Consider the following 143,088-nt stretch of genomic DNA (forward strand, 5'->3'; position numbering starts at 1 on the left):
GTAGAGGGCGTGCTTAAATATTTGATTATATTTATTAATATAGGTATAAAAGTGTTTCTTTGTGTTGGTTTATTTTGGGCTTGAGTTGTTGTATAAGTAAGACTTCTTTAAGTTTGCGTTTGTTTCTTTATTTAGTATTTGGATGTTTTTTTATGGTTATGTTGTGTTTATTTGATTTGCAGTGTTCGAAAACGTGTGAAGATGACTTTTTGTGTTCTTTGAATCTAGTTTCCATTTTTTTACTTGTTTCTTCAATATAGAAATCGTGGCAGTTATCACATTGTATTTTATAAATAATGTTGGTGAGGTGTCTGTCAGTGTAGTTTTTACATAGAATAGACCTTAGTTTTTGTGCCTGGTTTTTGAATAAATTTGTTATTAACTGGAATGTCATATTTTGTTACTAGTTTTTGCCAAATGTTGGTTATTTTTCTGCTGATCTCGGGAATATATGGTATGCAGCAGTATATGGTTTTGTGATTTTTTTAATTCGTGAGATATATTTATTTTTGTTAGTTGATTTTGCTTTTTGTCTAGGTGTGTGCGTATAATGTTTTCTACGGTTTGTGGAGGAACCTTATTGATGTTGATGAAGTATTGTTTTATTTTGTCTAATTCGTCATTAATTTTATCTGGTGAGCATAGTTTTATGGCTGCGTTTAGTTGGTTTCTTAGTATGTTGAGTTTTTGTTTTGTTTCATGTGCTGAATCCCAAGGAATGTATAGTCCAGTATGGGTGATTTTTCGGTGGATTTATGTTTTAAATTGTGTATCGGTTCTTGTAATTTTGAGGTTAAGAAATGATATGGGATTGCTTTCTTCCTGTTCACATGTGAAGTTAATGTTGAGGTGTATAGAAACACTAAGATGTAAAAAACAGAAAAGACACCAGCACGTCATACTTAACATTGTTCGACAATGAAGAAGTCGATTGACCTTCTGGAACGATAGGAATGTAGGAACATAATCAGCATGCAAACTTACAGATTGTTCCTTAACCTCCGTAGGATATGTTTCATCACATTCAGTAGACAAAGAGCATGGTTGAATTAACTCGGTATCTGTGGTAGCAGGTCCATTAAAGTCGCCAGCTTCATGTTCCGCCTACACGTTTAAAATCTAATTTTGACCACAGGTTCTTCATCACCTCTCCAACAAGATCGAGTGACACTACCTTGCCGATAACAAATCAGCTGGGGACAATTATATATAAATAATCATGCGAGATACAAATTACATAGACGTCGTTGATGACCTTGTTTTGTTTTAAGAAAGAGACTTTTACCTTAAGGGTCCAACACTGATCAATCAAGGCAAAAATGTACGGGAACCAGAAAAAGTCACACGTACAAACCTAATACCATTGTAAAATTCCTTGGTCCCGTTTCTAGACCACAGCACTCTTAATCTCAAGCTCAAACTCGTTTAACTCAGATACAAGGCTGTCATTAGTGACGCATTTAAGAACACCAAAAAATGAAACAGTCAACATACTAATGGCCACCCCTTGAGCCACATAATTTTGGCCATGAATATTTATTTCAGAATCTACCACAAGTTTAACATATTCGGTTAAATTAAATGTAACCTTTTCTTTTGTTTGTTTGTTTGTTTTGGAATTTTGCACAAAGCTACTCGAGGGCTATCTGTGCTAGCCGTCCCTAATTTAGCAGTGTAAGACTAGAGGGAAGGCAGCTAGTCATCACCACCCACCGCCAACTCTTGGGCTACTCTTTTACCAACGAATAGTGGGATTGACCGTCACATTATAACGCCCCCACGGCTGGGAGGGCGAGCATGTTTGGCGCGACGCGAGCGCGAACCCGCGACCCTCGGATTACGAGTCTCACGCCTTACGCGCTCGGCCATACCAGGCCACTAAATGTAACCTAATAATCCCATGGACGGGGTGCAATAGAAGAAATGGAATCAGCACCAAACTGAGTAATAACAGCTTGTATAACTTCACCTTGATTAACATGAGGCGTCTCCAAAAACAGTTTTTTCATTACATTTGTCCAGGTCGACCATCAGTAGACATAACTAAGCCAAGAAATCTCTACAATAAAAAAAATAAAGAACAGTTTGCAACTCGCGAAAAATAAAAGCGTAAAGCATTATTGTAAGTCAAAACAGGAACCTAACCAAAACACGTCAACTGAATATGAAGACTTATCGCTGTGCTACTAGAAGGCCATACCGGATGAGAAAAAAGAAATAAAAACAATAGTTTTTCTCCTGAAACAATATCCACATACTAGATAAGAAAAAGGAATAACCCATCTTTTTGCCTTTTAAGACCTTTCATCCTGTGTTACGAAGAGTAGTAAAAACAGTTTCTTTTACAATTAAAATGTAAACCTTTAACCCTGTACTATGACCAACATTAGAAACAGCCTTCTTTAAGAACAAAAGTGGATCCTTATTCGGTCCTTTACAGGCGAATTATTCTATTTGATATTATTTTTATTTGAGTTTGACATACTGACTTTTTACAAAATGTGGGCATTTTAAACAAAACGTAGGTTCTAACTATGAAGTCGATACTATTGTTACTTCTAAAGCACTTTCTTCTTAAATATACGAGGTCATTCCATTAATCTTATCCGATTTCTTTGTCATTTTTATCAGAACTAGCCATAAAGTTTTGTGCGCCTGTAACATTAGCTTCATATCATCGCGGGTGAGCACACACACACACACATGTGATGTACAGTCTTTCATAACAAGTCGTGATTTATGACAGAAGCAATTTATATACAGTTGTGACGTTTTTAGATAAATCTTAGGCTATTAAAATTGTGAAATACAAAGGCTGAATCCAATATACTTGTATCTTGCAGCGTCTACGTTGCCTGCCTTCTTTTTTGTCCCTGCCTTTATTTTCGACCCTTTCTTCAATGCACTTTGTTTGTTCTTTTTCAATAAACCCGCTTTTTACTAACCAATACCTGCCAACTTTCAGTCAGTTCTATAGAAAAGCTGTTATAATAGATGAACTGAAGGAGATCCATAAAAAGCCCACCAGTAAATTGTATAACTAATTGATGTTAACTGTACTAAATCAATGATATCGCATTGTAATTACTGTGTTTTAATAGTGGTATTCTCCATATATATATTACTAAATACAGTGTGGATATACGGAAGTATACAACTCTTTATGACAAGGTCCCCCAGTGTGACAGCGGTATGTCTGCATACTTACAATGCTAGAATGCGGGTTTCAATACTGATTGTGGGCAGAGCACACAGATAACCTACTGTGTTGCTTTGTGTTTAACATCAAGCAAACAAACTTTATGCATATGTAATCACAGTCTGGTGAAACCAAACGTTTTCATTAAATAAAAATTCAGTGAACTAAAATGCCATTTAATTAAATTATTTTTCGAAGTGTTATTATAGAGAAGAAATACATGATAATTAACCATTACGGTTATCTACCGTGGTTTAGATAATATTATAATGTCTAAAAAACAGCGAAATTTATCATAGACCTAATAATTACCTAGAATAAGGTTGAACCTAAATATTGAGAATGCTATTAGCAACATTGTTTAATTTTAAAAGCACTTATGGAAGCTTATTAAAAACCAACAAACTGCGGAGAGCGTTTCTAAGGAAACAGAACGCATATCGGAATCTTCGTATTCACAGTTTAGGTTCACTGACCGCTAGGATTCACTTAGTTAGCTCCATAGCTGAGACTCTGCTGTGCTGAATAATATTAGACCTGCAGCACCAAAATAACTTCGTTCTTTATCAGTTTGCGTACTATATGCTTTTACATATAACTTGTGCATCACCTGAAATAGATACAAAATATTGAGGTATTATGTTGCTTTGAGAAAGAAAAACAACAACAACTAAGTTTTGTACACCCTTGCAGTGTTCATAAATACCACTGTAATGCTAAAACTATTCCTCAATATACATAATGCATGCAATCATGCATTTCTCTTTGAAATCAAAATATTATTAACACAGGCACTTGGATATCGCGGATGGTTAGTACAGTTCACAATCATATTATATTTACTAGTAATTTTCTTAATGTCACCCATTATAGCCCTAAAGAGTTATATTTGAATTATTTATGACAGTTCTTATCACCTTTCCAGGTTTTAAATATATATGCCCAAAATATACAAAAAATATTGATGTCATCATCAAACTAAAATTAAATACTAAGATGCTTAAAATATCACAAAACATAAATATCTATTGATTACTTCACACAACGTCTTTAGCTTTGAGATTTTCATCATCATCAATCAGCAAGTCATTTTCTGTATCGAGTTGCATCTTCATCGTCTTTTACCATTTGGTTGGTGTAACGCTGAAGACGAAACATATTACATATTAGTACATTTAAGACTATTTTCAATGATTGGACATTTGTTAATATTACTTGAAAGGACATAGTTACATTAGATTCTTTCCAGGACAACCCTGTCATCCATATAATATTCAAATTATCCTCTTTATTTATGGTTCAACCACAATCAGCGAATTATGTTAAGGTCAGCTTGAAAACCATGTTGCCAAATTCCAGCTTGATAGTTTGCGTTTTGCAATAAAAGGAATGTCACATATCAAAGATAATGCAATATGAACCATACAATCAATCTACCAAGTTATCTATCATTAAATATAGCATTAAGTCACATTACAGGCATCATCCGCATTTCAATATCAGTCGATATTTCCCTACATATGTTATATACAGCGACAAAAATGGTCAGTGTGATCAAACATAAGACAGCTTGTGGTATTTGTTTCTTTGTTTGATTTATAAAAACAAACAGATTAGCACAAATGAAATGTATTTCGTAAAATTTTCACTATTGGTAGATGTACACATGAGAAATAACAAAGAAAAAGTCACGTTTTGTACACGATATATAATTTTTCAGCTATTTTAATGAGCTACAATTTGATATGACTAATCATTTGCCATCCCAGGTGGCATGAGTCATCTCCCTGGCACATGGATTATGTTACTTACGTTATCTCATGTTATGACCCTTAAGAATTGATTTGTTTGTTTTTTAATTTCGAGCAAAGCTATTCGGGGGCTATCTGCGCTAGCCGTCCCTAAGTTAGCAGTGTAAGACAAGAAGGAAGGCAGCTAGTCATCACCACCCACCGCCAACTCTTGGGCTACTCTTTTAACAACGAATAGTGGGATTGAACGTCATATTATAATGCCCCCACGGCTGAAAAGGCGAACATGTTTTGGTGCGAGCGGAATTCAAACCCGCGACCCTCAGATTACGAGTCGAACGCTTTAACCCACCTGGCCATGCCGGGCCAACCCTTAAGAAAGATGTTAATGTGCTGTACATAAGTCAATGCATTGACATAAAAAAAACGTATATACGAATGTGATGTCGATGTTATATACGTAACAAATATTGTGAAAAACTAATTTGAAAGGAACTGAAGACTAAGACAGAACAAACATGAATTAAGAATAATATTTAAAAAAATTCGTTGAATTAATACAACACCACTTGTAAAGAAATGCGCCAGTTTAAAAGACATTTAATATAACTAAACGTAAGTCGTTCAATGTGACTGACTGTTACGTGAGGAAAAAATACGATTTAAAACTCAAAATGATCCTCATAAATTATTATTATATGACTGAACTTTTATCTTTAAAGTTGCATGGGCAGACAGACGAAAATAGCAGAAAGTTGATTCATATAAAATGCTGAGTGAATCGTTCGGTAAAATAAAAGTACCATGTGTAGTTCTTGTTAACTTCTGGTTAGGGTAGACAGGTGTGTAGGAAAAGTATATTTCTTTTTTTTTCTACATTGAGATAACACAGATCTGCGTATTTAAACTTCATAAAAGTTGTTTTGGTTTTAATAACAGATTTTCCATAATTCAGCTTCACAGATTTTGAAAACAATATCTAATCATGTAAGGATTTTTACAAATCCGGTAGAAAGAAACTCTTATTTATATCAAATCATTATTTTGTTCATCACAATGAACATTTTTATTATTACGTTTGTTAACGAAAATACAAACTGGAGAAAAGGGACGAATGCTGATGTCAAACGTATGTATTCCCATTCATCCTGATTTATTTTGTGAAATCTACGTCTTTTAGTCTTAAAACTATGTGTTGTAGTCTTTCTTTTATGTATTGTGTCTGGAGCATCTCGTTTCAACAACTAGCAGTAATCAGCTATCATACTGCTATTTTACATTCCTTCTTCTCATTTCTTTATATTCGCTGAGAGCACCGAGATTTTTACTCAATACTTGAAGGTAAGAAATGATTTTTAAGCTCATATGACTATCCAACTCCTTTGATTTATCAAGCATCTTACTGACAATATGTTTTGTAATTTATATCCTTGTTGTTTCCTAAATATTTGTCAATAAAGTCTTTAAAGTCAATCCATGTTTCTTTTTCAACTTCTCCTTTCCAATTGTTCATCCAAAGTCAAGTTCCTGATCTAAAACTTAACAAAAATCCCTTCTTTAAATTTCGCTTCTGAAATAGTTGGGTATTGCCCACATAGATACTTGAAACAGTCGTCATATTTGTCTAAGGCCTTTACAAACTGTTTTATTAAACCCAGTTTCGTGTGAAGTGGAAGTAAGAGAACTTTCTCTGTGTCAACCAAACTCTCATGTTGAATGTTTGTCGATCCTGGTATCAGGTTGACTCTGCGTAGCCATTTTTTTTTATCCAGTGCTGATTTCGTGCTCTGCTCTCACATTCAAACAAAACACAGAGAAACTTTGTGTAACTGGATTGTTGATGTAACAAAAGACTTTTAAGTCTCCACAAAATAACCATCCACGTTCTTTGTATTTGACCTTATTAAGAGGAAGTTGGAGATTTTTGTACACTTCCTACAAGTGAGCCGAATGAGCAATAGGAACAGATTCATATATGTTCGGCCCGGCATGGCCAGGTGGGTTAAGGCGTTCAACTCATAATCTGAGGGTCGCGGGTTCGAATCCCCGTCGTACCAAACATGCTCGCCCTTTCAGCCGTGGGTGCGTTATAATGTGACGGTCAATCCCCCTATTCGTTGATAAAAGAGTAGCCCAAGAGTTGGCGGTGGGTAGTGATGACTAGCTGCCTTTCCCTCTAGTCTTACAATGCTAAATTAGGGACGGCTAGTGCAGATAGCCTTGAGTAGCTTTGCGCGAAATTCAAAACAAACAAACAAGCATATATGTCAACACCTTTTAGAGTTTTTTTCGAGAAATCAATGAACAATCACCACTCACTTGGTTCATAGACTGCAGCTCCTAGTTTTAGTATTGATTCAGAAATATTGTTGCAATAAACCAGTGAAGTTTTTTTTTGCAAAACGTATGGTATAAACTCTTTCTTATGATTTCCGTATCAGTAAAATGACGTCTCTAGGGAAAGTAAGTTCTTAACCCAAAGCCTGGACAAAAAAAGAATCTTTTGGAAAGCCCAAATCTGTCAAAAATCATTAAGTTTAACTTGTGTGAAAAGTTATGGTTCATGAGACGTTTCAGGTTGAAAACCATCGCTATCAGCATTTCTATTGACATCAGAGGGGTCAGGCGAAACTGTATCAAGAGTTTCCGGTGTAGTAAGTACAGGTACATCATGTCTATGAGCAACAGGTCTTACATCCGATTAAAAGTTCAAATAAGAAATTTCCTTTTTATTTCGAGTGGTGCAGCCTTGCACGTTACATGGCATGAGCAAAAACTACAGTTATTTCTGTGACTTTTAGGCTCACGCTAGACCAGGGGTTACAAAAATACGGCCCGCGAGCTAAATACGGCCCTCGAGATCATTTTGTCCGGCACGCCAGCAGTTAGCCGCTTGGAAATAAAAAGTGACATTTCATCAAATTTCCGACTGTCATAACAAAATAAATCACACCGATGGTCGCTTTAAGCTGGCAAACACAAAACGTTATGATAAAAAGAAACAAGGCTGTCACGCGCATTTTTAACCAATAGGAAAATTCTTCTTTCGTCCTTGCTGCCCGTTTATTCATATCGAGGCACGTATCTATGAAAGCATTAAGATTTCGAAAACAAGTACAGACTTAACCCTCGTCCTATCGACTCGTCTTGTAAATTCAGTGGCCTAAGGTTACCGCTTCAGCAAGCTCATTTCTCTTAGTAGTCGGGTTATGCGCTTTTCGTAACTCGTTCTTAGGTAAGTGTCGTGGCAAACGTACGTTTCAAATATATTTTGTTTGTTCGTTCTTGGACCAGTACAATACTTTTCTCACAGCATTCTATGTTTTTCATTTTCAGATACTGTTTTTTTTTTTTCACCCATCGTTATGGCTGCTTTTAAAAGAAGAAAAGCAGACTCTGAGTGTCGTGCTTTCAATGAAGAATGGGGAGAAAAGTACTTCTTTGTGGAAACAAAAAACCAGAAAGCTACTTGTGTGATATGCACCGAAAGTGTTGCCGTTTTGAAAGAGTACAATCTTCGACGTCACTATGAAACAAAACATCTATCAACATATTTGAAATTTTCAGGAAAGTTCGGTTCTGAGAAATTTGAATCCATGAACCGTGTTTTTGAATCTCAAAAGAATTCTTCACGAGAAAGTTTGCCCAAAATTAATCTTTCACTCGTACAAGTTACAAAATAGTGCATAGGATGGCAGAGCGAGGAAAACCTTTTACTGACGGCAACTTCATCAAAGAGTGTATGATGGAAGCAGCAAATGAGCTGTGTTCTGAAAAAGCCAATTTCTTTGAAAGTATCAGCCTTTCAGCAACTTCAGTTGTACAGAGAGCAGAAGAACTTGGAGAGAACATCGCATTACAGATACGCCAAAAAGCTAGAAACTTCCTATGGTATTCTCTGGCACTGGATGAGTCTACTGATCTCTCGAGTACGTCACAACTCACGGAAGAGTTGGCATCAGTTTGCAGCATGCACAGAAGAACAACTGGAGAAGACATTTTCATGGAAGTGTATAAAACTTTGCAAGACTATAACCTTCAGTGGAATCAGCTTAGAGGTGTAGCAATTGATGGAGGAAAAAAACATGGCTGGAGTAAAGAAAGGTCTGGTGGGGCTGATCAGGAAACAGTTGGAAGATCTTCAACTCCCAAGCGTTCTGTTCATACACTGCATCATACATTATCAAGCACTCTGTGGAAAAGACTTAGATATTTCTTGCGAACTGAAACCAGTAATTTCTGCAGTGAACTTCATTCGGGATCATGCACTTAATCATCGCCAGTTCAAGGCGTTTCTTGAAGAAATTGATTCGGATTTCTGTGACTTGCCTTATCACACGACCGTGAGGTTGCTCAGCTGCGGTAAAGTCTTGTCTCGTTGTTATAAGCTGAGAAGAGAAATAGACATATTTCTTATCGAAAAATATAGAGCCGATCCACTTCTGTCGGATTCAACCTGGTTGTCAAAGTTGTCATTTTTGGTTGACATCACGTCCCACATTAATGAATTGAACTTGAAACTTCAGGGTAAGAATAACATTGTCTGTGATCTCTATAGAATCATTAAAGGATGTCGGAGAAAGCTGTCATTGTTTGAAGCACATTTGGAAGGAGGAAACCTCTCTCATTTTCAGTGTTTTAATGAGTTTCATGCTGGAATCACAGAAGATGTCAACCTGGAGTTTCAGAAAAAGATTATTGGTGATTTAAATAAGCATTTTTTGAGAGATTTTCGAATTTCGACAGAATCGAAAGTGACATTCTCCTTTTTCAGAATCCTTTTGATTGTGTCATTGATGACATGCCAGTGGAACTTCAGCTGGAGGTCATCGATTTGCAAGAAAATGACTTGTTGAAAGCGAAACACAGAGAGAGGCAACTTAATGAATTTTACAGCTGCATACCTGAAGATGATTTTCCAAAGCTGAAGCAGTTTGCATCTGGTATGGCATCAGTGTTCAAAACAACTTGTGTCTGTGAACAAGCATTTTCGAAAATGAAGTATGTGAAGTCGGTACATCGATCAAGGTTGACTGATGAACATTTGAAAGTAATTCTAATGATTGGATGCAGCAATTAAAAACCGAATACTGAAGATATCTTGAAAGCCAAACGCTTATTTCAAAATGTTGGTTGTATTATCTGTGCGATGTGACAATTGTTTTTGCTAATGCCACCTTCTTTGATAACATTTTGGTAAATAAAAATGTTGTTGTATTTCTGTTTGTTTTTTTTATTATATGTGTTGCATGTCACTCCAACATGGCTAATGTGGCATCCTAAACTTAGTGTTAAGTCTTTTACAGAGAACTTTCGTTCTAGCTTATGAGTATTGAACATAATGATCATCCGGCCCATGCTTCTCATTCCCCAAGTAATCTGGCGCCCTGTGAAAAAAGTTTGGTGACTCATGCGCTAAACCATTAGAATTACAAAAAGTAAAGACTTTTTTCTTCCCTTTAGTCCATTGTCTCAACTGTTCGACACAAACGGTACAAATTTTGTGCAGAGTCTATGATCCGGAAATTTTATTCCAATACACACGTAATGTGCTTTTTTGACAAAGTCTATAATTTTGTCTTTGTTTCTTTACAACAAATTTACCATAAGCATAACAGAATATATTTGAGTCATTTACACAACCCCTTGTTGCCATATTAATGAATAAATGATATTGAGAAGAAAAAACAACAAAACGCATGCTTAAATAAATAGTATCGAGAAATAACATGTGATGCGGCGTATTAACCGTTTTATATACTAGCGGTATGCTTCTTGTGATTTCTAGAACCATCCCTAAGATTTTTACACCGCGATTGGTTCAGAGGAATCTATAGCCAACAGTTAACAACATTTTAAGCATAGCAAATTGTGACTAGATATCAATTAAAATGATTCACTTACTTAAAAATGCATATCACTCTTTGTTAAAAATCTGTACCTGACGGAGAAAAGTGGATATCATTTTCGAATTCAGCGTACAGGAATTACTGTGAAACATGTAGGCAATTCAAAACAATAAAATCGTTGTTGGCCCGTGTAATTGGAAAAAGATTATAGAAATCACAAACATTATAAAAGCAAAAAGTACAGACAGACTCGTAATCGGAACCACATTCGGTCAGAAGGAAATCTAGAATATTACCATAAATAGTTGCACAAGTAAAGAAGATTCATATTGTGCACAATAAAGATACTAAATTGTACGTGGATGATTGGGCTTCAATTTTTTTTTTAAATTAGGAAATATTTAAGCAATATATTATGTTTTTTGTGTAAGAAAGTGTCCTCTGTAGGTAATGCAATTATTTCTTGAATACCTCGAAATCTGATGAGTAGTTATTAAAGTGAAATAATCCACTGAAGATCTTCTTAAAACTTTACTTGAAGTAATAAAAAAACTGTGACTTCAGATTATTTGTTTCTAAATTCAGTGTCGAGTGATTGATTTACCAATAATCTAAGTTCAATTAAGTATAAGTTAATTTGCATTGAAAATAACTGTGTTACTATGGAAGTTGGCGAATATGATGTGCCAAATTTGAAGCAGTATTGAAGAGGAAGATGGAAATGCTAACACTCATAATGAATGACTGAAGTACTGGAGAAAATTCAACCATATCTCCCTTTAATCTCAAACTTGAGAGCTCGTTCTATCTACAGACCTGCTTGATGAAAAGTTTGACGGTAAGACGGATTTTAATATCTTAGAATATCTTGAGAGTTTGAAAGGTATATTATATGATAAAGTACTTGAGAATAAATGCGTGGAAACTGTGGCTTCTTAACTAAAGGGAGAGCCACTGGAATACGAGAAGTCCTTCGGATAAGAAACGGCTTTCGAACTAGAGGAAGAATTTAAAGAAAGTTTGACTCATTTGTAAGAAGTATCACGCTAACACAGAGGAGTTATGACATAGTCAGTGAAATATTGCTGCCTGTCACGAGATATTATTAGCATAGAAAGATAATTTTGGAATATTGTATTGTTTTTTTAAAATTAGGTGTTTTCTTCTTCTGGTTCTTTTTTCTCGTTCCATTATTTGGAATAATTAATTTTGATATTCATGTTTTATTTTTCATTAATATTAATAGTAAATATTTGTTTGTTTTGAATTTCGCGCAAAGCTACTCGAGGGCTATCTGCATTAGCCGTCCCTAATTTAGCAGTGTAAGACTAGAGGGAAGACAGCTAGTCATCACCACCCACCGCCAACTCTTGGGCTACTCTTGTTGCCAACGAAGAGTGGGATTGACCGTCACATTATAACGCCCCCACGGCTAAACGGGCGAGCATGTTTGGCGCGACGGGGATGCGAAACCGCGACCCTCGGATCACGAGTCGCACGCCTTAACCCACCTGGCCATGCCGAAAAACTGTTTTCTTTTCGTCGTAGTTAAGCCCTGTCTTTAGCGAAGTGTAATTTTATACCAATACAAAACAAACAGCTAAATATTTAGCATCAAGTTTAAGTTTATAATTTTAAAATTTATCATATTACCATAAAAGCTGTTATGAGATGAATCCATTATCACCCTCTCTGTCAACAACATTTACTGTAGTGAACTCAATCTGCTTATTTTAATTTCTGAAAAATAATGAAAAACTTGCAGCAATTAACGGCATTAGAAAATAAAAGATGGTTGGTTTGTTTATAAATTTCGCACAAAGCTACACGAGGGCTACCTACACTGTCCATCCCTAATTTAGCAATGTAAAACCAGAGGTAGCTAACCAGGGTGGTATCATCATCACCCACCGCCAACTCTTGGACTACTTTTAATCAATGAATCGTGGGATTTACCGTACATTATAACACCCTCACAGCTGGAAGGACGAACATGTTTGGTGTAACACAAATTCGAATCCGTGATCCTCATATTACAAGTCAAGCGCCCTAGATACCTGGCTATATAGAGCCAGGAAGGAAGGTGGAGAGATTTTTACCAGACAACAGATGTCTAACTTGGTGTCAGAAATGGACAGATGGCTGAAGAATGACACTATGAGAGACCTTTGTCTAGACATATTAAACACTGCATCATCAATTTTTATTTCAAATAATTATCAGAAATAATCTTGAAAAAGTTTGTTTAAAAAATCGTTGCAAGTGTTTTGCTTTAATCAGTATCATATAACTTTCTTCATCAATAACTGTGTACAGTATTATTGCCAAAAAGATACTACGTGTATGCTCTACACAAGATATATATAATTAGTAAATTTGCATCATAAGTGTAATGCGTCTCCAAATTAAAGCTACTTAAGGAAATCAGTAAATTTAAATTTTTTAATGACTTCTAATGTTTGGTGACTATCGTATCATAGTGGTTTCTGAGAGACTTCTGACTGACATATTTTCAAAATGAACAAGCAAGATGTTAGACAGAGAAGTCCAAACAGAGGAGACTATTCCAATACATCCCAACATACATATGTGACATAAAATGTTTGAAATCGTGTCAGAATTTTAGGAAAATCCTTTTAAATAACTAGAAACAAGTTGTTAGACAGACAGGTCTGAAGAGAGGAGACTATTCCAATACACCCCATCATACAAATGAGACAGTATATTTGAAATCATATCAGAATTCTAGGATAATACTTTTAAATAACTAGCACACAAACGTAATTTCTTGATTTAGCATACTTAGAGTTATTTTGTTTTAACCTAAAATAACATATCTAAGAGTCAGTCATATTTGTAGAATTGAATAAAGTGTGATATTTTATTTATGGGAAAAATTAAGTTTTCTCTTTCCTCCTTTCATACGTTGCATACATCTTTTCTTTTCTCCTACTGCCTTATGTTTTTGCCTAACAAACGTTTCTGCCTTTTTGTTATAAATACATATCTTGACAATGCACCTGTAAAAATAGTTTGTCAGGTTTAATAGAGCCTGTAAATTGTTGGCGATAAATTTCTACAAAAAATGTATGGTGCGGAATCCACTTGTTTTAAAATAACATATTCAAAACAAGTCAAACGTATGTACAAAAAAGTCGTTATATTATTGGTTATCACAGTTGTATTCAGAGCTTTAAATAATTCTCTGCTTTTCATAAAATTCTACCCAGACGAATTCAGCTACTTTAGAATACCCTCTGACGAGACAAATTATTCTTCTTTGTCATTTTTATTACAATACAAGTCGTAAAACTCACTTTAGAAATCTTCCATTACAGTTTAACTTCACTTGTACTTTTACTTTCACTAATTATTTGTATTAACTTGGTCGCCTATGTATATATATATATAGAGAGAGAGAGATTGCGTGACTGAGGCCTGAACTTTCTACAATCTATAAGGCGTAATAATGTAACAATACTCACTTATAGCAACAAGAACAACTAATAACATGACGTCAATTCACAACAAATGCTTTGTAAACAGTTACTTAAGCAAATATGCAATACATTACTGCTTCTAAGGATGCTAAATTTAATACGTGTGATTTATGACTATTTAAATCATAATTCTGCTAATAATTTCAATGAAACAGTCCTCTGTATCCAACAGTGTCAAATTAAGTACTTGTATTCATTCTTAACCTATGTATTTAAAATATTTACAAATAAAGCAAGAAATGGTAACATTAAAACGAAATTCTGAGGTTAAAAGTGAGAACAATTTATTAAAACCGAGATTAACTGGCATAAAAATGATTCATTGTTCCCCACTAAACTATTATATGTTACGTAATATGATACACACCCAAAAACAACGACAGAGTAACAATAAACAATGCCTTTAAATCTGTTTTGGGTGGAATTACTTTTTTATAAAAATTAATGAAACTCACTGATGACTGGAATGTTCAAACATATACTTATAAAACTGTATACCAAATTTGCTAAATCTTGAGAAATATTACACAATAATTGGGCTTATGACACGAAATGGTAAAATTCTTGGTTTGTAAAGATTATCTTTCTTAAATTTTGAAATAATTTTAGAATATTGGAGTTTCTATAAGATATTATTTATAAAAGTTTCCTATCGAATTTGACTATAATGTACACAATTTACGTTCGGTATGATAGGTCTTCGGAACTACAACAATAAAATCAGCGTTTGATTCCCCTCGGTGGACACAGCAAATAGTCCGATGTAGCTTTGCTATAACGTAACACTCATACAAAGTTATACAAATGATAAGGTGCACTTACTAGCCGAAAATTCCAAAATTCTTGAAAACGTCTTTTTAAATGCTTATAAATTTTTTTTTGTTACTGGAAACCTCACTAATATAATTTAACTTAATAAGCCTTTACTTAATCTGATTGAAATAAAACTTTAAATAATGATTTTAGGTACCATATATTATTACTACATCCTCGTGAATGTTTAAATACAAATTATGTTTATTAAAAATACGCCAATATATATAAAATGTGCATAAAAAGTATGAAATTTACTGTAATTTGCAATCCTGTGTAAACAAATATGTAGGTGTATAAGTCTCGTGGTAAGCCTAATCAGGTTTCACATTAGAGGCCACAAAATGATATTTGCAGATATCAAATGCACATTTTAAACTAAAAATATCACCTACTAGAATAAAATGTCCAAAACTAATATAACTTGCTGAGCTTTCTAATTAAGCTATAAATAACTTTTAAAAACTTCTAGAAATGGAGTTGTTCGTAATAATGACTTTACTCAACACAAGTTAAGCACCTTTTGACAACCATTGTTATTCGTATCCAATTCAAACAGATGGATATTAGAACTCATTTTAAAATTCAAAAGGACGGTTGTTAGAGCTCATTTCAAAATTCAAAAGTATCAGTTAGTTCTGCAACTTTTATTATTTCACATTTGGTCCAATGCCGATTGTAAATCTCAAATGCTTTGTTGACTTGTATGATATTTTTAAAATTTACGTCAACCAAGATAAGTTTTCAGAAAAAATAGTAATCTCACACACTGTAAAATAAGTGTACTACTACAGAACCATTGTAAAAGCACACCGTTTAAAGTAGAAACAAATTTGTTTTATTTAGTGAAGTTTGGGGCAGCTGCTCTTGGTCAAGTTTAGTTTCATTTTCATAATTTTATATCTTTGTTCTTTCTTTGGAGGGAATAAATATTTAATGCAAGTAAGTCGAAGTCCAGTTCAGGTAGTGATAACACATTAGTTTATTTTTTACTTAACACTTCTACAAATTTGTACGTTTTTTTCTAACTTGTAAGCCTGAATTTATAAATGACGTACAAACGGAAATACCACACTAACGGTTTTAGAAATAACGTAAAAATACACTTATTTGTACGATTTCTAGACTAATCTATCAGGTAACTGAATATTTCGCGATCACCAACACTGATCCAAATACTTCGGTGAGTTAAACTGATCGATTGACATAATACTCATTCACTTTCTACCATTGCTGAAAGCAAACACTCATTGTGGTACTTATAATCTAGTCTTATTTAATGATACTTCACGAATGTAGTAGACTTTTGTGGCGTCATTTAAGAATGTTCTAAACCTACTCTTACAATCTTATTCGATTTTAAAGTCATGTGCCCTCTAGCTAATATTCGAAATAAAACATTGAAAATATAGCATACAACAGTATTAAATATAAGGGTGAGTAGTTCTGGATAAATTAACTTTGTTCCTGATTCAATAAGAAAAAAGTTGTGAATACACATTTACATAATCAATAATGAACGACGAGGTTATAAATTCTAAGGCAAATCATTCATCCTTGCGACCCTCAGATTACGAAGCGCACGCCTTAACGCGCTAGGCCATGCCAGGCCCTAAAGTCGTTAGTAGCTGTTATCCATTATTATTTCTCAAACCCAGGAGAAACAGTTACAGCATAGAAATACTGTTGTGAACTTGAAACTATGCATCAAAAGTTGTCACGAAAACATCCAGCAACAGTCAATCATAAAGGACCCATACTGTTTCAAGACAATGCTCGACCTCGTGTGTCACCGTTACTGTCCAAAAAACTAAACTAAGGCAGAAAAGGGAAAGCCTTTCAGTGATGGAGAATTTATTAAAAATTGTTTAACAATATTCACAGAATATGCATGTCCAGAGAAAAATATTTGGTGGAGCAAACTAGCCTTTCCCGCTTTACTGTCTCACGCAGGACAAAAGATCTTTCAGAGGACATCAAAGAAACTTTGAAAGAGAGATTGAATTCGTGTGAAGCTTTCAGTCTGGCTTTGGATGAAAGCATTGATATCAATGACACATCCCAACTTGTCATTTTCATCAGAGCTGTTACTGCAGGCTTTGATGTTTTCGAAGAGTTTTTAGATATGGCAAGCCTTTCCTCCACAACCACAGGACAGGATATTTGTGAACAAGTGCTTAAGGTTGTAGAAAAGTTTGAACTGAATCCTTATAAATTATGTGGTGTTACAACAGATGGTGCTCCTTCCATGACAGGTAGGACAAATGGATTCACCAAGAAATTTCTAACTGCAATTGGAGCACAAGACGTAGTTGTAAGCCATTGCATTATTCACCAAGAGAGCTTGTGCACCAAAGTTCTGGATTTTGCAGAAGTCATGAAAATGTCGTCCAATGCGTAAATTATATTCGAACACGAGGATTAAATCATCGACAATTTAAAACTTTTTTAGATGAGCTGGACAGTGAGTATTCAGATGTTTTGTACTTCTCTGCTGTACGTTGGCTTAGTAGAGCTGCTACTTTGAAGAGATTCTGGAATCTGCGAGAGGAGATTAAGTTCTTCATGGAGAGAAAACGTCAGAATGTGAACTTCTTGAGCAATGAGAACTGGCTGAATGACTTAGCATTCCTCACAGACATTACACAGCATCTGTCTGATTTAAACTTAAAACTACAAGGAAAAGTCAACTTGTGAATAAGTTGTTTGAGCATATTTGTGCTTTTGAGAAGAAATTGGAACTTTTCCAGGTTCAGTTGAGAAGAGCCATATTGACCCATTTTACATGTCTTGCAACCAGGAAACTGGAATTTCCTAATAACCAACTTCAACATGAAACTTTACCTTGTCCACCATATTCACTGGATACTTTCCCTACAGCTTATCTCTTTTTTTTTAAAACACTTGCACATTTTTAAACGAAAAACGTTTGCAAATCAAAGATCAATTGAAAGTGCTTTCGAAGACTTCATTACATTAAAGGACGTCCAATTCTTTAAATATGGCATTTATAAACCTACAACTCGTTGGAAGAAGTCTAAAGGAACTTATTTAGATTGAACAAATTAAACAACAAAGAAATGTGTGTCTTTCACACTTTCCTTTAATTTCTGGCTGTTGTCTACTCACATAACTACTTCTTGGTGTGTGGATGGATCTTCACTAAAACTGAAAGTTCGTTAAGTTTATATGATGGTACATAAAGATTTTCAGTTTTGCATTTTGCGGTATTTATTGATGTGTTTGCGGTTTTTACCACTACCTCACCTCCCATGGATGAATCTTCACCAAATTTGACATGAAGGTTTGATGGGTCCATGGGGAGATACGTACAAACTTACGGTTTTACATTCTGTGTTTTGCCGTTTTCAGAGTAATTTTTGCATTTTTTTCAATCACATAAAAGGGAAACAACTTTTTTATATTCTAAGATAACCCTTCATTAATCATAAATTTACATAACTTCCGTTCAGGGGATAGGTACTCCAGCTAGTACGCAATATAAATCTCTTTGTTACAATTATCACAAATTAAACACTAAAATAATTTCATCATTAAGATATTCTATAGAGTATTTTTGAATAGAAAGAACCAATTTTACAAATTTCATCAGTAAACTCGTAATCACCTATATAGTTATCATAGAAGTATATGAAATGCTAATTTGCATATTTCAGTTGTACTACCTAACACTTCAAACCTAATGATCTCATATTAAAGATACGTTTAATTATACTTTAAAGCCATGTCTAATAAAGTAAAAAAAAATTTTAATGCCTAGTTTCTTACAGTGTTCTTCTTTGAAATAAGAAAAAAATTTCCTAAAAGCTAGTTCTATATAATTCTAAGCTGAAAATTGTCGAGTATTTTGCAAGTATTAACAAAAGTAAATTAAATTGAAATATTTTTTTTTTTGTGCTTCTGTAATTGGGATATATATATATATATTCTTGGGCCCTTTGACAAAGGCGTTTTATTTTGTTACATGAAGCAGAAGAGCTAGAACGAAGTAAAGATACCTTCAACGATGTGTATGATTTATTGGAAAAAAAACAAAAAAACATAGTCCTAAAACAAGTTTTCTACTATCGTACAGTCTCTATTACTCAAAATTTCGATATCTAATACGTACAATGTTTAAAAACAGCAGTCAGAAAACTGCTTGAAGTAAAATAAGACAAAAAACAGCATATTCATGAAAAACTAAAGAGTTTGTATTTCTCAGAATTCTTCACTTGCAATTACAAAACTAATTCTAAAAAAATGTTATCAGTTAAACTGCTATAATAGAAAAACTTCCTGAACATATAAATCTTACAAAATATTAATTTTTCGATAATGTTAGAAACCAAAATTATTCATAAATAAAAAAAATCGTAAACATTTTAAATTTTTGATAACCTCAAATATTGACTTGTTCAGAATATGTTTTAATTACATTTAAACTCATTGAACAGTGGCAGCACCTGCAGTTCCCATAGCGGCCTGGCATGGCCAAGCGCGTAAGGCGTGAGACTCGTAATCCGAGGGTCGCGGGTTCGCGCCCGCGTCGCGCAAAAAACAAGCTCGCCCTCCCAGCCGTGGGGGCGTATAATGTGACTGTCAATCCCACTATTCGTTGGTAAAAGAGTAGCCCAAGAGTTTGCGGTGGGTGGTGATGACTAGCTGCTTTCCCTCTAGTCTTACACTGCTAAATTAGGGACGGTTAGCACAGATACCCTCGAGTAGCTTTGTGCGAAATTCAAAAACAAACAAACAGTTCCCATAGATAAAAATAACACAATATTGGCCGGTCAGTACCTTTTATCACTGAGGGGCATGTAAGCATGCTATTGCCATTGGTGTGTGTTGAAGTTCGATCTGGCACACAATGTACAATGGCTGAGACAGTCGCCCATCTAAGTCAAGACTCGACAGAGAGAAGGGAACACTGTGTTATGTCATTAACTGTTACGTACACCGTAACCAAGAGTTGAAGGCGAAGGGTGTTACATTCCACAAGTAAGATCTATTTTTGCATAACATATTAAACTACAGTGTGCGACATGAACTGACGTGGATATTTACATCAAGTTTCAAAATATATATGCGAGCATGTTTTGGAAAACTTTTCACCTACACAAGTTGATAAGATAATTTGACATATTTTGATTTCAAATGTTGACAATATTAAGTGCTCATATAAGTTGAAATATTAATCCACGGCATTCTATTGTCGCCTATTGGCCACTGAAACTATACAGAGACATCACTGAAACTATACAGAGACACCACTGAAACATACAATGTCTGCAGATATAAGTTCTGTGTACATTCACTTTGGGTGGTATCACTGAGTGACAAGGTAGAAGTGTATTAAATGATTAATGGATGAGAGAGGAAATTCGAGATAATTTGTATGTTTTCAGAAAGTGTTGTCTGATCAGTGAAGTTAAGGCTTATCTGGGAAACAATTCAAACATAGACCTAGTGTTGTCAATAGACTCATTCTGATAATTACTTGATAGATTGAACTTTTGCAGATGGCCCCAACTAGCCAAAAATGATTGAACTGCCGGTGCCTTTATGATAAATAATCACTATTTAGTACAAGTTGCGTAAAATATTTTGTGATGCTTGAACAACAACAAAAAACGCATTAATATAATGGTGATAAATAGAGAAGAGTGCTCATTTCAGGGTGAGCCTTGTTTACTTACTAGGTATATGTACATGCCTTTCTATTTTGTTATGTTTAACTGTGATGTGTGTGTGAAATATCAGTTAAATGTTTTAATGATTTTTGCACATTAGCGATAATATACTTTCATGTTCAGATAAAAATAAATTACTGCATACATTCTTCAAATATAAGGTAACATAATTTGACTAGGATGTAATTATGCATTGCATATGTAATTATGAAAATGGTTGATTCAACTGTAAATAAATATATTCCTGCAATGTTCTTGAAACTAATCCACTTTAGTGTACTGTACTCTGTTGGAAAAATTAGGCCTATGCCCTTGAAAAAAAGGACCATTATGCACTCTACTGAAGAGTTCATTATTATAAAACTTTTTGTGTGTATATGGTAAAGTAAGACGCACAGGTATTTACAGAAAATATTGGTTATATTCTATGGTATGCAAATACGGAAATGCCTAAGCCCGTCATGGCCAGGTGGGTTAAGGCGTTTGACTGGTTATTTGTGAGTCACGGGTTCAAACCCCGGTCGCATAAAACATTTTCGCCTTTTCAGCCGTGGGGGGCATTATAATGTGACGGTCAATCCCATTATTCGTTGGTAAAAGAGTAGTGTAAGAGTTGGCGGTGGATGGTGATGACTAGCTGTCTTTCCTCTAGTGTTACACTACTAAGTTAGGGATGGTTAGCGCAGATAGCTGTCGTGTAGCTTTGCGCGAAATTCAAAAACAAACAAACAAAAAGACGCCAAGCTAGTGAAATGGTTATAAAAAGTGACATCTTATTTATCTTTAATTACATATGTATATACACATAAAGCTGACCTATTTAAAGCTTACAACTTTACTTGCAGGTTGAAAGTTTATATAATTTGTTTGTTAGTTAGTTAGTTATCACCATTAAATTCCATCTAGGAACATAGGGCCGCAATCGCTTGCGGATTCTTCAACAAGTATTTAAGTAGTAGGTTGTTAGCCCACAGCACCGAGCCGTCTCTAATTTAGCAGTGTAAGACTAGAGGGAAGGCAGCTAGTCATCACCACCCACCGCCAACTCTTGGGCTACTCTTGTACTAACAAATAGTGGGATTGACCGTAACATTATAACGCCCCCACAGCTGGGAGGGCGAGCATGTTTGGCGCGACGCGGGCGCAAACCCGCGAATTACGACTCGCACGCCTTACGCGCTTGGCCATGCCAGGCCTTATATAATTTGTAATTTAGTCATATTTTTCTAAAGTCAACATCAGTTAGATGATTCAGATCACATACGAACAATATTTTCATACTTTAATCCTCACGTCTTATACTGCACTGATAATATATGATTTTCACGTAAAATCAAATATTTTGCCCAACTACGTAACGTTACTTTATTATGTTGATAATGAATGCACCCTATAATGGGGAATGATATTTGGTCTTATTATCAGGGTAATTTTGAGAGCCGCTATTCTAATATGGAGAATGTTAATGTTTCATCCAAAAGATGTTGTCCTGATTACAAAATAATAATATTAGTGAAATGTCTTAAACTGGATTTCACCAAGATGATAAATTTACAGTACCATGAGAATTATTTATTTATTCTTTACAATGAGATTTCTACACTGCAAGCCTTTAATTGTTAGACCCTGCAGATATCTTTTGAAAAGAAGGAACTCAGATCCGAAAAGATCTAGCAATAGATTAAGAGAGGGAAGGAGAGGATGACCATTAGGTCATAACTCGGTAAAATGAGAAAAAGGGAATCTTTAAAAGAATAATATTACAAAAGGTATTGTCTTTAAATCTAGTGCAGTATATGTAATGTATTATTGATGGAATAAGTGTAATGATTTGTGTTACTTCTTCATGTTGTATTTGTTCAAGCATTTGTGTTAATTTTTGTCACAAATTTTCAAATAAATTCGAATAAATTGTGTTATATTTATAATAAAAACTTTATTAACTGTTTCCATCCACTTGAGTTAAAAACGTGGAATGTGTTGTTATTGTTTCTAATCAAGCACAAAGCTATACAATGGGCTACCTGTGCTCTGCCCACCACGGCCCACCCGTATTCTAATATTATAAGTTCTCAGGCATACCGTTGTGCCATTGGGTGGCTGTCGAATGTGTACATATGAAGATACGTAAATAGCATTCTTCTCTGCACCCAAGACAAGAACATGACGCACCACCTTCTGTTCATTGGTAGCAATATTTGAGATGTATACTTTTCTCTGAAACATAATAAACACTGATGAAAAAAATAACTTGTAATATTAAGATTTCCTTCTGGGCTAAAATTCAATGTTTGCTTCATATGACAACTTAGATATTTGTGTCTTGTGAACGAGTTTTACTCTGATTTCTAAATTAAAATCAGGTTTATATCATCTTGGCTTGACAAATTTATTAATATCAAATAACAAAATTATCCAAACGTCTCGTTTATATGAAAAAAGGCCATAAGTTGTGAGATGAGATCGCCTTGTCATTGTCAGTTTGACAGGTGGACTTTGAAAAATCAACACATAACAATGGTGGTTGCTTGGGCATGCCGAAAATCACGTAAGTTCCAATCTAGTGTTATTTATATCTATGGTTCTGCCTGCTAAACTCCGTAAGGTTTTACTTCAATATATAGATATATACGAGGTCTGATGAAAACGTTCTAAGATTTCTACTGTCACATGTGCCAGTACATAGACAGTGAGCTTCACTGAAGTGTGTACAAAGTGCAAATAGTGATCTACCCCACGAACAAGCCATTTTTCCATACATTATACCTGTGTTGCGAAAAACATGTTCAAAGACAGACATATCTCTTGCCCCTGTCGTAATAAAAATGGACAGAAAAAAAAGAACAACGTAATTGCATCAAGTTTTGTGTGAAAATGGTAAAGGAGGAACAGAAATACTCGAAATGTTAAGAATTGCCTTTGGCGATGATGCTTAAGTAAGGCTGTTGTTTACCAGTGGCTTAAACGCTTCCAATAGGGCCGTGAATCGGTCAAAGATAACCCATGTTCTGGGCGACCGTCGACATCGTCCACTGATGAAACGGTCGCTAAGGTGAAAAACAGTAAACCAAGCCTTTCATAAAGACGTCGTAATTCGGTTGAGGTAAAATCAGAAAAAACCGCCGCGAATTAAGAAAGAATGATCACTGGGTTCTTCACCACGACAACACACTTCGCACACACACTGCTGTGTCTGTTCAAAAATTTTTGGCTGAAAAAACATTCCTGCGATACCACCCCCCACCCCCGTACTTTCCCGATCTTGCCCTGTGTGATTTTTTCCTATTCCCAAAAATCTAAATTAATTGAAATAAATGATATTTGATGACATTCCAACCATCCATAATAATGTGAAAGCAGAACTTAGTCGCATAACAGTTGAAGACTTCCAGCATTGCCTCCGAGAATGACAGGAACGTTGGAACAAGTGTATCAGCTGGGGGGATTACTTTGAATGGGATAGCATGTAATACTTATGTATGTATATTATTCTTCGGAATAAAAGTGAAGTCTTAGAACGTTTTGATCATACCTCATATATATTACCTAACACATTTCACTGATTCTTAATTTCATTAAAAACAGAATTGATTGAGATCTTACTCTAATTCAACTTTAATTAACAGACAAAAATTATCTATTTCCTGCGGGTATTATTAAGATCTTAAACTTAATGAATGTGTGTGTGTGTGTGTTTTCTTAGAGCAAAGCCACATGGGGCTATCTGCTTAACCCACCGAGGAGAATCGAATCCCTGATTGTAGCGTTGTAAATTCGAAGACATACCGTTGTACTAGCGGGGGGCAACTTAATGAAAATAAATACTGTCTAATCAGTGCAAAAGGAATAATTCGTTTAAAGAAAAAAATCATATTCGTAATATGGTATATTGGTTCACTGTTTACATCAATTGAAAGAAAATCAGCTTCGAATGAAACGTTTATGTATAAATCAATTTAAAGGGAATGTAATAATTACATGTTAAGATAACAAGAAGCAACTTGCGGTTGGTGAGTACATATATCATCAAAAATCAGCTACTGTTACCATAATTTAATGTTATATGTTCTACAATAGCCTAACTTAATACTGTTTACTTTTCTGAAATGCTGATGACTTTTATTATTATTTTTTTCTTTCAAAAAATAGTAATAAATTCAATGTATTCTAGAAAACATATGAAACAAAATCTCACGTTTACACAATTTTGTAATGTTCTACTTCTCTGGCGTGCAAGTTACTGTTAACCAACTATTGAATTTGGATATTTTTAAAATTTTGCGCAAAAATACACGAGGGCTATCTGCGCAAGCCGTCCCTAATTTAGCAGTGAGAGACTAGAGGGAAGGCTGCTAATCATCACCACCCACCTTTAACTCTTGGACTACTTGTTATCAATGAATTGACCGTTACATTATAACGCCCACAAGGCTGAACGGACGGGTATGTTTAGTGAAACACGGATTCGGACCCGTGAAACTCAGATTAGGAGTCGAGCGCTCTAACCATCTGGCCATGCTACGCCATACTTCTGGTAACAAGATAACGTTCATGGTACGTTTACGTTCTTTACAGACAAGATTTTTAAGGAGCTGGTATTTTTATTATGCTCGTTACAAATATTACTTAAGATTCATGCGTGTTTTACAATGGCTTCTGTTTTCTTCATTGTCTCAATAAGAAGTTTTTGTTCGTATTATATCCATAACAAAGATAATTGATTACTGTTCTAATACGCTGAACTCCTCGTCGGGAAATTTCATGTTCCTGCCTTTTAACTCTATTCTTGAAACTTAATATAGCTGGGTTTGCGCTGAGTTTTTCTTTTCCTTTACAAAGTTAAGGAACATGTTGTTGAAGCGATAATATATATCGAACAAAGAGCATTATTATTTTTTGCAGACCACAAATATTTATTTAAGCCCATTCATGTGTCATTTAATCTATCGAGAAAATTTCCCAAACCTGGCAATAGCTCTTCCTCCAGTTTCTCTGTGAAATCCATATACAATTTGTAGCGAAACCTAGCGTTTCTGATTGAAGAATTTTAACGTATAGTGAGTTCAGGTGTAAACGAAACTATTGATAACGTTTGTTTGTTTTTTGAATTTTGCACAAAGCTACTCAAGGGCTGTCTGTGCTAGCCGTCCCTAATTTAGTAGTGTAAGACTAGAGGGAAGGCAGCTAGTCATCACCACCCACCGCCAACTCTTGGGCTACTCTTTTACCAACGAATAGTGGGATTGACCGTCACATTATAACGCCCCCACGGCTGAAAGCACAATCAACATTGATTTGGTTTGAATTTCGAGCAAAGCTGCAAGAGGGCTATCTGCGTTAGCCGTCACTAATTTAGTACTGTAAGGCTAGAGAGAAGGTAACTAGTCTTTCAACAAAGGTTAGTGGGATTCACTGACACTTATAATGCCCCTACGGATGAAAGGGCGAACGTGTTTGGCGCGACGGGGATGCGAACCCGCGACCCTCAGATTACGAGTCGCACGCCTTAACATGCATGGCCATGCCGGGCCTATTGATAATGATTGTGTTGAATATGAGCTGGGGTATATTACTTTGAAGGAAATAGCATATAATACTGATGTATGTACATTTTTCTTTGGAATAAAAGTGAAGTCTTAGAACGTTTTATCACACATGTTGTTAGAGCGATGGACTCGTCATCTGAGGGTCGCGGGTCGAACCCCGTCCTAACCAAACACGTTCGCCCTTTCATCCGTAGGGGCATTGTAAGTGTCAGTGAATCCCACTAACCTTTGTTGAAAGACTAGTTACCTTCCCTCTAGTCTTACAGTACTAAATTAGTGACGGCTAACGCAGATAGCCCTCTTGCAGCTTTGCTCGAAATGCAAACCAAATCAATGTTGATTGTGCTTGTTTATGTACACAACTAATGATTTGTTTCGACATAGAAACAACTTTAGCAAGTGAGGTTTTTCTTAATAAAAAACACTCCAATGATAAGTTAGTTTTGAAAAAATGTGACATTTACAAGCCCACACTAGTTCAGTCAATTGCTTTAGGCTACGTGCTTTGGTTAAGGAACATCCCATTGATAATCTTAAACAACAAACTTAAGTAGGGACTTTTTTAAAATTCAAAATGAGGGTATGACATTTACTCCTTTAGTAAGTAAATATACCCCGGCAGTAAATAACAATATGTCTAATTCTGAGAGCACGTAAATCTTGCTAATGATTTTACAGAGAAGCAAAAATGCGTTAAATTGTTATTCAAATTATAAAGCTTTTCCCTTTGAGTATGTGGATCCCAAATCTTCAAATTAAAAATGTTATTAAATTATATAAGATTTTCTAAGGCTTGTCCTTGGCTTTTCCATTAAATACGTATAGCTATAGATTTAATAATTATTATCCTCTTATGATATAATTTCTTAGATATGTAGTTATCACCCAGTATTAATCATTTATTGTAGGCTGGTAAAAATTTTCTTTCGCGAATATTTCAAAAAAAAAAGTCAAAAATATGTCGATAATTTGGTATAGCAGTGACACCCTTACAGAGAAATTTAGAGATATTCCTATGGACTTTAATCATGGTTCTCGATAACTCCGTTAGTTCTTACGTGTCTGTCGATGTAGTTGTATTTTGAATTTTCCACAAAGCTACTCGAGGACTATCTGCGCTAGCCGTCCCTAAGTTAGCAGTGTAAAATTAGAGGGAAGGCAGCTAGTCATCACCACCCATCGCCAACTCTTGGGCTACTCTTTTACCAACAAATAGTGGAATTGACGGTCACATTATAACGCCCCCATGGCTGAAAGGGCGAACATGTTTGGTGTGACGGGGATTCGAACCCGCGACCATAGATTAGGAGTCAAACGCCTTAACCCACCTGGCCATGCCGGGCCGATACGTCTTTGTCATGGTATCCTTTAACAAACTATTACTACAATCCTAACACTCACGCCAGACAGTGTGCTTCGGAAAAGGTTAATTCTATTTTATAACTTAAACTTAGGTGTAAACGCGTGAACACCTAAAATAATCGCAATAATTATGATTGCACAAAAGGGTTATGGCGAGTTTACATTTCATCCTCAAAGGATGTTGTGAGTTTATTCTCAGCGAGGATAGACGATTTTGAGACCCAGTTGTAGAGATTTATATCGATGCAATAAAAATAATAAGTGTAGGCATTTTAAGAGACATTTCCAAAAGCGCGTAATTTATTTCGATGAAATACATTCATTCAATTGACTGAATTTTTAGTGGCATAACGATACGTCTTTGAATTTGAAACGCTAGAAACTGGATTTCTATACACGTGGTGAAGAGAGCATAGAAGCCCATTGTGCAGCAATGTGTTTAATTACAAACACACAAGTTAATTGACTAATCCACAACGAAAATATAGTAAAATATATCACAATTAGATTGTCCCTCCATTGAATATCTCTTTTAAAAGTCCCTCATTTTAGGCTTAACGATGGCTTGTTTATGACTCGAAAGTTGAATAAACATGTTAATGAAGTTGTAAACGTAGTATTCTTTATTCTAAATATGCTTTTAAAGATAAGATTTATTGGTTTAGTTTTAATTGTCATGCACGTTCTGTTCTTATGCATTTGTTGGTACAACTAGAGTTTCTATATATAAAAACAAGTTCATTGTGGCGTAAGAATAAAACATTTAAAAGCACTGTCATTAGATAGTTTAACGAGACAGAAGTTAAGTTTTAAGTTATTTTTAGTTCATTCCACAGAATTCCAACTGTCATTAGAATATTACTTGATAGTTTGGACCATAAATTAACATACTCTGTTGAAGAAATTAAATGAAAAACTACTATACTGGAGACGATTTATGTTCTTAGTGAGCTCAGAATGAACACGAAAATTGATTACGCCTTAAAGAAAAATACTGTCAGAAGAAACTCTTAAAGTCTGATAAACTTCTTCATAAACTATTCCAAGAAGAAAAAGCTTTAATTACAAAGATATTTTTTGTAATATATAAAGAAAAATGCGAAAGACCATTAAAATATTACAAATGTAGAGATTAGAGCAATGGTCTCTTCGTTCAGACACAGTTTCTTCAGAGTGGACGATCCTCTAATGAAGTACGTCATATAATTCAGTCTATAAACCACTGAGCCTTATGTTTCTTTACTGTTTTACAAAAGCACTAAACTTTTCTTTTCTTTTGTAAATTCGAGGTGAGGAATTAGAATTGTTTCTCTCAGCTAAACACCCCCGTTTACATTGTTTCACTATACACTGAAATTTTTAACATCAATAAAAAACAATTTGTTTTGTTATAAGTGATCAAGCTTAGCACATTTTGAATGATGTGTGACTTTTGAACTTTCAGTTGTACGTCTAAAGTTTGAATACATATTAACTGAAATTTAACTATCAAATAATAAGAAACAAAACTCTTCTTTCTTTATAGCCTCTGTTACGATTCGCATTATTTACTATTTTAATATCTCCGATGACTCAGCGTTACGGTTAAGATCTCATAACTATATAATCCCAGATGTTATCTCTGTTGTGAGCACAGCACAGGTAATCTATTGTGCAGCTATGAATATAAAGCAAATTAAAACAACTCTATAACAAACAATCCTTGAATATCAATTATAATTGTCATACCACTCTTGTTGGTACTGAATGTTCAGTGTATAATCTGTTAAGTCATCAAAACAGATTGAAAATTCCAGAGTGAGATACTGATATGTAAAAACGCGCTAAATGCATAACTCATTACCTCTCACGTACAGTTGATGCAAAATAGGGGTTCTTCAGCTTTAATAAAGAGCCTTCTTCGCCATTTCAAAGTCGATGACACATTATTGGTTACCATAACGACCGAATGTGCTGATTACTTAAAATATTATGATCAGCCTAAAACTAAACTACTCAGCTGTTTGTTCCCTTCGGGATATGTATCTCAACATGAAGACTTTTGATATCCGCGAGTAAACCTGTTATTCGTCTAAGATACAGTTTTACTACGATTACATTTAATTTTTAAAGGGTTTGTTTGTTTTTGGATTTCGCACAAAACTACATGAGGGCTATCTGCGCTCGCTGTCCCTAATTTAGCAGTGTAAGACTAGAGGAAAGGCAGCTAGTCATCACCACCCACCGCCGACACTTGGGCTACTCTTTTACCAACGAATAGTAAGATTGACCATCACATTATAATGCACCGACATCTGAAAGGGCGAGCATGTTTGGTGTGACAGGAATTCGCACTAGCCACCAGGTCGTCGGAAACTTTGTAGAAATAATAACAATTGTAACACAACTTAATGATAAAAAGTTGTTTTTTTTATATATCCGCTTGAAGCTATATTTTGGAAGTACTGATAAGCTGTGGATAATAATATGGTATCTGTTGTCGTCAATGTATTTATGAAAGTGAGAGTGTATACAAAGAAAATCATTGAGAACAACCAATAAAGGTAGGGTTTTATCTACTTCCACACCAACGTTAGCACGTGAAGACGTTACTGGTGCGTATAAAGAGAGTATAATTATCCTAAGCGATGTTCTCTTCGGACCTTCCTTTACCAGATAAAGGACCGTAGGAAGATTAAAGGTAACAAACATTGACAAGCACGTTAATGTACTGAGAAGAATTTAATTTTATATACATACATATCAAATAACTCATTCAAAACCACAGACTTAATGTTATATGAATATTTTTGTGTAACCTTGTTGATGTACCTATACTTCGTTTCTAATTTTCAGTAATATAGATTAATGTATTGTGTTTAATTACGTTAACAACAATCAAGCTAATGTCTCGTATCATCCTTATCTACTATGATTACTTTAATTTGCTTCTAATTCAATTCCATGAGTTTTCATAGAAAGTAAATAGTAATGTATCGCTTCAAAACTCAAACCCCTGTTCACTTGACAAAACAATATTACGAATTTTTCTTCAAAGATTAGCTGCTCAGTAATGTTTGATCTAGAATTGAGGGTTAGAACAAGAACATTTATTTTATAATGTCTGAGATTTAACCGTTTACATAACATCCTTTCATGAAAGTTGAAGCTTGAATCAAATTGGATGTTTCAATTACCTTAAACATAAAAATATCAAAGTGTAAGTTTACGATAGAAACGTAAGTTATTAACAAACTTTAGGTATACAAGTTGTGTATTATCATAATATTAGCACAAATAGACATTTAAAAACGTTTATGTAAATAAACGTGACAGTTACTGACAAAATCTTACATTATAAACAGACTTAAATGGTCGTATGTTGCGTAGCATAATAATAACTGACTCCGTCTTCCGTTATTCACATCCGTGAAAAAGGTGTTGTGGAGAATCATGATAATTACTGACTGGCTCTTACTTCACTGATCCAATTAGAGAAAAATGAGTATACAAGTGTGATATTCATTGGTTCGGTCTTACGTTTCCGACTTACTTTGAAATGAGAACTTTGTTTACCACGATAGTTAGCAACTCATCCAACTATTTATAACATACTAGGAAACGCTAATGCTGTTTAACATGATAATTATAGTAAATAATTCAGCCATTTCTAATATATGGAAAATTTAGACGAAAAGGAAATGAACTAGAAAAGTTAATCATTACTTCTTGTCTTTCAACAGTTAAATATTGTAATAATCCTTCAAGTCATGATGATCATATAAATAAACTAATTCTGACTAGAATTATACACGTAAATTATTCTCTATTACACTTGATTATTTTAATTTTTTATCACTGTTAATTGCATATTTCTTTTTCTTTTTTTGCACCACTATAGATTGTTTGACATTATTTGACCAGGAAGGTTTAATTAGTCTATTGTAAGAACAGTCAGCATTCTGCTTAAGACTAAAAATTCGCCTTTTGAATCAAGTGGATCTTTTCACTTCACAATACAATTATCATGATCAAGATTTAAGAACTATACCTTTAGTTTAAACTTGACATTTCTGTGTTTCACAACATAAAGGAAACTGTTAATGACAAAACTATACATAGTGTTCTGTATTAATGTTACTGCCTACATGCATGGAGTAGTTATTGAGTAAATGCCAAAGCAGTAACAGAAAAGGTAGGGTATTATCGGACAAGTACTACGAGTTGTTATTCTGGTCTGTAAAAGTTGTTTTGAGCATTTGTTCGTCAAAACACACATACACATCCGTTTCGTATAAAGGGAAGCGCTTTTAGTATTATATTATCTCAAATAGATCAACGCTTTGTTTCCACAGTTTGGCTGTATTTGATGTCGAGTCATGGATCATCACGTTCCAGAAGTTACAGACCGTCAAATTGTTCAACTGGCATGAAATGGTATGAAGCAAATTGCCACTGTCGAAACAGTAGGGTACCCCCAGTGTGCTCTACCGAGAATTCAGAAATGTCATTGGACTGCAGAAAAGTATTTTCCAGGAATGTTTGCTGATAGATGCTGAACAAATACTGCAAGATGACCGTGTTATGATCAGGTTAACATGTCAAAGTCAAAAGAAGTCTCGCAACACCTTACGACAGGAATGGCATAAACACATTCAATTCCTGGTTATCCAGAAGAATAACGAATAAAAGAAGACTGACCAAACAAGGTTTTTTTTACAAAGTAAAAAAATAATCTATAAACCGATTTTAATCATAATTTACTGCCGTCACTATATTACTTGGACAAAACAGCAAGCAAACTTACCCTTAGGATACTAACATGTCATCTTTGCAAATGAGTCCTGTTTCCGGCTTGTTAAAGCTGGTGATAAGATTTGTTCTTGTCGTTTGCCTGGAGAACAGATGAAGCAACACACAGGAGGTGGTGCAGCACATGTTTGAGAAGCTATTTATGATGTACAAACTGCTCTTCATATCCTCTAGGGAATCATCAGTGGCTCCTCCTACAGGCACCATATGGAGAAATATTTCTCTTATATTCTAGAGCAAGCTTTGGCAATGACATTATATTCTAGGCGATAATGCCACTTACCACAGTGCATGTCTTATACAGGATTATCTCGACCAGAAGAGTATGTAAATCTGGCCAGCAAATTGTCCATATTGTAAGTCACTGAGAACTGTTTGGCAGAACTGAGCTAAAATATTGCTAACTACGAAGCTAAGCCAGCTACTACAGCTGAGTTACAATACCTTCTAGTCACAAGGTAGGATGAAATTACAGCGTATTACATCAATAACCTCATCAACGGCATACCACGTCGCCTTTCAGAGGTTATTAGAACACAAGATGGAACATGCAAGTACTGAATGTTTCATGTGAACTGATACAAGATTACAGACGCTAGTTATAATAATCTGATGTTATATTTTGTCATTATATATGTTTTGGTAAAGTTTTGTTCTGATAGGTAAAATGCCGAATCACACATCTTTCTACAAGTGTCTGATAAAATTATTATCTTTTCACTTCACTGCTGACGCGGTTTTTCTTGAACTACTAGAGCACGTTTCGGGCTTCCAGTAAAAAAATACAAACACACTTTGTGTGCTGCCGACTATGGCTGTCGCTTAACAGTAAGTAGTCAAGAAATGTTCGTTAGCTATTATTAGTTTCATGTCTGTGTGTTTTTATAGCAAAACCAGATAAAATTATGTGCTTAGTCCAGCAAGAGAATCGAACCTCGAATTTTAACATTTTAAATCTGGAAACTTACCACTGTCACACCGGTGGGCTTTTTATTGTGAAACAATACTTTGGTATTTGAATACGTTGTTGTCGAGCATAAAAGCCAAGATGCTGCAAAATTTAGGTCTGGGCTGTTAAACAAAGAATTAATTGAAGACAAACAATAAAGAAAAACAAGCAAACACAAGTATTGTTTGAAAATCAAAACTTTTATTTACAAAGACAGTGTCATGTAACTTAAACTGGCCAGTATTGTTCTTCTGGATTATGGGGTTGAGAGCTGCAAAATGAGATATATTTGAGATAGTTATTGACAACTGAGTGTTCGACGAAGGCTTAAAATTGTTCACTTTTCACCCATCTCAGGCATGATAACTTTAAAATCCCTGTGTTGTTAACTGGTTATTCAGCTCTGGTTTTTATATTCAAATCCGTCCCGCTTTCCTTTTCTCTAATGTTCGTCCATTCGTCTGTCGCTGAGTCTATTATTTAGAAGTATACGATGTTTGGCTACAGTCTTTTCTCAGATGGTTATAAAATCCAAAGTTGTTAAAAAGGATATTTTGCTTCTGTTTCTTGACTATAATAATTAGGGTTCGTGTGGTTAACCCTACAGCATGGACACGTTTATTGATTCACCACCAGTGAAAGTTGGAAAGGAAATATAAGAGCTGAAGAGTAAAACAAAGATAGAGAACATTGAAAACATCCAACTTAAATACTCCAGCAAAACAAAGAATGGAAGGTGGAACCTTATAATCTCATAGGTCACGTATTTTAACCAATGTTTTACACGTAATTTTAAACCAAGGTAATCTATTTTCCAAGAAATATACTTTGTATAGCTATACTTTGTAATTTTTATCCATGTCAACCATAAGACATCTGATCAAGGATCCAGTCCTCTGCTGGAACATCGGTAAGTCTATGGATTTAGAAAGTTAAAATCAAGGATTCGATTTCCTTCGGTGGACTCAACAGATAGCCCGATGTGGCTTTGTTATAAGAAAACACACGCATATTTAACTAAAGAGAAAATTAGAAACATAATACCCGAATATAACTAAATTAAAACATATTCTACATTACTTATGGTGATATTTATGAGAATTTCAATTGTTGGCCCTGCAAGGCCAGGTGGTTAAGGCACTCAACTCGTAATTTGAGGGCCGCAGGTTCGAATTCCCATAACTCCAAACATGCTCGCCCTTTCAGCCGTGGGGGCATTATAATGTGACGGTCAGTCCCACTATTCTTTGGTAAAAGAGTAGCCCTCGAGTTGGCGGTGGGTGATGATGACTAGCTGCCGTCCCTCTAGTCTTACACTGCTAAATTAGGAACGGTTAGTGCTGATAACCCTCGTATAGCTTTACGCGAAATTCAAAACGAACCAAATCACTCTTACGATAAAACAGCTGACGGCACTGTGACTTAGTTGGTTAAAGCGCATGTCTAGTAAACAGAAGATCGCGAGTTCGATTCTCGCCGGTGCCTTTAAAAAGTTTATCAAATTAACGTCATTTATGAAAGATATATTTCGCAGTACGACGAGAAATCTACTATTAATAACTCTTTGGAGGAACAAATACAATTATTAATTTTCTTTTAACGAATAAAAAAGTTTTAGTGAATACTTAACAAGATGTGTAATATTCGAAAATCAACATGCTCCTTATCTAACAATAGTAAACCTGGTAAGAAGACGTACAGACGATCTTTCTCAAGAGTAATAACTCTAGCAGAGAACTTTAGAGCATTAACACGTGTGTGAACGTTAACAAAGGTGCCTCATATTTCACGCGAGTGTCCTATTAATCTCTGTAATAGAGAGGGGCAAGAAATATTTCATCTCTCAAAGCAACCTGTATATTTTACATAATATTAGGTTCAAAGAGTTGTCATTGAATACGGTAGCACGTTTAAGTAGGAATGAAACAATATGGAAGTTATAAAAATCATCTGTTAGAAACCAGCTTCAAATATCTTAATATTAACAATGACTATATCACAGTATTGGCGTGTTAAGGCGTGCGACTCGTAATCTGAGGGTCGCGAGTTCGCATCCCCATCGCGCCAATCATGCTCGCCCTTTCAGCCGTGGGTGCGTTATAACGTGACGATCAATCCCCCTATTCGTTGATAAAAGAGTAGCCCAAGAGTTGGCGGTGGGTGGTGATAACTAGATGCCTTCCCTCTAGTCTTACACAGCTAAATTAGGGACGGCTAGCGCAGATAGCCCTCGAGTGGCTTTGCGCGAAATTCAAAACAAACAATTAAAATTGTTAAACAAACCACTCATCTGTGGATCACTCTAAATTAGCGTAAGGCGTCACATATTTTAATCTGTACATACATGTTAGATGTACATAAATTAGTAACGATAATAAAGTTAGCCAATCGTTACTTTTTAAACGTTTTGAAAATTGCTTCCCACCTGCAAAACAAAACACATTCAAACCATTGGTGTAAACAAGCGTCTCCTGCAATGAAAATTGCTCTCCGCCTGTTTTAGATCCACTCTGAATAAATATTTTATGTTTTACAACACGCAAGTCAAGTATCTTATTTTACATTTATAGCTTTCTCTCTTGAAAAACTTTCTTGATGTGGTAACAAAGTTTTTATTATGTTTGCACAATTCTCCTTAAATAAAATAATAATATACTTTAATTATACATTTTGTTATCATCTGTGTCTTATTCCTGCTTAAACAATTTGTAAAATAAGTGTTTTTAAACATTCCTAAAGAAAAGGCATCTATTATTGTCTTTAGTTCCTTCCTCACATCATTGCTTTTGCAAATATTTCAAAGACAATGTAAGCAGAAATTTTGTAATACCTGAAATCATGTACAGTTTGCTGTTGTTGTTTTTTTACATTCATTGAATTTTGAACAATACTTAATAAACTCATTAGTAATTAATGTGAACAAAGCGACTAAGTGACAAAATGCTAAATAAACTGAATAAGGAACGCATCAGCTCAGTGCGTTAAGAAGATGAATAATCTTCAATACTGACTTTTAAAAAATCGTCTACAAGATTTATGACTTTTAGAGAGCACAGATAATTAGGTGAGTAATGTTACACAGCAGATGGAGGAAACCCGAATTTTATTTGTCGTACAGTAGGTGTGCATGTCAGGATAATGGATTATTTTTACTAACTTACATGGAGTACAAAGTATATGTAAGTTAACATGTTTGTTATTAGTTTGATATTTCGTCTTATTTTTGTCTAAAGAGAGATTTAGGTAAGCTCAATATCTCAGTTTAAAAGTCATTCATTTGTCTAGCACAAATGATACTATAGACATAGAAACACGAGGCTTTATTAAGAAACACGATAGATTTTTATTTCTACATAAAATATATATCCGCTAAATAACGTAGTATTCGACAGCTAAAATGCATGACACTAAATACAGTAGTATCAGCATTCAGTTAAAACGTTTTCTTAATATCTTTGAAAATTAAGTGCTTCAAAACCTACAAATTATTACCTTCCATAATATAAGTTAAGTGTTTTATAATATAATGAATATTACAAATGCAAAATAACAAATCTCAGACTTTCCCACATTGTACAAATAAGCAGGTTTCTCTCTCTGCCCACAAATGAAAATGTCCGTTTAATTGCTAATTCTGGTTTCTATAAAATTGGATCTAGATTTTTACTGCCATTAACCACTGAGCCGATTAAGTGTTAGAATATAATAACAGTTCTCGACACAACTATAACTGAGAATTTTAAGATGAAAATATAAAATTATATTTGTCTTCAGATACACGAATCGGAAATAATAATGTAAGCTTCAACAGAAATGGTTTATGGCAGATATTGTCTGAGTAGAAAGAAACAAATACACTATCGCCAGTTACACCATTGAAAAAAAAATGTTAACATCTGTACTATAATCCTTCAGTTTAAAATGACATACAATTTGCTAATATTTCACTTTCCCGATTACGAGTTCGAAATATTGTGGTGTTTCTGTTATGTCTCTCAGGATTCGATACAGCAGGGTAAAATGCAATAGGATTACACTTTCAAATCTTCTACTTCTACCACGTCACTGTTTTCACGTCTGTTGCTGTTTTTTGTTTCTAAAAGTTGTTTAAGATTTGCTGTATAAGCTCTCCTCACAGCGAACAGATTAATAAATTAGGCTGTCAACCGTCTACTAAAGAATCTTTTTTCTATTTTCTGGGATTTTTTTCCAATCTTAAGAGCCAACCTGGTAAAGTTTCTGAACATTTCTGTTTACTCAGAAAATGTTTTACATTACCATTAATATTATTATAAAATTTTAGATGGTATTTATTATCTCAGTTAATACTCAACGCAGATAGATTGCAAGTGGAAAAAGAAAGGTCGAAAAGTGGAATTGAACAAGAAAGATTGAGGAAGGCAAAATCAGAAATTGTGAAAAACCCATAATTCCATGTAAACTGAGGGTTTGACAGGAAGCTCGCTTCAAAAATCAATATAGGCTAGCAGTTCTAGAAGGCCGTACAGCGCCTCCAAACCACACACTCTGTCGCCTCTCGTGAGCTTACTCATGTTAGGAGAAACGTTGATTCCCTTAGATTCAACACCCGGTGTGAAAAGACCAGGCTGGACGACGAAAGAAAACCTTTCTTATCAATCTGTGCACTAAATATTACGTCAATTGGCAAAAAAAAAGCAACAAGAAATAATTCTACGTACAGAAGTGCAGTTTGAAGAACAAGTGTTTTAAACCGTACAAACCTCTGTTTATAGTTATGAAGACATAGAAATGCAAGTATATATATACACAGCAAAGTGCGAAACCTTTATACAAACTTTTAGTTTGAAATTCTGTATAATGCTTTAGTTTTACGAGCACACATTGTGTATAAGTATTATATCATGGTTTGGAAATGTACTCAACTTTCTTTATTTTGAAGCAGAAATATAAAACATAAAAGTGTAAAGGAAGTTTTGAGGCTGTGTAGAAAACTATTGGAATTCTGCTTACAATTTTTACTTGGCTTAAAAGAGACGGGAATCGACTAATAAAATATATTGTTCAATTTAATTTGCTTTTAAGGATCTAGAATTAAACTTACATGCTATCCTGGACACAATCCAATTCTTCATAGAGACTGCGTTTCTTGATGTAAAAGTCCAACTGAAAACAGGAGAATGTTGCTGTAAACTTTATATACTGTCTATTTACAAATCACGTTCCGTTCTCAGATTTCAAAAACATACAAAATCACACTGCTCAGTGAAAGGTTTATAAGAAAATAAGCGAGACTCATCTGTAAACTTTGATACAAAAGCATCTGGAACTTTTCTGTGAGTCTTAAGTTTTAACTTACATGTGTCTAGAACTTTGTTGTGATCGTTTTTGCTGATCGGAGTCAGTGAATGTCAAACTTTGACTTACGGGAAAGCAGAAGATTTGTAAGTCATCTTTTTCTATAGTTCTTAAAACCTAGATTGAAATTTTCGCATTAGCATCCCACCTGTGTTGACCTCAGATGACGAGGGTGTGTGACCTGTAACTGGATCCGTTTACTTGTGTTTGAAACCGATATATACGTATTTTTGGCAACAGAAAATAACGAATAACGGAATTTCTTAATAGAGTAAGTAACTTTTTTTTACCTTATCTTATTAATTATTAAATTTAAGTAAAATCTGCTCAACTGAATACCCGATTCTTTAATTGTCAAAAACATAATGCATTCATAGACGAATTATTATAAAAAACACGTAGAGGCATCTAAAAGAGTAAATATTAGTTAATATCTAACTGTTTAGCTGTCTAAACTTTTGTAAAATAAACAATAGGTTAAGACTTATTCTGCTCATAAAGTTATTCATAACAGTAAATATGTATAAGTGCTATATTCTCTAAACTTTTTTTTTTATTTCTGAACGACTGTAATTATCGTTAAAATTTCAATAGTTACTTGTAAAGGGATTTGTTTAAAAATAACACAGCTGGTTATTAATATCACATTGTGTAACTCACTAATTAACTTGTTAAATTTACGACTACTTGTTTTGGTGCTTCTCAGCAAAGTTTAGCCGACCTGTTTCGTGGTATGGAAGACGTGGCCTTTGAAGACGTTTATGGTTTTTAAAGCCTTTCTCTCGTAGATGCCGTCTTATTGTTCTTGAGCTGCATTCTGCGTCCGTAAGGGCTTTAATCTGATTTGACGATTGGCTGGTGTCTTGCCCGACAACCCGTCGAATCCTCCTGCTCAACGCCGGCGAAATTTTCATGGGCCGACCACTTGAAATTCTCGTTCCGTATCCCTCAAGGTTTTTTAAGAAATTTGCAAAAGCAGTTTTACTACGCCCAATTTCACCAGCGATGGCACGTTGAGAGAGACCTTGCTTTTGCAGCTCGGCAATTCTGCCACGTTCAAACTCTATGTTTTTATCCAATGTAACACAAGAGATGTTAGTGGAAGATGTTGGCAACGCTATTTCCTGAAAACAAATGACAAACTTTCATTACGTGTTTACCGATTAACGCTTCGCTTCAGTATGGTCTTAAACTTTTAACCAGCTAGTATTTAGGCTAATTTCATAGTGTTCGCATTTTCCCTATTAAATGCTAAAAATGTTTTTTCATTTTTATTTTCCCTTTTCTTATTTTCATCTTTCGAAGCTCTACTCAAATAAGTGGTTTAGTCTTACAACGCAAAATGCATATTTTTCTTTATGTTCATTGGCCTTAAGATTTTGGCCAGCAGTGTAATGTGGTAAAATTTGAGAGTGCCATATTTAATCAAGAGTAAACAATATATAAGACAGAGATTTGATTAGGTAGGTGCCTGTTATCTTCCAAAACTGGTAGCTGTTAATTTCAACAACCATTCTCTCAGAATACTTTACTTCCTCATTTTTAATATTCTTAGCGCAGTAAGTTTTATCTAAAGATGAGTCTAACTACTCATGGAAAAACAGAACACCTCTGCCAAAATTCTAATAGATGCTACTGAGTTATTAAAACTTTCTAAAATGTAAATATTAAACTCTTCGCTATTTCTACACACAGACTGACGGTCAGTGTGAGATACAACTACGTCAGGCCTATTATAACTTATACCATCTTTTAAGTGTAAACAGCTTTACTTTCATGATGTAACCCTCTTCATCTTACTGACTTTCTGTTTGCTGTGAATAAGGAAACTAGTAAGAACTTATAGTGCTGTTAATATATTTTACACTGTGAAAAAACGCAATAATGAGATTTCCAAAGCGTGTTCTCTTGCAGTCAATATAAATATATGTATATATATATATACTGTAATGGAAGGCAAGTACTGTAATTTGTATAGTAAAATTATGGACATTAAAGTAATTCTGGATCGTAACGTAATTTTAAGAACTTGAAAATGAAAATAAGATAGAATGTATAACACCATGCCAACACACTACATCATACACATTATTTTAAGACAAAGAATACATAACGTCATGTATATTGAGGTAATTTGGGTTCATAAAATAATGTTATGTATATTGCTCTAACGTTATTCTGGTTAGTATCATAACTGGCATTGAATGACAGTCTTGATCTAACATGTAGAGATGAGCAAGTAGGCTAATTTGTTTGACAATTCTTATGGGAAAATTAAATTTTTGAAATGGATGGATTATACTTAAACAAAGCAGTGATCGCAAGAGCTATTAAGTTGACTGTAGTGACTCATTTAACTAGTGTTAGACAAATATAAGAACTATGATATTAGTAAAAACAGAAATATAATTGTCAGAAAAAACATGTACAATAGGCATAAAACATGAGCGTATCTTACAGTCTTTGATTAATTGTTACTGTTGTAATATTAAGAGTATTAGAAATAAAACTGATGAATTCAAAGCAATTGTGAGAACTAAAAATTTCGATATTATGGGTATCACTGAGATCTGGTTAGATTTCCACAATTTTGATGAAAGAATGTTTTTCAAGACCAGATTCTACATTATTTGCTAGAGATGCAGTGTTAAAAAAGAAGAGGAGTAGTTTTACATGTGAGGAATAAATTACATCCTGTTAGATGACATTAAAAGTTGAGTTAATTTGGGTTGGTGTTAAAGGAAAGAGTCTTATAATTGAAATAGTTATAGACCACCAGCTTAAAATATTGAAGTTAATGAGAAACTGTACAATGAGATCATAATTGTAGCTGAAAAAAATATTGTTATTATGGGGTACTTTTATTTCTAGTATACTGACTGGAAAGATTTCGTTTGACAGTGAAAAGATAGGTTTTTGGAAATTATTCAGAATACGTTTATACATCAACTGGTGATGGAATCTACAAGAGAGGAAGCTATATTAAATTTAATTTTAGCATCCGATGTGAATATGGTAGACAGAGTTGTGGTTGGTAAGAACTTAAGTACATGCTACCATTTCACTATTAGGTTTGGTTCGTAACACAATATTGTGTAAATTACTCTGAGGTCATTCTGCTTAGTAACATAACTAGGGTTGAATGGTAGGCTTAGATCAATATGTAGGGATGAGCTAATAGGCTGCTTAAATTTGTGGGTTAATTCTAATAGAAAACCAATGTTGATAGAATAAGACGTGATCTGATCTTCTGTAGACTGGACGAAATGATTGGAGGAGTGATCTGGATGATGTAGAAAGCATATAGGAGAAAATTGATATGCATACAGAACATACATATTCGTTCAGAAAATAAACGGGCAACGGAGCGGAATAAGGCAGTATGGTTTATAAAAAGTTTAATAGGTCATATTGGGGTTAAACATAATAAATTCAAGAAATTTAAATTTACTGAAAATAATAATGGCTTGGAAGACTATAGAAATCACGAAATGTGGTTTAAAAGGTAGTCAAATAGCAAAACTGTATATAAAAGAGGGTTAGCTCAGAGAGTTAAATCAAACAATAAGGAATTCTTTAGGTATACGATGATAAGCAAAATGCAAGGATTGGAATTGGGCCTCTGAAAAATTATAGTAAGGATATGATCTCGGAAGCTTAAAAGATAGTAAACTTATTAAATTTATATGTTCTCTTTAGTTTTTACAAAGGACGGTACAAATATTACGCCTCAACCAGAGCACTTAATGTATGGGGAAAATATTAATGTAAAATATATTTTTTTAACTTCTAAAATTGTAAGAGAAAAGTTTGAAAACTTACAAAGTAATAAATCCCTGGATCAAACAACTTTTATCCTAGAGTTTTAAAGGAACTTAAAGATTTTACTTGTGAACCGCTAGCTAATATTTTTTATAGGTCACTGAGTAGTGGAAGAGTATTAGAAACTTGGAAGTTAAGTACCGCTTGTCTAATAGGAGGTGCTAAATGGGCCAGTTACTCTTACATCAGTAATTGGAAAGGTTTGAGACAGTATGGTTAAAGGTGTATTGCAGTATCACTTAAATCAGTCTTATATAATGTCAAAGAGCCTGCATTGTTTCACTGAGGGAAAGTCTTGTTTAACAAATCTTATGACATTATTTGAGGATGTTACTGTAAGAATTGGTGAAGGAAATACTATGGATTTGATTTACTTTGTTTTTTTCAGAAAGTAGCTGATAAGGTGCCTTTCTTGTTACAAAAAAATAAGTCTGTGGATGTGGTGAAAATGGATAGAAAATTGGTAGGAGACTAAAAAGCAGAGAGTAGTGATATAGGGATCACATTTTCAAGTAATGAACCTCGGGGGCTTTGTACTGGGTCTTCTGATGTTTGTGATTTATATCAGAGATATCGACTGTAGCACATTTTTTTTAAATTTGCAGAAGGCATTATGACTTTTCGGGTGGTTAACTATATCAGAGATGCTGCAGACTTACAGGGAGATTTAGATCATTTGATGCATTGGGTCGATATGTGGAAGATGATGTTTAACTATCCAACATATAAGGTGATGCATGTAGGTTTTCAAAATTAAAATTATTGTTAATTTGTTTTGAAATGGGAATACATTAAATAGTGCAGCTGAAAAAAAGATCTTACTGTTCCGATCGAAAAATCACTTAAGTCATATAAACAGTGTATTGTAGCTAGCAATAGGGCTAATAGGATTTTGAGTTGCATCTATAAAAATATTGAATATTGAATACAAGACAAGGTATACTATTGTTTCACTCTATAAATCATCACATATAAGGCCTTATTTTAAGTTACAGTTTTGATCTCCCTTCCTCAACAAGGGCATTGAATTGTTGGAAAAGGGTCAGAGAAGAGCTACTAGGATGATACCTAGAATTCTCCTATGAGGATAGACTAAAATCTCTAAACTGTTTTTTTTTCTTGAAAAGAAAAGGGTCAGAAGGAATTTGATTGAGCTGTTTAAGATGATTAAGGGTATTGAAAATGTAGATTCATCAAACCGTTTTGGATTTGTCAGGGAAAACAATAAGACAAGGGGTCATAAATTTAAAGTTTCGCATAATAGGAGTTATCTGCAGTTTAGAAAGTATTACTTTTCAAAGGTTGGCTTTTGGAATGAGCTGTCTTAAAGGGTGGTGAAAGCAGGAACTTTAACTGAGTTAAAGAAAAGATTAAATTAATACATTAGTAGTAAAGGATGATTATAGCTGTGAGCTGGAAAGGATATTCTTGACGGAATAATGTGTTTTCTTATAGGAAAGCCACTTTAGGCTATCTGCTGAGCCCACCGGGGAAATCGTACCCCTGATTTTAGCGTTGTAAATTCGTAGACTTACCGCTGTACCAGCAAGGAACTGGTGGAGAAAAACTCCTTTTTGTCCTTTTAATTTTTTTATGAATTTATTATTCAGTAGATTTTGTACAAAATTAAATCTGGTTCTTAACATTACGCACATTATACCGAGGTAATACTGACAATTAAAGTAACTTTATTTTAGTACTCTAAGTATAACAAGCAAAAACCAAAATTTCAGGAGGAAAGGACGTTCTAATGAACAAATGATGTGTCTTAAATATACTTAAAAATGCTTTAAAAATAACTTTCTGTGGAGGTTTGGAGATGAAACGTAACCTCAGTATCCCTCACACCAGCGTCCATACCGTGCATATTATACCGAGGTAAACTTAATTAGCAAAGTAACTTTATATACATACCCGAATCATTAAGGATCTTCATTTTGTTTGTCGTCTATTTTCATCTTCGATTTGGCTTGTGGCACCACAATAACCCTTCTGTAAGCCTAACTGTTACTCTTTCGTTTAAACTGTAGTCCATACAAACAATTGTAAAACACTTTATATTTGATTTGTAATTAACTTTAAAACACCTCCAAAACCTTTGAATATGTTTTACACAATCAAATACTATCTGAGTTTTTACATCTCTTTTTCTGTCTATCTATCTCTGTATTTTGCTTTTCTGTTTTATTACCTAACATGGTTGTATTAAAACTATTTAATCAGCAAGATGTATGACAACCATGATCGATACAATGTTGCATGACAGACACAATGTATAAGAACTGTAAATAATCATTTTTGGAAAAGATATTTAATAACCTATTCCTATTTATGACACATATCATAACGATGTGATAAGGCTTCCAAATGTACTAGAAGGTGGATTAAAAAGTATGTTTTGTAATATATTAGAATAGTTTATACTTGATTTCTGTCGTTTTTAATAATAGATAGATAGAATTATTCTTTATGATTCAATCATAGTAGTTTGTCTAACAAAATAACTGGTTTCACGTGAAGCTCTTTTTGAAAGCAAGTATATTTAAAGCAATGTACTAAATTCAAATTTATTAAAAGTTGTAACAAACAGGTCCAAACGGAGTTTTGCAGATCAGAAAATGTGCATGAACCATCTAAACACGTGAAAAACTTCTAATACTTATGATAAAAATCGTGTTAGAGTATAAATGAGTGTTGTTGTGTTTTTTTTACATTCCACTCTATTTTGCTATTACAGGTATAAGAGTTGATTTAGAGTAACATTTCAGATCTGTTTCTTCTTCTACGACAAGCAACTGGCCTGCTGGCGTTTTGTTTAATACTAGAGCTCTTTTATCGTAAATGTTAGTTATATATGTAACACACAAACTAAAATTATGTTCGTTATTATAAATAATCATGAAAACGGGTAGGTGATGCAAATGCGTAAATTACAAATAATGAGCAATTGCAACTAAAGGCTCATTTTATGATTACTACAGTAATTTTTTATACAATTTTGTTTTTTGTTAGTTTTTTTGAATTTCGCGCAAATCTACTCGAGAGCTATCTGCACTAGCGTCCCTAATTTAGCAGTGTAAAACTAAACTAAAGGGAAAGCAGCTAGTCATCACCACCCACCACCAACTCTTGGGCTACTCTTTTACCAACGAATAGTTAGATTGACAGTCACATTATAACGTCCCCACGGCTGAAAGGGCGAGCATGTTTGGTGCGACCAGGATTCGAACCCGTCCCTTTCGGATTACGAGTCGAACGCCTTAACACGCTTGGCCATGCCGGTCCAATTTTTATAGAAAATACGAATGAAATGTGAAACATATATCTATGCTATTGTATTATTATGAACGTAGGATCATGAAACGTTGTTCAAAATCTCTTGTATTACTCCCCACACCTCAACTCAGACAAATTTTCTGACTGTCGTTTGGCCTTTTCAATTTTAATATAAGCCTGCGCAGTTTTACCCATCTTCGTATGGAGATTTTATAAGGGCTAAGCACTATTGTTGGGGTGTCTTACCTGCATCTGTTACCTCCAGATGTCGTCTCATCACATGATATATTGAGATCACTGTCTTGCTGAGAAATCCGTCCCTACCCAACACATTTTGTCCGTGAGAAACCTACTCGATGAGTAACACTTTGCTTGTATCTGTCAGAAACCAAGTGTCATCAACTATGTGTAGATCTCTAATGACAGTAGTTGAGATGCAGACAAGTCCACGCTTCTCTTTGACGCCAAGCATTGTTCATTGTAAATACATATTGTATGTTTACCTTAAAACAGTTTTGTTTTCTCTCTCTCTCTCTCTTTCATCAAACAGCCTATCATTTATTGTTGCCAATCTATTTGAATTTAGAATGATTTGTGAAAACATCTACTACTTGAAATATGATGCGTGTCTCATGTTGTGATGTAACATTGAACACAAAGCTACACAATTGGTTCTCTGTGCTCTGTCCATCACGGGTATGAAAACCCGGTTTCTAGCGCTGTAACCATTCAGTCTCAACAAGTTACAACAATTATTTGTTGTATTCCAGTGACAAGCTGTTAATAATATTCAACATTTTTATGTTATCAAATGCTGTTACTTACATGACCAAAATAATGGGAAATAAAACAAGTTCCAGTATCACTATAGCGTGTCTAGGTTGTTTAGTAACTCTGGCACATATCAATTGAAAGTTTAATGAGCATACAGATAAAGTTAAAATAATCAAATAAACTCTAAACATACTTATGCTTATAAAATAGAGATCAACAGTTTCATTTTTGTAAAATAAAGTTAAACGATGTTAAGTTAATTGAATTCGTTCAGATCGTTTCACAATGTTTCTAATATATAAAATTCACAAATTATTTCAATAGCTAAGAAAATAAATAAACAATGCATTATGTTAATAAATGAAATCAAGCAGTACCACTTGTTCTTAATTATAATGCATTTTTCTTAAAAACACAATTCCGGAAGCGTATGGGCGTCCATAATAGCTTATGAGTGTAACATATGAAGTGGTGTGCCCAAGCAGACACATTATTTAACGAAATGTAAAATGTGAAATAGTGTCCCGTCGCGGACACAGTAGCTCATAAGGTGTAACATATGAAATGATGCGCCCTAGCGCACACAACAGGTCATGAATTGTAACGTTTGTGATTGTGTTCGGCCACATCCAGCCAATAATAATAAAGCTACCTAAATATTTTTCTGCTATATAAATTTCTCCTAGGTTTTGTTTCCTGATATCGTGACATTAAACGCCAGAAATAAGATATTTATTGAAGTTTGGATGGAAATTTGATAAGAATATGCAAGGTTGGGAAAGTAAGGTAAGTTTGTCATATATATGTATATGCATGTAAGTATGTGACTGTAATTGCAGGATAATTAGATCAACACTTCACTAAAATTCTTTACACCTTTAATAAACCTTTGTTTAAGTACCTTAGATGTGTTCTGTTTAACTTTTTAAACCTACAATTATTTTAACATTCTGTCAGAATTATTATCACCAAACCTTATAAAATGTATTTTTTTTATTTCGTTTTTTCCTTCAATATCAGGCGTATCCACATTAAATGCGATTGAGTAAATAGCCTCAAATCTCACTCTGTTGATAGAAGGTTATATAGAGAGACTGGTGGGTGACGAAATATTCTCGAATGATAGGTTGTTTGTCGATGCCCATTGATGTTGTCATCGCAAGAAGCTTCACCAGCTCTCAGTGAAGTCCAGTTTAAATATCTCTACCATTTTTGATTAGCTGATTGAGAAGCACTGAAACTGGATGTTGATGACCTGAATCACGTTCATTCCTAAGGCCTCTTTCAAAGTCTTATTCAAAATCAGAATCACCATTGTCATCACTCTCTCTTTCATCTAACTGATTGAATAGACTCCTTGCTTGGCCAGCAGTAAAAATTGTCGGCAGCCTCTTTCCAATCGCTATCTTTGTTTTATAACTGATGTAAACAAATTACAAGACTTCACGAGAAAACACGGAAAATAGTCTCGAACTCATCTTGATAATCTCAGATCTGTTCTAAAATAAACAACAAACTTCGTGTCTAATTATTAAAGAGGGTAATAACATGGTTTGGATTAATTTTCAGCCAAAAAAACATAAATGTTATTGGATACTGTCAACGTCCAATGAGTAAATCGAGATATTTGGCGGAATGCTGGAAGTGTCCGCTCGGGTTTAAAGAGTTAATATTGATCCATTAATGATTGCGGTAGTTTCGTAATGGAACCGGTTCCTTATAAAACAAGATAAAGGTTTTTATATGTTGCGTAATTTTTAAACCTGTGTGATATTAACTGTGTCGTAGCTACGTTACTTATCAAATAAAGAAAGGTTCTTCTGTACTTGTTAAAAGTTATAATGCTAAATGTATACTGAACTATTGATTCTTAACAACCTGATTATAACGTCTTATGTGGTTGTATGCATTACTCCAAAACATACTTGAGGTGTGATGTTATTAGATTGTTCTAAAATACACCTTTTTAGTTCCGTAATTATAAGGTATTTTATAAGGTATTTAACATTTTTATTTCGTCTTTTTTTATCTGGTGATTGTCTATATTACTTGATTATATTGTAAACATTAAAATTCCAACTCATCCTTTGCTACTATAGTGAATGCAATGTGGTTCTTTGTTATGAGCAATCCGTTCATGTGTCTGTATTTATTTAATGTTAATACTGTTCTTTTTCTACTAATGTTTCATATACAATTTTAAAATCGTTATTTATCGGTACTGTCAACATTATTTAATTGCTTACCGCAAACATTCGGGGTTTTTTTCACTCGAGTTCTAAAATATACACGTATTCCTATGTAAACAACACATTTTAAAAACTTTCTCTCATGTTATTCATCTAATTTTTGGATATTCTGGTTCTGTTGAAGATCAGTCTATTGATACGATCAGGTATTACATGTTACAACATTGCTTTAGAAAGTTGGTGTTTTCGCTCTTCTTTTTCACTGGAATTGCTGGTTGTGGTTTTTTATTATATCTTGTTATCTTATTTGAGAATAATGATAACAAATACATACTAATTTTCTTAATATTTGTATTGTTTTTAAATATCTTGTTGAATTCTGATGTTAAGTTTTATTGACTTCACTACCACTGTAGAATTGTCGTATTGCAGTAGTGTTCTGTTAACTGTGTTCTAGAGATTTATTTTAGTGTATTTCTGCGTTATCTGCCCTTGTTGCTATTGCTATATTATAGTTATTATAATATATTATCTAGCTGCAGTTCTCTGCTAATTGCTCTGTTCACGTTATATTGCAATGCCTATAGCCTTAGTGTATGTCTTATCTGACTTCATTCTTAGTGCTGTATTGTTTCTTTTCGTTGTGGTTTGTATGCAGTGTTAACTGTAAACTTCCAGTTCTCGTTAAGACTGTTTAGGTCCGGCATGGCCAGGTGGGTTAAGGCGTTCGACTCGTAACCTGAGGGTCGCGGGTTCGAATCCGTGTCACATCAAATAGGCTCGCCCTTTAGCCGTGAGGGCGTTATAATGTGACGATCAATCCCATTATTCGTTGGTAAAAGAGTAGCTCAAGAGTTGGCGGTGGGTAGTGATGACTAGCTGGCTTCCCTCTAGTCTTACACTGCCAAATTAGAGACGGCTAATGCAGATAGCCCTCGTGTGGCTTTATTAAGACTTTATTTTACATTGTGACTTACAGATTAGGGTAAACTTTATTTTAGTCTTATATATCAACTTGTTACAAACGATAGTTGTTTCAATCAACTGCAATATCGTACTTTCAGGAAATTTATTGCGCTGCTATTTTATTGAATTATGGATTTTTTATGTCAAAAAAGAGATGCTAATATTTCTGCATCACTGCATTCGACATCGTAGCGTCAGACTATTCTTTTTAATAAAAGTAGTGTGTTTTATTGTCGTGTTGTGCCAATGCTACACTTTATTCTTGTTTTATTGAAAGTAGTAGCTATATGTTGTTTAAACCTACAATTACACTTGATCAAGGTTCAGAAACTAGATATGTAATAATTACTTTTATGTGTGGCGTACAGTTATTGTTTTGAAACTGCATCCTTCGTTCCAAAACTAAGCAATATTGAAATTAATATAGAAATTGTCATTTAAATTTTACCAACTCCATCTACTTAAGTACCCCAATTGGACAGTGGTAAGTCTACGGATTTATAACGCTAAAATCAGGGGTTTGATTCCCCTCGTTAACACAGCAGATAGACCGATCTGGCTTTGCTATAAGGAAACACACATCATATACTTAAAAATTATAATTTCAATGATACTTTCGATTGAAGGTTTTAACAAGTTTTCAGAAATATCTTCAGAAGCTTAAAATTAGCAGGTTTCTTCCCTTACCTCGTGGTTGGGTGTGGACAGTGGCTAGTGTGTACGACTGTGAATCTGAAGGTTCAGGGTTCGTGTCTTATTGCCACAAAATTGTTCTCCACACTTTGGGGCCATGAGTACATCATACGAGGACGATCAAGTTGCTTTATTTGAATAAAATAGCCCAAAAGATGGCAATAAATTCTTGCTTTTCTTTTAATGTATCCGTTCAAAATTAAGGACGGTTAAGTATATAGCCTTTGTGCGGTCTAGCATGAGTTTCCAAACAAACAGTCCTTAGCTTGTGTGATATGCAGAAAATCGATTATATTAAATGCTTTTCATTTCTGGAAGTGACTGGAGTAGCTGCTATCCACGCCAACTAATCGTTTCTAAGCTTATTGAAGAACGTCTGAATAAGAGAGGCTTTCACGTGGATTCCACGTGTTGCAAACAAAGGGCTATTGTGTACCACCGACCAGGAAATCATTGATATTTAATTTCAGCTTGTCATGTTTTACTAGAGCAAGTGGACACTATCCTGAACGAAATTAAATATGCCGTTAGCTAAACTCTACAATCCCATTCTTGGCGTTAGGAATTTCACAGAGCCATCAATTCCTGCTGATCGGCAAAACGTATGACTTCATTTTCAAGCGCCTCTTTTTTTTTCAGATGGCCAATGAAGCCAAAGTAGTATGATTAAGTTAATAAAACGTTTCTATTTATGTCAGCAGCAGGTCTTATCACAGGATGTAAGGAAGATAGAGGTCGATACATCTAGAGTGGGCCTCGTGTTCTGTTTGTTTGTTTGTTTGTTTTTGAATTTCGCACAAAGCTACTCGAGGGCTATCTGTGCTAGCCGTCCCGAATTTCCATCTTGCAATGGAAAGGACCCTTTGGAGTGCAAGAATTGATTAATAGAATGAACTATAAGGTAAAATTGAACAGGAAGATTAAGGTCTACTATGCAGATTTGCTCTGAAAGTTCTTTGAAATGAAGAAAAGCCTAATAGGTACAGCTATTGAGGCACAGATAGGCATTTCAACTGTAGCTGTCACAGACACAGAACTTGACTTTGTCATAAAATATGAAGACCTGCTAGACCTAAAACAACTGGTTCGAGATAAGAAATACAAAGACATCAACAAGGTTTGTCCTGCTTATTCTATTTGTGAAAAAAATATTGCTACAGTAGATCTTGTGCAACACAAGACTGAGATCACGATTACGAAATCAGTCAAGGTAAATAGGTAAATCATACCATATTCACTATGCAACGACAGACCAGATCAAACAAGAAGCTAAGCAATATGCTAGAAGCTGCAAACGTTCAACTTTAATATTTCTCCTACTGAATCACGAAGTACAAAGTGGTAGTCATGAAGAAGAGAAATTATTCATACCACTTTTGCATAGATTTCCACAATATGGATATTGTGGCAAAATTCTTCTCCAAAGCTATGGGAAACACATAGGCTATTATGGCCAAGTTCTTTACTAGGATTCGTCTTAGTAAATGTTATTGGCAGATCTCAATAGAGACAACCTTTTGACACCAGACGGATGTTATTAGCGCATGAGGATGCAATTTAGAGACAATTCAGCGGCGATATTCAATTGGATAATCAGAAAGATTTTGCTCAAACCCACTAATATCGAATATTATGTAGATAACATTATGACACACACAGCAAAATGGGAAGACTACCACCTGAAGAAACTTAGAGAGCTGTTTAGATGAGTGAAGACAGCAGGTCTGACCATCACACTATATAATTTATTTTGTGCTGTACATTGTTAGGCATAATGTGGGAAAATGACAGATAGCTGTGAAATAGTTACAATAGCCTACATAGAGGATTTACCAACTCTGATGACCAAGCAGCAAGTCACATCCTTCTTGGTCTTAGTGGGATACTACAGGAAGTTCATCACAAATTACAATGAAGACAGCCGAACAAGGCTGTCATCTGCTGTGAAGTGAGAACAACCACAGCAGATGGCATTCCAGAAGTTTAAGAACATACTAGGAAATTAGCCAGCTCTTAGAATGTCAGATTTCAACAAACCATTCATTGTACAGGCTGATGCATCAGATGTTTAAATTTAATCTTTACTTCTATAAAAACGTAAATAAAGACTGTTTCCCATAATTTACATCAGTGTAAAGTTGTTGAATTGGGATAAAAATTACTCTGTGATTGAACAAGAGTGTCTGGCTATTATACTTGCCATTCATAAATTCCAAAACTAGTTCTAAAGGAAGGTGTTCATCAGCAAGACAGACCATCAGCCCGTGACATGCATCCAAAGATGTAAAATCAACAGTGTGAATGCCATTAGGTGAGTATTACACTTCCAAAACTATTGGTTACATATTGATGCCATCATACAGATTGCAAATATTCGTGCAGACTATATAAGTAGACTTTGTGCATGAAATGGAATCAGTCTTTTCATATATTATAAAAATATGGTAAATATTGTTTTTTCCTATAAAGAGGGGCTTATTGTTAAGTATTCACGACTGTTTTCATTCAGGTTTAATGTGAGAGTTGCTATTTAGGAGATATAAGCATAGTGTAAGCTAAATTTACTCATTTTAAAAGTGATAGTTTATTGCATGTTTGTTGAATTGTTTTGGAACCATATGTTGTGTAGTTCAATCACTGTGAATTGGCGATTGTTGAAATAATTTATTGCAGCATGTTCAAACCCTTCTTCGTTTTTCTCATTTTTTAATTGAATATTATTATATCATAATATCCCACAGTGTATGGAGTGTTTTAGGCCTTTTTTGGGTTGTCAGTACAAGAAAAATTATCCTAGCCAGATTGCATTGTAATAACAAAGTAGAAAATAATAATTCATCTTGTCAACTTGTGTTCTAAAGTAATTGAACCAGCTTGTGTGAACGTTGATGAAAAACAAAGACAATTATATATTAAATCTATGGATCCAATCGTCGTAACCAGTAATGTAACGAGCATTTGTATATACCTTTGAGCTATTTTAACCCTCTGTTTGTTCCTTGTGTAAATCTGCTTAGCACTCAATGCACAAATATTCGCAAATTTTTGCGGCATGCCATTGAAGACGGTGTGCACAAAACACTTCCACCATATGATGTCAACTGCATTCCCCTACACTAAGATTTGGTGATATTGCAGTTGAAGGGTTAATGTATTATTTTAAAACAAGAACAAGCAGATTGTGTGCTGTTTGTTTACTGTTGATATTTATCACCAACAAGTCACACACATCTATTGTAAGGAATTTGGGCCTTACATAAAATCTGACAGTTCTTAACTATGCTTCCCTCTGCGTGGCGTGTTTCATAAATTTCAACCTTTATTTTCCTGCGAGTTATCTGAATCGTTGTACTGCATGTGTAGTTTTAATACTCTCTCAGTCTTATATGTGATTTTGTTGCTCAGGGAGTATCACAAGCCATTGGCGCCGTAACGTATTATAACGTAGTTTGTGGTATCCAACAAGATCATAATAGAATGACCAAAGCTTTATCGATGCTCGGCTACGCATTTGGTTAAAGCGTAATAGCTCTGCAGATAACAGCTAATGGGGTCATAACATATCGACTTAACGCTTTAGACCAACACGCTGCAGATCAGCAACCAGCAGGAACATAGTTTTTTATCTTAACGCGTTACAGACTTGTAAACCGGTTGCCAAAAGCCATTTTGTATTACTTCAATACGTTATCGAAGTAGCCAATCATATACAATGTTAAACAGAGCACTTGTATCACAGAACGGCTGGTAGTGGGTATTAAAACTTTTATTAACACTCCTTATCAGTAAAAGTGTTACTACCTATACCAGCCGTCCTAAGATACATTTTTATGTCAAGTGGGTTTCTCGTCATCAAGAGAAACAGTGCATTTGTTCTTATAAGAACAGCTTCTGTTTGTGTGTGTTAAGTGAGTAAGTCATTTATAACAGACACTCTATAAAATAATCAGTGGATTTAAACTAATGTCTGAGTAAGTATTAAAATTAAAATGTTATTTCCTATAAATTAAATAATATGTTTAAAAATGAGAGACCTAGTAAGAAGTACGACAGTCTTACTACTATTTTGACAACGCGTTGAGTCAGTAATTATGACCTTGTTGGCTACTTATCTACAAGGCCATAACAAGTTCAGTCAACTTGTAGAAACACAATATAATTTATCACCAGTTCGTTTTAAAAGACGTTGAACCAATACGTTCTGACTTCAGAGTGTCTTATCACATTCGAGGCATTGAATATCCAACCATTTCTCTCGCCATCTGTTGTGTAAAAGACATCATCTGTAGCTATGATGATAAGTGAATGTCCACCACTGAGCATTTACACGCTTTATTTGGTACGCCTTCTGCCTAGTTTGCCTGAGAGTTACATATTCTGTCTAGGTTGATTTGTAATTCTTATATAGTGATCATGATTAATTCATAAACGTTTGACATAATATTTAGATGGTGATCATCGATACATTAAAGTTTCATATAATTTTTATCTAGTAAATATTGGTGCAAAAGGCTTAATATAATTGTTAGATAATGACCGTCGCTTGATACAATTCTTAGATAGTGATAATGGATAAATACATTTACGCTCGATGTGATTATTGAATAGTAACGCTGAATACATTAAGTTTCAACATAAGTGTTATATACTGATCTGTATAATTTACAGATATATTGGCGCATGTACTTTTTAGGTAATAACCATAGATGCATTAACGCTGAATATAATTGTTAAATAATGACCACGGACACACTAACTTTTCATATAGCTGTTAGATAGTGGCTGTAGATATATTGTTTGGTATAATTATGAGACAGTAACCATCAGCCTGGTGATTAGGGAACTCGACCCGCAATCTGAGGGCTGCAAGCTCGAATCTCGTCACCGCATATGGTCGCCCTTACAGTAACTTGATGTTATAACGTGATGATCAATTCCACTTTTTATTGGTAAGAAGTAGCCTAAGAAACAGCAGTGGATGGTATTAACTAGCTGCCTTCTGTCACCTCTAAATGAGGGATGGCTAGTTCTCGAGCAGCTTTCCGCGAAATTCAGAAACAAACCAACAAAAGAGTGACTATAGATGTGCTTTGGCATTTTGTGTGTTAACTAATGACAATGAAATGCCTTGCAGAAAGTGAGAAGAAGATAATTAAAGTTGTAACAAAATAATTGCAATTCGTGTAACTGTGTAATTCCATCTTACAACATTGTCTAAAGTCATGATATTAGTATCGTTACCAATTTCCATACAAGTGAAGATTCTTCTTATTGGTACTGGATTTAAACTTGTTTAATTATATTGACTGTTTCCATGGTTGCCGTAGACATGTATAGTAAAATTGTCCGGTCATAGTCAACAATAACCTAATGATATGCTGTAGACCTAGTTATCCACAACATTCATTGGAGCTAGTGTGGGCTACTTCCTGTAAAATTACTACGGAAGTATTCTGTCTCTAAAAAAAATGTTTCTGTTATCTAATCCGTATAAACAAACAAAACCTGATTACAATACTAGGAAAGCGAATTCAGTACAAATATCCCACAATAAAAGACTCAAGTAGTAGACCACAATTCTTGAAACTATAAGTAATTTGTTTGTTTGTTTGTTTTGAATTTCGCGCAAAGCTACTCGAGGGCTATCTGCGCTAGCCGTCCCTAATTTAGCAGTGTAAGACTACAGAGAAGGCAGCTAGTCATCACTACCCATCGCCAACTCTTGGGCTACTCTTTTACTAACGAATAGTGGGATTGCTCGTAACATTATAACGTCCCCACGGCTGAAAGGGCGAGCATGTTTGGTGCGACCGGGTTTCGAACAAGCGACCCGATTCCTCGGATTACGAGTCGAACGCCTTAACACGCTTGGCCATGCCGGGCCGACTATAAGTAGAAATGACAATCTTATATATCATAAAAATATCACGTTAACTAAAACAACATTTTATAACATAAACTTATGTTGTTATTATATGATGCTGCACTTTTGTAAAGGAGTAAACATTTATATTTTAAAATAAACGTGTCTTTCTTCAGTTTGCATAAGAAACACATAGGTTGTTTTAGTGTAACATTCTATACTAATTATTTTGAGAAATATTTTGAAAATTGTTTTGTTATGAAAGCTAAGTATGCTTCAAGATATCTTCTGATCAAACGTATACCTGAACTTACTTATGGAGATAGCTTATGGTCGCGGTTTGGCCACCTGGAAGAACAATGGAATTAGCTTATTTCAACGAGCTGACTCTATGTTACAGCTCTAGAGACAGCTTAAGGTCATAGACTGACCCTATGAAAGGGCTCCATAGTCAGCCTGTGGTCTTGGTTTCGCCATGTGGTAGATCTATAGAATTAAATTATGGTCACGGGCTGGACTTGTGATATAACTCTTTAGCTGGAAAGTCGAATTCGAATCCGTGAGGTTTCACAAAATATTCCGTACACTTTAAGCATACGTTGTATATGTGACAGTCAATCCCTTAATCTGTACAATTGGTGGTACAGTTCCACTGAGTGGCTGCCCTCCAACGAGGGAATAGTCAAAGTTACAGAAGCAGCAGGTAACTTTAGTAGATCTGCCATGTAAAATTATGATACACAAAATTTTATTTATTTTTTTTACAATACAAGAAAACTACAATTCCTTGTGTTGCTTCACCAAATTTTTATGTTAAACCAGACGTTTTTATAGCTATTGTAGGGCTTTGATGAAAGACTGGATCTAATTTGTTCTATGCCAGTTATTATCTTCATACTTGTGTTCGTAGCATGTACATAACAGTATTTTATGTCTAGCATGATATTATAGTTACATCAGAATAAAGACTAATTTGTTTTATCAATCTCAGATTACGCATTCCATTCAGACTATTGCGCTACAAATATACTCTTCAAAAAAAGAAACGCAAAAGGGATATTTTTGTTATTTTAAAGAGAAATATAAATAATAACGTTACAAGCTCAGAGTATGTGATGCTACACGTGTTAAGGCACTGATCGTCAGACCAAAATGACAATAAAAGTTGTGCGCTTTGAAAACGGAGGAAAACAACGGATTTTTCGCCAAAACGCATTCGTGTCCAATACATTTGTTTGAGAGATCTGCATGTTCTGCAAGTGCAACATGAGCAAAATCCCTATAAAAGTGACGGATTCTCGGTTTCCATAGCTCAGTGTTAAGCCACCGACACGCAATACAGTTACGCCAAGACTGACTGAAGCACAACGCAACAACGCCATTGGTCGCTTGGAAGCAGGCGAATCTCGATCAGATGTTGCCAGAGCTGTGAATATTCACCCAAGCACCATCACAAGGCTATGGAATCGTCACCAACAACATGGATCAACTCGTGACCGTCCACGATCTGGCAGACCTCGTGTGACCACGCCTGCACAGGATCGCTACATCCGGTTACGTCACCTTCGGGATAGGACCACCACTGCGACGTCTACTGCCTCAACCATGCCAGGGCTGCGTAGAATTTCCGATCAGACCGTACGCAACCGTCGACGAGATTCTTAGGCCCCATGTGCAACCCATCATGGTGAACGTCAACGATGTTTTTCAACATGACAACGCTCGTCCTCACATAGCCCGACTCACTACTGTCTTCTTGAGACACCACAACATCAACGTTCTTCTCTTTCCCTCCAGATCACCAGATTTAAACCCCATCGAACATCTTTGGGACGAGCTGGGCCGACGTCTGCGACAGCGACAACCTCAACTGCAGACTTTACCTCAGCTTGCAGCAGCTTTGCAGGCTGAGTGGACAACCATTCCACAGGATGTGATTCGTCATCTCATCGCTTCCATGGGCAGGAGATGCCAAGCAGTTATTGATGCTCACGGGGGGCATACTCGTTATTGACGTTGAGTGACGTTAAACTTCAACTAGTGAGCGTGGACTTCGCCTTTGCAGACTTTGGATGTTCAGCAGTGAATGTGCAAAGTTTCACACATGTCATACAAAACTACCCGGAATAAACTTGTTAACAATATGTCTCAAATTTTGCCTTTTGCGTTTCTTTTTTGAAGAGTATATAAGCCTCAAGTAAGACACAATCTCCGCTAAACGCGTAAAAAATTTATCAGTAGCAAAGCAGCCTTTCAAATAAAACATATCCGTCTAAAATATCGCTCTAAATGAACATTTTTGTCTTTTAAAGTAATTATTCTACGAATCTTGGCTCCGAAAAGACATCGGTTGTATAGAGTACAAAACACTCAGTATTGTTTACAGTAGAATTATGATGTTTTTCAGCTTATATAAAATATATAAAAAAACAAATCGACTTGTCAATATCCCTATGACTTCTTCAGTACCTTATTTAATATTCTGCCAAAGGTTTAGGTTCAATAAACCAAGCCGATTTTGTTGTAGGCTGGCAAGGGAATAATAATAATATTGACAAGAGGAAATATTACAAACGAGTTGTTTTGAGTGGATTGTCTTTTCCTTGTCAGTTTAACAAGCATAATTTTTGCGCAATTTAAATGTGTACAGCTTTATCAGTCAATGATAAAGGTTTTAAGGCTTTGTTTTAACTGAATCTTCGCAATTTAAGGTGCTTCTTGCACCAATGTTCTAACTGGTTTTGTGCAATTCCTTGCGATCCTAAGTACGATACAATAACATCATTAATAATAGTCAATACAAGTACATCATATGCATGTTGTTTAAGTGTTTCTATTCTTACAAGAGACACGTTACTGATATAAAGGAGAGAAATTATTTCTTTCCATTTTGGGTTTGACCCGATTTTACAACTTATGTGCTACATAGTTGACTAAATAAAGCTTCTCCAATAACAAATATTAATCTTTTAAAGGAAATTAGATTTATCTTTAAATTTTTGTAATAATAGTCATGCTCGCTGATAATATAGATACAAAGTTAATTATTTGGTGTAAAAATGCTTTGAAAACAACTTTTTCCTGTGTAACAATAAAGTATACTTATAGTGATTGTATGCATATGTATACGTGCGTGTGTGTATATTGTAATTTTTCCTAATAATAGACTACAAAAGAGAATATGTAGTAATATAATCTTTGTAACGACAAAACATCAAAATTTTCGCGTTGTCAGCCCTTTTGATATATCAGCAATATATAACAACGGCACGTGCCTGGAATGGTCTAGTGGTGGGCATACTCAAACTAGATACTAAAGGGTTTAAACAACCTTACTTATAGCCCATACGTTCAAAGTTATGGACGGTTATACACGAATAGTCCTCGTGTACCTTTATACTAAGCTTCTAAACAGCCCATACGTTCAAAGTTATGGACGGTTATACACGAATAGTCCTCGTGTACCCTTATGCTAAGCTTCTAAACAAACTGTAACGACATTAAGTAAATTGTTTATTGTTGAATAATTAGCACGTTTTAGGACTTATAACACTAAACTCCGGATTTCGATTCTCCCAAGGTCGAAAAGTGTATATAGTCTATTATGTAACTTTGTGATAAGTGAAAATAACGAACAATATGTACTAATACAAACAACTATCTTAAAATGTTGTTTGAAGTGAAACAGATATGCAGTAAGCATTATGTTTAGAAGAGATCAGTGAGAAACTATGTTTTCCGTTTCAATGTATTTCGTAAACCAAGATGATTACCTATGTCGTTTAGAAGTTTTATGTATAAATACTTTCTAGTACGTCGCAAGTAAATAACTCTGTTAATAAAATCAGGTTAGTTTAATGTGCATCTACTCGTATTTAATTATTCTAGTGCTTCTACTTAAACATTTTAAAACATGTCATCAATATACCAAATATATGGCAACTATACAGACTTAACATGACATGAACGGCAGATATTTCTGTAAATGGCTGCTTGTATTAGGGATTTCAAAATTAAGGTTAGAAATTTATAAATTATGTAAATAATTAGTAACGGTAAATCATTCAGTTAAATTAACTGTCTTATTCGGATGATATATGACAGTATTATCTCTTATTTCAATATTTAAATTCCATGTGAAATATTTTAATTTCTCACAACGTTATCTCCAAGCGATTTGAAACGGTTATGCTGTTCTTTGTAATTACCCTTTAGGTGATAAAATATGTGAACGTTATGTTAACTATAGCGTGCTTTGTTGTTTGAATTATTTATACAAAAAATAAAAGTAATTTGCTTCACTATCTTCCTCGTAAATTTATTTATTGCAGTAGCTAATTCTGCCACATGTCATCGCTGTCAATAAAATATTTTATAGCACATTATAGTTAGAATAGTATTGTGTTGTCACAATCTTACATAAGGTGTTATTATTTGAAAGGGTCGTCAGTGTCCTAGTGGTTAGCCATCCACTTAGCGAATTAGAACATCCAAAGCTCACGCCATGGTGACACTGGACACACTCTGCATTTCAATCAGTGATTGTGCTATATGAGTGGCAGTGAACCTCTTCTTTTATTCAAACACTGGTAAAGCACTTGGTCTTTCTTTGATAAGTATATATATATATACATACATACACATATATTTATAGAAAATTAATACTGCTAGAGTTAACTAAATAAAATCAAAAGGAGGGACTGCGTTAAAAACAGCAAATTCAAATCTATGACTAATGTTAGTTGTTATAACCAAAAACAAGCTGAAACAAAAATAAATTAAAAAATAAAAAACGCTGCACTAATTGAAAGGATCTCAGGATACAAGCTATGATGTGAGATGTAAAATGTACCCTAGGTTTTGAAGGTGACTGAGGAAGTTGGGCCCACATTTCGGTAGAGATACACCGTCTATCAGGCTTGACCTCCATTCGCCAGCCTTACATAAAGAAATAAAATAAAGTAAAGGAACAGTAATAGAAATAATAGATATAGAAATAGAAATTAGAAGAGCGAGTTGTAGGTGCTCACCAGGGCACATCACTGCTCCTTCCAACACTGCACACAGCATATATTCAATACAAGAGTTCTGTACATCATGACAAGTAGTACTTTAAATACAAGAGCTCTGCACATCAAAACCAGCAAAACATTTGCGGTCAGATTAGTATCTTTGTTGCAACAGTACTTCTTTAAAAACAGAATTTTTAGAATAATGCAAAATAATTATGTTCGCAGATACCAAAACCTGAGAGTCCACTTCACTTAGGCTTAATACTATTAAGTATAGCCGATAATCGGATAAAGAGATGAACTGACTCTGGAACTCGTGTATGTTTTTTGGTTTAGTTAGATATAAACTTTACAGTACGTAGTAATATCAATAAATAAACTTATAATGTTATTCTACAACCTAACGTTAGGCCATTTTTGATATGTTGTTCTACAAAATGTTTTCTAAAATATATTTACATCCAACTTTTGTTTAGATCGAATAAAATGAGTAGATGACCATATAAAAATTCTGTACATTATGAGTACATCTCAGTAGAAGAGTTCCGCACATTACAACTAATGGTGCATGATAATACAAGAATTCTGAACATTGTAACTAGTAAGACTATGAGAATTTTGTATATTATGACTAGTAGTAATGCCAACACAATTGTGACCCAATAAAACACAAAGATTCTGCACATTACGACAACTAATAGATGGTAATACGACAATTCTGCACATTATGACAACTAATAGATGGTAATACGACAATTCTGCACATTATGACAGTACTGTAAATGTATTAGAGAGCAGCGTAGATAACATGAGGCTAACGTTTGTTTCTAATAGTTATCATATAAAATGTGATTATATGCGCTGATATTTTTCCTGTACTAATTAACCTACGAACTACCATAATGGAACATAATGATGAAAATGCCTTCCATATGCTAATTCAAAAACAATTAAAATAGCATATGTGCACTGATATTTAAACTGGTCAGCACATGTGGCTGGTTATAAACTTGATATGTTGACGATATAACTTGCCTTAAAGGATCTGTAATAAATATATCTTTATTTGCGCTAATATTCATCTAATATTCTTTTTCTTTTGACAGGACAAGGTCAATAATCAAATAAATAATTAACACAGTTTTTACTTCTGCAAATTGTCTTCTATGTCTTGTTTAATTTGACTGATAAAGATTCCAAACCGAAGTTCAACTTTAATGTGATCGATCGATTTTTATTAATTAAAGTTATCAATAGAATCAGCTTGGCACAATCCTCTACGAGACGAAACTCCTTCAACCTAGAGCTTCGAGTTCTTCGTCTTGTATAAAAAAAAAATACAGGAGCTACGAGCAAACTATTGATGTCGTTACGAATCTAAGATATCAGCAGTGAACAACGGCTCTGGAAACAACCTCATCAATCAAGTTTGATTAAATCCCGCCCTCGACTGAAACAACTGTACCGTAAAACACTAACAAAGGTTAGGGTTCTGAAGTTTTGAGTAAACAACAAAAATGTTACCCAAGCGGTAAGCTTATGTGAAAAATAAATTTCTCTCACTTGTAATAAAATATTATTGTTAAATTAGTAATTTGTTTAATGTTTATAGATACCTCCGTCTTAATTTTTAAACTTAGTATGTTGTTTCATTTCTAAATTATGCTAGAAACTACCATTTTTTTATTTCTGAATCCTCCTTTGAACACAAGCTAAGACAAAAAATATAAAACCTGCCAATATGTTTGTTTGATTCAGAATTTCGCACAAAAACACATAAGATTATATGTGTAAAACCCTTCCATAATTTTAAGCTGAAAGAGTTGAAGAAATGTAACTAGTGAGCACCATCAACCGCTAACTTGTGGGTTACTCATATATAATCGAAAAATGTAATTTTGTCGTCATTCTTACATTGCCCCAAAAGATTATGAACCGTTCTCAGATTCATAGATTAAGCACGCAAACTCTAAGACACTTCCGGCCAATTGCCAATCTGAAAAGATTTATTTCCAAGAACTAACCACGAAATGTAATACATAAAAAAAATAATCTGTACGTCTGATATTGCAATATAATTTTTTTTATAAGAGGGTTAATTTGAGTTTAAAAATGCTAGAAATAAACGTTAAATTTGGCCTAGAAATTAACTAGTAGCTTGAAAAGGTTTGAACAAATTGCGGCTGAGAAAAAATCCGTCTTTCATCTGTTCAGTAAATCTCCGGATAAAGAGAGACCTAGAAAAAATGTTATAAAAGGATAAGTCCATCAACTTACTTTTATGTTTCATTGTCCTCAAGAGCTATATTCATGAATACTTTGGCTTCGAGGTTTACTAGTCACTTATACATGTATTTTCGTTTTCACTAATTTACCCTTAAGTTTTTTTTCAACAGAATGCCAACCTAAAGGATGATAAATTGCCAAAGTTCCTCCACAGTATATGAATCTTTACTGTGTTTAAAGATAAAGTATTTTAAGTAAAATATAAAAACTGTATTTGCATATGAAAACCAACGTTTAGATTAAAGTTATGATAAACTCGATTTTAAAACTATCACATCCAGTATCTGCGGCACCACTATTTCTTATTAAAAAAACTTTCTCTAAAAACGTTCTGAAGAAGTATCAGGGTAACAAAAAAAAAGTGGCAATCCAATATTTGTGGGAGGGGCTGCATGAAACATATGAGAACATTAATCAATCAAAATGAAAACAAACTCTTTGTCGCCATTAGGTAGGCTGGAAAATATTACGACCTCTAAATTCACTGAGTTAGTGTAACAACGGTGGAAAAAGCTTCATCTATCACAAACCTAGATGATTTGAAACCAAAGATGCCATGGTCCATTAATTCTTACGAAGAAACAAAAAGCTGAAAGGTTCCGCAGACAGGTGGCATTCATTATTTTAACACATTACATCTAATATAAGGTAGCGTGGAACTTTTGTAACGCAATTCTGAGTCTTTATGATAGCAAGTATTCCTACCTTCAAAAAATATCCTATAAATCAATACATTCCAGAGTGTAAAAGACCGATTGAAGATAGGACGAAATGTGATCATCATTTCTTAATAGCACAGACATCTTGTAATTAGAATGTTTATTGCGTTTAGTAGAAATCTGAAATGACTTCGTAGATCATTTCCGAGAGATAATGACTACGTAACGATTAGGTTACATACTGAGACGTTGAAAATTTATAGCTTCATTTTACAAAATAAACAATTCACAGAACGTGATGATTTAGTCGCATAAATAAAAATGAAGTTGTTATTTTTATTTACTTCCTTAATACTTCCTGGAAAATGCGGTTATTTGTCCATCTGTAAATTTTGTCGTCAGATGTATTTTTAACACTGAATGAAGAATGACCCTGATTTACTTAAGCGGGAAAATTCACAAACACAATAACGCAATGTAACACCTTCTTTAAATTTAATTATAGGTCTTTAGTTAATTGATACTTGTTATCTTGTACAAAATAAAGTTTCCATTTTTATTAGTCCTTTTATTCCTAGAGCAGCATCAACGTTGTTTTAGAGACAAAATTTACTGAGTATTGAAAAGAAAAATATAAATTTTCTATTATCATATTGGGAGTATTCTTATCAGCATGTCTTCTTTTCGACAACCCGGCATGGCAAGGAGGTTATGGCGCTCGATTCGCAATGTAAATATCGTAGGTTCGAATTTCCTTCACACCAAACACCGTGAGGACGTTATAATGTTTGACCAATCCCACTGTTCGTTGGTCAACGAGTCGTCCAAGAGCTGGCGGTAGATGGTGACGACTAGCTGCTTTTTCTCTAGTATTACACTGTTAAACTATGGAAGGCTAGTGCAGGTAGATCTTGCGTAGCTTTGCGTGAAATTCCAAACAAACAGACAAACAAACAAAATATTTATGACATTCTTAAAACTAAAGCCAACATCGATTTTAAGGGTTTTAAAAATAGATTTAATTATTGGAGATAATTAATTATCTGACATTAGGTATGTATACAGCATTGTCTTTCTAATTTTTTTTATAAAATCACTTAAATTAGTAAGAGGAAAAAGCAACAAGAACAGCAGAAAAACAAAGTAATCCAACATTACGTAACAATAGAAATAGATATGTTCATTTTATAAAGAGATATTCCATCTAAAATTATACTCCAGATACTTGAGAAATCTCTGATTTTATCATTATTATCTAAGTTTTGTTTTCAAGTCCGCTTAACTGGATATGTTGCTCATTGTGAGTATAGTGCAGCGACATACCCAAGGATAAAAAAACCTAAAAGTTTTCTATGAATTTACAAAACTTTTCATATCTCCATACTTCGTTAAAACTCAAAGTTGTTTCTTAAGGTAATTTGTATGATTTTTCTGCAGTATCAAAATTACTCGCTATATTTCTAAGGTTATTTTTCTGTCCCCAAGATTCTTAAAGGTTTCGCTTCAGTTGAATATTAGTTATTTAATCAAAACAGAATGTGAAGTGGCATGTACACTGAAATCTACACTTGACAGAAAGATGTTGCTTTTTTTCTTAATAATATTAAAATATCATTAACAAGTACACATATTTATGTTAGGTTGGACTAATGCTCAGTCACATGGCGTTTTTATGATGTTTTTGTTTTTTTGAATTTCGCGCAAAGCTACACGAGGGCTATCTGCACTAGCCGTCCCTAATTTGGTAGTGTAAAACTAGAGGGAAGGCAGCGAGTCATCACCACCCACCGCCAACTGTTGGGCTACTCTTTTACCAACGAATAGTGGGATTGACCGTCACATTATAACGCCCCCACGGCTGAAAGGGCAAGCATGTTTGGGGCGACAGGGGTTCGAACCCGCGACCCTCGGATTACAAGTCGAACGCCTTAACCTACCTGGCCATGCCGAGCCCCTTTCATTTTAGAATGTTCCAATTTCCAGCTATAATTTATTTTCAATTTCAGTTTATAAGCTACAAAAAAAAGCTACTTTTTAAAAGTTTAAAAGTTGTTGTATTGTTCGAAATTGTATTGTTTGAACCCTATTCAAGTTGAAACTAGGTTAATAATTAGCTCGGCACTTCGAGGCTTCATGATATCTGACATCCTGCAGAGAAAGATGCTCTAGCACTGATAATAAACTCTAAAAAAACATTATAAAAAAGGAAGTACAATTTAGTATGACTTTATAAAAAAAATTCTCAGCCAAATTGTTAATGTAAATATAGTCATCCATTTATGTTCAGTGAGAAATAGGACGTGCTAATATTTACACAAAAAGTGGGTCATACACTTTCTGTGACACAGAGCTATTGCAGAAATCTGTTTAAACTAATAACTTATAATATGTGCACTGTACAGCAAGGTAGGTTAGAACATATATAAAATACACACTACACTGGAAGTTAGACTTAGAACTAATATAATATATACACTATTCTACAAAGTAGGTTAAAAGAGCCAATATAATATATACTCTACGCTGCAAATTAGGCTGAGATCCGATACAATATGTATATATTGACAGTGGGTGGTGATGACTAGATTCTTTCCCTCTTGTCTTACACAGCTAAATTAGGAACGGCTAACGCAGATAGTCCTCGTGTAGCTTTGTGCAAAATTCAAAACAAACCAAGACCAAACGCGTTACATTTAATTCACTAGAAAAAAAAAAGAAAAAAGAACACGATTGCAAAATACAGAGAAACAATGTTAATATCATACTACTGGAACGATACCCATGCATACTTTAAACTTAAATTTTATTTTTGAGCATTTAAATTGAATGACGTGACTAACATCGTACTGTGAACTAAAATCCAAAGTTAAAAGATGTGAGTGCCAACGAGGATAGAGGAAATGTTTAATTAATCGTTAATTAGAAGCGATGTGAGAAACCAAGCAGCTGAAACCTTATCCCAATCTTGGGAATCCGGAGTCTTACTCTCTTCTTCTCATATCCCTTAATCAGCTAACGTCTTGTAAAATCCATTTAGAACTACATGAGTGGCAGTTACAGATAGAGCCCTATCAGTGCAGCACCTGCCCTCTGGACATACATACGTGAACTGTTCAATACATGGACCACTAGGAGAAGAAGAAGCTCTATTTGTTATTATTAATGTATATTTATATATATATTTGTTTCTTCTGGGTTTATTGTTCTGAAAACACAATAAGACAACTTTTTTTAACTCTTGTGTATAAGCAGTTGAATATTTCTAGTATCACAGAGTGTATATTCAACGTGTATATAGCTTCTTTACATTCAATCTCAAGTTAATAGGATCTCTTAGTTTAGATAAATCCAGCTTAAGAGATCTTCCAATTAATCAAAATTTGAAATCTCTTCTAGTTAGCCTAAACTTGAGAGCTGTTCCAGTTAATCCAAAGTTTAGGGAATCTCCAATTAATCCAGCTTGAGAGATCTGTTAATTAAAACTTTTAATATTTTATTGTCTGGTAAAAAGGTCTGAAACGTTCGAATTAAATAATTTTTTCAAGTTTATATTAACTATCATATCTTGTTTCGGTAAACTAGAAACATTATCATGATTTGGGCACTTTATTGTTGTGATCAGAAATAAATCTTTTAAATTTTGGTTAACTGGAATATCTTTCGCTCTAGATAAAATAGAAAATCTCTCAAGTTTGAATTAACAAGATCTCTGGAATTTGCATTGGCTGGATGAATTTCTAAACTAAATTTAACTAGAATATTTCTTAAATACTGATAATAAGCCAGATTAACCAGTGAATTTCTCAAGTATAAAATGTAAAATTTTGGAGACCATTCTAGAAGTACGTTAAGCTGAGGGACGAAGAAAGTTTTTTGTAATTATAAAAAAGAAATTGTTTTAATTTATTTTCTCTAGTTTGTTTGTTCGTAGTTAAGCTCAAAGCCACACAATAGACTGATTGTGATGTGCCCACCACAGGTATAAAAACACAGTTTTAGCGCGAAACGTTTGCAAACTTACCACTGTTCAACTTGGTAGTTCTTTTCTCCAGAATGGGTAAGGGGTTAGACATTTTTCGTATTTCGAATATTAAATGAATAATCGAAAAGTACGTTCATCTCTTGCTGATGTACTGTTCGATCCATTACAACAACAGGATACCTTTTCAAATTTCAGTAAAATTATATTTTCATCAGTTTTTAAGCGTTTTAGCGCTTTATGTTCTTCTGAAGAAAGGCTTAATTTTAGAACTCTGGATTAGTCGAGAATATACGAAATTTTATAACTAAAACATTGAAGAACAGGTAAATTTGACAATTTTTCTGGAATTTGAAGAGACAAAAGAATGGGTAACTGCAGGTTACCTGAAAGAGGTGATTATTTGTATTCTTTTGAATAATTTATAACATAAATATTTGACACAGAAATAAAATTAGGAGAAAAAAGTTTATTTCATAAATTTAAAAATCCTTATTAGCTACTTTATACAAAGTCTTTCAATCCTGTTTGGATTACCAAATATTTTAATAAAAAACAAACCTCTTTAATAAACAGACTCTAAATTAAGAAATCAACAAATATGTTTCAATTTTTTTATATAATTTCATTTTAAACGTTCAGTACATAAACTAACAACAAAATTAGAAGAAAGAAAAAAGAAGAAAAATGTTGTAGGTCAAACTACCAAAACGTTATTACAGAGATATATTTTTAACGTATATACTATTGTCAATACAACGTTTTGGGCAACGCCCTTCTTCAGGTGTTACTAACTGAACAGTAAAACCAAGAAAAGTTGAGATATGGCTGTTTTTTGTATTGAACAAGATGGTAATGTCAGAGATAAAGTTTCAGCATACATTTGGGAATGTACTTAAGTACAAATGAAGTAATTCGGAGAATAACTGAATTTCTAACACAATGATATATGAATGTCATCCAACAGTTATGCATTTACAAGTCCACAAAGAAAATATCAAATAGTATCCTCTAATGAAGAAAATATATTAAGGAAAATAGTCGCCTAAGATTAGAAATACTGCCTTCTATGTATTTTTCCATGTACTGTTGAAAGTGTTTCATTTCTGGTACCACGTGGCTGGCGGCAAGAGTGTTATGTAAAAAAAATACTTAGGGATATTTTGCTTTAGAAATGGTTAAAAAAGAAAAAAAATGTACTTAAGTGTCTAAGTAAAATAAAGGTAACACTTGGAAAATGGTTGGAAAAAAAGATGTTAAACTAATTAATTTACATAAACATGTATGGAAAATTGTCTTAATTAAACAGCTCTGGAAAATTATGGTTAAAACTACCTGAAAGAAGTAAACAAAGAGTAAAAATTATTTTCTGACAAAGATAAAAACTAATGATCGGATATCACTGATTTCAAGATCTCGATTAATTCCAAAAGGACAAACATTGTTTAGATTAGCAGCCCAATAAGCTTCTTTTATTTCTCTATCAGCTTTAGTTTGGTATCCAGTTTCAATGCGTATGAAACATCGGGTCGGATAAAGTGTTGAGCTTAAAGTGATAGTTAATGATAAGAGGAATTATATTTGAAACTTTAGTACCGTTTTGTTTCAGAATGTTTTCCTCTGAGTGTTGTTAGCCTTTTCGATCTGTCGATTTTGGTATCTTAATGTGTGGTATTTCAAACCCTCTTCAACTGTAGGAAAATCATAGAGAAAGTATGTCCGAAGATGTTCTTTACAAAATGCTGCTCCAGACATAGATCTCCAGTTCTCCAGTATTTAATGAAATCTTAATTATCTTTGAAGGCAAAGTTTTACAACTTGGTTGGAGATTACTCCATAATTTTGTTCTACCTTTACCAGTTAGGACTAAAATAAACAAAACTGGTGCAGATTACATCAGGGAAGTATCATACAATGTGACTGATCTTTTGAAGTTTGTTACTAAAGAAAAAAAAAGACTGGCAAAAGTTCAAGAATTTGTTTATAAGTCTATCTTTAACAATGATCAAAATGATAAAAGTAGTGTAACATTCTGTGATGCTCCAGGATGAACAGGAAAAACATTTGTCAGTGATTTGGTTCTTGCAAAACTTTAATCACAAAAACAAATTGTTTTGGTTGTTGCATCATCAAGAATTGTAGCAACATTGATTGAAGGATGAAAAATACCTCACTTAGCTTTCAAGCTACCTCTTGATTTATCACATACTGAACAGGTTGTATGAGATATAAAAAAGAAACAGCAAAGATAAGGATGTTGAAAGAATATAAAATTATAATATGATATAAATGAAAATGAGCCATAAAAATTTATTTGAAGCTTTAGATAGAACACTGAGATATATCAGATAAAAACGTGTTATTTGGTGGTGTTACATTTTAGATGGACTTCCTTGTCATTGTAAGAAATACAATTGTTGATAAATGAAAATCATGTATAAAGTAATTTTATATACGGAAGCACGTTAAAAACTTATCTTAAATACAAACGGGCAAGTGTATTTAAGTGGTCTTAATATTTATAATGGGAATATTCCAATAAATTAATGAAACACCTAAATTGTTATTTCAGAAAAATGTGGTAAGTTAGTTAAGGATACAGAATAACTGAAAGAAAAGAGGTTCCCTAATATCTGCCAAAATTATCAATTCTTGCAACTCGAAATCATACTATTCATAACATCAATGGTCAATTATTGCAAATGGTCACCAGACATAAATTAACCTACAGATCAACAGACAGTGTTCAAGATCCAGCTAATGTTGTAAATTACCCAACTGAAATCCTAAATTATCAATAACTACCAGGGATGCGAGGTTACATTCTGAAATTAAAAGGTGGTTCACCAATACTGTTATTGATAAATATTGATCCTCCAAAATATTTTTAATGACACAAGTTTAGTTGCTAAAACTTCACTGCCACATGTTACTGAAGTAACTTGTCATAGCAAAGGTTAAAATGTCTTCATTTCAATGATTTCTTTACTACTAATTGGTTAACCCTTTCAATTTGTTTGTTTTGTTTGTTTGTTTTATTTCGTGCAAAGCTACTCGAGAGCTATCTGCGCTAGCCGTCCGTAATTTAGCAGTGTAAGACTAGAGGGAAGGCAGCTAGTCATCACCACCCACTGCCAACTCTTGGGCTAATCTTTTACCAAAGAATAGTGAGATTGACCGTCACATTATAATGCCCCAACGGCTAAAAGGGAAAGCATGTTTGGGGCGACAGGGGTTCGAACCCGCGACCCTCGGATTACAAGTCGAACGCCTTAACCCACCTGGCCATGCCGAGCCCCTTTCATTTTAGAAGGTTCCAATTCCCAGCTATAATTTATTTTCAATTTCAGTTCATAAGCTACAAGGTAAAAGTTTACAAGTTGTTGTATTGTTCCAAATCCAACCTGACTTTTCACATGGTTAGTTCTATGTATGATGTTCAAGGGATGGATTTCACAAAAACCTGTTTATATTATTTCAAGAAATAACAACAACCAATGTGGTATGTCAAGAAGCTTTAATTTGTATGTCTATGGGTTTACAACGCTAAAATCAGGGGTTTAATTCCCCTCGGTGGACTCAGCAGATAGCCCGATGTGGCTTTGCTATATGAAAATACACACACACACACATATAAAATCAAAGGTTTAGATAAAAATTAAAGTACTATGAACACTGAATTTCTTAAATTAATGTTCTTAAAATAATTTTTTTCTTATTTCAAGTAACTTGGACATCTGTGCAGGAACGGGTAATTCAGTTAGACGTAATACAAGAAAACTTTAGTAACGAACAGCATTTTTGTTATAATGATATAAAGAGCATTTCAGAATTTATGGTATCATTACGTAAGTAATATTTTTGTAACAACGAGTATTTTGGTATCATGATATCAGCGATGCGTCAGAAGCAAACAGTATTTTTAAAATGATAATAATCGCAATCTTTAGTATTGAACAGCATTTTTGGTAATAAGCCACACTTTGGATATAACACTATAAATAACATCCTATTAACGAACAGCTTTATTAATGTGATTATGTAAGTAAATTTTACAAACGAACAGCATTCTTGGTATTACGATGTAAGCGTAATCTCAGTAACTACTATATTCTTAGTGACTTTACTTGTTGATCTTTTTCATTGTGGTTTAATTATTATTAAATTTAAAAATGCTAACAAAAGAATTAGTTTTTACCCAATAAAGAGTTTATGACACAGGGTAGGTGAAATGACTTATTTTGTTGATTACTAAGGGTCTGGTTAAGTGTTTACTTAAACTTTCGTTGGTAAGCTTTTAGATTAATCACAGCAATCGACATTTCCATTCCAAATGTTATTTTATTTAGTAAATAAAATATGTGCATTTAACTTACATTAACATATATATATCATATATAAATAAATATTGATCAAATGCTTCCAGTAGTGTATATTTTTCACTTGTACCAAGTTGGTTGAAAATATGTTCTTTACTGGCTTATGTCTTAATAGTTTTAGTAGTTTGAGATGTATTACAACAACAATAACAAAGATTATATATATATATATATATATAAATTATAAAAAATAGAGATTTCAATTAGCAATTGATATACAAAAAAAGGGTGACACGATAGTGCCAACTGGTAGATGTTTCTAACGGATACGTGAAGAAGTCTCACAATCTCGTAACAATCGAGTCATAAAGGGCAAAATACATTAATTTAGAGACGAAGTTGTTTACTGTGACATACTTCTAGCCTTCAGAAATTCGTACAGACATCCTTGGAATTTATCTCATGTCATGCGAGAAGTGATAACAAGATAGTTCGCGGAACGGAATATGGGTAAACCCCTGATAAACATGCGCCTTGTTCTAAGTGTTTCTGTTATGTGAACCTCATCTGTCTTGGCCTGGTTGTACGTGACGAACACATGCAAACTCCAAACTATTCGTGGAGTTGCATAGACGTGATTCCTGTCCTGAGACCTGAGAGAGTCAGGTACACAACTGACCTCTTCTTCTATCAATGACGTTGATTTTAAATGCTCGTGCCTTGGTTTAACCGAAACAACTACTTCTACCCTCTTCCATGATAGACAGCACCAATATTTGAAGAACAGATCTACAAGCATGCAGCCACTGCATTCTTCTCAACGACTGTTCAAGTTTGTCGCGTACACAAGTGGTTCTTTTTCAGCCATGTCCATGAATTCAAATAAACGTTTTCCGATTTATAGTATAATAATTAGACTCATTACGTCTGTTCGAACAAAATATTTTTCTTATAAACATTTACATAGTTACACATTAATCTCATTTTGACGTAAGAAACTCGTTAACTCACTCTCATAGCCCAACGGTAAGTTTGCAGGCTTACGACGCTAAAATGGGATTTTGATACCCGTTGTGGGCAGAGCATAGTTAGCTTATTGTGTTGATTTGTGTTTGTCACCAACAAAACACTGTTAAATAAAGCTTACGGTATATATATATATATTAGTTTGCCTGGTATTGGATGGACGTTGATTTAAAAACAAACAAACATAGATTTAATGATGAGGTACTTAGGTCTTTGTTCTTTACGTATGAAAGTTCTCTAAAAAAGTTAATGATATATTTGGGTTTAAATTTTTTTCTTAAAATAATCTAATGATCTATTTAGAACTCTTGCAAGAACATTAGATTCCTTGTTGACCTGAAGATAATCTAAGAAGGTCGAAACATTGTTCTTTATTTTAATCAAAGTCCTAATACCCATACCAGTCGTCTCGAGAATACATATTTAGAACTCTCTTTGACAACGTATAATTGTTCAATACTTATGCAGAAAAGTTGAATTAGAAGTTTTTTTAACGTTGATCCATGCAGAACAGACATACGTTGCTACTGTACGTATGTATGTTTTATATATTTCTTGTGTATTTTCTGTTGTTGCTGCTCTACTGTTGCCCAGCAGACAATGTATACAGCTGGTGATTTTCGGAATTTTTATTTTCACGTTATTTACATATTTTAATAGGCAATTAAGTTGAGAATCATAAATTAAACCGAACAACTGTGCTACTTGGAGAAAGGTTACATTTAGGTACAGTTTAGGGAGTTATTTCCTTCTTTTATGTACTTTGTGAAGAGTGAGGCCTGTGTTTTAGGAGCATTTACTTTTGTTTTACATTGGTTGAAGAAATCTGTTTGATTCAATAACGAGTATAGATTGACAGCAGCTAAAACTGTACTAAACACTCATTCAAACAGCCATATTATCAACAAACTGTCAAAATATGTGGAAATTTGGATCTATTAATGGCATTTCACTTGCATACACGATAAACAGAAGTGGGCAGCACCAGCCTCAGGAGTAACATATTATGAATAGGTGTCTGTCACATTAATTCTTAATTTTGACGCCAAAAAAATTAATAAGCCAGCGAATAATATTGCTTGATAATTTCAGTTTAAATTTTTGAATCCATAGCCCGTTGTTCCATACACTGACATAACTTTTCTCCACGTCGAGAAAGCAGGTGACAGTACAGTCCTTATTAAAGCTGTTAATTACGGTTTCTGTTTGTCGAACTATGTGATCTGTAGTTTGTCTGTATTTTCAGAAATCGTTTTGTAATTATTGTATAGTTTGAATGAAAGTCCTAAATATGTTACTTATCTTTTACTACTGATTTCTTTCTTCAAGAAGTTTTACCTATGCAGCTTTTGGGTCTATTTGTTAGTTTTCCATCTTTCAAGAACATTAAAACATTTACTAGTATCAAAATGTCTGGTATATATCCAGATTTTAGTGACAAGTTGAAAATTGCTGAGAAATATTCGTGCAATAGCAGAGGACATTTTTAATAGTATATATTACATATCATTCTATCTTGGTGCCTTATTTTTAATCTTTTCTTAACGTCATATAATATTTCCGATAAGACAATTTGGTTAGTAAGCAGGTGTGTGATATTTTACTGTTCATCTGTTTTATACTAATGTGGTAAGAAAAAGGGATGAAAATATCTTTATTTTCGTTTGTAAAAATGTTAACTTTAATGAAAAATTCGTGTTAGCTGTAAGCTCGTTTGGTGTTTGAAAAGTATTTTGTACATGTTTCTTAAATCCTCATTTTGTGTGTGTTTGTGTAAACCTTCGCGTTGTTGTGTGTTAATTTGGGACAAATTTGTGTTTATTTACAGAGTTTTGTGTGAAGCGATTCAAGTGGAAACAGAAGCTTCTTGGATCCGTTTCTGGTTTACTTGGTATTATAAAGATGACACTATTTGGTTTATGTTCAACTCATGACACACCTTGAGCATCCACAAGCTTTCTTAAGTGTGGACCATCTTTTTATTAGCCACACTTATCAAGATATTGAAATATTTTATTATAATTCTAATATCACCATCTTTCAAACAGTGACGAAGAATGGTCAACTGATTATGCAACTTCTTTTGCGCTTGTCTTCAATTCTTGAACTCAAACACGAATTACAGAACCCACATAGTCACGGTAACACCTTAAACATATACATTTATAGATGACGTGAGAACAATATATTTTCATAATCCTTTCTTTAAGTTTAAAATAATTGCATGTACGACATATCGGTTTATATTGTTAAGTTGCTCGTGTGATGTCTACGTGATGCTGTTTCAGTGGTATGTAGATCTTATAATGTATGTGTCTGCTGCATTTATTAGATAATCCATGATTGTAATACAAAAGTTGATGTGGGAATGATTTTCAACACTGGTAATAAAATTTACTGGTAGATGTTTAGTTTGTTTTCTCGGTATTTTAGCCGTTTTTATTATCCAATCTGGATATATTTAAGGGGAAGGGGTATGATTTGGTTCGCGATCGAAGACATACTAGATAGGTAGATCGTCGCTATCACCATCATTATCTGCATTTTAAAAAATATTCACCAATGAAAGGAAGCATATATGTATATCTAATATATCACTGCTAATTCTTACGTACCCAGCATACGTCTGAATATTATCACTTAACAAGATACTGCATGTTTCTTCTATGAAATTTGCCCCCCAGTGGCTTATCGGGTGGTGGGCAGAGCACGGATAACCCAATGTGTAGCTTTCTGCTTAATTTAAACAACAACAACAACCTATGAAATTCAATAACTTTCTAGCATTTTTGACAGCAACTGTACGTCGAAGTACATAAACTTTACTGTTGAAGTCTCCCACTGTGATATAGTTATATTTATTAATTACCAAGTATTTTGTGTAAACGTTCAATGACTAAATATTTTGTTGGAGAGGAATATATACCAGCGACCGTAATAGTAACGGAATTTTGTAGATATATCTCTACAACTATATTTCCGTTATTATCTGTATGAACTATTTACACTTAGTGTATTCTTATACACTAGGTGTATAAAAATATTCTCCTGTTTTGAGAATCCCTAATTTTTTCTATATCAGCTCTATTCGGTTTATAACCATAAATATTGAACGTAGTCAATTTAGCATAGTTTGCGTGATAAATAATACATTTTTGGTGAGATTGATGTGGCATTTGTTCTTATGCTAGTTGGAAGTCAGGTTACCCTGTATGTTTACAGGGAGGATAGTTAACTTATTCATTGTGTGAGAAGAGAGCTCGTGAATTTTGTTATGACTGGTGGTATGATTGTGAGATATTTTCTTGAAACACTGCTTATTACGGTTGTGAAATAAACTCTCTCTTCATTCTTCGAGTTTCCGGCCAGAAACTATAAATAACACTTGTTACTACTGTGCTACTCTGATGAGTTGGTGTTCTCTTAATGAATCTTCTTCGGCTGGACTTGTTTGTACTTTGTTTTCTGTGGTGGTTGTGACTGCTTAACCGAATTCACCATAGAACGATTCTAGTTTCTAGTAAAACTGTTTCCCCTCCTTTTTAGAACTGTTTCCCACAAAAAAACTACAAGTTGATGTATTTAATTTTTATTTAAACATAATTTTGAATAATAAACATAGAGTTATAAGTACATAAGACATCTCTCATTTTTAAAACATTGTGTGCATACATGCAATTTTAAAAACAGATTATAAGTATCCTTTTTCACATTTATTTTGATTGTCACATATTATGCATATCTGTGCATTTACAAAATGAAAAATATACCTTTCCAAATAACGAATCTGTAACTAAAAGTATATTAATTGTATTAAATTTCATATTTTTTACAATGAACACAAAGTTATTAATACATAAATTTATAAAATATTTTCTTACAAACATTGCTTGCATGCTGTACACATCTATAGGATTGCAAGTTTTGTGAAGTCCATCCGAAGTATTTAAAAAATGTCTGTTTTGGAATCCCCTGACAATGATAGTAATACGTGCAGCAGAGTCTTTGTATTGTTAGCGCTGTGGCTCAGGTACAAATCCTGCTACCATCTGCACAATCTGATTTCGTTCGAAGCCTGTTCCCGCTTTAACACATCAAGAAAGCGCCAAATACTGTGATGCTGAGTTCCAACCTTGCACTGAAACCGCCTATATCAACATTCCAAAGTATTATTTGTTCCAGGTAGTCCATTTGTCACACTGTCATGAACATTCCTGATAATATAGGAAACTTTGGAGTTCTCTCATTTCTCTTAGTTGGTTTGCCAATAAAACTGTTTTAATAGAATACCTTAATGGGTGTCAATCTGTCTTCGCCCTGTAATTCCTCATTAATAACGTCAAAGGCATCCAATACGTCATAACAAAAGCCAATGAGGATATCATCCGTCGCTTCACTGACAATTCTTCATTATTCGTATAGGCCTGAGCTAGTCCCGAATTTTGCACTTTTCTGTATACATGCCCCTAGTGGCAGAGCAATATGCTTGCGAACTTGTTCCTCTAGAAGCCGGGTGGGCGAAGACCAGATAGCTCTTTGTGTAGCTTTGCGTTTAATAATAAATATCAACATCTCTATCCACAGTCAGGCTAAATGATAACAGAAACCAGATAAACTAGTATGAGGAAATGTGTCTTAAACTGCTTTAATTGTTCCAAATTCAAAATATATAAGTGCAGTCTGAGGCTGTAATTATTAATCTATTACTGGTAATTGACGGAAGAGTGCTCTACAAGTAACCCCTTGCTTGTTCAGAAGTAGCGTTTATATACAAGGTAAAACTCTCTCTTACTTTAGAGCAGTGGTTCCCAACCTTTTTTATGCCCCGCACTCCTAAAAAAATTTAATATGTTCTCGCACCCCTTACAGTAATTATTTATTCGAGAATAAAGGTGAAGGTGGCCAAAACAAATGTTATCTCGCACCCCCTGGAACGTTATCTCGCACACCTGGTTGGGAATCACTGCTTTAGAGCAACAATAGTGTATAACTGGTAGAAAACTTTAGATACAATTTTAAAATTCCAATCCATATATCAATGTTCAGAAGAACGCAGAAATTTAACGTTCTCTGAGTAGAATAAATATAACGAATATTATGTACCTAAATAGACGTATTATTTTGCTTTTGAGCCCATGCTTTAATTTACAAACGTAAACTTTAAGACTATCTACGCTGTTTTGAATTTTGAATTTTACTGGTGGAAATTTTCCAGGGAACAATTATCGGGAGGCAATTTTCCTGATACCGTTTTTTATGTATTTTCTTTATCTGAACTTGTTTGTACTTCATTTTGCTGTGGTATTGTCACTGCTTAGCTGAAGTTACCACTACATGTTTTAGTTTATTGTGTGTACTGAAGTTACCAGAACATGTTTTTGTGTACTGTGCGTACTGAAGTTACCACAACATGTTTTTGCGTACTGTGTGTACTGAAATTACTACATGTTTTTGTGTACTGTGCGTACTGAAGTTACCACAACATGTTTTTGCGTACTGTGTGTACTGAAATTACCACAACATGTTTTTGCATACTGTGTGTACTCTGGTGTTTTTATTTCAGCGATCGTGATCTACATCTTTTTTTTTAATTTTCATACATTTAAAATAGCTTTTGCAGCAGTAAAGTTATTTTTGCTTGTCTTATTTGTTTTACAGTAAAGAAGCCAAATTAAGTAAAAAATAGCAGTATAATGCAAGTAAAACCCATATATAACAAAAGGTAGAATGTAGCATCTTCAACTAAAGTACTGGCATAACTAATGGTAGAATGTAACATTTTCAACTAAAATTCTGGTATAACAAAAGGTAGAATGTAGCATCTTTAACTAACCTCCTGGCATAACTAATGGTAAAATGTAACATCTTCAATTAAAGTTCTGGTATAACAAAAGGTAGAATGTAACATCTTCAACTAAAACCCTGGCATAGCTAAAAAATGTAACATCTGCAATATTCTGGTATCAACTAAAATGTAACATAAACTAAAGGGCAGAAGGTAACATCTTCAACTACTGGTCGGGTACAACGAAAGGTAGAATGTAGCATCTTCAACTAAAGTCCTGGTATAACTGAACGTAGAATGTAGCATCTTCAACTAAAGTCCTGGTATAACTGAACGTAGAATGTAGCATATTTAACTAAAGCCCAAGTATAAATGATAATAGAAAGTAACATCTTCAACTAAAGAGCAAGCGTAAATAAAGTTAGAGTACAACATATCCAACTACAGCACAGGTATTTCTGAAGATAAAATAGATAACTAGCACTTAAATCACAGAGCGCTCTAAGAGGTCGTTTCTATGGAATGATTATTTCAAGAAAACTAACTACAGATTTTTAAAAAATTATTATTTTTCATTATGGGAATTTCACAATTAAAGATATTTCGATTGATCATTAATTTCCCAGTAATTCTTATATTTAAGTATAAATGAATGACTTAGACCTGAAACACGGGGCCCATGAGCACATTCCTTCCATAAGACCCAAAGTCCTTTCTGAAAAAAAAAATTAAACAATGCGTTTGCTTTGTCCAAATCATTATAGAATAAATAAATGATATTTAGAACTTAAAACTCACAAATTTACAACTTCAAATAAACAGCAACTAGTTACAGCGTCACTAACAACTAGTCACAATTTAAATGAATAATAACAGTTACAATGTGAAATAAACGACAGATGGATAGAAATTCAAATAAACAACAGTTACTTTACAACTTGAAATAAACAAGTCCTAGTTACAACAAATTAAATAACAGTTACTTACAAGGTAAATAAACAACAGCTAGCTACATATTAAACGAAAAACTAGTTGGATATTAAACAACTAACATTTAGATACAAATCAAGATAAATTACAATTACTTATAAATTAATAAAATCAAAATAAATTATGATTAGTTATGAATTAATAAATAAGAGTTAGTCACTAATAAAATAAATAACCTATAGTTTATTTGATATTAAGCACAAAGCTCTATATTAAATTATCTGTGCTCTTACAATCGCATGCATCAAAACCAGGATTTTAACATTATAGGCCCTCAGAGTTACTGTTAATCCACCACGGTGCTAACAGCTAGTTACAAGTTAAAATAAGGAACAGTTAGTTTAAACGTAAGATAAACAATAGTGAGTTATAAATCTTCAGTCACATTTAGTTACTAGTAAAAGAAGTTATACCCTAATGTATGGATATAAGATTTTATGATAAAAATTCTCACAAAATTCTTTCTATTCTATAAGATTAGAAACAAAAATTTGGGAAAACTTTGTCATAATTAAACTAATTAAAACGTTATAAAGGAGTTGAATTATTTTGTGATAACTATCAGTGATTGAACTGATATTCTAAAAAGTGAACTATTCAAACAAAGATATGCTTTGTGATATCTCAAATCATGAACTTGACTCTTCCATAATATTGTGTCTCCATAACATGCAATGTCCCTATCATCACACACACTCAGGATACAAACCCAACACAGGTAAATGACAAAAAAACATGCGCAGAAAAGACAATAACCACTGTTCCTAAACATGTAAACAAAATTAGAAACTGAATCTCTATGCCCGACAACACTGAACCCTTTGTTGAAGCCATCAAAATCAATATCGTGGGATACGTAACTGAATATCTGAACCAACTCCAGATTAAGACATGGGCTTACCGGGCTGAAGCACAGAGCTTCACACCAATTAGGAAGCCTCAAGCTATGACTATAAACGTATTGTACACAGAGAGTTTCTATCTCGAGGGGGCCTCTATAAGTTGGAAAGCTTAGGGCCAATAAAATCCTTAATTCGACATTGATCTAAACCCACTTAATACACAAGAATGCATCATAATGCTGCCACCCGCTGGAACAGCATTAAGTCTACGGATTTACAACGCTAAAATCAAGGGTTCGATTCCCCATTGTGATCACAGCAGATAGCACGATGTGGCTTTGCTATAACAAAATACACAAGCATCCTAATGCTAATAGACGCTGTAAAGCAACAAAAAGCACCTTACACCAACCACTTTCATAATACAATCAATTAGGGATTAATTCTTCTATAAAATCTTCTGTCCCTTAAGTGAATACCCAAGGTGCGCTTGGTTTTAAAAATTAAGAGATCGCTGGCATCATCAGACACATAAATACGGATATAATGTTCATTAAGGAAAAAATACAACAAAATTAATTTAATTGAATTAGCGAGATCAAAACTGATGGACGGCGAAAATCGGGGTATTGCCGTACTCTGTAAAACATTCCTATGCTTCACAAGGATAACCTTTAATACAACAAATGAATGTATAGCCGTTAATGTTCTTCTCAGAAACAATAAAGGTACAATAGATGCTGGCTTATATTGCTCTTCTATAAGACCAATATGAATCACTCTGTTTTCTAAACTTTATGATTCAAACAGTAACTAAATATTTATAGTTGATTTAAACAGTAAGTATATCTCGCTGGGTTGGACTGAAACTAATTAATATGGGTCTAGAATTAGACATTTCATAAATAATAGGCCCGGCATGGCGCGTGACTTGCAGTCTGAAGGTCACAGGTTTGAATCTCCGTTCCACTAAACATGCTCGCTCTTTCAGCTGTGGGGTCATTATAATGCTACAGTCAATCGCACTATTTGCTGCTAAAAGAGTAACCCAAGAATTGGCGGTGGGTAGTGATGACTAGCTGCCTTCCCTCTAGTCTTTCACTACTAGAATCCCCAGTGGCACGGTGGTATGTCTGCGGACAATGCTAGAAATCGGGTTGCGATACCCGTGGTAGGCAGTGCACAAATAGCCAGTTGTGTATGCTTAACTATGATACCAACAAAAAATGAAGTGTAAATTACTGGAAGCTAGCGCAGATATCCCTAGTGTAGCTTTGTGCGAAATTCAAAACAAACAATCACATGGATCACATACATATCAGTTTCTACCATAACTCACTGATATTATGGATCTGCTCAGCCTGTAAGATCCTAGCTGAAGGTTTCAAAGATTCAATGTATGCTTTGATCTTGATAGCGACTACCTACCAGTCTGATGTGTCTTCGGTCTCGTTCCCCATTAAAACAAAATTATAAATAAATCAAAATGTAATTACAAAAAAAAAAAAACTGTTTGGCAATATTCATCAATGATAGAAGGTCCCTTAACAAAATGTGTTATCTGTTGAGAAAGGAATGTATCTATGTTGATCGAGCAATCCAAGGACATAGAGGAATGATAAATATAATAAAAGAACATCACCACCTCAGGATATTATACATAAACTCAGGAGATCACAACCCAAAACACAAAATACACACTTTATAACTAAAATACAAAAGTGAAATAAAACAACTGAAGGAAGACAGGTGAAACGTTTTCTAGTCACAACTAAATAAACAGACGGATATAAAACTATTTTAATCACACCGAAAACACTACATAAACAGCCATAACCCATACAAAACATACCCAACACTTATATGATAATGAACTACCATAAAAGCAATCAAAAAGCTTAACCTTTCGGCGTCCAATTGGAAATCAAATTCAAAATGCCTGGTGAATAAGCCATGAAAACAATTACTTTCTAAAACAGGTAAATGAACATTTTCAACAAAATCGGCATCTATACACAATTAACTTTTTTGCTAAACATAAAAAACAACCAAACCAGACGTCGTCTAGATGAAAACCACTTATTATGCAAATTATATTCGCCATCAATAAAACTGATGTTATTACGTCTATAAAACAAGCTAAATCTTACCTCTTGGAGATAATGGTGTACAGTCCATCCTCCTAACAGAAGACACTCAGATACTGTTTGACAATTTAACATCATTCTTTAGTTTATTTTTAAACGTAAGCAACTTTGTTCATGTTTGTGGATGAGGAAAACTAACGAATAAACCCAAAACCTACCAATCAATCAGTCTGGCCAGCTCTATAGGAAAGAATAATTAACTCTCTGAAAAATACATCGAAAAGGTAAAAAAAAAAAAAAAGGTTTCACAAAATTTCAATAAAACCGATCGTCAAATTGAACTAACTGAAACCGTAGTAGGCAGCTTTTAAAAAAAACACACTGTTGCACTGCTTCCTTGGCGTAGACAAAACTTTAGGCACTGTATGACAAAACTCTCTCAGATTCCGTATCTCACAGATAAAGCTACAGCGGGGTATCATTTGTTGGTTGTCTAACTTTCTGGAGTTAATTTGAAGGGCACCTACGCAGAGTATTTTACGCCTTAAGCAGGAACATACCCTATATTCTGTAATCAATCACTGTTGTCCAGTGCGTCATTTTTATCCCTCGTTTTCTGCATATAAATTTGTTTCTGGTCCAAACCTTCTGATTGTAACATAGTATATGTGTATTTCATATTATCAAAGTATATCTGTTTTTATATCTTAACGGCTCCAACGAAGTTCTGAAAGCCTATGCGTTAATAGGCATTAACGGATTCCAGACGGATCTGGAAACACATGCTTGTAATAACAGGTATGCAGAAGCTGTTCAAGTGATAATTTACAAATAATTAAAATATGCAGATGGTCCCCAAGTTACGTAAAGCCGCAATTATGTAAAGAACTCTCATAAACCCATTGATAAGCTGTCGAGTTGTGAAATACATACTTTACATCATCTCATCGATGCGTTACTGCTGTCGCCAACTGTTATAACCTAATCAGCTGCCCTCTATCATGAGCCCCCCCCCCACACCTATCTCTCGTTCATTCATACACTCTAACCCCGAACACATGTTGTGCATCGCTCATAGTAATTTCTTTTTTTTTTTTTGTGACTGATTTTTGTGCCCTTATCATGACTGGGAAAAGACACAATGGTGCTAAAAATGGTGAACCCGCTCACAAACGCACTAAAATAGATCTAGAGATGAAATTTAACATGGTAAAGTAATATGAGAGTGGACAAAGCTTATCGTCTATTGTGTGTGAATTGGGTTTCTCAGTGTCTATAGTGAACGTGATAATGAAAGATGCTAAGGAATATTTGAAAGGATTTGCACCCTTAAAGACTATGATAATAGCAAAACTGGTACCGCTCATGAGATGGAAAAACTGCTTATCTTGTGAATGAAGATCAGATTCACAAATGTGTACCATCATTAAGCCGCCTGACGATTCAAACAAAGGCATGAAGTGTTTATGAAGACATAAAGGGGAAGTATGCAAATACCCCCGAAACATTTTCAGCTAATCGTGGTTGGTTTAACCGTTTTAAACATCGTGCTAGTTTTCATAATGTTAAAGTGACTGGCGAGGCTGTTAGTGGTGATGCTAATGTTGCGAAGTTGTTTCAGGATGAGCTGAAAATAAATAAAGGTGCAACAAGTGTTTAATATAGATGAGACTGGGTCATTTTTAATAAGAATACCTGATCGCACGTACCTTTAAGTTGAAGAGAAAACAATACTAGGATTTAAAGCAGCAAAAGATAAACTGACTCTTTTACTTGGGGCCAATGCATCAGGTGACAACAGGTTGAAACTATTGCTTATATATCACTCTGAGAACCCATGCGCGTTTAAGAGAATAAGTAAGGCAACGCTTCGCATTTATTATCGTTCCAATCTAAAGGCGTGGATTACTATTACTTTATTTGAAGATTGGTTCTATAATTTTTTTGTCCTAGAAGTTGAGAAATATTATCTCAAACATAACATCTCGTTCAATTTTTTGGTTGTTATCGCCAATGCACCCGGTCTTCCAACTCATCTCGATAATTTTTATCCGAACGTCAAAATTATCTTTCTTCCACCAAACACAACTTCCTTTATCCAGCCAATGGATCAGGACGAATTTCCAAACGTACTACTTACGCATAATTTTTCAACAAGCATTGGTTGCCACCGAGGACACTGATGAGACACTCAGAGACTTTTGGAAATCTTACAATTGTTGTCAAGGGATTCTCAACATTGCAAAGGTATGGCAAGAGGTTACATAGAATTGTCATGCCTTTGAATTGTTTGAATTATGTGTGGAAAACAATTATGTCCCCAGTTCGTGCATAGATTCAATGGTGTTTGGAGGGCTGAGATCTACAAAGAAGTTACAGATAAAACTGTAAAGTTTGCTGAGAAGACGGATCTGGAAATCGATCAAAATGACATAGAGGAGCTAATTGAGGCATGTGCATAAGAACTTTGTAATGAAGATCTTTTGCATTAGAAGCAGTGAAGGTTCGAGAAACATCTAGAGTGAACCATCTGACGAGCCAGATCAAAAAAATCACAGTGCTTCATAGCGAAAGAAATGGCACATGCTTTCCGTGATATTGAGGCAGGCATGGTGCGGTTCGAGAAAATAGACCCCAATACCTCTCGCTATTTAAAATTCTTAAGATGCCTTGGCGTGTCGCAGAGAAGAAAAGAGTTAGAAAACAATCATCACTTGATCCCTTTCTCGTTAAGCTTGGACTTTCCATCCCTTCTGATGTTGACTCTGATAATTCTGAAATTTCTGAAATATGCTGGATCAGCATAGTAAGTGCACGCATCGAAAAAAAGAGGATAGTCGTCCTTCAGTTTTGCCCAAAAGGTAGGAAACTCTTGTTCAGAAAAATCTACTTTCATCTAAGTATCCTCACGAAGTTGAAGAAATTCTACCTTGGCAGCAACATCAGTATCACTGATGGTACTCTCCTTCACTGAAAAGGGTCTGAAGATCCACACATCAGTACAACAGTCATCCCATCCTAGGAAGTAACTTTCGATGGCGTCATTTACTGCCAGAAGATGAGCTGAGATCTCTTCACAGAAACTGCATTCAGCTTCTGGCATAGAAGCCAGGATAGTTGTTGTCTGAGGGAAAAACGTTGTGTCACCGTCATGAACTCGTTTCTGATAAAGTTGAATCTTACACTTGAACGCTGCCACTTTGTCATGAACTGTGTGCAAGATTTCCTTGGAGTGAAATGTTCAGGAAATTCAACTCAGAGAAGTAATCAGCCAGGTAGGCAACCCCTGTTACGAAATGGTCATCTTGCATCTTTTTATGAAGAAGATTCTCTTTCGAGGTACGACCTTGTTCCAACAGCATCTTTATTTCCTCTCGAAGTTGTAGCACCCGATTCAGAACCTTGCCACGTGAGACCCAACGTGCCTCCGTGTGAAACAGAAGAACAGAGAAGTCAGCACCCATTTCTTCACAGAGCACTTTAAAAACTCTTGAAGTTTTTGCGCTCCCTCGGATATGGTTCACAACCTTCACAAAGTCTGTGAGCACTTTTTGAAGTCCAAGTGGGAGAGTTTTCATTGCCAAAGCATAACGAAGAATCATGTAATGAGTGAACATGACATGCGAAGCGACATTCTTCACGAAGGCTTTGAAGCTGGATTTGCAACCAATCATGGAAGGAGCCCCATCTGTACACAGACCAACTCAGCCCATGTTTAAGGAAAAAGGTTTCTAGGATTTTAAAAATGTCTTCTCCATGAGTTGTTGTGGCCACTGGCTCAGAGAACAAGTACTTCTCCTTCATAACTTCTCTGTCAATATAGCGAACATAAACAATGAGTTGGGAACACGAGGCAACATCTGTCGACTCATCCAGTTGCAATGAGTACACAGAACTACTCTTCACAGCAGTCACAACGTGCAGCAGAATATCCTCATTTATGTCCGAGATCCGACTTTTGACTGTATCATTCTATAAGGAAATCGCCCTCAACTGGTGTGCCTGCTGTTCTCCAAGAATTGCCTTCGTTGCTTCCAAAATGCAAGGGTTAATCAGATTTTCACCAATGGTATGAGGCTACTTCGTCTGCGCAATTTTTAGAGCAATTCTGTATGAAGTCTCCAACGCTGCTTTGTTCTGACGAGCGAAGTTACCAGTGGAGTCCATGCAACTGGCCTTTAGAAAAGCTGATTTTCACTTGAAATAGTCCAAGCTTTTGTCCACCAGTTGGCTGTGAAAAGACTCAAAATGCACCTTCCGTTTGCTTAGCTTCAAACTTTCATGACTCAAAACCTTTCCGCAAACGATGCATTGCGGCTTGACCACAAAGTTCTGAACGATACTTGTGATACCCATTTTGAGAAAGGCTTCATTGTATGTACGCTTCTTTGCAGACATATTGCGAACAGAAAACAGAAGTGTATCTGCAAAGAAAATAAAATTTCGTTTCAGAAACTCGCAGACATGAAGATAAAATAAGAAATAAATAATGAACAATAAATAATAATAGTAAAATAAATAACTTCACTCGATCTTGTGTAGACAAAATAGTGCTTTTTGTGTGAAAAGTGTCTTGTGTGTCTGCAGTATGGCACGTCGCTATACCCCTCAAAATGTTTTGGATAGAATTTTAACGCTGATTAGTGAGGATAGTGGGGATGAATCACATCGCGATTCTGACACGGACTCTAATTCGAATTTAGTGTATGAAAGTGAGGCACTTGCTCTGGGCGGCAAATTTTAGAGGCGCAAAAGATTGTTGAATAAAATTATAAAACAGTGAAAAAAACGGTCGTGACCTCAGAAATATACAAGTAGTATTTAATAAAGTATTGAGGTAAAAGTTAACGTCATAGAAGTAAAAGCCAGTGCTTCGAAGTCGGAGTCATGGAGTCAAGACAATTTTATAGGAGTCAGAGTCGATAAGTCACTTACCAAAGAGTCGAAGTCGATATTTCACTAATCAATTAGTCAAAGACTTTTGAAATATTTTTTACTTTTATAAATTAAATAAAAAGTCAATATATATACATTATATATATATATATATAGTATGGTAAAATTTTATGTGTCTTTCTAATTTAATATATGTCTTGTAGACAAATTAATTCTTTTTTTAATTGCTGAGGGTTATCAGGCAAATTTTTTGATGGTCAAATGAATTAAGGCAGAAATATCCTAAGATTCAATTATCTCAAGACTAATTATCTTGAAAACGAATTCCCTTGAGACCGAATTGTTCAGAGGGCAAATTTCCTTGACAAAAATATTTTCCGCTTCCTGTATATATATATATAATGAGAAAATATACTAAACACGATGGAAACTTTGATATTTAAATTTTAAGTTTGATGAGTTAATATTATATAGTTAAAAATTTAGGCAATTCAAAACGTTGTAATATATGAACATATTTACTCAAAATTAGACAGGTGGTTGCGCAACAAGCATCTCGACGCGGTTCAACTGCCGCACTTCAGCGTGTTTCTCATTGGTGGCCAGTTACAGGCGCTTGCCACAAAAACTACAAACTGCTCCGTGATTTCCCCAATAATTCCCAAATCTTCCGTGGCCCCCCAAGAAACTTCAAACGATCCCCCAGGGGTCACGACCCCCAGGTTAAGAACCACTGTTTTAAGGTAGTTCAGGCGAAATAGAATTTCATGGAAAAAATGTTTAGCTGCAAACTGTGAGTTCTATTACAATTATTCTCTTTACTTGTTGTTTTTCTTGGTAAGTCAAATTTATTTCAGCCCAACCTGGACGTTGTTTGATAGGTTAAAATAAATGTTGAACTTTTTAAACAGATGGAACTTTGCTTGTTCGTCACTAGGCGTTGCTTTCAATGCTTTAAAAGTTTTCATAATCCTTTCTTAAAACATATGTTAACAATTTTACAAACCAGTTTGAGATCAAGATTGACTGTTATTATACTAAAAACACTACTCAGGATGTATTTCTGTGCAGTACAACATAAGTAAATAAGTTCGTTATTACTGAATCATAGATCTAGTTTTTGCAGAGAATATAGTAACCATCACCCACCCTCACCCATACACACACTTTTTAAACCCAGCTTTGGCAACAAGTTTCACCCAAAGACTAGAGCATTAATTTCTTCCACCAAGAAAAAACAATGTATTACATGTACACGTGTAATATAAGTTCTAACATTGCCCCTCTGTATCATAACCATGCAAACATGTTAATTTTTATCCAGCATCATTAACGTATGCCTGTTACAACAAATACTACTGCAAATATGTTATTGATAAACCATATATAAAATGATAAATGTAATGTGTATCAGTACTGTTGTAAACTATATCTCGAACGTTGTAATTTGTTGGTTAGCTATATTTATGGAACTGTTGTTTGTAATCTATGCGACATTAAGCTCGTATTTGTCGTATAACTCTCAATAACGAGGTTTACTTGGTTCCCCAACTTATTTGTTTGTGTGTGTTTTTTTAACCTCGTCGCACATTGAAATATCTGTGATGTGCATACCAAGGGTTTGGAAATGCGATTTTACCATCATAAGCTTTCAGACCTAGTGTTAAGGGTAGAAAGTTAGAGGTGAAGAAAGAAGGGCTGATGCAAACAGCAGATAGACATAAAGTTCTAGCTGAAGGCAAGTTGGAAATATCTTGATAATTGATGATATGTGGGTAATTGACATCAAGAAAGAGTATATCTTTGGAGTTAACTTCTTAAAAAGATATACTACATAGCAATAACTACAACAGAAGTTGAACTTCTAGTCAAAACAAAAGTAGTGGTCAATGCACCAACAAGATGTTAAATATTCAGATAAGGGATTAGTAGCAATAATTTTTCACTTATTCAATGGTATATAGTGGAAACAATTCCTTTTGCATATCCTAAGGAATGGTGACGAAATATGGCTGTACAATCCCAACAGCAAAATATTACAATGCAAAAAGCTGATGTGAGGGGTCATATTCTGTATCGTGGTTTACAGAATTTAAATGTATAAGCTACTCAAGCAAGAGGCCATCCATTATGATCATCTTTATAAATACATCACTAAAAGAATGGCTAACTGGGTAAGTCTAATGAAGAACTCACAAGTAAAAACAAATTATAATGAAAACCCACAGTTCCAGTTAAGACTACTTCCAGATGATCATCAAGGTTTGAGGTGTCAGTACATTTACTTAACAAATATCTAGGGAAAGCTTCCCCATTGAAAGAACGGCCAGTATCAACAAGGTTTAAGCAAAATCTTATCCATATACAATGATCCTAGGAAGAGAGAAAAAACCAACATTTTGTAGATACATTGATGTTCTCGAACCAAATATTATCAATCACTGAGTATTCGATACGAGCACTTCATTTCTGTGTGGTAGACATCTGATTTATGATAGTACCATACAAAACCCGAACCAAATGCTAAAATATGAGTAGAAGCTATGTATGAATTGTATTTGTATTTATGTCTCGGTTGCAAATTACCTCATGCCTCATTCAGTAGTAAACAAATGAAGTAATAACGATGTTTGAAATAACGTTACAAAAATAATTAGTTATACTACTAAGTATTCTATTTGACTATATACATAAACCGAGTACTAGAACGGTATTATTGTAACTTAATTGAGAAAAGTTATTTTGTGGAATGCACAATTTCGCCTCAAAAAACACATTACGTTATTCAGGGAAAGCTAGACGAATAAACACGTTTCTTAGCGCATGGTATATTGAAACAGGACGTCAGAGCTCTCTAGTCGTCAAAAGTGCTCCTTTTTTTTTCTTGAGAAACAGCAAACGATTGAGACTCATATGTGCCAAACTTGGCATTCATTAATATAACATTGCACATTTATACACACGCGTAAACGTTCGGTTTGAAGTATCATCGTATCAGAACATCATATGTTGTGTTACGTGTGTGTGTGTGTTTTCTCATAGCAAAGCCACATAGGGCTATCTTTTGAGCCCACCGAGGGGAATCGAACCCCTGCTTTTAGCGTTGTAGTTACTGCTGTACTAGCGGGGAGCATTGTGTCATGTCTTGACAAATGTTTCTGTGCTATTTAGCTGTTAGCCACATATTCTAACCAAAAATATGTTGTTGGTTTTTATAAAGCAAACATGACATATGAAACAATTTTCCAATAAAGGTGCATCTAGCAAACTTTAATTAGTGATTTTATGTTATTTGTGTTCTTAAAATAAAAGTAATAAAATAATCAATCAGTAATAAGTTTGATAGTTTTAATATTTACATTTTAAACAATGTAAAAAGTTTTAAGTCAACATTTTAAGGTTCTTTTTATTATCTCTAACTACAGTATCTCTAGAAGGCGTTCTAGAGAAGAAAAACAAATATTTTTACATATAGAAACAAAACCTAATGTGTTTCGCCATTTTTATATTTATGACTTGGAGATATTGTTAAGTGAATTTCTTATCAGAAAACTGAGTTTCTTAATAAAATTAAATTTGAGAAGTAATATATTTATGTGATGAAACTTGCATGTACTTTTAATAGTTAAAGATTTTGCTGTTGTTGATTAATAAAAAACCGTGTAATCATTTTAAGATAAACAGTTAGCTACAATACTGATCCAAATACGTAAAACATTGGTTGATGAGCGAGTTATTTTCGCAAGTAGAGTCTGTGTAGTAACACAATGTCATAATATCCTGGCCAACATCATCTTCTAGAGACTGCTGTGGTTTTCTATAAAGCCATATAATACCATTTACAATAGAAATATTTTCGGAATATTGGTGCTAATGCAGTGTGAAGAACATTTTCTAGACAATGATAAAGTAGGTGGGATATTTTCAATATATCTTAAGAAATTAGTTAATCAGACTGTAACAAATATTATTAGTATACTGTATGTATTGTCCCACGCTGACAGAGAGCAGCGTGAGTAATGTTCAGCTGAAGAGAACGAGTTTCGAAACATGTGGAACATTTAAAAAAATAAGCCTTGATCTAATTATTTATATAAAAATCCCTAAACCATTCAGGTTTGATTATGTAGAAGTACGTAATTTTTTTTTCAATTTATACTGAAGATTTTGTGAGGTCCCTTAAGCAATTTATATTGTATGTCCATTTCCCCATAACTTCAAACAAAGAATCGTCTCTTTAAAGATTATATGGTGATACAGATTAGTAGCTGGAGAACTATTATCTTGTTACTAGTTCCTTAGTAGTCTGTGTTTCTGGTGGCACGTTCTTCACTGCGTTTACCCAGTTAGCTTTATTTAACTGATGTACTTCCAAAGACGATCACAATGGATACCTTTATTTCGTTATAAGCTGTATTTTCGACTTTGTAATTTGGTTATTTAATATTATTACATTAGGTTCACGTTTGTTCTGTAACTGCCTAGTCTTAGTTATGTAAACGAGTCAAAATAAAGTTGTTGTCAGTCTATGTATGTGTGGGCCTGATTCTTTACAGTAGGGGTCTGTGATTTGTTGGCGATAAATTTCAATAATAAACAAATATCACATAGTCTACTTGTTTTAAAATTGAAAATTAAACCAATGCCACTTTTTCATAAAAGTCCAAACAGGACGGTTCAGTTACTTACAAACGCAATTTGGCAGAGTTAATTATTATTCTCTGCTCTGTTATTACAGCACAATGTGTAATCATTTCACTTTAAAAGTCACCACTATACACTCTTTATGGCTAAATTCACAATCATGAAGTTTAGACCTAACTTATATCTATCTCTTTTTCTCCAACTATAATTTGTACGCGGATTTACAACCTGATTGAGCCCTATAAGTACACCATGAGATATTATGATGCAATAATACTCAACAAAATAACAAGAACATGACGCAATAATACGACAAGCGGCAATTCACAAAAACTGAACTACACAATATATGATTCGTACACTGTTACGTACACAAACCTACGGTAAATAATCACTTCTAAAAAACCACTAAATTTAACGTTCGTATCGAACTTAAATCTAAACAATTGTGTATTTATAATGCGCACTACCTTGTACAAGTAAGGTACTGTTGTTTCGATGTGTTTGTAGTACAATTACTGTGGCTGTAAATGTCGGCAAACAAGTCTTGTAATAATGTTAAAGGAGGAAATAAATTTCTAACTGTACCGAACTAGAAGTTAAATTATCTTCACTTGATTTTTAAAAGACCCGCAAAGAAAGACTTAATTACTTCCTTGCTCTACTTGCTCGGTTTCACGTATCACTGAAATACATTTTTTATTATTTGATCAATAAATAGTGTTTCTTGACGGAATATTCAAGTCAAAATGCATTGATAATACTGATGTTGCAAGCAAAAATCAAGTACGCTAGTTTCTTATATGATGCTATTTCCAGTTGCGTGCTTGCCTATAAGACTTTATAAAATATGCTGAGGAAATTCGTGTTGGCAAACCTTAATGAACACTTCTTCACCTCTAATAACTTTCAATGAAATCTTACAGATGACCACTCTTGCATGTAACCTGGTACGTATGATAATTTATCCCAGACGAGTCTTTGATTTGTTATGTCACGTATTACGATTTCAGGCGCGATATGACCAGGTAATTAAGGCTCTCAACTCGGCATATGAAGGTCGCGTGTTCGAATTCTCGTCACACCAAACATGCTCGCCCTTTCAGCCATGGAGGTATTACAAACGTACGATCAATCTCACTATTCGTTGGCGGTAGGTGGTGATGACTAGCTGCCTTTCCTCTAGTCTTACACTGCTAAATTAAGGACGGATAGCACTAATATCCCATTTGTAGCTTTGCGCGAAATTCAAAACCGACAAACAAAATTACGATTTCAAATACCCTGAAATTTTTCGTTCTTAACACAAATATATTTTAATATGCAAAGAACAATACAATTTATAATAACGGTTATTACAAATATTTATTACACAAACTGAGTTAAATAAAGTCAGAAACAATACAAAATGTCTTCTAGTTGACTTAAAACTGAATATTTTATCGACGGTTTACAAAGAGTGAATTAATTCTATGTTGATATTGTTACGCTTCGCTTAATGGCTGGTCTTACATCGCTTACAAGCTGTCATTTCTACGATGAAGATATCTAATGGCCTTGTACAATTACTGACGTCTGCAGTTAATTCACTAAAGTTACACAGTTTATAATCTTTGAAATCTATAAACGTTCCTCTTCAAATATCTATTGTTTTCCAGTTAGTAAGCGTCTATCACAGTTATAGCTTCCAAGGTCTAGTGTGTACTAACTGTAGCAAACCAAAACTATATAAAACTGCCTCTCCACGTTACGTTGGTTACCTTAAGGGGAGGTTCTCGAAAGTTCAGTTGGCTACAATACCGGCAATGGCTTGTATTACATACACATTCATAGTACATTGTTTATTCTTCCACTCGATAATCTACAAATTTGAAGATTAGACAGGAAATTCACAACTCGGATTTAACACTAAAACAATCAGTGATATTGAAACAAATGCATAATACCTCTAGGTTCCATAATAAATTCTAAATCTTCTTCAACTGTTCTATTATGATTGTGGAGTATTGTTTCAACTGTTTTGTAATACTCCTAGCAATTAAGTTTAGTTTTTAGTTGCCATTGGACCTTTTTAGTTTCCATGTACGAGGGCTGTTCAAAAAATACGCGGACTGTTTGAATTGCGCGGCTCCAGTTGGTTCCAGTGGAATCCGCTTGGTGTCGCTAGGTTTGTACAGATCAGCTGATTACGACGCCATTTCCCGATTGCAAATATCTTCATTTGTGTATTAGCTACGCGGTTTTAAGTGAAGTGCGATTTTTTCGTTTGGCGGATTTCAGAATGAATGACCTTAAGGAGCAACGACTTGCTGTGAAATTTTGTGTTAAACTTGGAAAATCTGCGACTGAAACTATTGCTATGCTTAACACGGCTTAGGTGATGTTGCTATGAAGCGTACGGCATGTTTCAAGTGGCATGAACGTTTCAAGAATGGTCGACAGTCCATTGAAGATGATGAGCGTCCTGGACGTCCTTCCACGTCAACTGACGACCCACACGTCGACAAAATCAACACCCTGGTGCGGGCAAATCGACGTCTGACTGTCAGGGAGCTTGCTGAAGAGTGTGGGATATCAGTTGGATCTTGTTACGAGATTTTGACCGAAAAATTGAAGATGCACCGCGTTGCTGCGAAATTCAGCCCTCAGAACTCGTGAGTTTTTGGCCAAACACTCGATCACTGTTCTTCCCCACCCCCCTACTCACCTGACCTTGCTCGTTGCGATTTTTTTTTCCCCCAAACTCAAAAGACCCTTGAAAGGAATAAGATTTGAGACGATTCCCAGATTAAGGCAAATGCGACGAAGGAGCTGGAGGACATTACAAAGAAGCGTACCAGGACTGTTTCAACAAGTGGAAACACCGTTGGGATAAGTGTGTGCGTTGGGGAGGAGAGTACTTTGAAGGGGTCCCAGACCTGTAACTTTTAAATACAGTACATTTTGTTTTATGACGTCAGTCCGCGTATTTTTTGAACAGACCTCGTATATCTTCATAATATTCATACTGGGACTTTTTGTAAGATACAGGCTAACCTATGGTTCCAAATGTTTCATTGGCCTCTTCTTATTACCAAGTATCGTTTCATCAAATAGAAAGCGTTATAAGGAGTACTATTTAGCTTCAAAACGAATCTCTGTTTAGCATGATAGATAAGAATTTTCTTGGCATGATTTTGTGTAGGGTTTAAACTCCATCAGCTAAGATGCAACCCAGGCGTATATACAACCCTCCAATATGTTTCTCTGTAGATGTTGTAAGTTACTCTTGATAGCTTTCTTCTTTTTGCTATCAAACAAACTGTTGTTTCTTATCCAATAATTTCAATTTCGGTTCAAGTGGAAAGAGTACCGTCCTTTTTCTTTGCACATTCCCTTGTTTAAAACCTAATGGTATCTTCAGGATTTTGGTTGGATTATCTCTCCTAAACAGTGGTGTTTTCGTAGCTATACATCCACAGAGGTCACTTCTTGCTAATGTACACTATATTGTACTGCAGGTGACATTCACATCTGCATTTACAACTAGATCATTGGCAAATCTCCATTGAATTTTCACGCATCACGTAAGAAGTGTACCCTAGCTTACTTAACACCATTTCTAAAGAGTTTGTGAGCTATCTGTCTCAACCGCTTATATTATCAAGAGTTTTACTTTTACATATCCTCTTCAAATTTTTCACACTGTTGTTACTAAGATATGACATTTCGCCTCAATGTGTCGAATGGAGTAGTATTCACCAGTCAAAAGTTTGAATTATACATGTTAGGCATACGATATTTGTGTTCTAAGAGCCACAAATGTACCACCCGAGTTATTGATGGGAATAATATGAGTGTTTGTAATGTTATAAGTATTAATGTAGCATGATTGGGTAACAGCCAATCATTTGACTGTATTCTCAACAATTAATTTTTGTCTAATAGAAATGAAACAGTTTCATATTTGTTTTTATACGAATTTTATTCACGATTTCCGCGCTTATTTACAATACGTTATACATACACTTCAAAAGGTTTAACAGCAACTTAATTACAATTATAGTAATTCTTGATCAAAGTCACAACACATCAGTCATTTCTCGAGCACGGAAACAAATATGTGAATAATGATACTTTGAGTCCAAATAAAAAACAATAGATAGTTTCAAATCACAAAAGTATGTTTTAAATTCAGGTATTTTTCTTTTAAAAGGAATTTTGTTTAGTCTAAGAACATACCTGTGATATTACATTTGCTAAATTTATAAACTAAATCTGTATTATATCTAATGATCTGGTTTAACACAGGCCAATATCTTTTGCAGCATATATACATATTTGGTAGAATGTGAATAAGTATCACCATAGGGGGATATTTTTTTTGCTGTTGTTGTTTCAATTGTTCATTTATTCGTTAATAAAAACAAAACAACAGTACATCATTTGAGTATTTATAATCAGTTCTATGAAATTTAACATAATATTGACAAAATGCCAATTTTCAGTAATGTTTGTTGTTGTGTAAAATGTTTCGTTTTAGGCTCGGGCCGGACGATGCCTGGCCCGTCATGGCCAAGCGTGTTAAGGCGTGCGACTCATAATCTGAGGGTTGCGGGTTTGCATCCCTGTCGCGCCAAACATACTCGCCCTTTCAGCCGGGGGGCATTATAATGTGACGGTCAATCCCATTATTCGTTGGTAAAAAAGTAGCCCAAGAGTTGGTGGTGGGTGGTGATGACTAGCTGCCTTCCCTATAGTCTTACACTGCTAAATTAGGGACGGCTAGCACAGATAACCCTCAAGTATCTTTGTGCGAAATTCAAAAAAATAAAACAAACAACTCTACCTTCCTACTGATCTATTTGTTTGTTTGAAAGTTTGTGATGTTTGTTGTGATGCTATGAGGAATTTATATGTTTGTTTTATTGAGGGATAAATGAATATCTCACAATATGTCTGAGGTATTTTGTAAAATTGGATAAAAGTTGTTATAAATTGAAATACAATGATATGTAGAAATGCTCAATATATAGTTTTTTTCTTCGGATAATTTGGTATTTGAATTCCCATAATCAAAGCTACACTCTTGATGAGATATCAGCATATATTTCATTCTTATACTCGCTGAAAAAATAAAACATTACCATTTCCGTTACTACTATTAATTATTACCTCACATCACATATTTGTTTGTTATATGCATAAAGGTTGTTTTGTTGTCGTTTTGAATTAAGCACAAAGCTACACAATGGGCTATCTGTGCTCTACCACCACCGGTATCAAAACCCGGTTTTTAGCGTTATAAGTCCGCAGACATACCGCTGAGCCACTGGGAAGCATACGTAAAGGATTATAGAAACATAAATTTGAAACATAGACAAAAAAAATCATTAGAGCCACCTATCGGTAAAACGCAATATCACGATAGAAGCATTAAGAAATATACGAAACATTGCATAATAACTATCTTTCACAGAATGATGAATTTAAATAGCTTTCTTTTTGTTTTTCACAGTTATGAATTTTAATCCTAAAAATCAAAATCAAATTTAAAATATTATAAACGTAGACATCTTATAAAAGTAGCAATTAGCTGTAATTCTAATACCGTTTCTTGTATTCGTGTTCATACGTTGTAGAACACAAACATTCCGTGGAACGATCTTTTTTTTTTAATTTCGCACAAAGCTACTCGAGGGCTATCTGCGCTAGCCGTCCGTAATTTAGCAGTGTAAGACTAGAGGGAAGGCAGCTAGTCATTACCACCCACCGCCAACTCTTGGGCTACTCTTTTACCAACGAATAATGAGATTGGCCGTAACGTTATAACGCTTTCACGGCTGAAAGGGCGAGCATGTTTGGTGCAACTTGAATTCGAACCCGTGACCCTCAGATTTCTTGTCGAAAGCCTTAACCCACTTGGTCATGTTGGGCCAGGAACGATCATTTACTTGTTCTTTTCACTAGCTAGTAATTACTTTTTACATGAAATTTAGTTAAGCTGATGATAGTTTGATTAACACGTGAACTAAACACAAAAGCTCATAACTTATGAAACGCGAGAGGAAACAAAATTAAAACACTCTGAAACGGATCAAGAACCATATTAAATATCAAACCTTATCATTGTTCCTTTTTAGTTTCTTCGATTTATTTTAAAAACAGATTCACTTAACGAAACTAAAAAGAAATGAAACATACGTGTTAAACCTTTAAATTACAATTTGGAAGATTGCAGTTGCGTTTGCCAACAAACATAATGAAACTGTAAAAATGATTCTTACTCTGAACGTTCGACATGGCCAGGTGGTTAAGGCGCTAGACTCGTAATCTGAGGGTCGTGGTTTCGAATCCCCGTCACACCAAACACTCTTGCTGTTTCAGCCGTGAGGGCGTTATAATGTAACGGCTAACCTCACTATTCGTTGGTAACAGAGTAGCCCAAGTAGAACAAGTAGCCATAAAACATTATAAGTGTAGTGAGTGTTGGTTTAATAAGCCTAAACTAAAAAGATATTGTGGGTCACCTGGTTTAATGTGCATAACATTTATCATGAAAGTCAAAATTTAGACTCAGTTTTAAGCTTAAACCGTTTCTGAATTAAACTATCTTTTGTTATATCACCAACGCTTTCAGTAAAAACAACTCGTTTTAACCAATGGAGACTCTCACTTAAAACTGAACAAACATTTTTCCAATTTTGTTGTCTGTACATTTAATTGTATACGTTCATTACATAGACTAACAAAAATATTAGTTTATACATTGGTTCCTTACCAACATAACATAAAAGTCATTTTATAACCTAGTGTTACCAAAACGCACTGGCTTTTCTTTACATGTTAGAAGTTGATAATGTAACTGGATTTTACCAATAATTACCCCATGCAAACGCCACAAATTTATTTCGTGAATAATTTTAATTTTGATTGGCTCACGAAGGAATTTACCTATTGGTGATTTCCTCGACTGCACTTTTCTGCCTCTTTGTCAAACTTGATTTCGCAAAAATTATTTATTTCAGTTCGCTATGAAGTATGAGATTAGGGTATACTATGTTGTGTAGGGGGTAATACTTACCTCTTTATTTTTAATAGGGTATACGCTAGTTTTATTAACAAAGAGAATGTGCACAAGCATATCTAACTATGTTTTCCACATGTAAAAGTAAACATAAATATACTGGACTGTTTTACCTGATATATATATATAAAACAACTAAGAGTTTTTAAAATTAATTTGTGTCAATAATGATGTTAAAAAAACCACAAAATATTTGAAAAATCGATCTACCTTCCTCAGGAGCGAAGTTAGATTAAGTTGAAAGTGTCAAACATAAAATTTAATTAGTTCATGGTTATTGAAAGATGCGTTTACTATCTATATTTGAACACGAAAATTGTTTAATTCATTCTGCTAAAAAGAATGAGCTTTTGATCATTTGAGAGGAACAAAACTTTTTCGAATTCTTCACGTAAAAGTTTGTTTTGAATTTCGCGCAATGCTATACGAGGGTTATCTGCGCTAGCCGTCCCTAATTTATCAGTGTAAGACTAGAAGGAAGGCGGCTAGTTATACCCACCTACCGCCAACTTTTGAGCTACTCTTTTACCAATGAATAGTGAGATTTATCGTTACATTATAGCATCCCCACGTCTGAAAGGGCGAGCATGTTTAGTGTGGCGGGGATTCGAACTCGCGATCCTCAGATTACGAGTTGAGTGCCTTAACCACCTGGCCATGGCGGGCCTTTCATGTAAAGGAATTCACCATGAAACAAGTCTGTTTTCTGGTTTTTAAGAATAGTAAAACCGTAATTCAATATACAGTAAGCTAAAACAAGCCCTAATGATGGTAACTGTGTTACTGAAGCTTGTTTGCTGTAACTAATAAAAAAAACAAGATTTTTACATTTCATTGTGGCAAAAAATACCGTTTTTTATTATGTTTTGCTCTCAATTTTGTACCACAATGTGCCTGAAAAGAAATTATGTAATAACATTGTTTCGAATTCTTCATCTAAAGGAACTCATGATGTGTATTTTTTCTGTTTGTGAGCTATACTGTTTAATAACACTGCTTCCAAATCCTTTATAATATGTTCACTCTTAAAGAATAACATAATGTTTGATACAAACAAAACCATTTCACTACAAACAATAAACATTTCAGCCTCTCATTTTGAAATGTTGTCTACCTTGATGTATAACCACGTTCTACTTCAATAGCGAAATGTCTGTCTTGATGCATCACCATGTTCTATTTAAATATTGGCATATTTACTATCTTGATGCATTACTATGTTCTATTTCAATATTGGCATATTTACTATCTTGATGCATTACTATGTTCTATTTCAATATTGGCATATTTACTACCTTGATGCATCATTATGTCCTATTTAAATGTTGGCGTATTTACTATCTTGATGCATCATCATGTTCTATTGAAATATTGGCGTATTTACTATCTTGATGCATCACTATGCCCTATTTAAATATTGGCGTATTTACTATCTTGATGCATCACTATTTTCTATTTAAATATTGGCGTATTTACTATCTTGATGCATCACTATGTTCTATTTAAATATTGGCGTATTTATTATCTTGATGCATCACCATGTCCTTTTAAATATTGGCGTATTTACTATCTTGATGCATCATCATGTTCTATTGAAATATTGGCGTATTTACTATCTTGATACATCACTATGTCCTATTTAAATATTGGCGTATTTACTATCTTGATGCATCACTATGTTCTATTTAAATATTGGCGTATTTACTATCTTGATGCATCACTATGTTCTCTTTCAAGTTCTTAATGTACCGTTTCATGTCTTACCTACTAATGTGTATGTACCAAAGTACTTTTTTATTTCCATGTAACTTTCAAGCTTAACTTGGTGGAATATTCATCCTTCAATTACTTCATAAATTGTATAAGCTTAATTACTTCAACTTCTGTATAATATGCTGCAAACGAAACGGGAGACTTCTCAGTTCTATGGATAGAACAAAAACTCAACATCAAGGGTTTTATTTGAATTTTTTTATAAGAAATAATCGTGGAAATACGTTTGGCAAGTTCCTTCCTTGATCGTGCTCGTCCCGAAGATTGTTAATCAAGTAAAGTAGTCCTCACTCATGATGATAATAGTGCAGTAACCAAGAAAAATTACTTAATTTTTGTTACTTGAAACCCGGATGTAGACAAAAGTTAAGCATATCAGTTCGTTTTCAAATCAATTTTTAAGTTGATTTTAAAGACGGTTGAAGTGTGTTTCGTTTCTTTCTTTTAACAGGGAGATGACCTAAAAGGTCGAGACGTTGTTCTGTACTTTATTTTAATTAAAGTTCTAATACCCATATCAGCTGTCTTTTGAATGCATTTCTACTTTAAATGAGTTTCTCGTCATCATAAGTTTATTTGTTGCTTTGTAGTTAAGCACAAAACTACCATATATAATGGGAAATCTGTGCTCTTACCATGACACGTATCGAAACCCGTTTTCTAGCGTTGTAAGTCCGCAGGCATCCCGCTGTGCCACTGGGAGGCTGCGTTGTTTGTTTGTTTGTTTTTTGGAATTTCGCACAAAGCAACTCGAGGGCTATCTGTGCTAGCCGTCCCTAATTTAGATTAAGATTAGAGGGAAAGCAGCTAGTCACCACCACCCACCGCCAACTCTTGGGCTACTCTTTTACCAACGAATAGTGGGATTGACCGTCACATTATAACGCCCCCACTGCTGGGAGGGCGAGCAGGTTTTGGCGCGACTCGGGCGCGAACCCGCGACCCTCAGATTACGAAGCGCACGCCTTAACGCGCTGGGCCATGCCAGGCCCTAGGGAGGCTGCGAATCAGTTTAAGTACATATACAATTATTTTACCAACAATATCCTTCTACATACGTACATGCACGATTGGGTGACAAGAGTATGTGCGCTAAATTCTACATTAGTGTTATATTTGTTGATAGTTCTTTTCCATGTCCTCCAAAAACAGCAACAAACACTTTCCAGTTCTTCTTAATTTTAAATTTTTATTAACTATCTCTAACTGTGGTATCGACTGATATAATTGTATTCCTTGATTTTATATCACTTCTGCTTAATTTGCTACTCAGAAAGCTGAAGACTCCGACATAACTAACACATTTAGAAACTTAGATCTTACAGAAGTTTTCGGTGCATGTAAAAAAAAGTCACATCAAATTCTAAGCAGTGTGTAAGACTGATTTTTCTGAAAAACATTGTGATGCCAAATTAAATTTATTGATTTCGTGCTTCTTTAGCATTATATTCATAGTTTTAAACGCAATATGTCTGTTTCTCTGAAACAAGGTATGCCTCACAATTTATCTCTTCCTAATAATTCTATCAGTGGATTCATGTGCATATAACATTATTCATAAAAAACATTATAATTATTATAAACTATTAAAAAATATTTTCAATTGTGATATAATGAGAGAGAGAGAAACATTTCTGATACACAGTAGAATTTTGTGTTTCATATTTTTAACCTGAACAGAACGGTACTTTACTTTCTGAACAGAAACCCTAAGTTTCAAGGATAATAATCCATAATTTAAAACCGATTATCATAAAGAAACCAGACAACAGTACTCGCTACCTATGTGTCTCAGATATAACCGAATAACCGGACTGAATGTCTCACTGTGTTCAGTAACATAGCGCTAATGGAAATGCCCGAAGTTCGACAGGCCAATCTAGATTACTGACAGCTCAAGCATGTGTGTCATTATCATAGTGTTCACGTAAACGGATAACATTAATAAAGATGTTTTGTTTTTGTTGTTTTACGTTGGTTCTAAATGAATTAATGAACGAAGCAGAAGCTGAGAATGTTGCATGTTAAACATTCAAGAGTGATCGTAATATTAACAATACGTTCGTGCTTTATGTTCTACACGAAGCTTCGAAAGAACCAAACCAAAGAAATGTAACATAACAAGCCCGGTTAGAATTAGTTAAAATAATTGACATTCAGTATCAGGCTGTACCAATTAGCGAAATGTTGAGGCAATACGTTTTACAAGTTAACGTTATGTAAGAGCTAATTTTTCTAAAATAATTGATTTAGTTTGTTTGGAATTTCGCGTAAAGCTACACGAAAACTATCTGTGCTAGCCGTCCCTAATTTTGCAGTGTAAGACTAGATGGAAGGTAGCTAGTCATTACCACCCACCACCAACTCTTGGGCTACTCTTTTACCAACGAATAGTGGATTATAACACTTACACTGCTAAATTAAGGACGGCTAGCGCAGTTAATCCTCGTGTAGCTTTGCGCGAAATTCAAAAACAAACAATACTCCTTAGTGACGTCATTAAAATGTTCTTCATCCAAAATTGAGACACTAAGTTGTGTTTGGAAATAAAACCAATTAAAATCCAAACCAAGAAATTAAAGGACACTAATAAAGAAATTCTTATGAAATGATATACCTTGAAATAAAAGAAAATAAAGCAACATGAAGCAAATTGAGTGATATAATATTACATCAAAATTATTTTTCATAACATCATTCGGAAATGTAAGAAACAGAAAATGTTTGACCAAAAGTAGTTTCAGGCTAATTACAACTAACTAACGTAGAACATAGTAACAGTAAACCTCTGGCTTCAGACAACACAATAACGAACTAACATGCCAGACACCACTAGATGACCTGAAACTTATTCGTCTCATAGGTTCCAAAATACGTCGCAACCAATAACTACATCTCCTATAGTTCTGAAAACAGAAGAGCAACCTTTCTCCCATCGTGTTTTACAGTTACATATAATTAACAATTAAATACTTATGAAACTCTTTAGAAGAAAAAATTTAGAACTAAACGAGGAAAGTTATTCCAAATAAATGGAAAACAGACAAAAGTCACATACTAATCGTCTCCAAGGCGCCCTCCAGTGGCATAGCGGTATGTTTACGGAATCACACCGCTAAAAACCTGGTTTCGATACACGTGGTGAGAGGAAAACAGATAGCTCACTGTGTAGCCTTGTGTTTAATCTTAAACAAACAAACAAATCTACTAGGAACCTGTGAATATCTAACAGGATATAAAATACCGTTCTTCTTACTTTTAGGTCATTCCATGAATTTATACAGGTTCTCATTCCATAAATTACTGAGTCTTAAAATGCCTGAATGCCACTGACATAGTTCATGTATTTTTACTACCACAAAAATAACAACTAAATAACAATTTTTGATATACATATAGTTTTACGGCGACATTTTCATTTTTTGCGACGAACTTTTCATTCACATGAAATAATATTTCATAAAGAAGAAACTCTTACATTATCACTCCCCCCCCCCAGAAGAGACTGGAACTCTTACATTATCACCTCTCCCCCCCCAGAAGAGACTGAAACTTCTCCTGAAATCAGAATACCCTGTTTGTATCGTTTTCAACCATTGTGACATTACTTATTTGTTTGCGTTTTGTGTTGTTTTATGTAAAAGACGAACATCTGTAATCTCTCATAATGCGTTTGTATTGGGTCTAAACTAAAAACACTGTGAAATTCACCAAATTATCCTGGCTGTCATTAATAGAATAATACACACACCTTGGTACAGATAAGATGTGTATTTCAGAAGTATTGTAAATTCGTATTTATCAGGCTTCATTTTTTTTAAACTTTCAGTTAATTCAAAATCATATATAGCTGAACCTGTACACGTCAGTGGTTAAGAACAACCATACGTGTGGGTTAAATATGTTCTAGTATTGGTATTTTAAACCTGAAAGGTAGAACAATCTGAGATTCAGGCACAGTCATCTGTAACTTAGTACTCATAACTGAATAATGGGATCGATTGTCGTAGTTATGAAGTCCCCACAGCTGAACGTGTGAAGCATGTTCAGAAGCATATTACGGCTCAAATTTTAGACCCTCTAGTCCCTAGCACAATATATAAACCAGGAAATCACACCCAACCATCTTTGGTGAAAGCCAAGTACTTCCATCCTTTTGGCAGGGATAAAAATAAATAAAGCTGTCTATTTACTATTGTGCTGAAAATAAATAAAGTTTTGGAAAATGAACATGAGGCAACGAAAATGACCAGACGAATCTAGAAAAGCTATCACACTTTAGTTTCTAGAACTAATGGCGTTTTACGTTTTGAACCTAACAGAATAACATTTTGGCTTTTGTAGATATCACATAACTCTATATCAGGAGTAAAGGACATTAAGTACAACAATTCCACTTCAACTAATACTAAGAATAGGCTAAGTAATTACATCACCTTTCAGCCACTATGATAAGTAATTTGAAAAAATTACAATACATTAATTCCTTCACACATTAGCCTTATATTCCAATACTTTTCATATTATTCTCAAAGATGAATAATTTGTTTTTCATTAAACATCAAGGGATATCACCTGGATATGATTACACTGGACAACAAAAAATTTGCTACTTCAAAAAGTTAAAGTGATTCTAAGTAATTTGATGGTGTTGACTTCAAAAATGTTATCAGAATCCGTCTATTACGTCTAAATTTTAAGTTATTATGATATCTAAATATTTTATCAGCTTTACGTAAAATACCATACAATCAACTCCAAACACTGACTGTATTATATTGGTATAAAATTCCAAACATATACTTGAGTTCTCGATATAATTGTAGCGATTTGTACAACTTCTAGTTCATTCCACATTCACCTGCTTCCCCAGGGAATCACGAAACTCTCACGTGCTTAGAATGTTAAAGCATTCGAGAAGCTCTCGACTGAGAATATAAGGTAAGAAGTCAGACGCCTCTGTTTTAGTTGTCTCTCACTCACTCAGTTGATCACTTCGTCTCTCTTCGTACATAGTCCGAGCTTCTTCTTCGTGTCATACTCACTACATAATCAAATTCTGCAAAAAAATGTTTAATATTTTTAACTCTAGCTTTGTAAATATATATTTTTAGAAAATCATTTGAAACGCTGGTTGACTCCAGCTCAAGTAAAGAAAAATATATTGAGGTTTCACAAAGGAAAAAACATCACAAACAAGGTAAAGGTAATTTACTATCACTATTCTTGGGCTCCACATGTGTGTCACACAGTTGTCAAACCTCACTTGACACAGTGGTTGATTAAGAAAAGAGCAAGTACGTCAATTGCAATTCCCATGATATGGAGTAACCCCAAAGATCATCTAAATGACTGTTTTTGTTTTGTTTTTTTATTTTTTGGGGGATGTCTAATATTTTTGGATATTCAGGCATAACTAAACAGTATAATGATTATCCAAATACTGCATGTGCTATAAAACCAGTAACTCAAACAAATTGAGAAACATAAGAGTTATATTGTGAAGACAATGAATCATCTTAATCTTCTTCATCTAGTAATTCTATTCCAGTGGCCCCTCAACATAAACTGACTCACCTGACCACAAAAGAAGGGCTAAATGATCTGATTCATGACTTGTCTTTAACAAAGCAACATAAGGAACTTCTTGGTCATGACATGTCTTTAACAAAGCAGCATGAGGATCTTCTTGGTCATGACTTGTTTTTAACAAAGCAACATGAGGAGCTTCTTGGTCATGACTTGTCTTTAACAAAGCAACATGAGGAGCTTCTTGGTCATGACTTGTCTTTAACAAAGCAATATGAGGAGCTTCTTGGTCATGACTTGTCTTTAACAAAGCAACATGAGGAACTTCTTGGTCATGACTTGTCTTTAACAAAGCAACATGAGGAGCTTCTTGATCATGACTTGTCTTTAACAAAGCAACGTGAGGAGCTTCTTAGCTCTTGTTTACAGCAATAGAATTTGTTAACTTCAAGAACAAGAGATTCAGATTATTGAAGTCTTATCAAATTTTTGCTTCTTATTATAGCATGCAAACTACTTTGTGTTTCTGTACAAATGTTGATACAGTAATGGAAGAAGTAGGTGCTGAACATTATTCTTTATAATGGAGACTTTTTATTAACTTGTCTAAAGTTAGTCTGAAAGCTGTACTTTTGTACAGTTGGAACACAAAGACATTGATTTCTGTTGTTCATGCAGTGAACATGAAAGAGACTTATAAAGACATGCAGGTTATACATTCTTAAATACAATGTTCAAGAATAAATAAATAAATTTATTAAAGATAGAGTTGATATTTTTATGATATGTATATGTCTGCGGACTTACAACGCTAAAAACCGGGTTTTGATACCCGTGGCGGGCAGAGCACAGATAACCCATTGTGTAGCTTTGTGCTTAATTCAAAACAAAATAAAATTTATGATATGTAAGAATATTTTAAATAAACCTGTCATAACTCAAAAGACAGAAGCGATAAGAAGTTTTCAACATGGTTTTTGGAATCAGAGTCGTCAAAGTATTCGGAAACAGATGTGTTTTTACTTGTGGTGAAGAATTATTTTGTTGCCCTGTGTTATTATAATGAAAATAATGTTTTTAATGAGTAAACATTTATAAATATACATTGCTTTACCAGGTGTGTTCAGCCACTGGTTACCGGGTGAGTGTGTGTTTTAGTGATCACTCTATATAGCACTTGGTCTAAATAACTACTGTTATTCTGAAAGGCATGAGTTCAAATAATGTCCAACAACTTTACTTGTTTTTTGCTTCGTATATTTACAAAGATATTCAATACAGACAAAATCTGAGCTCTGAGTGGCTATTCTGAAACGTTATCATATATGTTTCTTTTCTTTGTTTCTAAATTAATTCCATGAAATTTACGTTGCAGTAACAATGAAAAGTTTGCTTGGGGTCGAGTTTAAGTTACTGTTACTTACTCGATCATCCCCCCCACCACCAAAATCTTGTATCCACCGCTGATAGTAGTAACATTACACCACTGTTAGCTTGGTAACAATTTAAAATATATGACTATTTACAAGCACCATACAACTTTTCAGAATGTGTAGCAGCATATCAGCTATAGCATATCGAACCAATAAAGCACAGCGTGACTTTAGTTTTACCTCGGTGTAATATAACACAAATATTACTCCTAAATAATTGTTGTTTTAATTTACATTACTGTTTCTTAGTCACTTGGAATTGTTTATAAATAAAATCAAACACCATCGCACGATACATGACGATATTTATTAACGTTTGATGACATAACAACAGATAAATTAAAGTTGAATCTTTATTTTCTATCTCTTTATAGTGGACAAGCATCCAATGGTATCGGTTAATGAGCTGGAGATGCAAGGCCCCGGCCAATGGGACGACATCCATAACGCCCATTTCCATTACAGCCGGAAGCTCCACTATCTTGGGAGTCATGGATACCAGGCAGGAATGGCACATGAACAAAGAGGGCCTCCATCTCACTTTTCCGAGGGAATACAAATGGAGACCATCTTACAAGATCACCATTATCCTTGTCATGATTACACTCTGCAACAAACGGAGTTCATTTTCACCAAACAAGTGGACAACGCGGAAGACTTTACAATAGTCAATGCTGTCTTCGCTCTTGTCGGTATTTTCTCCTACACAGTTAACATCGGTACGGACATCGCTGTATGTTACTTCCTGCATCTAGAAGATAAAACGTGGTGGTTCGGACTAACTGTAGCGTTTACTGCCATTCCAGCCCTCACTGTGAATGTATTCAGTCTTCGTTGGTACATCCACAAGCAAAAAGTGAGAAAGAACCATTCATCTAATGTACACCAACCTAAAATGTCCAAACTAGACTGGACAATACGTATCTTCTTCCATGTACTTCTACTAGGGCCTGTGATCAGGTTCGTGAACTGAAAACAGTCAACTTAAAACCATCACAAAATTAGCTTCAGCAAATATAAGTCAATTCAACGGTTCGTTATCTAAATTATAGTATTATTGCTTATACAACAATGGAAAAATATTAGTATTTTTACCCAGAGGGGCAGAATGAGCACGTGTTTTCCACTATGAATATGTATTATAGTAAAGCATTTTCTCGACATCTCTCCCTTTCTCACACACACACACACACTTTTAAACAAAGTTAGGTGCCAATTAAAACAATAAAATGTGCATTTATAAATCTATCACATGATTCCATGCTGTTAGCTAGAATTACATTTAGTGGAATCAAAATAGAGATTTGTAGTATGAGTAAATAATGTATACAGTATATATTGTCTTGTATGCCAGTCGTGTTTACTATTCCTATTTTCAGAGTTTTAAATACAATTTTTTTAATTATCCCTTGTCTCAAACTTTAAACTTGTTTATTACTTTTGTGTGACTACATCTTCACTTTACGCTAGTTATCTTGTTCCTGTGTTTTTTACGATCCTTATTCCCCCTTTTCATATTGTCGGAGCTATTATCTCACACACTACTAATTTGGTCACACCTTTACAACTTATATTGCTGGTTCTATCATTTGATCCACCAACTTCTTTACCCCACAATTAGCTAAAATATAATGATACAAATTGTTCATTCCAACTTCTTACCAGCTATATAAACCGGTTCAATTGTTACATTATAGTATTGTGAAATGTAAACTACGCTAAGACGTGCATTGTTGATTATACCCTTAGAGACCGTTTTATTGTAACATATATTTCTGGGCCTATTTTTTACCAGCCTATATATATATAGTTGGTTACTTCGTCTCACACCCTTTACAGTTGGCTTGTTTTGTATAGTGTTAATCTTATATTTCCACAATTAAAATATTTGTTACCCTACCAAGCCTTATACTAATGGTGTTTATTTTGTTACAATCCATATACTTTGTCATACTTAGTTGTGGGTCCTTGTGCGATATTTACTTTGGGTCCCTTTTTTTCTGACACAAATTTAGTATGATTATATACAGCAGAACACTAGTACTGTTTTGATTAGGGCAAGATGGCTGCCAGTGCCTGTCACATTAAGTTTATTGACACTACTTACTCAAGTACTACAAACCAGGTTAACTTGTCATGACTGATACTGTTATTTATATTTTCTCAGGAGACACATACTTGTTTTGTCTTCTTGTGATTAACATGGATACTTTTGTTTTTTTCACAGCTTTCTTAATCCTATTTCTTCAAGATCCGGTCCATTGTCTTAAATTCCAGAAAAAAATCTTACACTGTAAGAACATGTGAAGTATTCGATTATATACTAATATAGATTATTTTCAAAACTTATCAAACATCAAAAGTATAATATCCTCAGTAAATTCTCAATACGGTTCCATTCTATTGTTAATTTACACATAATTGTTTTAGAAATGAGAACCTAAACTACCTGTTTCTACATATTTGTGTATATAAATAAGTACATTATTAATAAAATTCGTAAGTATTTCACTTTTTAGTCATCTTTAAGTTTGTATTACACCATGGTTTGTGAGATTGAGTCTGCTGCCAAACGTGCAGGACAATTACAGATTATAAACGCCACCCAACCATCTAAATATTAAGTGTTCATATCAATATATGTTAAAGATCATGACGGAGTAACCATTTACTCTTTTTCTGTCTGTGTGAAAGTTATCATAAAGAAAGAAAGCACTTTTGTAACTATACGATTTTACCGACTTTCATCACTTCGGACATTTGTTTTAATACGATAAACGTAAACAGTACGTTTTCTGGTCAACAACGACCATCAAGTACACCTACCTATAAGAAAGTATTGTATCCAAAGCTCCTACCTAATACTCAGTAGATCGATATCTTATGAGTTGTATCAGATGTTTACCTTTTGAAAGTGTCATCCTTCTATTTAAAACCTCTTTGCATGAGACAGCATATTTTATTTTAAATAGTTATGGTTATTAATTTCCCAAACTCCGTATATACACATATATAGAGATAGAGTATATATTTTATCTACCATTTTGCCTAGCACTTTACACGTCTATTTTTCATCTTTCTATCACTTACACTGTAACCTTGTAATAGCTGATAAGTGGATTTTATCTGGGTAATATTGCTAATTATAGTGGATTCAAGTCAGTACCACCTTCTGACCTTGTTCATCCAAGTCTGATTTTGCTTGTGTCTGAACAATGTTCTATCTGTATGATTCAAGCGCCAGAAAGAGATCATAGTTTTACAGGTTGAAGACAGCAAACATTCGGATTGGATTTCTCAGCAGAAGGTTTAATTTTCCGGTCTAGTCATAGGTTAAAAATCAAACAATCAGAGAAAAGAGGAGATACTTGTTGTACGAATTCATTCATTTGTTGAATCAGTTTTATCCCACAAACTATAAGACGATTTTTAGATATATTTCGGGAGGGAAGGTATTTCTGTTTGAATAAAAAATCGATTAAAACTTTTTATTTCATTTATAGTTTTATGGTTCAGTAATTATCAGAATCCGTTTTCATGCTTATAAATTACAAATCAGTTTTTCCGAATTTCTTTTACTGATTGTTCGAGGAAATCGAAGTATAATCGTTCATAATCTAGCTTAGTTTTTAATAAGAATTAAAATTTATAGTGTACAATTTGTTAGTTTCAACCTCAACAGCTTTTTAACGGTTAGGCAATAAATTCCATCTCTAACACTACATTACTGACAAAGAACGGACGGTTGTTAGCCAAAAGCATGCGACAATATTAGGGCTTTGAACCGAATAACGGCATTAACTTTCAGTCTTATAACGAATCCACAGTTAAAAATGCTGAGTACGGACTTTTCAATGCGCAGCTAGATACGTTAATTAGCATAAAGCTACACAATGGACTATTTCTTCTTTGCCCTCCACAGGTATCGAAACCCGGTTTCTAACGGTGTGAGTGCGGAGACATACCGCTGTGTCACTAGAAGAAGTATCATAAACCAGTTATTTGACTGTGTTTATGAACTTGGTTAATATTATAGAGATATTTATTGGCGCTACTGGCGTCTCAAGGTTATAATAATCATCTTTATCACTCTCAGCTTGTGCCTTTATTGTTCTTGTTGTCTATGTCTCTCACAACATGTCCCTGTATTGTTCTTGTTGTCTATGTCTCTCACAACGTGTGCCTCTATTGTTTTTTTTCACCTGTGTCACCTTCGAAATGTGTTTCTATTGTACCATATTAATACAAACTTCCCCGTGATGACGAAGACCCTCTACATAGAGTTTTCTCTATCCAAACCAACTATTTTTACACATATTTTTCAGTACAAACTTCTGCTTGAATTGTGTTTGTTGTCGGTGTCACCCTCAACTAGTAGCCTCTATTGTACTTGTTACCTCTCTCACTCTCAACTTGGTCTGTATTGTACTTGTAATCCAAATTTTAAAAGTATACCAACCATAGTTTAATCTTATTTTAGTGAAGATCTCTAACTATAAAGCTAACTGAAGCAGATTATTCATAAACTGTGACCAAAAATTCTGCTAGTATGTTTATTCCTATAAGTAATTTTATCCGTGTGATTTTCGGACTTGGTATATTATTCAAATGTCTATTTAGCAGACTTTTTTCAGTCGGTTATAATAGCCGAGATTAACTTGCTACGGTATTTTCCAGCAAATATGTTTATTATGTGTATTTTCTTCAAGTTGTTCACAGAAACGTAAATCTATATTTGCCTGAATGTTCGTGATTTCGTATACTTTCTTCAAATACACCCTTGTGCAAATTAATTGAAACAAGACGGAAAATTACAATTTTTTTCAATTTTTTGCGTTTTATTTCTGAGAATCCAAAAATTACTCACAAATTAATACATGATATGACCGCCTTTATTTTTCAAAAGATCATTAATCCGCTTTGCATTGAGTCCACGAGTTGACTGCAATCTTTACTAATTTTTGGATCGCGATACCACACCTCAATTACGGTCTCAGTTAGCTTATCTTTTGTAGTACAGTCTTTTCCAAGAAGTCGTTCTTTACGGATCGCCCAAATATTTTCAATAGGATTTAAGTCCGGAGAGTTTCCAGGCCAGTCCAGCATCTTTATTTGTGTTGAAGTCATAAAATTCTTCATGAGTTTCGATGTGTGGCAAGGAGTCAGATCTTGCTAAAAAATGCCAGATCCATCTGCAAATCTCTTTTTCAATTCTGGAACGACTCTTCTCTGCAAAACTTTGATGTACTGTCGTCCTCGCATCATACCTTTTACGATATGTAAGCCTCCGACGCCATAGTAGCTGAAAAAGCCCCAAAACGTCTTCTTCAAGGGATGTTTTACAAACTGACTGATGTGAGATTCTCGAAGTTTCTCACCTGGAGATCTGCGAACATTCAGACTTCTTTGACCCTATACGAAGAAATGAGTCTCGTCACTGAATAACAGCTTCCTTCATTGTTCTTGCGTCCAGTTCTTGTATTTAAGACCTCATTGATACCGTTTTTTCTTCATTGAGTTGGTAAGAAATTGTTTTTTGACTGGTCTCCTTGATCTTCTAACGCAATTTCGAATGACGTAATATTCCTCAAAATATCGTCATATATGCTAAAAATAGATCGACTGTATTGCAAAACACAGCTAATAACGCCGTCTGTGTGAAAAAAATGACTATTAAAGGAAATCAGCGGGTTTAGCGTGCCTACACCTGCCGCCATGATGAAAATATTGTAAAATGACCATTTGTTTCAATTAATTTGCACAAGGGTGTAGTTATAAAATTCGTTATTAAGACAACATAATATAGCACTTATAACTAGCTGAAGAGAGTATACTAAGTAGGTATGCTATCTGGAATATACCGCTACAAATAATAAGTGGTTCTTAAAAGTACCTGAAGAAAGCCACATACAAAGTAAAACTACTTTGAAGATTTTCTTCACCAAAACAAAAGATTAAGAAACAGTTAGTAAAATAGCTTTAATCTTACTAGTACTACATCGATGTAACCAAGTGGAAAAAATAACTAATTATATTTACATTGTAAAACTTTTTGACCTTCCTTATCTAATGTTGTTTTTGTCAAATGCATCGTGTAGGTCTATTTGTTAAGTAACACGAAAGCGCAAATTGAAAGATTAATTTTTCCCTCACTATTTTGAGAAGCTGTCGCTAAGCTCAGCAGCTGTGAATCTCCTGCATCTACGATTAGCCTAAAATTTCTTACAAAGATAACAACATTTCGTGCCAGAATCAATAATTCATCAGTGAGTAAGCTTTTGTTTCATTTCATGAAAACACTTATGACTAACATTATCGACGGAGATAAGAATCAGAATTTTCAAAGCATATTATTTCAATTTCTTATGTTCAATTATATGGAACTAAATTGACTATATTACTCCTACGCAGAGCATAACTTATTCACAGCACTATATTATGATTATATAAATCAATACAGAACATGAACCATATAACACGTAGTCCCCATTCATACTATGTAACATACTAACGTATTTTCTTTTCTCATCTTGTTTTCAGCTTGTTATGTTTTGAGGTATCATTAACCTTACGTTTCATATGTAAGACATCAACTCATAACTGTCATTCCCGTTAAGTTACAAATTACTTCACATAATTTTATTTTAATGTTTACAGTATTTGATAGACGTAACACATCAGTTACACAAGTTGAAATCATTCTACTGTAAGTTTGTTTCTTTGTGTTTGTAAATAATAACGTTACCAAACTACGCATACAAATTTTCTCTGGCACCACAAACTTGGATTTATTCGAAGATACCACAAGATAATCATCGATGAGTTCTCAATGAATACAATGATGTAGTATGTTAGATACTTGAGACGAGTGGGTTCGTCTTTTACGTTCAAGAAACAAAACAGGTAGACTGCTCCAAACACCATGTTAAACAAGTACTCTTCAAACTGGCATTCCTCTCCAGTCTCCGAATCTCAGAAGCTGGTTTGTTGGTGCATCACCCATACAGTCATTATGCCCCAGTGACCGATACAGACCGGAAACATCCAATACCCATATTCGGAAGCAAATAGCCCCAAGGACAGGACCCTGGCCGCCGTGGTACAGTACCGCCATAGAAACTGAACACTCATTCCTCTCCAAGTTATATTCCGTTTGTTCTCCACTGACTGCTGTAAGGCCCTGTAGTGGAATACCGGGGACCAGGATAGCTCGAACAAAGAGGCAGTCAATTGGATACCAACTGTGGAAATAAATAATAATAACAATAATTCACTGTTTGTTAACATAACTTGAGAAACAGCTTTTGTTACATTCTTGGCGACTACATTTAGGTTATACGTTAATAACAAATGTTTTCAATCTTGAGATGAATCTTAAAAAAGGCCAATGTTAAACGGATAACATTAACCTCTAATAAGAGTAAAGGAAAATAAAATAAAATGTTAATGTTTAACGGAAAAGTCTTACCCATCAACAACTGTAACATACAGAAACTAGTTTTATTGTTGCATTAGCAACACCTTACTTAGAGATCATGAATCTCAACCTATTCTCCAGTAAAATAACAAATAACAGCTTCTGTTCTCCATTGTGAATATTAAAAGTCCCAGATATTTTCCTACGTAAACCATACTAAAGGTTTAAACGCTTTATTATGTGTTTTTTTTTTAATTATTACCACCATAACTGGTCCTGTGTTTGTGTTTCAGGTACACTGACCTCATTATGTACGGAATTCGAAGTAGAAGAGAACAACAACAGAAACAACGAAGAGAGAGAGAGTGGGACCTCACGTTCCGGAGGACAGCAACAGACGACAGTGTAAACTATTACCAACTCACTATTGAAGAAGATAAGGATACTGCAGTCCTGACCCTGTTAGAGAGCTTTATGGAGTCCGCGCCTCAGTTAGTTCTGCAAATATACATCTTAGCTGACAGAGTAGTGATTCCTTACGACTTTTGGACAGGTTCGTATGGTTATTTACAACAAATTTGTTACTTCGGTTCATTAGGGGTACAAACATGACAGTTGAAGTAAAAATTACAATATTTGGTTTTTTCCAGTACACTAAGATATGTGAATAAAAACAATGATGTAGTTTCAATACTCGCGAACTGCACGTCTTTAACCACTACTAGATTAAAAGTGTTAATATTTGACGGAAAGCTTATCACAAGTAAGAGTAACTAGGAAATAAATTTAAACCGTTAAATGTTTAACGAAAATCCTTACATATTGAGTTACAACAACTAACAAACAAACTAAAATTATTTGAAATATTTAAAACATATTATGAGATGAAGTTTTCTCTTAGTAGATAAAATATCTCACGTTCGAATAAAATGAAAGATGGTGTGGTTTTCGTACATCACTAACGTACTGACACTTTTATTTTATTCCCCTTTACTCTTATTAGAGGTTAATGTTATCCGTTTAACATTGATCCTTTTTTAAGGTTCATCTCAAGATTGAAAATATTTGTTATTAACGTATAAACTAAATATAGTCGCCAAGAGTTCAACAAAAACTGTTTCTCAAGTTATGTTAACAAACAATGAATTATTGTTATTATTATTTATTTCCACAGTTGGCATCCAATTGGCTTCGGTAGCTGCCTCTTTGTTTGAGCTATCCTGGTCCCTGGTATTCTACCACAGGGCCTTACGGCAGTCAGTGGAGAGCAAACGGAATATAACTTGGAGAGGAATGAGTGTTCAGTTTCTATGGCGGTACTGTACCACGGCGGCCAGGGTCCTGTCCTTGGGGCTATTTGCTTCCGAATATGGGTACTGGATGTTTCCGGTCTGTATCGGTCACTGGGGCATAATGACGGTGTGGGTGATGCACCAACAAACCAGCTTCTGTGATTCGGAGACTGGAGAGAAGCGTCAGTGTGAAGAGTACTTGTTTAACATGGTGATTGGAGCAGTCTACCTGTTTTGTTTCTTGAACGTGAAGGACGAACCCACTCGACTCAAGTATCTAACATACTACATCATTGTATTCATTGAGAACTCATCGATGATTATTTTGTGGTATCTTCGAACAGATCCAAGTTTGTGGTACCACCTGCCTGCTCTAATTTGTGTTTTTGTCAGTTTCAGTTTAGGCATCACTTTCATGCTGCTTTTCTACCGGTTTTGTCATCCTGAAACCAATATTCCTTGTAGGAATCGCCCTGCGACTTGTTGCTAAGCCTTGTTCTTAGTTACTCTAGCTGAAACATAGCTAAAAATGACCACCGCTTGTGTTATTGGCTCTCACAGTTATTTGTAAAATGTGCACACTTACTATGTTTTGTTGTTTTTCGTGTATTCATAATATACATACTTTAACTCAGATAGTTTATTTGACCATAATGCATTACAATTACTTATTTCTGTAACTCAGTTATTGTGTGTAACAGTTTCCTGCAAGTGTAACTCACATACTGTAAAAGATAGTTTTAACATGTTTCAAATGTTGAATTTTCCGTATTATTATTTGACTCGCTTTACATATATGGCACAGATATTTACATTCATGTTTGTCTCAATGACCAATGCAGTTTATTACAGCCGTCTCTCCGTATCTTAATGTCATACATCTACATACTTTATACAGTATATATGACACAACTGTTGTGGCACAGTTTCCTACGGTATAATTTAGTTTAATGTTAAAGGTTTGTGTTTTACAAACGTCAGATATTGCACCGTATGTCACAGGTGTGAACTAATTATTGTAAAGTGATTCAAATTGTTATTTAATTCAAACAACGTTGTATTCGAGAAACAGTTTTGTTGAATAGCGGCTCAGTTTTCTACTTCGCTTAGCTGTGACCCAGTTCATGCATGCACAACATAGTGACTCATTTTACTTTCCGACTGTGGCAAATTACTGTACAATGATGGCCTAAACCAAAGTACGGATAATTTTTTTCCTTAATTTTAATTATCTCAGTTTTGTATTGCAACGTTCTTGTTTCACTGCTGTTTGTAACATTAAAACTTTCTATACTGTTATAGCTAGCTAGCTTATGTATATATCAATCCCTGCTTGTCTTTATAAAGTTTAAACATCTTTTTATTATCTATATTTTAGCGCGACAGTCTGTGGCTCGTATATACCTCATCCAATTTTATTACTTCTCACTATCTGTATCAACCAACCATCACGTTTAATTATATGCCCATAATAGCGCATCTTCCATTATACACACGTTAGCATTCTTTGCGGTACCAGAAGGGAGTCATTGAGACACTAGACGAAATACTCCAGTAAGAGAATTGGAGAGTTAAAGTTCGTAATTTTTTCTGTAAACTTCCCTGACAAAAAAATCACTAATTACTTAAGTTAAATTCGTTAAAATAGTGAAATGTTTATATATTTCATAAAAAAAACGTATTTAATGATTTAGGCGGTTTTATAAATATAATATGTTTTAATTTTTCTCAGCTAATATTGTAAAATAGTCATTGCGAATAATCAGACATTTTAAAGATTGTTTCAAACGGAAGATTTTTATGGCCACCATTCCATTTCAATATAATCCCTACAATACGTACTACAGTACTTAATGATATATTACGAAATCAGATATACCACAGATAATAATGCAATATTTATGGGTAATAAAACTTAAAACTACTAGATATGTTTTTGAAAAAGGATCATTGCGTTTCAATAAAACAGTAGTCCTGCAATAAAGACACGAGATTTAATATATACATCACTGGCAACTAACAAAACAAATGAAAACTGTTTCTCATTATTTCGGCTTTCTGTTCGTGAACAATCTTCAAACTAGTAGAATATATTTCTACATTATTATGAATAAGGAAAATAATTTAAAAACTAATGAATAAAAACATCAAAACATTTTACTGTAAAGATATTTTAATTCATTGTTTAGATTGAACGAAAATTGTTTTGTCAGTGTGTCAAAACCTCGAACTCTTGCCAGGTTAGTCTATGATTAGTGAAATCAGTTTGAGAAGATATAAGGTTCGATACATAATACCACTGGATACATACATTTCACTTTCAGATTGGGTGTACTGTAAAAGTGACAGACAATCCATGAGATGATAGATGAATTTGACTGGTTGACCTTACCCTCATTAGTAATTTCAAATTAGAAACACTTTTAACTTAGCCTAAAGAGTCTTTGGTCTGGTCGTGAATACCATGTGTGCATAACGCAGAGCTCAGGATGAAAATATCAACACGTTGATTTTTATATCAAATTTACCGAAGAAGACTCTCTATTATACTTTGCTCATCTTTAAAAACCTAAAAGTTTTCATTGATAATGAGGCTATTTTGGACAGTAAACTTTTACTTGGTGTACAAAAAATTAATCACATTTAATTTTGCGGATTTAATGTTGAATGTAAAACGTATGCAGTTAAGCAACATTTAATTGTAAATAACTTTATTTATAGAGGGAACGAAATCTGATTACGACTGCTTACCTTTTACTGGCTGTAAAGATGTGATCACATCTGGACAGTTACCATTTACAGAACAAAAGGTTAATGCTTGTAACAGTCCGAGCATCTTTTGAATGCTACCTTTTACTCTTCACAGTGTGAAAAGATCTGGACTGTTGTCCTGTGAAAAATACGTTATTTTTGCTGGACGGATCTAAGTGTTACCTTGTATAGAATAATTGGTTATTATTTTCAAAGTGATGTACAGGCAGTCGCAACTCTTTATAAGTCTACAGTCTGAACACTCATGCTGTACAGAATCAGTCACTACTGCCCGTAAATTCTTGAGTAGATCTAGTCTGTTAACTAATACAATATGATCTCATTGTTCTCTCTAAAGTTTGTATTTAATATACTCTTTGAGCTAAAGTTGGTACTTTATATTTTATACAGAATCAAAATTCTGTAAATTTGTGTTTAACCTTTGTTGTTACACGTGCATTACAAGGTTGGACTTTCTTGGAATAAAGTGTCAAATGTCTAATAGATGGCTGTGATAGGCAATATTTCCATTTTGTATTATTCATTTCATCTATAAAGTTCAATAAAATATAAAAATCTAAGAACTAAAAGTTTTCTGTGCCAAAACCTATTAAGCCACGCCTATAGTATGTATCAAGACAAAATAATAAAAAATAATATTAGATTTATACGATCTCGGATACAATGTCACTTAGCTATGAGGAAATGTCTGATATTCAAACTTATTATCCATATTCATGTAAAAAAATTACGTTATAAGTATAAGTGTGTGCGTGTGTTGGCTACATTTTTAAATTTCGTACAGATTCTATAAAGTTAGCGTCACCATAACACATATATGTATACTACAAAAGCTTTAGACACCTCATAACAGCAAGCAGAATAATTGTTAAAAACAATAAAATAAGAATGATTAATTGTTCATTTTAGTTATTGTGTACCAAAGATTTTCGAAGACTTAAGACAAACTGTTTTGTTTGTTTGTTGTTGTTGTTTTGTATTTTGGAAAACAGCAAAAGTAATTAGGGAAATACTCGACGGGCGGAAGTTGTTTGTTGCCAAAAGAGTGTTACTAGGAGTCATGGAGGGACACATTACAGGGGGCGCAAGCTCTCACCAAGTTTCTATGAGAAAACGATGTTACTAAGTTGATAAATAAAGATAATATTTATATAAGCAAATTGTGTTACTGGCGTATAGTTTGTATTTTATTGCTTTAACATAACAAGATGTATGTTCTGGAGAAAACATTTCGTTTTACTGCAGTTTTTCATTTTTACATTTATTAGTATTACGAAGGTGGATGGTGTTCGGCCCGGCATGACCACGTGGGTTAAGGCAAGCGAATCGTAATTTGAGGGCCGCGGGTTCGCATCTCAATCGCACTAAACACGCTCGTCTTTTCAGCCGTGGGGGCGTTGTAATGTGATGGTCAATCCCACTATTCCTTGGTGAAAGAGTACCCCAAGAGTTGGCGATGGGTAGTGATGACTAGCTGCCTTCCTTCTAGTCTTACACTGCTAAATTAGGGACGGCTGTCGCAGATAGCTCTCGTGTAGCTTTGCGCGAAATTAAAAAACAACCAAACATATTAGATGGTGTTCCTATAGGAAGACAGTAGATTACATACGAATTTATACTTGTTTCAATTTATGTTTATAATATTCATTCATGTATTTAACTGCAATACACATGGTTCTATAGGCAAATGGTGTTACTAACATATTTAAAGTACTGCCGAAAAGTTTCTCACACACCTAATGTTTCGTTTCTATAAATATTAAACAACCCAGTTAGTATAGCTGATTGTGTTTTTTTAAGTATTGATTCATTATATATTTAATGTGCTGATTATAATTTTGTTTCTATATCTAATTTGCATGGCACACCTTTTGGCTTTCTTTGTATCTAAAACTTTTTCCTTTTATTTAATTAATATGGTCCTACGCTGGGGCAACCGTAAGTCTTCGGATTTACAACACTAAATCCGGCGGTTTGAATCCCCTCGCTGAACAGAGCAGATATCCCGATGTCGTTTTACTATAAGAAAAAACCCACACAATTAATATATTGTAGACCGGATATTCGCCCTGAAATTCATCTATTTAAATCTGTAAATAATATAGAATAAATTCTTGTTTATCTTTATAAATTGATTTTTTCCACTGACATATAAGGGATCTGTGTAAATAGTTATGTCTAAGCATTGTCTAAGCATTAATATTCTTACCTTTCTGCAGATATTTTCACAAATCTTTATACAGAGCTTGTTTCTTGATGGTTTAGAACTCAATAAGTAATAGTCTTACCATTTCGAAAATTGAAAGTTTAATACAGATAGATCACCCATTCAATCCGATTGCTGACACATTCCAGCTGATGTTATGTTAAAGCAGAAATATTCGCCTAACACTAGAATTCTAATCAATGAATTTGTATTTCCAAACTTCAAGACTGCTAACAGGTTCGATAAACTTTGGTTTTAGGAATAACAAAAGGTCGCATAGCCAAACAATCAGTCCACTCTTAAAAGATCAGTTGCATTGAAAGGTCTAGAAATGGATAAATTTGTAAAACACATTATGTAATATTTTTGGTAAAATATGGTATTTTTAGTTTATAATGATATGTACGAGACTAAAGTCATGCCATTTTATAATTATTGAAGCGTATATATTGAATATTTGTTGACATATCAGAAATTCTATTACACTGTTAAAATGGTAATGTTTGAAACTCTCTTAGCCCCTAAGGTAAACACCACTGATTATTATCAATAGCTAATATCATGGTACCTGATAATGATTTTAAAAGATGGTTTAGTAAGTAACAAGTTGTTTATTGAAGATATGAATATTTGTCCCACACATTCTACATATAAAAATTATATGAATCTAATAGCTAAAGTAAAAGAAACAAATACATGTATATTTCCATTAATTCCATACACTTCATATATAAAAACTTTCAGCCCTTCATTATTTTTGAAACTCTTCCATACAAAGTAACAATAATTTTCTTCTATGTATTTATTTTATTTTATGAGTCACACGTCAGCACACAAGTCGCACATGAAACTTATTGGTTATCTAGCAAGATAAGGCGTGTTATTTAATTATCTGTCAGCATTAAATATTTAGATTACTATTTGCAAATATTTCAGTGTTGTATCAAAAATATTGTAAACCGTAATCTTGACAAACGGCTCTTAATAATTTGCTAAACATTTTATAAAGGGGAACCTCAGAAACAAGCAGACATGACCTGGTGGTAAGAGCATTCGACTGGCAACCTATGGGTCTCAGGTCTGCATCCGTTATCAAACACCCGTCCTTTCAGTAGAAGGGGAGGGGAGACTGTAAATCCCACTATTCGTTCATAAAACAGTAGACTAGTTGCCTTAACTCTAGTCTATCACTTCAAAATTAGGGATAGCTAGTGTAGATTTCTTTGTTTCAATAAATAAACAAGAAAACAAGAATTATCTAACGGTTGCGCTTTCTCATTTAATTTATTAACTATGATCGTAACAAGTATAAAGAGATACGTTTCTATTGCTTCAATTAAAGTTTTGCTGATCTTTTATTATTACAAAATATATTGGACTGATCTTGGCCTGGTGGACAGCGTTAATCATGCTACGCACTTTTATCTCGGGAGAATTTTAATATTGACAGTGAGTTCTGCTATTTGGTGAAGAGTAGTCATATAAACGGCGTGTGCTACTGGTTGGTCGTCCCTTCCGATCAGCACTTGTAATCTATAAACAGCTAAGCTTGAATTCTGGTGTTTCTTGTCTGGTAGTGTTGTCCATTTATCGCATAAGATGCCATCCAGGTTGAATATAACAAATACAAAGTATATGAAATCACATATATTTAAGTAAATCGGGACTGACAACATCACATGGCCAAAAGTCATTATCAAAGTTAGTATATAGGTTATATCTTATAGTAATGCATAGAAAAAAATGGAATTTTTAGACTAATTTCCTATCAATGGAATGAACACATAAAATATAAGTTTAGGCGTTTTCTTGCTTTTTTATTTAGTAAAATCCTTTGTTTTCAGAAATAATACTGTAAAAATTAAAGATATTGAAATATATATGATAGTACTCCACATCTTGTAATCAGAGTGTCCAATCGTGCTAAATGATATTTTTTACATTCATTCAATACCCAAAATTCTCTTTTATACACACCAGCGCCCTCTTCAAGAAAAACCTTGTACCCCCGACGTTTTGTTTCTGTAAAGCCCCTTGGTCTGAGATATGTATCAAAAATTCTATAGTTAGTTTATTTCAATGATATACTACCTGAGTAGCAGCCCGGCATGGCCAAGCGCGTTAAGGCGTGCGACTCGTAATCCGAAGGTCGCGGGTTCGCATCCCCGTCGCGCCAAACATGCTCGCCCTTTCAGCCGTGGGGCGTTATAATGTTACGGTCAATCCCACTATTCGTTGGTAAAAGAGTAGCGCAAGAGTTGGCGGTGGGTGGTGATGGCTAGCTGCCTTCCCTCTGGTCTTACACTGCTAAATTAGGAACGGCTAGCACAGATAGCTCTCGAGTAGCTTTGTGCGAAATTCAAAAACAAACAAAACAAACAAACTACCTAAGTATCCACTCAGATACTGACAGTTGGTCATTAATCTTTCGATTCTTCCTTTATTATTATTATTTTCAAGTTATTCACCATTTCTACTTCTCAGTCCCTTCTACACCTATCTTGTACGATTGATGAAATTAGTTTGACAGTTAAACAAGAAAATAATAACGGCCATGAAAGGGTTAATCACATTTATTTGAATGCACTGATTATGTTAATACAATGTTCACCATAGAGGACATGCTTAGTGCCATATATTTGTTTTACGGCGAATTCCCAACCATTCGAAAATATACTGCCTCCACCAGGAGGTTCATCTACTAAAAAAGTCTGAAAAGCATTACCCAAGAGATTGTTTTTCATTGTTGTTAAGCAGAAAAATACATAATATGCTGTCTGTGCTTTGCCCAACACGGTTATTGAAACTTAATTTGCAGAGTCGTAAGGAGTGGGCTCTCTAAAGAAACATATTGACACAACAAAAGAGTAAAACCATACAAATCAAAGGACATGATATTGTAAAGATAGACAAGAGTCTACAAAAGTAAAAATACTTGAACAGCAAAATGTTTTGAAAATAAAGTAGCTCCAAAAGCAAATTCTAATTTGGAACAATACCTTCATCTAAGTCCTTAAGAAAAGTGAAAATTCTGATTAAGCGAGAGAACATATGAAGCTAGTGCGATAGAGCTAGGAATGTTTCTTCTAGCAACGTTAACAGAATAGTAAACAAGAATTTGAAGATAAAGAAGGCTCGCGAACCCAAAGTTGGCAGGCTTCCAGCCATACTTCAAAATCAAGGGTTGTTTTCACGAGAAAACAGTCCAAGATTTTGGAATTACAGAAATCCTGTTTGACCACATCCCAGACAAGATACAACTCATACAAACTTTAATACTTTCGTCTCGCTTAAACGTGACCTTGGATGTCCAAGTCCACATAAAGATGAAACTCTTCAGTTTGTTAAATATTAGCTACACATCCGTTACGGAAGATTGTTAAAATGAAGGTTGCAGGAAATAATAAATTACCATAGGTATTAAAACTAGCAAGATTAACAATGAATAAAGTAGTTTCAAGGGCAGCTTATAACCCAGATAAATGGTAATAATCTTAGTGTATGTATCTCAGAGTAAAAACCCAGTGAACTCATTTTAACACATATAGAAATAAAAAATAGATAAAGAAGACAGAGTAAGTAATAGAACACTTGATTATCATCATATGAGTAAAAGATATGTAACCAAACCTTACTGTTTTCAACTACGCGATACAGAACATCCAGGTATTTTAACATTTTTTTCGAAAAATGGGACGATGAACAGTTTAAACACTTGACGCTATAATAGTTTAGAAGGTTATTAGTTGACCACATTAATCAAACCTTACAACTTTTACTGTCTGAGCACAAAAACAGGTAAAGCTAACAATGTAGTAAACTGTATAAATTTCACTAAAGAATTATTTTGTAGCAAAAAAATACCCTAGAGAAAGACCTTTTCCGTAATCCTCAACTAATCCACGTTGTGTATGTTACTTTTCGGAGGAAGGTGGACGTAGCCTAGCATGATGAATTACAGATCGGAAAAATCATGGTTCAAGCCCCGGATATAATAACGAGCACTCTCCTCACTTTCAACTAGCACTCTCCTCACTTTCAACTAAAAATGGCCAAGTGCGTAAGGCGTGCGACTCGTAATCCGAGGGTCGCGGGTTCGCGCCCGCGTTGCGCTAAACATGCTCGACCTTCCAGCCGTGGGGGTGTATAATGTGACGGTCAATCCCACTATTCGTTGGTAAAAGAGTAGCCCAAGAGTTGGCGGTGGATGGTGATGACTAGCTGCCTTCCCTCTAGTCTTACACTGCTAAATTAGGGACGGCTAGCACAGATAGCCCTCGAGTAGCTTTGTGCGAAATTCCAAAACAAACAAACAAATTCAACTAAAAGTAACAGTCAATCCTGCTTTTAGCTACCAGCATCCATGTAGGCTGTGTTGCCATTGGTTGCCTTTCCTCTTGTCATGAGTCTAAATTTTGACGGCTATGCCTGTACCTTGAGATTACTGATCTGACCATTTAACCTGTGTGTTTTACAAAGTTCAGGTTCGAACTGTCAAATACGTTTTTCTTGAAATGCTTTTAACAAATATTGTGTGTAATGTGAACTACATTAAATTTGATTTTGTGTATTTATATTTTGCTTCATACCAAACGTACTCACCTTTTCAGCTGTAGCACGTTATAATGTGACGGTCAATCTCATTATTTGTTGGTAAAAGAATAGCCTAAGAGTTGGCGGTGGGTGGTAATGACTAGCTGCCTTCCATCTAATCTTACACTGATAAATTAGGGACAGCTAGCGCGAAATTCAAAACAAGCAAGGAATTATCTTTTGAAAATCTTATAAAATTGTTCTGTTTGCTCAATATTATTTGTGGTTTAAAGACGTTGATTAACAAATTAAGAGTTAACTTGGTTTCCATATACAATTAACAACTTTCATCTTAAGACGAACTAGCTCTTTAAAAATTCATGACAAAATAAAAACAAATTCAGTTTCCGCTCAATTTCTTCGCTCATTAATCACAGTTGTACAAGTAATAAAAGAAGTAAAATAAAATAATAAGTCATAAAGCCCCCCGCTAGTACAGCTGTAAGTCTCCAAATTTACAACGCTAAAATCAGGAATTCGATCCCCCTTGGTGGGCTCAGCAGATCGCCCGAAGTGGGTTTGCTGTACGAAAACACACATAAGTCATAAAGAAAAGAGAGGAAAAAGGAATCATACTTCCAGTCAATATAAACCTATGTGTAAGAAAAAAAAAACTTTACTTTTTCTAATTTCGCCTAAAAAGAACATTGTTTGTATCAGAATGTTTGCCATTTTAAATTAAAAAAAACAAAAGAAACGAAAAGTTCGACTGCTTTCATAACTCTTACAAAATTGGTTTTATTACGCAGGACTGTTTCTCCGGGCTCATAATATCTGACAGAATTAAAGGTTTCATAAAACTGATGCTATAAAACAGTTCTCTCTTTTTTCTGCTCCTTTTTTTTCTCTATTTTTATGCAAAATCGTCGTGTATGTAAAACAAAAAATATCATATATATCATCCAAAATATTTGAAACGCAAGTTCTTGGAATAAAATAAAAACTTTAAGACTTTGAAAGGATTAAAAGAGTTAGACTTGAATGAACACTGTTTTTATAAAAAAAAAAAAGTGTCACCCTTAGTGACGGAATTTATTGTAAAAACATTTTGCACATGACAAACCAGTATTATAAAGCTTTTGTTTTTATAAATTGCATGGTTTATTCCTTAAGTGCACAATTTAATTTGTTAGATTTGTTTTTAAGCTCTCTTTGTTTAATTCTTAAATTAATGAAAAAGTTTCGTCTGAACAATTTTAACGAAACAATGGGTGTGGTGAGGCTTTATGGTTAGTGTATCCGGACTGTGAATCCAGATATTCATGGTTCATGTCCATTTGCTGCCAAAACATACAGAGTGCTACCTTCACATATCTGTCCCTATTGTTTAACTAACAAACTAAAGGGAAAACAGCTAGTCAATGTCACACCGCCATCCTTGGGCTACTCTTATCTGACCGAATAGCATATTTGACCGCCACCCACATAACACGTTTGATAGCTTCAAAGAGCAGAGTGCTAATTGTATCAGTAAATGGTTCACCCGCAGACCCAAAATTCAGCATACAACCCACTGGTCAAGATTCTACCCGACAACAAGCTAAACAAATACGTTTGTAAGAATCGGTATTGACTGGTACATAGGCGCCAGCTCAGTAGGTGCTACGGTACAACCCCAAGATCTAGTGATGCATGCGCTTCTGAGTGTCTTAAAGCTTTGCAAAAAAGCACTTAGTATCACCAGTCATTTGGACAAGTTGTCGCTGATGATCCAAACAAAATGTTTTTGTTATAGCTTAACAAATAACTGTAAGAAAGCTAGTCTTTCAAACTTATTAAGACTTGATATTATACTTTTTTATAAGATGTTCAGAAATTTGTGAAATTTATTTTAACTGTTAACCAGAAAGACCTTAGAATTTTATTATTTATAGTGTCTTGTTTACTTTGTTTTGAACTTCGCGTAAAGCTACACGAGGACTATCTGCACTAGACGTCCCCGCCAGACTAAACATGCGCGCTCTTTCAGTCATGGGGACTTTATAATGGTATAGTCAACCCCACTATTCGTTGTTAAAAGAGTAGCCCAAGAGTTGGCGTTGGGTGATTATGGCGGGGATTCGACCCCGCGACCCTCAAGTTGATAGTCGAGCGCTCTTACCCCCAGGGCATGCCGGTCAGTCTTTTTTTTTTTTTATTACATGTGTGTTTGTTTCAAACTTGTGGGTTGCATTTAACACTAAACATAAAAATATTAAAAAAACATTAAAATCATGTTTACATTTAGTGAAGATATCTTAGTGAATTCATTATAATCATTGAACTCTCCACTACATTAGTCCCTTAATCTGATGCTATTTTCAACTAAAGAATACGTTGAAGCTCATTTTCTTTTCTTATTTACTGAATGTTCTATACAAATAAGAAAGAGAAACATTTATTATAGACTCACAACACGTTGTTATTTTTATAAGTCTCATACAGGTTCTAAAAGAATTAAAGAGCGTATTTATAGTTTATATTTAAGTGAAAATTAGTAAAAAAAATCTTTATCATGTTTCCTACAATTTACAGTTCTCAACTTTTTTCTATTTAATCAGAATAATTGGTATTTTGACTGTCTGAATAACATGTGGAATAATGAAAGCTCAGTTCGTGCCCCAAATCTTACCCAATTGTTAAAGTTAACTATATAGAAGAAGCTAGCATGTGGTATTGGTATATGCTGGAATAAATTGATTTAATAGCATTTCACAAATAAACCTTGAATACAGTATTTAACACTATATATTAAGCTGTGTAGTCAATCCACGGCTCAAAAAACGTAGAAAGTTGTCAGTAGAGCAAAGTTTGCATATAAACTTTACGTGATGTTGGTTGGACTCTCCGACAAATTACTGCAGAATTGAAATGCTCACTACACACTATCAAGCAAACCCTAGATTGTGAGACCAAGACAGGTAAATTTGAAAATACGAAAGATAGGTATAGAACACCTAAATTCAATTATACTGATGTTAACTATCTTTGTTTATCCAGCCTTCGAAACAGAAGGAAGACTGCCACTGATCTCAAGCATGAGATAAACGACCATGTATTAAATGACAGAAAAATGTCCAGATCTACAGTATCAAGAAGTATCAACAAGAGCAGAATGTTTGGTCATGTAACCGTTAAGAAACCTTTACTTCGATCTCCAAATATTGTCAAAACTGAAATTCGCTAAAGAATACAGATACTGTACTGCTGATAAATGAAAAGAGGTGTTATGAACAGATCAGTCCAAGTTTGAAATATTTGGTTCAAAACTTAGGAAGAAAGGTAACAAAATACTCCATCAGTGCATAGCACCTACTATAAAACATAGTAGAATAGTGTGATAGTTTTGGTGGTGTTTTTCTACTGAAGCAAATTGAATAATGGACCAGTGCAAGTACCATCATATATTGATTCATCATATCCCAGTGGTTTGCGTATTATTGGTAAAAGATTCTACTACCAAGAAGATAATAACCTCAAACACTCATCCAACATATGCAGAAATTACTTAGCTAAGAAAGCAACTGCTAGAGTTATTCAAATAATGCAATGACTCTTCACAGATCCTCGATTTGAACCCAGATGAATAGATCTGGGATTTGATAGATCAAAACTTGATAAATTAAAAGTTACTTACAAACAGACTTTATGGGAGTATATAAGATACATTTGGAGTAAATTCCTAAAATACATTTTGATTTTATATATTGTAACAATGTCGGAAAGACTGTTTGCAGAAATTAAAGCAAGAGAAGGACACAAAATATTAACTGTTTAATGAACGCAAACACTTTCACTGAGTTACTGTTGTATCAAATACGAATATTAATAAAATGTTGATGTTTCACCTGTGATTTATCTTCCACTGTTGTTGAAAGTAGCCTGAAATCTAATATTTGACTTTGTCCTAACACTTTTGCACAGTACTGTACTTGGAAACATTTTTAATGACTTTTCAAAATATTTTAGGTGCTTACGGCACTGATCTTAGCCTCTAGGGTGGTTTAAAGGGGTCTTGTCTCTTCACAGATATGTCTTCAGATTAAGAATCAAATTAGGTGCATAACTGTTATTTTAAAGAATTAAACGTTGTACTTTGCAAAGACAAAAACAACAAACATATAATAATTTAAATGTTATTCTAACTCACTTATGCAAGGCCTAAGCAGTCACTTATCTTGCTCGTTCCTAAGCTATTCCATTTTGTTTAGGTTATTCACTTTACAACAAAAAAGGAACAAATTTATGAAAATTATATTAGAATTAGAACAAGACAAGAGAAGGCTGGTGTTATATAGCGATCAAAGAACCTTCTTTCCGATGACATGTCTTATTAACTTAACTGTACAAGAGCTTTTTTCCAAAATATTTGCATATCTTTCAAAATGTAATAGACAAAAATATCACTTTCCTGTGTTGCTTTGACGTACAGTTTGTAGGTTCGCGGTTGTGTAATAATAAAATGCTTGAAATATGAAAAATGTTTGATCTGAAACTTGTTGGGAAAAACAAGAAAAAAGAAAGAATTTACTGTCTTACGATAATAATATTTGACAAAAGAAATGAAATAATTCGCGAATAAATGCAAAGCCTAACTTGAAAAAATAAGAATAAATATTTTCTCATCTACCTTTCAACTAATACGTTTTTACTGTGAAAATAGTCAGAGTAAGTTAATTTCCAAATACTAAATTTGGTAATTTTTTTTATAAGACTGACGTACAAAGCCAGGAAAAGGCAAAAATAAATAAAAACTTAGCTCATGCTGAAAGTAAGACAATACAAGTTCACCAGAGACGTAACTGAATTAAAACACAAGCTAATATCACGGTGTAACGAAAGCAGGAGTAAGAATTAGCTCAAACTGAGACTTTTCGTTTAACAACACAGTATAAGTTCAAGCTAAGAATTATATCACAGTGTAGCAAAAATACGCAAAGGTATGAGCTCAAGGTATGATGTACTGTATCATATGAGAAAGAGTAAGTCAGTACAAGATATGATGTCCAGTATCATGGTCTAATAGGAGAAAGAGTAAGTCAGCACAAGTTATGATGTACAGTTCCATGGTCTAATAGGAGAAAGAGTAAGTCAGCACAAGATATGATGTCCAGTATCATGGTCTAATAGGAGAAAGAGTAAGTCAGCACAAGTTATGATGTACAGTATCATGGTCTAATAGGAGAAAGAGTAAGTCAGCACAAGTTATGATGTACAGTATCATGGTCTAATAGGAGAAAGAGTAAGTCAGCACAAGATATGATGTCCAGTATCATGGTCTAATAGGAGAAAGAGTAAGTCAGCACAAGTTATGATGTACAGTTCCATGGTCTAATAGGAGAAAGAGTAAGTCAGCACAAGATATGATGTCCAGTATCATGGTCTAATAGGAGAAAGAGTAAGTCAGCACAAGTTATGATGTACAGTTCCATGGTTTAATAGGAGAAAGAGTAAGTCAGCACAAGATATGATGTCCAGTATCATGGTCTAATAGGAGAAAGAGTAAGTCAGCACAAGCTATGAGGTACAGCATTACGGTGCAATAAAACAGGAGCATGCTATCTCAGGTGATGATGTACAATATCACAGTGTGGCAGAGATAGCAGTAACCATCAGTTCAAACAAATATTATGTAGTAGGAAAGACACGAACCGATATCAGTTCAAGTTAAGATGTACAATATTACGAAATATAACAGAAAGAGACATGTGAGCCTAGAGTCAATTAACAACGTACTGTATTATTATAAATAAAATGATGAACAAGCGTTGGACAAAGGTTCATACAAAATTTCTTCGCGAGTCACTTTCACACCTCATGTTATGTTGTAGCTGCAACTTTCATATAAGTCTCAGCCGTATTTTCTCTCGTTACAAACAGATACTTGGGAGTGGTTGTTTCAGTATTTCACTCTGCATTCTAGAAAGAAAAGTAAACTAAATACAGTAGCAACATTTAATTATTTTCTTCAATAAAATAGAAAACATAGTGTACTTTTCATCGTTTATCACACGTTGTCCTAATAAAGCTTGAACTACATCAGTATATGTAGGTTGTCTCATTCTTCGTGCTTTATACATTTATTACGATAATAAATTAACCAATTTGTTATCTAGACTAAATAATTAAACATATAATATTTAATGATGAGATTTGAAGTTATCGCATTGCTCTATAGCAATTTAATTAGTTAAAATTACATTAACCGCTTCTTATACAGCGACAGCTGCATAGATTAATAAAATTATTATTGGATACTTCACCTGATAACTAAAGGTCTAGAAATCATCGAAACCCATACAACTACATTACCATTTATGTGTATTTTGTCTGTTTAAAGTTTTGCTTTAAAATGCATTCATCATATTAAAAAGAATACATATACAGAATATCATAAGCATAATTCACAGTTTATGTCATTTAAATTATGAACTTCTATTTTTCCTGGAGCGTAGACGAATTACAGAAAACTTTACAGGGTGAAAAAACTTTATCGTTAGTTTTATGTTTCAGTGGTGAAACTAAATGTTATTAATCAATAATGAATACCAGGGATAACTAGAAGCATGTACATAAATTTTTATTTATCAAACTTGTGTTATAAAACGAGTGACATAAGAACTGTCAATTCATTGCAATTAACTTTCCTCTTTTGAAGTTTTCATATAAACAGATTAGAAAACAAAAACATTATTATTGAAAAAGCTTGAACACGTAACAGAGCTCTGGTGGTGTCAGCACAATACAGAGCGCTGATGACTTGAACACTGGACAAAGCTCTGGTGACCAACACTGGACAGAGCCCGGCTATTTGAATACAGGAATGAGCTCTTGCTACCTATTACACAGAACGCGAAAAACTTAGAGCATAATTAAAGCCTTAAGATAATAGTGTGGCTGCACAAGACTCTATTCAAAGTTTCTTTCTAGTTGTTCATGAAGGGTTATAATGTTAAATGGCTGCCACACGTATTTTTTGTCACATAAAACTCTTCCATATTATAAGATCAAGTGGATATCATGGCAATTTTTTTTCACATATAACTTATGCGTATTAAAGGGTTATATGGCTACCACGTATATATTTCTCTTGCAATAATTAATGCTGGTTATTAGATTTGTGGCTAACACCAATATGTTTTTTTCGATATAATACAAATTAGGACGTAAATTAAGTTTATTTACTGAAAACTGAAGTTGTGGTTTCCTGTTAAACATAACTTTCGTTTAAACTCTCAATTTCAAACTATTGTGTTGTGACGGATTTACTATTATATATTTATTTTAATATCGACTTTTGTGTAAGATAAATTTGTATTTAAAAATGTACACAATCTATACTGTTAAATCTGTATTGTGAAATTCCCACTTATTTACTAGAGTTGTAGAAGATTACCGAGTGTAAGAATCAACAATGGACACAAGCTATGAGGTACAGCATTACGGTGCAATAAAACAGAAGCAAGTTATCTCAGGTGATGATGTACAATATCATAGTGTGGCAGAGTTAGCAGTAACCATCATTTCAAACACATATTTTTTGTCACATAAAACTCTTCCATATTATAAGATCAAGTGGATATCATGGCAATTTTTTTTTCACATATAACTAATGCGTATTAAAGGGTTATGTCATTGAGGAAGCTGAAGCTACTAAAAACTCGCCTCATACTTATAAAAATTAACCAACGCGACACGCCGAAAGACAGTATATATTATTGTTTTGCTACAGATGGTATACTTTTAACCTTGAAAGCTATAATTGTGATTAACGCTTATTAACCGGGAACTTCAGATATTGACCAGAAACGTTTATATATTTTGAACATTACAAACTGTTTAACTTCAGCGAATTAATATCGCACATTAGTATTTTTTACGAAGACATTATATAAGTTAATCTGTGAGAAATTCATGTGTGATCAGTGAAGAGCTAGCTAGCTCCCCAGCAAGTGAATTGTATCAATATCAACTCGAAATTTGTTCACTCATCGTGAACCCTCGATACGATATCAAGGAAATTCTGGATCAGATAGATGACTCCATATTACTTCTAAATTTGTAAAACTTTTGTATATAAATCGTTCTCTGTAATAACTATTATTATAAATTATATCATTGTTTTGTATATTAAAATATGTTTGTATTAACAAATAAAATTGTGTGTATATATCGCCACATTTAATTAGCTTCTAAATTTAAATTTCATCTTAACTCAGATTCAGGTTATTTTAAATTGTAATAGGTAATAATGTGTATCAATGTATATCATTAAAATTTTAAAACTACTAAATGGGTACTTTACATCAAGACCAATTTCAATTCCTGAATATTTCAGTTTGTCTTCTTTTTCTTTTAAGGCCTAGCATGGCCAAGCGCGTAAGGCGTGCGACTCGTAATCCGAGGGTCGCGAGCCCGCGTCGCGACAAATATGCTCGCCCTTCCAGCCGTGGGGGGCGTTATAATGTGACGGTCAATCCCACTATTCGTTGGTAAAAGAATAGCCCAATAGTTGGCGGTGGGTGGTGACGACTAGCTGCCTTCCCTCTAGTCTTACATTGCTAAATTAAGGACGGCTAGCGCAGATAGCCCTCGAGTAGATTTGTGCGAAATTCCAAAAACCTATCTTTTTCTTTTTTTCGAATTTTTTTCAGTATTATATAGATATGTCTGGATTATTAGGACGTCGACAGGCTGTTGTTATTTGATACAAGCTGAATAGTTATTTTAATGTCATCGGAATATGAGAGCTAATATCAAATATTAGAGCAACGAACCCTCTAGAGACTTTACATGCCCTATTGGTTAAACGCTCGCCTTCTAAATTATGAAGCGTGGGTTCGAACCCTGGTACAGAAAATGCTGTGGGGTATTTGCTACTATCCTTTTTTTTTTTTTTTTGCTGGTAAAATTGTAGACTAATAGTTGCTGATTAGTGGTTTTGACTAACTTCCCTCCCTTCAGTTTATCATTCCTAAATTAGGGACAACTAACCTATTAGGCTTCGGTTAGTTTTACGCGAAATTCAAAAAACAAACAAAACTCTTTTCACTACTTTCTGTAGAAACACATCGCGATGTTTGGGCTCGGACGAGAAAGGAACTGCAAAATTTCTTTCTAAAATATCCATGGATTTAGACTCATCCAGCCATTCGCAAGAAAATGTAATTAACTTATAAAAGTGGTAAGTAGCCATTTTTACAAACACCTAAATGCGGGCTGACTTATAGACGTTTCCATATGCTGTCCCTGAAAATCAACTTCTTTCTCTAAATATAGGCCTATCGTCACCATATAGATCCATTTATGTACTGTCAGTAGTATATTTCCTGTAGAAATCTCTCCTTTAAATCTCCTAATAAAAACTTTCCTCCGTGGCCCATTCCCTTTTTTTCTGCACACATACATGTATTTATACACTATTATAAAAAAATATATTAATTTACAAAGGATAATAGAAAATAGCAGATCTTGCTTCATTAATTCTACACGTACAGTTTTTATGGAGGAGCCAAGCCATAAGATACAACCAGCTTCACACTGAGATCTTTTTAAGAGCCTTCATTTTTAAACAAAATTGCTGGTTAAATTACTGTAACTGACGGATCATAGTTTCGGACTGATTCTACAATCTTTTATGACTCAGTATGATTCATTTGTGAATGTTGATAAGTTCTTTGAAAAACTCAAAATTGCACAAATATAATCAATAATTTCGGGTAATTTGTTTGTTTAAAGGTAAGCACAAAACTTCGTAGTGAGTTTTTAGCGTTGAAAGTCCGTAGACATTCCGCTGTGCCGCTAGGGGAGCAACGTCAGTGAGAACACTTTAAAAAGCAGTAACACAAAAAAGTTTGCGAATGAAAATATAAAGTTCATATATATCTACATATAAATACTGTATTGATAATATTAGTGGAAACAGTACATAAAATGGCTATCAAACGGAAATGTTATTGGATTGCTCTCTTTGTATAATATTAAAATGAATAGCACCAGATTACAGGACGTGTTCATAATTAACACTAATATTTATCTTATACACCCAATTAGATGGCATAATGTGTATAACAGTACACGTGGTCAAACTATTCTTAGTGAATGCACTCGAGTCTTCCAGGACTGAAACACCACATGATGTTTAAATTAAACTTTTGGTTGATGAAGATTACCCCATACGGAGTGTGGAGAAATTTTCAAAGACGAAAAACTGACCAAGAAATTTTCTAACTGAAATTTGGGATTTTTTATTTTGTTTAGTTTCGTTTACTTTTTTAAGAAGTGTTTGTAATTTTGGGTCGTTAATAATACAGCTCATGGCCCGGTAGTTAAGGCACTCGACTCGTTATCCGAGGGTCGAGGGTTCGAATCCTCGTCACACCAAACATGTTCGCCCTTTCAGCCGTGGGGGTGTTATAATGTTACGATCAATCAAACTATTTGCTGGTAAAAGAGTAGCCCAAGAGTTAGCGGTGGGTGGTGATGACTAGCTACCTCTCTCTACTCTTACGCTGCTAAATTAGGGACGGCTAGCGCAAATAACCCTCGTGTAGCTTTGCGCGAAATTCAAAACAAATCAAACCAATAATACAGCTCATGATAATATATTAATTTTAAAATATGGTATTTAACATAAAACGCTATAAACTACAGTAGACTTCTTTGGATTGTTGGGAAACTAGGCCTATCGTATCGTACAAAAGTATCGAATTGGATCATTTTAAATATATTTAAATCCAATTTATAATAATGACATGTATTTTTATAAGTTTGGCTTTCATGAAATGGTTCTGTATATGTGAACAGAGTATATAAAGTATATATATATAATTTGAATCGTTTTGAAAATGTACTATAAAATAATGAAGGCTCTCTCTGTAAAGGCATCAATCTTAAGTCATCGGTCTTATTAGAGATATCATTCTTCCAAAACGTGACTACATCGATGTTTAATATAAAAGAGTGATTAGATAACTAGTGATATTAAAACGCCTATATTCAATAGTAATGTGTCACAATGTGTGTGATATAATGTTATAAATAAAGTCAGTAATAATTCATATATTATGAACATTAATACAAATAAGAAATTAAGAGAACATTCTTAATTGGATTTATTTTATGTAAATGGAAACAGTTAGATTTCAAGGGCGTAAATTAAAAAAACACAATACATTTTGAATAAAATAGGTGGATTTTTCAATACGACACATCGACTGGTGCAATATATATAGCAACTTAAAAAGAAAATGTCAGGAACTTGGAAGAGAGTCAGTTAAATAGAGGTTTATGACCTCAGCTAATACTCAAGAAATCAAAATTTCGAAATTATCGAAATACCAAAACAGCCCAGAATAAATGTAAATAACATTTTAAAAAACAGCAAATAAAGTCAGTTAAGTTGAACAAGGATAATACAATATTATATTTAAATGTGGATCTTAAAATCAATATAGAAACAAGATAAGAAGTTTAAAGTGAAAATGCGCTGGCTGTACAGTGCATAAAACATTAGAGTATCCAGACGTTACAGCCATTTAATGTTCATCTATTATTAGTTTGTAATTCCTTTTTCATCCTGTTCTCATGTTTCTTTAACAAACATCAGATATTAGTAAGAAAACTAACTTAAAAGAAATAGTGAGTGCATAATTCACAATATAGTTATTATTTTGTCAGCTTATTAAATATATAGAAAAATGTGATCTGTTTAATATTGCTCAGGTTTGATTGTAATACTCGCGTTCGTACTTTGCTCGGCTGGATGGGAAAAAAATTGAAAAAGGACAAATTGGCGATCCCTATTATGAACCACCCCTATTATTCATGATAGTTGTTGTACATGTAGTTTCTGTAAACAGAAACAGATTTAAAACTGTTTTGATGATATTTTGAACGAAATTAGTAAACTATAAATTAGATGACGTTGTGTTGGTATGAGAAATAACTGGTTTATAATAAGAGAAGTTTCGGCAAGATATTCATTACACAGTAATTCTGAAGTTTTTCACCTTGAATGAGTTTGTGGAATAAAAACTTGTCATGATTGTGAAAATACGTGTAAAAATCTGTTTATTCTAAACAGAAATAATAATGTGAATGAACTGTAACATCTATTAACATATGCAAGATCCCACTCATATCACTTTGAGAAGCCTTCTCAGGCGAGGAATACTTTCACGTCTCAATAGATGCTTATTGCTCAGTATTATGTGCTGACATCTATAAGCCATTTAACTCAACACATTTTATTTTGCCATCACAAAATAAATTGGCAGAATACAGCCAAACTCTTTTAGTCAACTCCAATATTAGTGATGTTAATACAGTATATATCATTTCACACTCAGAAGAACGAAACTCCCTTACTGCACAGTGATGAGTTATATACCCACTTAAGTATACTGAAGAGAGCATAGGAAGAAATATGTAGGGTCCTGTATAAAATTGTTGCTACTCACTTATATCAGACAGCAATTTTCGTAAACTGTGAGACAACATTTTCCCACAAAATACCTTTCAAAACCTCTGATAGTGAGTTCACAACACCCTCTCAGCTGCTTTTTCAAAAACACTTCCCATTATCCTCAGCCACATAAACTGTTATTGTTTTAGACATAGATCTATTTGCACCTACCATCATAAACTGTGCGACATCAAGCAGCTACCATCTAATATTCCACATTTACCTCTTTTAGTGAAAATTTGCCCTATAGTTCAGAAAGTAAATATTGCAAATCCCTTTTAGTCTCGTTAATTTTGCAATCAACCAACTGTCCTAACTACTCATAGCCAATTTTATTCCAAGCTTTTGTATAAGGAGGTTGTCATCGGTGTCTGAGTCGACTGTTAGAGCTGTCTCTTACGTATCTAACTCTGATAGTTTCTTATTTGGCTCACTGCATACAGATAAGTATTCTCAACTGTTTCATTCTCATTGGTCATGTTCACATAATATGCAGAATAATTATTATCATTTTATGACTGGTAAGTATCGTCTCATCCTTCGATTCCTGGTGAATCCAGTGCACTACAGCTTTATTTGTAATGTATAGAAGCAGCTTATTAACATGTTATACGCATTTTTATGACTTTAGACTGTCGTAATTCGTCTATTATCAGTCTTATCTGTCAAAGTATGTCTAGCCTGATATGAGCTACTTCTGTGGGTTACTTCACACCCAGTCTCCACGCAGATGCATTTTCACTTTAACTACCTTATAATAGCAATTATTTCGTTGTATGATAGCCCTTTCTAGTTTCTCACAGGTAAATGCAGACCTTAACCCCACCACATTTTCTCACGGACATTGGGGAACATCCATTCAAATTTGGGGCCATAGATCATGTCTGCAGGGAACAGAATTTCAAACCTAAATATGAGAATATTTAGCAGGCAATTTTTTGATCCACGCTCATCTGTTCTGTACACCAGCATTACCTATGATAAGTGCTCATCCCAGTCAAGGGGTATAAGGGTAACAAAGATAGAATGTATTTGCTTGATATTTTGTATCACCAACTATACTAAATCATCATTTTGTCACAATTTAAGGCCAGTCTCTCACCACTGTTATTTTAGAAAGATCCGTGGATACTTCATCTCTACTCACTGTATGATCAAAAATTCTATTTCCATGCATATGAGGACACATTTTACTGATTTCAGTTTCACACAGGCTCTCTCTAACATATCCTAACATATTCTCAAAGTCGTGGAAAGGCTTCAATGCAAGATGCCACGTCCACTTATTTAAATCCATTGCATAAGCTTGGCATTTCTTCCTTCTTTCTGACAATCACCACTGGGGATTACTAAGTACTCTTTGGAGGCTGTATGATCCTGTCCTTTGACACATTTTTACTGCGCCATAGAAGTCTGTGCAATGACTGTTGAATTAGATATGCATTTCTTTATCTATGTGTGATGATTAGTTAATGTTCTTTTACCATTAAGTCATCTAATTCCATAAATACATCAACGTATTCGACTGACGACTAACTAATTGCTGTCTCTGCATTGAATCCATATTTTTGCACACTTCTCAGTCTAACAGTCTTAGATATGTTAGCAACTGTGTACTTGGTTTAGGATGCCACATGAAAAATGCAATCCTAATATTACTGGTGCCCCTAGTCGCTTCCATCTTGCTTATCATGCTAACTTTCTTTCTCTCAAATAGGCAAATTAATGCCTCAGGCGAATGACACGGAAAAATAGGTAGCATTGGCAAAAGAAACTTACCAACTGTTGCATAACACCTTTGTCAAAACAGCATATATGCTTGAATAACTGAAAACAAATATTGAATCTTGTGTTCATACAAAGAAGCAGAATATACAAGGTATGATTGCATACTACGTAGGTAATAATAACACTATGTAACATAAATTTTGTTCCTGGATAGTATGTGTTATTTCTTAATTGCTTATGTTGTAAAAGTACAGAAAATGGCCATTATTCCCTTCAAACTTTGCTTTTGTGACTTAGATAATGAAATTTAGAAATTAACCTATTTTCTATGTAAACACGGGCAAATTTGCACATTTCCATTTACATAAGGTCTGAATAAAACAACATATGAATCAAGATTTACATGTATTTATACTAAAGTTACACAAAAATGTTCAGAAGTGTGTAGTTTTCGAGACTTGCGACTGTAACGTAAATCACTTTCACGTATCAGCCCTGAAATACAGTCTCCCATCATGTTTTCGTTATACGCTCCTCAGTAGCGACGTTCAAAGTCCAGTATATCTTGGTGGAATCGCTCGCCTTGCTCCTCTGAGTATGCCCCCATGTTTGCATTGAATTTATCAAGATGAGCGTCAAGGATATGGACTTTCAGAAACATCTTGTAACCTATTTTGCCGTAGTTCTTCACCAGAGCCTCAACCAGTTCCACATTATTTTCAGCCTTGTGATTGCCCAAGAAGCCCTAAACCACTGCAACAAAGCTGCCCCAAGCTTTTTCCTTCTTACTGAGCTTCTTGGGAAATTCTGTGCACTCCAGGATCTTCTTTATTTGTGGTCCAACAAAGACACCAGCTTTGACCTTTAGAGAAGAAGTCTCGAAGGTAGTTAAAGTCTGTAGACTCCTTATTAAGGGCTCTGACAAATTGTTTCACAAGACCCAATTTTATGTGCAATGGTGAGAACAACACCTTCTGGAAGTCCACTAGTGGCTCACACTTGACATTGTGCCTCTCTAGAGAGACTTCGGTCCGTTGTAACTAGTGCTTCCTGTTGTAGTGCGCTGCAGTGTCCCTACTGTCCCAAAGGCAAAGATAACAGGGAAACTTGGTAAAGCCTCCTTTGAGACCCATCAGGAATGCCACCATTTTGAAGTCTCCAATAACCTCCCAGCCATACTCATCATACTTCAAGGCTTCTAGCAAGATCTTGACGCTATTGTATACTTCTTTGAGGTGCACTGAATGAGACAGAGGAAGAGACGGATACTTATTCCCGTTATGGAGCAGCACAGCTTTGAGGCTTCTGGATGAGCTATCAATGAAGAGGCGCTACTGTTCGGGCTACAGGCAATTCCAATTGCCTCGCATAGACCAGATACATTGTGGCAGAAGCAGAACCCATCTTGACGAGTGAAGAAGCTTGAAAATGTCGGTGACGCTTCCTCTGACTTGCGACTTGCACACTTTCATCTAACAAATCCCACTCCTTGAGCCTAGATGTCAAAAGCTCGGCATTCAACGTTGTTAGACCAAGATCTCTGATCAAGTCATTGAGGTCTTTTTGATTGGAGTAGTATGGGTTTCTCTCACCAGTTGCACCTCTGAAATTGTAATCTGGAGCTTCAACGTCTACCTCCTCTTTGATTTGCTGCTCTCTTCTGAGGATGACTGCTTTCTCTCTGGTGGAGTGAGTACAGGGAGCTCAAGGCAGTGTGGCACTGAGTCGATGGATGATGGAAGGTCTGGATACATAATAGCAGATGCATTCTTGCCAGCCCGACATTTGGAAGGGTCCATCATGCAGAAGTAGCAATTGCTTGAGTGGTCAGTAGGTTCACGCCAAATTCTTGGAATAGCTAACTTCATTGCTGTCTCTGCAAATGAGCAAAATAAAATTGTTATTTTGAGAAATAAACTTATTTCATCCACGACTA

General features: G+C 34.3%; 1 protein-coding gene and 1 long non-coding RNA gene across 2 annotated transcripts; one reads left to right on the forward strand and one right to left on the reverse strand.

Annotated features, from left to right (window-relative positions):
* Nucleotides 1-37,992: 37,992 nt before the first annotated feature.
* Nucleotides 37,993-118,354, forward strand: LOC143224192 (XK-related protein 4-like). Its single transcript, XM_076452625.1, has 4 exons — nucleotides 37,993-39,061; nucleotides 109,074-109,659; nucleotides 116,410-116,669; nucleotides 117,291-118,354. Coding segments are annotated over exons 1-4 (1,455 nt in total). The 5' UTR covers nucleotides 37,993-39,060; the 3' UTR covers nucleotides 117,899-118,354.
* LOC143224191 (uncharacterized) lies at nucleotides 77,260-83,728 on the reverse strand. Its single transcript, XR_013013257.1, has 3 exons — nucleotides 83,422-83,728; nucleotides 80,103-80,154; nucleotides 77,260-78,243 (listed from the first exon to the last, which is right to left on the reverse strand). It is a non-coding gene; the product is annotated as an uncharacterized LOC143224191 (long non-coding RNA).
* Nucleotides 118,355-143,088: the final 24,734 nt, after the last annotated feature.

Source organism: Tachypleus tridentatus, chromosome 8, assembly GCF_004210375.1.
Source record: "Tachypleus tridentatus isolate NWPU-2018 chromosome 8, ASM421037v1, whole genome shotgun sequence".
In the NCBI taxonomy this organism is placed as follows: domain Eukaryota; kingdom Metazoa; phylum Arthropoda; class Merostomata; order Xiphosura; family Limulidae; genus Tachypleus; species Tachypleus tridentatus.

Coding starts and splice junctions, on each gene's coding strand:
- LOC143224192 (XM_076452625.1), top strand. Junction 109,660..116,409: donor CTACTAGGGCCTGTGATCAG/GTTCGTGAACTG, acceptor TTTGTGTTTCAG/GTACACTGACCTCATTATGT. Junction 116,670..117,290: donor TCCTTACGACTTTTGGACAG/GTTCGTATGGTT, acceptor TTATTTCCACAG/TTGGCATCCAATTGGCTTCG.